Genomic DNA, 122,244 nt, shown 5'->3' with positions numbered 1-122,244 from the left:
CTTTGTTCCTGCCTACTTTTCCAATTTGAAAATGTCAGTTTAAATCCTGAAGCAGGGGTGCCTGGGTGGCTCAGTCGGTTGAGTGTCCAACTTCGGCTCAGGTCATGATCTCACAGTTCGTGAGTTCGAGCCCCACGTCCAGCTCTGTGCTGACAGCTTGGAGCCTGCTTCGGATTCTGTGTCTCCTTCTCTCTCTGCCCCTCCCCCACTTGTGCTCTGTCTCTGTCTGTCAAAAATAAATAAAATATATTTAAAACATTTTAAATCTTAAAGCAGACAACCAACAATTTACAAGTGGATTAAATTCCCAAAGTTCACTGTTTGAATTACGAAACACTTGGAAACAAGGCTGTAAATTGCAGTTCAGTTCCCAGGCTAGCCCGTTAATACTTTTAAAAGTGTAATATTTCATTTGAAAGAATAAAAAATGCAAAATATAACAATTGCAAAGGCCGATGGAGGTTTTGGTAGAATTTTAAAAGAAATTTCAGAAACTTTCAAGAACTTTGGAGGTTCATCAGAGAATTGGAACAGAGAAGTTAAAAAGACTAAGGAGAATTTACATGTATCTGTGGAATAGTTTATGGAGCGGAATTAACTGAGCTGTGGACCAGGAAAAATGTATAAATGGGAGAACGCGGTCTGGGCACAGTTGGGCTAAGGATTACGAAGTCTCTGTGAAGGTGCAGGCGTTCTGGTTTATATAATTACTCACAATGCCCACTGGGTGGCACTGTTGACTCAGTTGACTGCAGCTTGGTTGCTGTCTGCGTAAGTGAATGAGAAACCCTGCTTGTGGGTTTGGGGCAAGGAGTAACTCTATGTATTTTTTCTGTCCTTTTCATTTAATGGGGTCTTTCCTCACCACTTTTCATCAGTTCACTGAGGAATATTTGTTGCATTCTGTGCAAGTTCCTGTAGGGAAAGTAACACTAAGTAGGACTGGGCTCCGTTCTCAAGGAATCTGCAACCTAGTAGAGGAGATGAATATGTACAAAATAAACGAGTTGCAAATTATTATGTGAAAAGTGCCAGAGGAGAGATATACAGCGTCCTTGCAGTTCATCAAGAGAAAGCAAGAGTCTCTCGCTGATCGCAGAGAGAGTGCTGGATGAACCTGCAACGGAGAGATTACATTACAGGCAGAGAAAACAGTAAGAGAAGAACCACAGAGATGGGAAACCGCAGGATACGCCTGCACAACCATTTGGTTTGGCGCGATGGTGGGGTGTCGGGAGGTAAGCGCCCAGTGAAGGATGGGATGGAGGTTGTGAATGCCCCGTTTCCCCCTTCCCTTCCCATATCTCTGCGTGAGTGTGGCCCTCTGACGGGATTTTTCTTGCTCCATCCTGGGTTTGTCCCTGCTGTCTCGAGCGTTATGTGTGGCGAGCTCTGGCTCTGTAAAAAGATATCAAATTTGATCCCTGTGAACAATACCAGGAAGAAAGCTTTCAACTCCCTCGTGCTCTCCCGGTCTTGTGAAAACAAATGATACTCCCCAGTCTCATTCTTAGCTTATCAGGTGGAGCTGGGAAGCCCTGGGAAAGAAAAATTTGGAGGCTGAAGATTCTTTGTCCCAGTGGAAGAAACCTACTCTAGCCTTCTCCCCTGTCACCTTGCTTCTAGGCCTGCTTGCACCACGGTCACCAGAGTGAACATTCCTTGATCGCCCTCCTATCCCCCTTAAAAATATGCGATGGCTCCCCTCTGCCCTCAAGTGTAGAGTCCGAGTTCCTTGTGATGGTATTTGGGGTGCCTTCTGCACTGAGCCCCTTTGCTCAGCACAGATAAGCAGCTCAGGAGATCCCGGCAAGAGCAAGAAAATCCACACATCGGGCGCTCAGACCTGAGATCTCGAACGGACTCTGTGGCCGCGGGAATCTCAGTTCTTCGGTCGGTTCATCAATGCATAGTTTCCTAGTTACTTCTCTCCTGGCCTCTTCCCGCCCCCCTGCCCCCACCCCCCCCCAGATTGCAAGCACTGTGAGGGTGGGTGCTGTGTCTTACTGCTGGATCCCTACTGCCTAGTGCGGTGCCCCACATCCGGTAAGTGGTGGTGAGTACTGTGGAGTGAGTCAGTGAAGAATTGCTTGAGGGTGCACGAGACTTCTTTCAGTGCATGTGTCCTGGGGAGGCGGGGGGGCCCCATTTATCCTCTGGGACTGCTTGTTCGCTCCTGTGTTTGCAGGGGGAAATGAGACTGCAGTGGGGTATTCTGCAAACCGTCCGTCTCTGCTTCCCAGCCTCACTGCGTGCGGCCGTGGGCGTGCGGCCCAGTCCACTGAGCTTCTCCTGGGCTCAGGGCCCCTCTCCCGAGCCTCTTTGTGCAGAGTGAGCCCCAGAGCCCCTTGCTCGAGTGTCTGCCCAGGGCTGGTGGCTGGATGAAAACTTCTCTTGTTCTACTCAGCACAATGTCGCCATTATGGCCCCTACCCAGGGAAATGACACATGTCTGCTGGTCCACCCTGGGCCCCGGAAAGCAGATGGAGAGCCGGATGGCAGCTGCTGGGAGAAAGAGAAAGAGTTTCACGGATGACACCGTCAGGTTTCTGTTCCAGGGCCCGGGGCTCCTACCTGTGGCCAGGCCACAGGGCTTAGCTTCAGCACTCAACAGAGCCCAGTGCCTCGGTTGTGTCTGGGGGAAAAGGAGCTTTTGTTTTCAGGCCCAGATGCCGCATGAAGCCTGTCCCCTCTCTGTGGGTCCTTTCTCAAGAAAAGAGCACTCTTGGCTCCTTAAATGAGGCTCACAGACTGAAGCTCCTGAAGGGCCAGGCAGGGGAGCGGTGTGTGTGAGCGGCCCCCGGAGTGCTGGGGTCCATGGCAGAGGAGAGCACTGTTGTCCCGTCAGAAAGGCCAATAGCCAGCAACCTGGGCCAGCGTGGCCAGCGGGAACATGGGCCTGGATTGGCCACCGCTCCAGACTTTTCAGGAAAGCCCAGAAATGCAGATTTTAGTATAAAGTCTTTTGATTTGGGGCGCCTGGGGGACTCGGTCGGTTGAGCATCTGACTTCGGCTCGGGTCCTGATCCCACGGTTCGTGGGTTGGAGCCCCACGTCGGGCTCTGTGCGGACAGCTTGGAGCCTGCAGACTGTTTCAGATTCTGTGTCTCCTTCTCTCTCTGCCCCTCCCCTCCTCGAACTCCGTCTCTCTCCTCTCTCAAAAATAAATGAATCTTAAAAAATATTAAAGTCTCTTGGTTTAAAAATGTTGGTGATGAATTCCAGGTGTTTTAAAACACTGCAAGATGGTCTTAATTTGACCAACAGATACCTTTGTGGAAACTTGAGGGAAACGATGGCCTCATGAAGCCTTCTGGAGAGTCTGTCCATCTGGGTGCCTCCACCCTAAGGGTCCGAGGTGATGCCCAGCCCCTAACACTGCCCCATAGGCTGACTCTCTTCTGAAAGGCTGCCTGTGCCCTGTCTTCATCTCTAGGCTGCAGGCTGACCCCAGGCTGTTCCAGTCCGAAGGGAATTTCTGAAGCCTGGATTCAGAAAAACTTTAGAGCAGAGAGGAACCTGAGAGATTAGCCAGTATGGTCTTTTTCGTTGTCCTGTAAGGAAACTGCAGCCAAAAGAGGGGAAACGACCTTATTTGAAATCACACAAGACCTAAGAGGCAGGGCTCTTCTCGCTGGGGAAGAGCGAGATCAAAGGCATGATCTTCAGCCTCTCTGAACCCCCATGGCTCATCTAAAAATCTAACGACAGCTCCCTCACGCGGGGTTTGTGAGGCTTACACGGCACCGTGTATGGAGAGTGCTTGGTGCCTTGCCTGGCACAGAGGAAGTTTCCCCAAATTCAGCCAGCACGCTGTTTAGCGAGGTATTTGTTGCACAGCAGTCAAATTCATGGCCAAATTCATGGGCTTCAGGGTGACACATCCCTGAGTTCAGGTTCAGGCTGTGCTACGTACAGCTGCGAAATCGTCAATGGATGACTTTTCGAGGGCTCAATTTCCTCATCTGTAAAATGAGGCTAAAAGAAAAGCACCCAGAGGATTAAATGAGCTATGTCAGGTGCTTAACTCAGTGCCTGACCCGTTGTCAGGAGTGCGAGTTATTATTGTAATCAATACGGGTTTCCTCCCAAGAGGCTGTCAGATGCTTGTGGAAGTATTAAGGGATACCGAAATTGCAGCCACACGGCCGGACTGCCCCCTGCAGGGAGTTTTTTCTAAATCAAACCACTGCAAATGTTGATCAGTTCTGGCAGGTTCTTCGCTGCAAGAACGCCTCATACTCTTAAGGTAGGAGCCTTCCAGAACTTCAGCTCCTGTTACCCAAGGGTCTGCTAAGGAGTGGCGTTTTGTATGTGTGGTTAAAAAAATTAAATAGCGCTGCTATTTTGTCAGAAGGGCAAATCGCTGAGGACAATTTCTCCTGATCCAGGTGGGCAAGACCCTGTGAGATAGGCGATCCCACTTCTTCTGTATGACAATAAATTCTTTACGCACAAGAAGGTGTTGGAGACTTGGCTTGAGATGCTGCCGTTAATATTCATTTTCTCGAGGAGCCGGCGTATTGGTCACGTCTGCTTTGGTGGCCAAGTGACAGAATCGCAACTCAAACCAGCCTAAACCAGAAAAGGAATTTATTCGCTCAGAGCGGGGCTGGGGGGCTGAAGGGGTGAGGCTGGCTTTTAGGCCAGCTCAGATCCAGGAACGCAAACAGTGCATTCATCACTTTGTCTCCATCTCCACACTCGGCCTTCCTCTGCTTAACCTTCATCTACAGGTGGTCTCTCCCAGTCTGTGGCAGAGAAGGTCATGGCACTGCAGGCCTTTATAGATGGAGATTCCGGCTGAGAACGTCAGGGCCCTTTGCCTGCATTTCCAGCACTGGACCAGAGGGGGCACTGGTAGTCTGGGTGAACCACCTGATCTAGGAATGCGGGAGATGCCCAGCGGTCAAATGCACGCCTCCCCTGCAGCCAGCTACTGTACCTGAAGTATGGCATTCCGACCTTACCACCCTGTGAAAGAAGTGTCATCGTTCCTATTTTACAAGCCAGTTCCACATGGTATATTAGTGTGCTAAAGCTGTCTTCACAAAATACCACAGACTGGGGGACTCAAACGATGGAAATTTACTTTCTCACGATTGTGGACACTGAAGTCCAAGCTCAAAGTGCCATCAGAGTTGGTTTCCTCAGAGGCCACCCTCCTGTTGCCTCTTCACATGGCCTTTCCTCTGGCCCCTGCATCCCTGGGGTCTCTGTGTGTCTCAATCTCCTCTTCATATAAGGACACCAGTCTACTTGGAGTAGGACCCACCTTAATGGCTTCATTTAAAGGCCCTCCTTCCCAAAACAGACACATTCTGAGGTACTGGGGATAAGGGCTTCAACATCTGAATTTGCGGGGACACGATTCGGCCCAGAACCCATGCTTGGTAAATGGTGAGGCTAGGATTTGCACCGAGGGAGGCTGAGTCTAGTCCTCGTGCTGTAATGTCCCTGCTGCAGCTCATGACGGCACCTGTGAGCCCAAAGGCTACACAACCTGGGGCCGCAGCGGGAGGGACTGTATCCAACGAAAACCGTCCAAGGTCTGGGAACTTCCCGTTGGCACACACCTGGGAACCAGCCAGCGGTACATGAGGGTCTTGGCTCTCTGAGGTGGGCAGGGGCTGGTCAGGCCCTGCTCGATTGTCAAAGAAGCCTGTGTTTGCTTCTCTCTGCAGAGTCTTCTGGTTGCTTTCCCCTTGGCTCCTCAGAGACCACTCTTCATGAAGAAACTGAGGGAACACACGTCTCCTTCTCCCCTCCCTCTTCTGTCAAACAGAGCAGTGCTTCCTAAAGTGTGGAATTCAGACTCCTGGTGGCAATGTGGGACGGATTTATTTATTTATTTATAATTATTTAAAAATTTTTTTAATTAAAAAAATTGAATATAATTTATTGTCAAGTTGGCTATTACAGTGTGCTCTTGGCTTTGGGATAGGGTCCCATGGTTCATCACTTACATACAACACCCAGTGTTCATCTCGACAAACACCCTCTTCAATGCCCATCACCCATTTTCCCTCCCCGCCCCCGTCATCAGACCTCAGTTTGTTCTCTGTATTTAAGAGTCTTTTATGTTTTGGGGTGCCTGGGTGGCTTAGTCAGTTGAGCATCTGACTTCGGCTCAGGTCATGATCTCACGGTTCATGAGTTCGAGCCCCGCATGGGGCTCTGTGTTGACAGCTCAGGGCCCGGAGCCTGCTTCGGATTCTGTGTCTCCCTCTCTCTGCTCCTCTCCTGCTCACACTCTGTCTTTCTCTCAAAAATAAATAAAGATTTTTAAAAAATTAAAAAAAAGACTCTTTTATATTTTGCCTCCCTTTCTATTTTTTACCCGTCCCTTCCCCCATGGTCTTCTGTTAAGTTTCTCAAATTCCACCTATGGGTGAAAAGATACATCTGTCTTTCTCTGACTGACTTCTATCACTTTAGGATCATACCCTCCAGTTCCATCCACGTTACTGCAAATGGCAGGATTTCATTCATTCTCATTGCCAAGTAGTATTCCATTGTATACATAAGCCACATCTTCTTCATCCAATCATCAGTTGATGGACATTTAGGCTCTTTCCATAATTTGGCTATTGTTGAAAGCGCTGCTGTAAACTTTGGGGTGCAGGTGCCCCTATGCATCAGCACTCCTGAATCCCTTGGGTGAATTCCCAGCAGTGCTATTGCTGGGTCATAGGGTAGATCTATTTTTAATTTTTTGAGGAACCTCCACACTGTTTTCCAGAGCGGCCACACCAGTTTGCATTCCCACCAGCAGTGCAAGAGGGTAATGTGGCCCAGGTTTAGATATTACACACACCAACATATTTGAAGAGTTATGAAAGTATTTGAATCTGTATGAAAAGCCAATAACTGGTCCTTAGGCATCCATACTTTCACCGAGAGTGCTTAAAATAGAAATGTCAGGAATGAGTCCTTGAAAGAAACATACCACGTAAATAGCAGTAAGTAAATAAAGAATCTGATGGAACTCAAGAAGGTTGTGTTTGAGTGACTGAAATTTGGGAAACACTTTTGGTCATGGGCATAGATGTTACCTTACTTTGTGACCTGATTCATCTGCACACATGGCCCTAATTTGCCCTGAGGACTAACTCTGAGTGTGTGTGTGTGTGTGTGTGTGTGTGTGCGTGTGTGTGTGTGTGGCTGCAGGCCTTTGGTTTCTCTTGCCTGTGCTCCTGTGCCAATCACCTTGGACCAGCCCAGGTAAGGAGGCAAGGGGGCTCCTGGGTGGTAATGAGAGGCTGGCCCTCATCTTCACAGCTTCTGAATTTTATTTATTTAGTCTCACTCCAGGGCTTTTGAGTGGCTTGATAGCAGCTCATGGCTGTGTATATCAGCAGGTGTTTATCATTGTGTGGTCAAGACTTTTAGCAACTTGAAGTCTGATGCAAAATGAAGCATTTAAAACCTAATTCCACGCGGGGTATTACCGGAGCTGGCACAGTTACGGGATGTGAATTACTACGAATTTTAGCAGAGCTTTTCCCTCCTTGAATTTCAAGCCCTTCTCCTCCACGTTTGGCTCTGTTCAGTGGCCGGCTGCAGCCGCTGACACCTTCCGCAGCCAGGCCCATGTTTCTGTTCCAGGTGCCTGTGAAGGTGAGCTGGCTGCTTGTCCTGATCTGCTTAGATGCTCGGTGGGCCCGTTCCTGTGGCTGCAAAATGCGGCCATTGTATTGACTTTAACTCTCACGTTTTGCGATTTCTGTGCCCCCCCCCCCCACCCCTTCCTTAAGTTCTGCTTTACTAATGTAAGGTTGCCCCCCAGTGTTCAAAAAGGTCATGTGCATGGGGAAAAGGTTTCCTTCTAGAACTTCAGAAAGTCTGGCACAAATGTGTTGCATTTGTCCATAAAACCCTCACCATGTGTGTGAATCACCTGGCAGTCTTATTAAAATACAGATGTGTATTGAGTAGGTCGAGGGTGCAGCCTGACATTCTGCACCTCTCACATGCTCCCAAGGTGACTCCGGTGCTGGGGTTGGGGACCACACTCCAAGTAACAAGACTTAGAGTGATTTTCCCTGCATCTCGTCAGTTAATAACCACAGTGCAAGCCACAGACAGTCTCCACAAAGCCTGAATGAATGAGAGGCATCCTTTCTGTCTCCCTGTGTGTTCTCGCCCCTGCCTGCCTTCCCACCTCTTCTAAATTCATTCTCCCCTTCATTCATACCTCTCTGTCTTCACTGGAACATTTACTTCCTCAAATACACCAAACTCTCACCGACCACAGTGCCTTTGCTCATGCTATCCTTGGTGCTCGGGAACACTCCCACCTCTCTTTTTCCCTTGGCTCCTTCGTTTTCATCCTTCAGCGAGTCCGTGAAGTGAGTTCCTCTCTGCCTCTCTCTCCAGTACTCTACTTGTTGTGCAGTAGCCATCTCTGTGTGCCATATTTCTCTGTTACTTATGTACAGTCTGTCCCCTCCTCTAGACCAGAGCTATATGACAGTCCATACTGCCTTACACACTGTTGAGTCTTAAGTGCTCTTGCCTCCCAGCAGATGCTCAGTAAGCATTTGCTGGGCGTGTGTGTAGGCGGGGAGCAAAGGGTCATTCTTCAGCATCCTTTTGCACATTTGAGTCACCTGTCTGAAGGGGCTGTGGTGGGCATGATACTTAGAAGAATCATAGGATGAGAGGTCAGGAAAGGAGATACTTTGAAGCCACATCTCATCTTGAGAGATGTCAAATATGAAAGAAGTGTTTCCCTTAGGACAGGAATAGGAAATACAGTGGAAATAACAGTGAGTCTAACATTTCTTAAACAGAGTTATGTCAAATTAGCTCATGACACGCTGGATTAAACAAAGGTACTGCAGGGCTCTGAGGGACTTTTGGCAAGGTGCCTTCTGAGTCCCTAAGGCGAGGGACAGTGGCTGTGGCAGGGACACCGTGATTCACTTGCCTAGAGGCCCTTCCTTGTCTCCCCCATCTCTCTTCTTTCTCGGCATAGCGCCTGCCACCCACTATCGAGTCTCAAAAGGCCCAATACATGACTTCCCAGCCTTCTGTGCAGCAAGGCCATGGACCTGTTCCTTAGTCCTGCCAATGGGACCTGAGAAGTCTCCTGAGGACTCCTGGGATAGCTTTCTGATCAAAAGAGACACATCAAGAGAAATTTCTTTCCTGTTTTTTGATGTGGTCGTATGAAGACACGATGCCTGGAGCCACAGCAGCCTTTTGTAAACATGAGGGGTCACATCTGGGGACAAAAGCCACTGTACCGAGGAGGGTGGAATGGACAGATGAAAAGAACCTGGGCCCCTGATGGCATCGTCAGACTGCTAAACTGATTTCCTGCCGTGCAGGGCAATATGCACTCTCATTAAGTCACTCTTCAGAAGGCGCTCCTTACTTGTGGCAGAAAACATCCTGACTGCTAAGCACGGCTAAGCTGGTCTAAGCCCCAAAAGGCTGGACTTGGCTCCTGGCTCCATCAGGGTAATCATGTGTCCTCTTGAAAGCTGCTTCCTCATCTGTGAGATGGAAATAATTATTATTTCCTCCCTCCTGGGTTGTTACAGAGGCTGACTGACATGACATGAGGCATATATGAGGCATCGAGACTGGCACACTGTAGGTACTTACTAACGAACTATTGTCATTATCGTTATTTTTTGGATCACGGACCTGTATTTGTTGGAACATCTTGTGCCATCTTGCAGGACCCCACATTCTGCAGGAAACAATCTGGGCGATGCTTACGTTGTCAAATTTTAATGTACAGAAGGAGAAACTGAGGCCAAGGGAGAGCTTCTCTCTAGACTCTTTTATTTTGGAACATGTGCACGATCGGTCTCTTCCCATTTCACACATTTCCACTCACACTGGAAACAACAGAAGGACACAGGTCTGGGTTGAAATTATGTGCTTTTATGGGAAACAGAAAAACCCAACAACAATAACAAAAGCCCTTCAATCTCGCCAAGTTCTCAACCAGTGATAATGAGGCAGTTTCAATGATTGTGTCTGGCTGGGGACATTTCTAAAGGGTCAGGACAGTTGAAATACACTGGCCAAAAAGAGAATTGCAGAGAGGGTTGATGTTTTAAATGAGAGTATGTTAGACCTCTTTTTGGCCCCTCATCCCATCACCCTTTCAAGTCATAGTCTCTTCTCAGTTTACAAAGATCCTTCCTGAACTTTGCTCAAATGCGATCTCTTCCAGAAAGCGTTCCTTGGTCTCCACCAACTGCATCTACCTTTTCAGGAATGCTACAAACATGCTCTCGTGCCATCTCCCATCACTTCCCGCCTTACAACCGTCACGTTTGAGTTCATGCCTGACGACACCCATTGTTAGTAGGCATGCCCCCCACCCCGGCCCAGATCCCGTGTTGCTCATCTTGGTGTTCCCATCTCCTTCCCTTATTCCGTGCTCTGTAGACAGCAGGTGCTCAGCATCAGCAGGTGCTCAGTGAGGGTTTGCTGGACTGAAGTCAGTTCTATATTTGCCACGTCACGTCACCAGCCTCTTGACAGTGATAATGGTTATTCTCACTTCTTCGTCTTTCCTCCATGACCTCAGAGTGATCTAAATCAAGGCATCTCCAAGAAGGAACAGACCCACCAAACATCACCAACTTGGGGTCAAAGGTTTGGGGAAGGGAGGAGAGGAGAGAAGCTAAAGTTAAGCTTTTACTCCTGTTCAGGAAGGCAAGGGGGCAGGGAAGGCAGCCACTGGGGAAATAATCCAGGGTGATCGTGAACAGTGTTGGCCAATGCTTCATTCTGGAATTCTATAAGCAGCCATTCTTCCAAAGGTTTCCCCAATGAAACATGGCCAATCTTGCAGTGGGAGCCGATGACTGGTGGGGGGCTGGTTTGGTTGCCCTTTTAGCCTAGGGACCAGCAGGGGTAGACCAGGAAGCTCTCTCTGGGACATGGCCTGTCTGATGTTTAGAGGGGTATTAGAGGTTGTCTGTCTAGTTGTACTGTTGGAGCTATGATGGGAACGTTAGCCCTGTGGTGTGTTGAGTTGTCAGGCACATTGATTGTAGTAAGGCCAAAGAATACAGGCTGCAGTACTGGGCCTCTCTTCCAAAGGGGGGAAGGGTCAGGAGGTGCTGGGAACAGTGGGGGTGAGAGGAGGGTCCCAAGAGGTCCTGCAGCTCCAATTCTAACAGGTGCCCTGCTGTGGCTCCTGCTTCCAGCTCCCGCGTCTTCCCTCGTCTCCGCGTCAGGGCCAGGCAAAGGGGCCAGTTGCAAGTGGCAGAGGGAAGGGAAATGCCTTTTCTTCCCCTACCGTGAGACTTGGACAAGGGAGAGGTTAGGATCAAGGACAGAAGGAGGAGGACTGAGGAGCTGCAGAGAGGCCAAGGCCCTATCCACTTCTGTTTGCTGCTGTATCGAGTAGATCCGAGGCCCACACTGCCAAGCGCATCACCCCCAGAGAGCACCGAACTCTTAATTGGAGAGGTGGAGAAAATTCTGCACGGGCTCTCAAAGGCGCTCAGGGACTTAGGGAGATCGCTGTGGCTCCTCCCATGGGAGGCCCCTCTGGGGCCAATAAGGTGTGAAAACTCCATGGTCAGCATCCACCCTGGAGACTGGGGCAAGAGCCGAGAAGCAGAGAGAAGAGAGACTTCTTCAGGCACCTCCTTAGGAAAGAGAGTTGGACCTTGGGGGACTCAGGTTAGGGACAGATGTTTCAGTATAAAAAGGATCCCCAGCAAAAGGATGGGAGTCCCCTCAAATCCCTTCCCAAACCCCAGAGCACTTAGAAAAGAGAGAGTAAGGAGCATAAAAATATCTCGATGATGTGGGCTTGCCTGACAGTACAGAAAAGCAAGTCTCATGGCAGGCAGTGTGTCCCATTACACAAGAGAGGATTATACCGAGCTTCAGTATAGAGATTTTACATATATCTTTATATAAATGCATATATATTTATAGAGCCTCTGCCTAGAACAGCCGGGCTTGCTTCTTCAGTTCATTCCTCTTCCAGAGGGCCAGCCGGTCAAACTCAGAGATGGTCATGCCGAAGACCTGGTAGAACTCCTCCTGGGACAGGTGGCGCTGAAATAAGGTGGGAGGGGACAGAGAGGGAACGCTTGAGGATGTGAGGTGGAGGCTGGGGGCAGGTGCAGGCAGAAGCGGACCCTGTGTGTATCCTCTGGGCGTGCTGTGCTTGGCGCAGTGTGTGACCCACAGGGGTGTGGGCTGCGTAGATGTCAAATGGCAGACCGTGTGCATGAATGCTTCCTCAGAGGGGCTTCTGTAGCTGGTCTGGGGAGGCCTCCCCTGCCCAAGACTCAGTGGGGATTCTATACTTCACCTAAGTGCCTCCTCTCCATGCTTCGTGGCGGACCCCACCCGCCCGCATCCTGCTGCCTGCATTCTGTGCCCCAGGGGGTGTATGGATGAACGCTATTCCTCCTTCCTTTGGGAGTAAAAGGGGGCATATCCAAGATTTTAGGGTGCACTTCCTCTTATTAATATTTTTACAGATGATCCGGAAGGCTGTCCCTCAGGCCAATGAAAAAAAACTGCTGTTCCTATTTCTCCACCCACCGAATTGTCCTTTCGTATCTGTCTTATATGAAAAGAAATAGGTCACATAATGAAACACGGTTCTGCATTCCTTAGCCGGTTTCCCCCCTCCTTTCTGCCTCCCTGACCTCTTGCCCTTCCAAGCAGCCTGGAAAGTCGATACGTTGTCAAAAGCTTTCAGAGTTAGAGATATATGGCACCTGAAATGTGGCAACATGTTAACAATTCCTGCATTTAGGTGAAAGGTAGAAGGATGTTCATTTTACTCTTCTTGCAACTTTTCTGGAGGCCTGAACTTTTTCAAAATAAAATTTAGCATTATGTTTGAAGAGAGAAATATCTGGCACATATCCTGCCTGAAAACTTAATGGAATCACTGAGATGCCCTGTCGGTCACCATGATGTTAGCTAACTGAAGACTGAAGGAGATTCACCAAGAATTCTGTATACAGCCACGCAGTAATTAGCCAATTCCCCGCCTATGTGAACTAATATTTTGGCCACATTTCCAGATCTTGAGGCAAAGGTAATTTTGATATTTTTGATAGATAATATTGTTTGCTGGTGACTCTGAGCTGATGTTTCAGTATGTAACAATATTTAACAACCCCAGCAACCCCTTGCATTGCATTTCTGTTATGCCCAATATGCATCACTGCATGATCGCCCCCATTTTTCTCACTGAATCCTTCCAACAACTCTGAAGAACAGAAATTATTTCTATCCAGTTGAAAGATGAGAAAACCAAAAGTCAAACAGTTAAAATGACTAACTCGGCCGAAAGGGAGGGAGGGCAGGTGGGAGGGAGGCCGGGGTAAGCAGCAGAGCGGAGACCGAAGGCTAGGCTTTCCGATTCCAAACACAGTGCACGATGTTGCCCCCTTGGGCAACCCCATCACAAATTCATAAGTAATCCTTTCTATTATGGAAAAATTTCAAAAATACTCAAAAGGGAGGAAATCACACAATGCGTACATCTATGCCCATCAGCCAGATTCAACAGTTATCAAGGGTTTGTTAGGTTTGCTTCATCTTTTTTTTTTTTCTGAAGTATTTAAAGCACATCTTAGACACTGTGTCAGTTCATTCCTATGTGCTGCAACACGTATCTCCCCTAGAGATCTCAAAACATCTCAAAGCCTACCGGACATCTTCTTTCCTAAAAACAGTTCACAGTACTTCCTCACAATCACGTAATACCTGTCCATAAGAAGATGCCCCTAATTGTCTCAACAATGTCTTCTTGTTGTAGTTTGTCTCTTTGAACAAAGGGGCCAACGGCATCCACAAATCACATGTGGTTCTTAGGTCCCTTCGGTCTCTGTGGGGCCAGACAGTGCTTTCTTTTGTCCATGCTGTTGACTTGTCCATAGTTGTCCCACCCACACTCAAGTCAGTGCTGAGAAATGATATGGATGTGAGGGATTTCTCCTCAGTTCCTTCCACAGTCAACACTTAAGGGAACTGTAATTTAACCTCCATCTGTTTTGTTGTTGTTGTTGTTCTTGTGGAGGGTGATGGCTATGGTTGGTTCCCTAGTTCATCTTCTCTGCTGTGCCCCCAAATCTTTTTTATGAGTTTCCATGTAAAGGGATGGCAGACTCAACTTGAGAACATGCCGGAGGAGACTGAGGCTCTCCCACTCCCCCTCTGTGAAGGACCAGCTGCTGCCCCCTTTCTTTTTTTTTTTTTTTTTGCCAGTTCTCAGAGCACCTAATGCCAGCCCTGTCCCTGTGACATTCTCCACAGACTTTAAAGCATGAAGGTTAAGGGCATAGGCTTTAGAGCCGGGCAGACATGACTGCGTGACCTTGGACAAGTTACGTCACCCCACTGAGCCTTGATTTCCTCTTCTGGAAAGTGGGAGCATCCTAGTGCCCACCTCCTGGATACAGTAAGGGGAATGAGAAAGCACAGGTCATGGACAGAGGTCCGCACACGGGAAGGACCCAAATGCTGGTCACCCTCACTCCTGCAACAATCTCTTCATGTGTTTGTCACATAGTGGGGGGGTCTGGTCCTCATTTCACTTGGTTTCATTTCTGCCTCATCCTCTTCCCTGTGCTCATGTGACCCAGCCACACTCACCACCTGCTTTCCTCACCTGTGAGGGCCTTGGCAGTGGCTGTTCCCTCTGCCAAGGATGCTCTTCCTCCTCATATAAGTTCCCTCTGCCAAGGATGCTCTTCCTCCTCATATAAGGTTAACTAAATGGTTCATCTATTTCAGGTCTTTGTTCAGATGTCACATTTGCAGAGAGATCACTCTGACCACCCTATTTAACACTGCAACTTACCTCTCCCTCTAAACCCCAATTCTCCGCTGTCCTTTCACTTCTTCCCTCAGCCCTGTTAGTTTCCCATGTTCCAGATCATTTATTTATTATTTGTGTCATTTAGTGTCTGTCTCCTCATGCGAGAACACCAGCTCCAAGGGGGCAGGGGTCCCTGTTTTGTTCACTGGTATACTGCAAGCCCTGAGAACAGGACCTGGCCTATATAATAGACTTTCAGTAAGTATTTTTTGGGGGAATGACAATCTGCATTCTGAGCTCCTTGAGGAGCTCTTCAGTCCGGAGGGGGACTCGGGCAGTGTTTGTAGCCCTGTGGTCTCAGCTCCGGCTCCATGTTAGACATCCCTGGAAGCCTCTCTGATGCCTGAGCTCCTTCCCCAGATTGCGATCGAATTGGTCTAGGCTGGGGCGTGGTATCGTTGTTTTTAAGAAGCTCCCTGGCTGATTCTTAGGGCAGGGTGAGCTTCCTTGATCAGAGCTTCTGGGTATCCTGGAGGATGTACGAGGGCAATTGGTCCTCCAGGATGAACCAGGTTCCCGAACCTCATTTCTATCCCTGAATGCTGGCTCCACTGAGCTGCTGTGGGAGCTGTCCCCTTCAGCACCAGCAGCCACTCACTGCTACAGTAAAGGAGGCCCTCGTAAAAGTGGGGATAATCACATTGCTAGGCTGCTAGCCCAGCACGCTGGAGTTGGAAGGACTCACAAAACTTCCTGGCCTACTCACATTCCCCTCCGTTCCAACCCTTTATTCTGGGTGAAACCGCGGCAGTCAGTTGAAGGGCGGTTGATATGCTCATCCCAAGGGCTGTTGAACCTCCTTTCTTAGAAGCATTCAATTCCACAAACATTTTCCAGTACTTCCCCTGGTCCGAACCCCATGGTAGAGGACTGACTGCCTCTGTCAGGCAGAGGAAACAGATAGTTCGTTGCTCTGATACAAGAGAGGGGAAGAGCTGCTTGATCTGCACTCTGGACACAGGGCTGGGGTGGGGGGGCTGGGGGAGGGGTGAGGGACACATCCTGGGAAGGTCTGGGGGGCTCTGGGACATGGGCATCATCACTATGGGGGGCCCTGAGGAGTCAGGAGGCTGGCAAGATGGGAAGGGCATTCTAGGAGAGCGAGAGGCAGGGAGAGGCACAGTGGAAAAGGGCAGTGTGCTCCTGGATCGGGGCCCAGGAACTGGAACGCCAAGCCAAGTGGAGGAGACTGCTGGAAAGTCCGATGCCACATTCAGGCTGGCCTCTGTGCTTTGTTTATGCTGTTCCGCTGTTCATGATTCTCCCTCCCCCCTCTCCACCCATCCAACCTGCGCCTTCAAAGTCCGTCCGCCTAGGTCACTGCCAGACTCTGTGCCAAGGGCTCTGTGTATAGTGTCTCACTTACTTCCGCTGGCACCTTGCGGGGAGCACCATGATTGCCCCACTCCACAGAGGAGAAAACTAAGGTTTGGAGAGGCTGTCACTTGACCAAGCTGTCTTGCTGAGGGATGATGGCAGGGTAAGGGTTGCACCCGGAGTCTGACGTGAGACCACCTTATGCTTTTGCCTTCTACACAGCACTGACTCCCCCATGCTCCCCACCCAGAGCACCGGTTTTCTGTACCATCCTGCAGAAAACCAGTGCTGTGTTTCTTCTTAGCAACCAGTCAGCAGGCCCCTGAGAGCAGGGACCAAATCTAGCTCTTGTCTTAAGTCGACAGAAGCATCAGCGGGAGACGTGCTGAAGTTCTGCACCACAGATGCTCATCGGATTGGGAAGGCAGCACAGAGCGTTTCGACCTGGGCTCAAGGAACCAGGCTGGCATCCCTGCGTTTTCAACAAGCTGTGTGACCTTAAAGCTTTTCATTTTCTGCCTGCCCTCTCGAGCTGGGTTAGATCAGGCAACTTCTGGAATCCCTTCAAACCCAAAGGCGCCTGCTCAGTTTTCTATACTTACCTCTAAACGCGTCCGGTCCACATCCTTGGGCAGTCGATTTCTTCCTCTTGTGGTCACCAGCAGAAGTTCATAAGGGTAGATCTAAGGAGAAAGGACAGGGTGGGGGGTGGGGTTCCAGGTCAGGTGAAGGTGGTAGGCTTATCCCTTCAGCTGCATGTTGTGTCTGGGCTCCCTCCTCTCCCCAGAAAGGGTCCGTGGTTAAAGTCTGGAGGAAGGGCTGGGTCTGTTCTTGGAGAGTTGCCTGATGGCCTCAAGGCACCTTCTCCCCAAAGGCAAAACCTGAATCCCCTAATACTGCTAAGAATAAGCTTGGTGGTGTTTGACATAAATGTGGCACAAGGCCTCCTAATTGTAAACGTCTCAGGTCTCGTGATTGGCAAGCCTCCAGAAAGTCTCCAAGGCCCACAAGGAACTGTCTGATTTCAGCGGGCAAAAGACATAGGGCAGGATTTGGGGAAAGCTGGCCAGGGAGGGACCGGATATGCCGGTCTCAAGAGGACCCTTGAGGTTATTTATTCGATGTTTCCTTCCCTGAATAGATAATGTGGTGATCCTCCTGCTGGCCCCCAATGGAGCGGCTCCCAGGGTCCCAGAGACCCCCAGGGTCAACGCATCTCCTTTACCTTGTACTCTGTAGAGAGAAAAGAGACACACACAAAATGGAAATACATTGGTTTTTGCTTTGCACCACTACACTGGCCTCTGTCTGAGAGACCCTGTCCTTGTTGAATTCAGCCCAAATCAAGGCTGGTATAAGCGTAAAGGATGGCTAGAGATGGGGGTTGGGCTGATCCAGAGACAGGGTTTTCAACAAGAAGTGACTTTTGAGATAATTAGAACAGAAATAAGAGGAGATTGTGAAACACATGGGCAAGATCACCTATCTTCCAGAGGAAGCCTCCCGGGTTTTGGTGCAGCCTCGTCCACCTGCCTGAGCCTGCTTGTAGGAATTGCTGGAGGCTGGCGGGAGAGCATCGCTGGCAGAGAGCATGAAGCTCATGGAATGTTCGTTGGGAACAATGTGCATTTGGCTCCGAGAGTTTCCCTCCCTCCGGGGCTGGCAGGCAAGTCTAGCCGAGCAGTACTGGGACAACAACATTCTGCAATGGCTCTGGGAACCCAGATGGGACAGATGGCCTGGAGATCACCCAAGGCCAGGGACCTGAGAGGAGGAGGGAAGAGGAGGCGAAGAGGGAGGGAGTGGGAAGGGAAAGGGAGTGTGGGAACTCGGGGTTTGGACAGAGCCCAGCGTAGGGCCAGAATCTGTAGTGATCCTTTGCAGAAGGTGAAGACACAGTTACGAGCAGTGCGTCCAAAGCTGCTGTGGGTCCCAGGACGGGGTGGCACTCACCTCGCATGCCCCAATTGACGGCGTTCATGCTGTCATAGTGGAAGAGGTCTGCGCTGGGTGTCTGCAGGGGAGACAGAGCGAGGGCTGGCCTGAGCGAGCTCACTGCTGCCTCCCTGGGGCCATTACCCACCTCCAGAAAATGGCCTGGGGCTGATGGGACAGGGCCTCAGAGAAGCCCCAGTCTTAAGTCACGGGGACCCACCTCACTGGCACATCCCTGGTGCCTAGGCGCAGCACGTAGTTAGGCACCCTATAAATATTCATTTCTTGGTGAACTACATTCCCTGCCTTCTTTCACTGCTCAAATACCGCTTTTCCTATGAAATCTGTCCTGGCAATTCTATTTAAAATTGCAAATTGCCGCCCTCCCTCCCCAAGCTCCCAATCCCCCTCATCCTGCTCACTGTTTCCCTCCCCCCCTCCCCCCCCATAGCACTCACTACCTTCTACAGTCTATATAGTTTGACTTGCATACTATTTACTACTTGCTTTCTGTTTCTCTCCACACGAATGTAAGCTCCAACGAGCAGGGGTCACTGATGTATTCCAAGCACCCAGAGGAGTACCCGACGTATGTAAAAAGCTTTCCATAAATATCTGTTCCGTGACCCAATGTCTAGGCTCCGGAATTGTTAACATCTTGGGGGCAATGTCTCAGCACGGCCTCTCTTACCCTGTGTAGCCCATTTCTTCGGTAGGCAGGCAGGGAGGCAGATTTGGAGATGAGGGGGTCTGAAAAGAAACAGCCAAACAATTACCAGGAGCCCCAAGTCAGGGGTCCCTCTCCTTGAGGCTATCTGGCCTCTGCTAATGGCCAATACTGTCCCCCAACCCTGTGGGAAGCGGGAAGGAAAGGGGCCACCGGCTCCTCCCCCTGCTCTGCAGACTGGCAGCTGACTCAGGGATGCCTCCCCCTGGCAGAATTCCAGGGTCACCTGAAGCACACGTGCACAGTCTTCTGGCCTCACCCTGCACACACCTCCCACGTGTACGAACCTCCCGTGACGAACCCCTGCGTCCTGGCCACCGGTGGCTCTGGACGCAGGCCCTGGATTTGGAGTTGGGCTCAGAGCCCAGACAGGCAGGCTCTCGTGTGGGTAGAAGAGACGCGTGCTCTTCCTTTCTCTCTGGGGGCTACTGGGCACGGCAACTTTGGTTCCAGAACCAAAAACTGAGGCCTACGTCTGACAAACACGGTGGGGTGGACTATTTGAGTTCGGGATCGTGTTGGGACATCACAGCTCCGGGGGACCCGCCTCCAGCTCTGGCTCTCACAAGACACGACAGGCTGAAGGGAGGGCAGGCAGAACATACCGCTGTCAGCCAGGTAGTGGGACCGAGGGGCTGCAAGAAAGAAAAGCCAGAAAGCCGTGTTTGTGGGGGCAGATGGACACGGTGGAAGGTTCATGGGGACAAACAGACATGGCTCCCATTCCTGGGCTACCCTGGCTGGTGGGGAGGAGGGGCCTCCTTCGCCACCTCTTTTCCCACTGGTCAGTTTTCAGTCGCTACACCTGCCCCGCACGCCCCCTCCCCCGCCCAGCACCCGGTGCAAAGCGGGTGCTCTGTGACATTTGCTGCACAGAGGCCACTGGATGGAACTGCGTTTTGAGCAACTCTGGCGCACTGCACAGAACCCAGAGCCAGAGGCTGAAAACACTGCCCCTTGGTAGTCAAACAGGGAAACAGGCACATCGATTTATCCTGGCTCTGCCACTGGCCGATACCTAATTGCTACAAGTTACTTAATCATGCTTTGGTTTTCCCATCGTAAAACGGGGAGGGATAGTGTCTCCCGTATGGGGTTACTGTGAACAATAAATGATACATGATGATTCCATAAGGTATTAGCCCGGTGCCTGTCACCATACAAAGCACCAAGCAAAACTGACTTTATCATCTTCACCACCACCGCCATCTCAGTCTCGCCTAAAGTCGAGGTGCAGCAGGGAAAAGAGGGAACAGCTTATGGCCTTGGAGTCACTCTGACTTGGGTCCGACCCCACTTGGCTCTGTCACTTACAGGCTTGTGAGTGGCCTTGGGCAAGCAGTAAGCTCAGGTCTCTCATCTATAAAGTGGGTGATAATAATCCCTCGACATCGCCAGTCTTTGTGAGGACCAAGAGTGATAATGTATTTACGAGTGGCGGGCATAGGGGATTATCCATTAAGTATTGAGTGGAGATAGGATTTCCCAGCAAGACTGACTCCCACAGGGGTAAGGGAGGGAGGGAAGCATGTGTGGGTCCAGGAACAGGGAGGAATTTACAATGAGAGGATCTCTGGGCAAAGTGCCTGCTCCAAGGTTCTTCTTGTTTTCTTCCTGTGATGGGAGGCTTACTACCTCAAGAGGCAGTCACTTATATCGTTGAGCCATTCAGGCTATTAGGAGACATTTCTCTGCGCTGAGTCTGACCGAAAGTCACAGCTTCAGACGCCCCAGAGAAACAAGTGCCCGCTCAGGGCAGAGCATGGTCTTACTTGGTGCCCCAGACAGCACCTCACCAAGTGTGTATTCTAGACCCAAGCAAGGCCATAAGGAGTTTAAGATTCATTCAGGGAGTTGGAAGGAAGTGCCCCCACCCCCCACAGACTTCCAGGGCGGTGCTTACAGCCATTGAGGGACATGTCATAGCCAGCTGTGTGCAGGGCCTCCCGGCTGCTGGTGGAGCTCCGGGGTGGGGTCCAGGGATCCGCGTAGGAGCTGGACCGGGCCTTCATCTCCTCCTTCAGAATCAGCCGGCCAATTCCACTCTGGAGCTGGGTGTGGGGGAGGGGCGAGATGGAGTCAGAAGGAGGCAAAGAACACTGAGCCGGAGCAGGCTTGGGGAGAAGGGTGGGTGACTGGATTCTGGTGAACCTCTGTCATTTTTGCCTTCCCCAAACCCTGCAACCCCTCCTCGCAACCCCGCAGCTTCATTTGGGACTTTGTCCCTCTTCCACAAGCAGTGCCGTGGTCTGGGGATGGGGAGGGGTCTCCGGCGGAGGGCACTGGAAGTGGGCCTGGCCAACGGCACGTGGGCAGATGGCTCTAGCTGGGCCAGCAAGGGCCTTCCTTTGGACTCTTGTCACTGGCACCCGTCTCTTTTTTAAAAAATTGTTATAGAGGTGACATTCACATAACACACAATTAACCACCTTTATCTAGTTCCGAACATTGTTTATCACCCCCCAAAAAGATCCTGTCCCTGCTTCCCTCTCCTCCTGGGCCCTGGTATTCACGAGTCTGCGTTCTGTCTCTGTGCATCGACCTGTTCTGGACATCTCCTAGAAACGGGATCATCCAACGTGTGGGCTTTTGTGACTGGCTTCTTTCACTAAACATACGGTTTTCGAGGTTCATCCACATGGTGGCCTGTATCATTACGTCATTCCTTTTTGGGTCTGAGTAACATCCCATTGGACGGGTACACCGCGTCTTGCTTATCCATTTGGGCAATGATGGACATGTGGGTGGCGTCCACCTTTTGGCTATCGTGCAAAGTGCGGCTAGGAGGATACATACACGTGCGCTTGTTCGAGTCCCAGGTTTCCCTTCTTCTGGGTAAATTACCCAGGAACGGAATTGCCAGCCTTTCCCTGGTGGCTGCACCCCTTTCCATTCCCACTGGCGGCGCATGAGAATAACCTGCCTGAGCACCGGGGCAGCGCAGACGTGAGCCAGCACAAGAGAAGGGAGAGACAACTTTCCTATGGCAATTAGTTGAGCGGCTGGATCTAGTCATACCGGAAACTCCCCCTACCGTTTGACTTTTTTGGTTATGCAAGGCTGTATGTCTCTTTTCTTTACCATAAGTGGGTTTGAATTCGGTTTCTGTCCCTGTCAAATGAAAAAATCCTCAGTAACATACCGCCTAGGCATCTCACCCAGGGGGTAGCCTGCTCACCTTGTGCATGCTGCGGTCAAAGTCGTCTTCCTCTCCTCCAGATGAGAACCTTCTGGCTCGGGGCACTGACAAAAGACAGCTAGGATCAGCTCCCGCGTGTGTTCCCCACTCAGCCTGCCCCCGGCAGAGGGCCCAGAGGGACACAGAGCCTCGACAGGTGAGGGGTTTCCTTTCAGTCCACCACTTTCCAGCCGAGTAACCCCGATGGAGTGTGGGTCTCCTGTATGGGAAGGCCCAGCAGCCCTTCCCATTCTTGGCCATGAAGGGCAGGTGAAGCCAACTGCCCAAACACAGCCAATGAGCCTCAACATCGGGACTTTTCTTGCTGCTGGCGGGAGGGAGAAGCCTTCTTTCTGCCAAGGATAGGCCTGGGAGAGCCTAGACCTGCTGGAGTTCATCCTGCCATATGATAAGGGCAGACCCGGCCTGAGAACGGAGCCACCCCGGGGACAGGACCAGCCCCAATGACGGCCATTTACCTCTGGATCCAGCTGTGCCTCAAAAACTTTCACTCTCATGACCCAGAAAATCTTTGCTTTGGCTTAAGCCATTTGGAGTTTTTTTTTTTTTCTCTTTTTGGGTTTATTCTTTTGTGGTTGCAATGGTCTCAGATCCCTCTGCCCGCCCCCCCCCCCCAATGCCTCCCCAAAACATGTAGCTCTCGAAGATCGCTGTCTGCTTTAGGATGTAGTTGCTTGTGTCTTATCTCCTTTCCCAAATGGAGAATATTTTGAGGGCAAGGCAGGGCCCATCTCTGAGCTCCCATGAAGCTTTGCTCAGAATGGACATTCAGTCAGTAAAGGTATGCACTGAATCAAAATGGAGCTTGAAGACAATGTGCCCCCATGCTTCGTGGGTGGGGACCCATCTCCCCAGCTGGAGATGCCTGACCGGGTGGGATGGCGCCTTCAGGACCCCCTGCCAGGGTAAACTCCCTTTTCTATCTTCCGAACCATTTTCCAACCCACAGCCAAAGTGGTCTCTTAAACACACACATTTGATCCTGTCACTCTCAATGGTTTCTTACTGTTTAGGATAAAGACCCACATCCTTACCTCAATGCACAAGGCCCCATGGGATGTGGTCCCTCAGCCCGCACCTGCTTCCCTCCCTCTCTGGCTCCAGGTTAAGCTGACAGCCTTTCCTTTCCTCCAGTGGAACACACCCTCCCACCTGGGGTCTTTGCAGATGTCCTTCTATACCCTGCTGGCTTACCTCCTCCCCACTCTTCCTGTGGCAGCTGAGTATCTGCTTTGAGAAGGTTCCATCACGTTCTAGACTGGACTGCATGGCCCCTCCCACTAGCTCCTCTACCTCTGTGTATCACCTCCCGTACATCACTTCCCTCTCCAGCGGGGACCTATGTCTCCTCCATAAAGGCAAGAACCTGGTCTATTTTGCTCCCTGGTGACTCATTAGGCCCCAGGGCTGGCCTTCAATACATACGTACATTCATACATTTGCCGAATGAATAAATGAACAATTGTGTGAAGGAGTGGGCAACCGTCCTAGCCCCACTGTGTCCCTGGCACAGGTGACAGGGCTCTGGTCCAGGCTCCTCTGTGGGGCGCGTTACCTTTGGGGGACCCATGGTAGGTCCAGTACTCAGACTCTGCAGCATAGTAGGGGTCTGGTGAGTAGGCTGGACTATATTTGGAGGCCTGGCTGATGTCTTCACTTGTTTTGCTTTTGGTTGCTGTTGACAAATCGCCTGCAAAGGACCCAAGGAGAGAGCTTCAGGGAGGCAGAGTGTCCTAGAACAGTGTACTATATACTCTCTTCCTGCCTTGGCCAGGCTCCAGCCTGGGGGAGGGAGGTCACTCTGAGGCCAGGGTCTAGGACATGGAGCATCAGAGCTGGAAGAGCCCTCAGGCCAAGCCCCCTCATGTTACGGTTGGGAATCTGAACACCAAAGAGGGCAAGGGGCTTACTGAAGACCAGACACAGCAAGTAGACCAGAACGGGACCAGACGCCTGCCCAGGGCTCCTGCTACCACATTTCACAGACTCCCAGGGCTGCTCCCAAGAGAACACTAAGGCTGTGGCTCCTCCAAGTAAGATTAAGCAGGTCCCAGGTGATCCCATGTCCCTACCTTCCTCAGCCTCTAGAAACCTGCCTTGTTTCGTATTTGAGCCATACGTAGGGTGGGAGTCACCAACCAGGGCCACGTGCTGCATATCAAATTTCCCCTCCCACTAAAATGCCACATCTTGCTTGGGGAGACTCTATGGCCCAGAGAAAGAGCACTGGACAGGGTTCAACAATGCTGGGTTCTGGCCCCAGCTCTGCCACTTAACTAAGCTGTAATACTGGGCACCTCTTGCCCCTCTCTGCCTCAGTTTCCTCATCTGTAAGTATCAGAATTGGTCTTGCTGGGTCAGGTGCCATCCGGCTTGAAGCTTCCACAACATGGACCATCAAACCTACTGCTGCCACAAAACCATCCAGGGCAGTGATTTTAGCACAGCCCAAAGCCTGGCAAGAGACTGACTAGGGCGGAGAGAGAACTGGAGACACGAGTGAGCCCCCATGATCATCTCAGGAAGAAGCGATAGGACTATCCCACACCCTGTGCAGTCAGAGCAGCAGAGCGTCCTGGGATCAGCCCTTTGCCAGCTCCAGCCTGTGCACCCTCCCCCAGCAGGAGGGAGGGTGCAAGTGGAGCTTTGGAAGCTCCACTTGCTTCCAAAGCTTGCAGATTCTCTTGAACTTGGGTCCTGGGCAGTCCCTCCCATCTCAACTGATGTCATTCAGCCTTTTCACGTGCCCTCTTATCCCTGCAATCTACCTCCACCCCAAACGCCTCCTACGTCTGCTCTGGTGTTGAGCCCAGCTGGAACATCCCACAGTCCCGAGGTGTTTGAGACCCCGGGGGCCTGTTCTGGACAAACTGGCTTTGTCAGGGTTGGTACGTTTCTGTGGCCACTCGGGATGCACGGCTTGTCGTCCACAGCCACACATAGATATGCACGCGCTCAGAGTCACCTGGACCCCAGCCCAGCCCCCTCTGAAACTGAGGAAATTGTCAGGTCTCAGCCTAGAGCCATGATTTACATTTGTATTGCCCCTCCACCAGCTCAGTGAGCTCAGATCCCAGTCCTGGGCTACCTCCATCTGTTTCCATCTTCCTCCAATTCTGTACCCCGCCCCCTCTGTTACCCAGGTAGCCTGTGGGCATGTGAGGGTGATACAGGGTACCAGTTGCCCCTGTGCATCCTCAATGCAAAGGGCGTGCTTCATCGGCTGAGGCTCAGTAAGCGCGTTTGCAAGAAGGAACAGGTCTCAGCGATGCCTGACTTCTACGGGAGTGCAGGTAGGAATCATGAATGGAGCTCGTTATGGTGTGGATTCCTAGGTCACACTCTCAGTATTTCTAATAAGAAAGTCCAGAGCAAGGGAGGGACCAGGGCATCTGCTCGAGTATCCATGCCTTGGAGTGCATGCTCCCAGCGCATTTGAGAAGGGTTGCTCTGGCCATGGAATTTAGGACACCAGACAGCAGGGTGGTGGGGTTGGAAAGTAGGTGGGAAAACATTTAGGGGACACGAGAGCTTCCTTGCTCTTTTGAAATGACACCAAACTCCCCCCCCCGCCCCAGCATCACCTCAAGTGATTGGGGGATAGCCAACAAGAAGGACAGAACTGCAGCCCTGCGTGCGTCCCTCCACCTGGCCACAGCAGACCATCTGCACAGATGGTGAGTGGCCCCGCCCCTTTCCTGGCCACGCCCTCTCCCCGACGGACCGTACCATGCCGTTTGTAGATCGGGGGTTTCCGGTAGATGTTACTTTCTCCAGCTGCCAGGCCGACCCAGAAGGGACCAATGGGGAGAGGAGAGACAGAGAAAGAGAGAAAGACGGAGAGCGGAGGAAAGGAGACAGCAGTTGGTCAGCTGATCTGAGAACGAAAGACAGTCAGCGTCTTTCCCAAGGGTGCACCACCTTTCCCTGGTGGACGTCCTCTTTCAAAACTCAGTTTCCAACCTCAACCCGGGAGGTTCTAAGAAAGGTGAGGGAGGGGGGAGGAATGGATGGATTCTAATGGTGCGGAAGAAGGGACTCGGGCTCCAGTGGTGGGCATGCAGGCAGGAGGCGGCGCGTGCTCAGCAGGACCCCATGCAGGAAGGTGCCCCCTGCCTCCACCCTGCGGCCACGCCTCATTCCACGCACAAGTGCCCAGAATGCTTCAGCACGATCGCCCTCCCACTCGCTCAAAAACAGACAGGATGGGACCTTTCCCGGGCAGTGGAGAAAGGTACAGATGAAACAGCAGGATGAGCTCCTGGGGAAAAGCGAGTGGGGAGTAAATACCTGAGCTCAGAGTTGGGAGACAGGGTTGAGGCCCAGCTCTGCTGAACTCTGGGCAAGACCCTAAGTCAGACCTACAAGGTCACCGAACCCCTGCCTTCCGCTTTATCTCCTATCACTCCCCTCGCCGCTCACCACTTCCAGGCATGCTGGCCTGCTGCCAGTTCAGTGTTTCAGGGCCTTTGCACTTGCCGTGCCCTCTGCGCAGGACTTTTTCCCTGAGATCTTCAATGGCTGGCTCCTTCTCATCTTTCCCCACCCCAGTCACTCTACCGCGGTGCCCTGTTTATTATGTTTACTGCACATATCATCTACCTGAAATTACCCTTTTACTCGTTTACTCTTTTACTAAATTTCTTTCCACATATAAATACCATGAAGGCAGGACCTGGGCTGGTTTGAGCACATTTGCAACCTCAGGGCCCAGAACAGTGCCTGGCTGTATAGAGAGAACAACAGAGGCTCAGGAAAGCTAAGTAACTGGCCCCAGCTCACAGGCTTCTAAGTGGTGGAATCAGGATTCAATCCCAAGAGTTTTGATGCCAAAGCCCAGGACTTCCAGCATGGTTACTGCCGGGTCCCGGCACGGCCCTCAGACACTTGAGGCACTTCTCCAGCTGCTTCGTGGTGGTCTTGATCAAGGCTGGCTCTGTCAAGTGGGTGGCCTAAAGCCCATGGGCGAGTCGGGACTGCAGGGTGGGTTAGTGTGGGTAGCTGGTTAGGGAGGGTCCCCAGGAACCGGCTTCTCTTCGCTGCCGGTGCAGGGCGCCCGGCGTCCCCATGGAGCATGCACCCGTGCTGGGAATTCCGGGCTGGCAGCCTACCTGGGATGTGAAAGTGCTTGGGAGCCTGGTAAGAGGTTGGAGTGGAGGACCTCACATCTAACTGGCTATGGTATGGAGAGCTCCGGCCACTCTCGGGCCCTGGAGCACGCAGGCAGTGGTCCCCAGAAAGAACAGAGGCACAGAGAGAACAGGCATTAACGCGGTGGCAGTTAAGGCAGCAGTGACGTGATGACAGCAGGGATGGCGGGGAGGGGCTGTGCTCTCATGCACCGTGTCTGCACAAACAGGCTGGACCTTGTTTTATTCCCTCACCCCGAAGTCAGATTTTGTAGGTTGTAAGAATCAACTCCACTGAGCATCAGGAAGGTGACTTTGCACCTCTTAGCTCCCCACCACCCCTCTTGATTACTTCTTTCCTCCGTCCAAGCACCTGCTTCACCCCTAACCTCAAGGTGGCCGTGGATGGCCTGACTGGAGGGCGTAAGGCTGGGCCTGTTTCTGGTCCTCTGGCTCTACCCTCTGGATGGGGCAGGCCAAGGCCAACGGCAAAGGAGTCTTCTTCCAGCCAAGGCTGCTGGGATGCCTACAACTTCTCTCCTGGCAGCTTACCACCCGCCTTCTTGTTGCTTCTCAGCCCCTTCTCTCCCCCTGCTAGGGGCATCTCAATATGGCCCAGCTGGTCACCTGGGTGTGGTCACAGACCCCCAGAGGGCCGTGCTGTGACGGAGATCTGGGGCAGGGGCCCTGTGCCGTCTCTGCAGCTGGCAACAGAGCCGGCCACTGCGTTGTCCCCCGGCTCTTCTTGTCCCTTTGGGGGCTTCCCCCTTCCTTACCAGAGCGGTAGTAGTGGTGAGGCGAGCGGGAAAAGGTGGGAGACATGCCCTGCCGGCTGTAGGTGGGGGAGTCGATGTATCCTGGGCTGGAGGCCCTTCTCTGTCGGAGGTCCAGGCTCTCGTAGATGTCCTGGGGGAGGAAGTGGGCCGTGTGAGCAAGGCCGGCGATGTGGCAGGCCTGTGGCTCAAGGGTCTGGCAGGCAGATGGGGGAGGGACATGGAATCTAGGATTCTAGGGGATCCAAAATTCATGGTGCTGCCCTTCTGAATACAGAGGCCCCCTCCCTGGGTTACACACATGGCCTGAGACAAGTTTTTGGGGCCTTCACCCATCACTCTGTCCCTTGAACAGAACCTGTAGGTCACGTGCCTGAAATCCTGGCCAAGGATCAGAGGAGCATCAGGGAGGCCCTCTCTGGGTAGAAGGGGTGCACCCTCTACTGTTTATGCCGCAGCCACTTCCTCCAGATCATGCTTCTAAGTCTCCTGTCTGTGGTGTGGTTGGGGAGCCCCCCAGGGGGCTGGGGAGGGGTGAAACCAGTGGTCGGCTTGGTCAGCATAAAGGGACACAATCATATAAAAGGTCTTCCTGAACCAGCTCGATTACCTGGGAGTAGGGAGATAGTGTTCCCAGCGACTTAGAAGCGAAGAGTTTGAAGGCCATGGTGGAAGGAGCAAAGGAAAAGAGAGGAGGGAGAGAGAAAGAGGGTTACGTAGCACAGCAGAGGCCGGCCTGCAGCTGCTCCTGGGCCCCCTCCCCAGACAGCAGGTGCGCTTAGCGTGTGGGGATACCAGCAGTGCTCACAGAGAGCAGGAAACCCAGAGATGGTGCGCTCCTTTTACCAACGGGAAACCAAGGCCCAGAGAGGGCATGGGGTGGTTCCGGGCCTCTTGGGTACGACGTGGCAGGGTCTTCGCTTGGACCCGGGCTTCTTCACCACAAGCTCAGAGCCATTTCCTGACCCCTCCTTGTCCTTCTACCAGTTCATGACCCTCTGTGGTTCATGACAACAGTGTGCAGGGCGGGGGACCCAAATGTAAGGCCAACTGAAGGCCAGGCCGCTGCCATCAACGTGGGATCTGGGTTGGAGGGTGGTGTAGCAGACTGGAGATGAGACATCCCATCCTGCAGAGGGCGCTGGCCGCTCAGCCCCGGGACACCTGCTCAATGTGAACACAGCTCCTTAAGTTTCCAGGACAAGTCAGAAATGCAGGTTGTTATGTGAAATCTCTCCGTGTGTAAATATTGGCAACTGATTTGCATTTTCAAAAGAGACTTTGTGAGTGAAACAAAACGGATCTGGAGTTGGCTTTGGCTCGTGGGGCCCAGGGAGCCATTTCTGGCTTCAGGAGCATCACCTTCTACCTGACACTTGGTCCCCTGTTCCCGGTTCGTATTAGAGGCCTGGAGAGTCTCGGCATTGGGCTGTCCAACCAAAGAACCCTAATCCCTCTAGAGAGGAAGGGGGCAGTGCTGGGGTGGGGACAAGAACCTGGGTCCCTGCTCCCCAGGCCAGGGATTTAAACGATCCCTTTAAACAATCTCAGTTCAGGGGCCATGGATGGGGCTAGAAGCTGCCTGAGATAGAGATTGCCAGGACCTTCGGGGTAACAGCCACGCTGCCTTCTCCAGAGAACACTTTCTCCTGTCCAGCCACCACTGAATTATTTCGAAAGCCATCTGATGCTGAGTTTTTAAAAAGCGGCTCTTGCTCTGAGCATAGGGACTTAAGACCACGTGCAAAAACCAGAGAACCAACCTACCAGGGATTATAAACCTAAGGCCACTGAGCCTGTCAGGGGGTGACAGCCATGGGCTGTGTATAAGATTACTCCACTAGAAGAAAAACAATAGCTCAAGTGATACGTGGTCACAGGTTCTCGGCTTCCATGTTGGGGTTCTCAGGGGGTGGCGGAGACTGGGGAGAACTGGGGAGCCCATGTCCTGCCTATAGAAGGCGCTGCTCCCCCCCTCTCCAGATGGTACAAATCCTGGTGTACTGTCACCTGCTCTGATTTTTCAAGAAAAGCCAGATTTCTGGGTGAAATTTTGATTTTTAAATGTTGACTATAAATTCCAGTTTATAACAGTCCAGGGGCCAACACTGTGGAAGCCGAAGTGTCTGTCTGTGATGGAGTGGCTGGGGACCCTGTGGGCCTCCTCTCCTTCGACAGCCCCCGAGAGAGGGGCGAGACGCCATACCTCTCCATAGCCACATCTCTCCAGCATCTCGTCGGACGTGTATCTGGAATGAGGCTCGTAGGAAATGAGGTCGGGGCGTTGTACCTCGTAGATGGACTTGACCTTGGGGAGAGCTGCCAGGTCTTTGTAATTAAGGATCTCATTATCCACTTTAGCCTGAGGAAGAGGAAAGGTATAGGAAAGAGGCAGAGAGATAAGAGGGAAAAGGGAGAGGACACAAAAACCAGGCACAGGGGCAACGAGCTTCTCCAGGTTCCGCTAGAGACAAGGTCTTAGGAAGATGAGGAGAGTGTTAGAATCAGGCAGGTCATAGAGGCCATCCGTTCCAACAGGGCTAACACTGATCGAGCGCATTTTAGGTGGGAGGCCCTGTGCTTTGCAGGAATTGTCTCTTCTAAGTGTCCGGATGCCTCTGTGAAGTCAGTGTCAATGTTACTACTATTTTTCAGAGAAGGAAACTGAGGCTCAAAACGTTCTGCACTTTGCACCGTTTAGCCAGTAGGTTTGAATCCAGTCTGAACCACACAGCCTGGGTGGGGACTGCCTTTTGACCCCCCACCCCCACCCCCCACCACAGGAAGGATATCCTCATTCACGGCTCCTTGAAGATGATGGAGATGATAAAGACAATTAACCACGGAGAGTGAAACACTAGCTAACACTGGGTGAGCACTCATCACGGGCCAGACTCTGTCTTAAGTCCCCTGTAGGAATGAACTCCCTTAACTCCTACAACTCACAACGCTACTAGTAGGCAGGCCTATCATCTCGATTTTTTGAATGAGGAAACAGGCACAGAGAAATCAATGAACTTGCCCAAGGTCATACAACCAATAAGTAGCAAAATCAAAATTCAAACCCAGCCAGTCTAGCCTGGGAACTGGCCTTCTCCAATAGCCTTGCTAGCTTGGCAGGTGGAGAGGTGGAGAACTCTGCCGTTGGCTGAGTTCAGCTTTCTAGAACTGCATTGATCAAGAAGAGACAGCTTCCCCTTGCATGGGGCAGACCACCTCTCGTGGCTTCTGAAGCCATGTCCTCTCCATGTCTGCATCCTCCACCTGTTCCCCCTGTGACCCGCTTCTGCTGTGGTCATCAAGGATCTGTCGCCCCATAACTACTGTGGCTTGCAAGGTCCTGACATGAGATAAACTACGAGGCCACTAGACAGAGACGCCAAAGAAACTGAATTATCCTCATGACATTCTTCTAGTGCCTTGGGGCCCAGGTGAGTCTCAAGCCAAAACTATGGCAGAGAGGGCAACTTTCATAAAGACCTTATGAGAACTGCTGTTTGAAACACTTTCCAGGGTCCTTCCACCATTCTGTCCTGGTCCCAGCCCACCACTGTTTGAGCACTTTGTGTTCATTCTCCATTGCCTCTAGATCCACTGTCCACTCTTCCTTGCCCTGATTTGGGCTCTGAGACCCCATGGGCTACATCAAGACTCCCTGGATTTCAGTTGGGTTGGGTCAATGCGGGGGGGGTGTCACCTGCAGACAGGGGGGTGATGGCGAGAGAGGCTGTGTACCTGTGTACCTGTCCCCTTGGCACCGCCCTTGCTGTGGTGGGCATCGATCCTATCCAGGGCTGCCTTTCACGGAGCCAGCTTTCGCCAGGCCATCTCTTCAGGCTTAGGGTAGTGACAGCTGCTGCTGCTGTAGACCCTGCATGCCACACTATGTCTTGTGGGTCCTCTAACCCTGCCTACACCTCTGTGAATGGTCCCTTCGCAGAACCTTCTCAGCTAAACCCTTAGAGATGCACCATGTCATCTCTGCCACAGCCTGCCCAGCTCAGGCACCATATCTGTACCGATCTGGGGGTGGGTGGGTCAAGGGAACCTTGCGAGAAGGGTCCACCTGCCGAAGTAACTGCCGTCTTTTGTTGTGGGATGTTAGGTCTTGACCTTGAGAGCTCCTGGCACCTTGCAGACTTGTCTCGACCCATTAATATTCTTCTCAGTGCTTTAGTCCAAACCTCAGAAATACTAAATTTATATTTCTTCCTGTAGGCTCCTTGTTTATAGGGTTATAAATGAGCCTTAGGTTTGGAGGCTCAGTGATTGAACAGAGGCATCCCAACATAATTAGCCAGGAAGGAAGGCAGAGAACGTGTGGGGCTGGTCGAAGACAAACCTCCTGAAGACGATTCTAGCAGTCAAGCGGGGGATGAGCAAAGCTGGAAAGAGCCTGCCCCCTCCAGGTCCAGTGATAACTCTATTTGAATACCAAACCTCAGTATTTATGAAAATTAAGCCAACACTCTTCTCTTTCTGTCTGCTATCGCATGTTCCCAGAGTGGTGGGATGGTTCCTTCCCTGAATTTGGAAGCCATGTTTGGAATGGTCTGATCGAAAACATGGCCCCCATCACGTGCAGTCACTCCCCAGAGCAGCTGAAGGTGAGCGTTCTAAAAAGTGAGAAAGGAGAGTACAGAAAGGGAGACACATGTCTACACTGGCACGCGCGGGGAACTGATCTCCATGGGCAAGCTCCCCTCCCCCCCCCCACCCCCGGTGGACAGCTCAACGGCAGGTGTCCCCAGCTGCTCTTGTTCACTTGTACGGAGCTGCTTCTCAGAGGGGCGACACGGCGCTCTTTCTCCAGGACTCCAGGGTGCGCATCACCAGGCCTAGTTTGTTTCACAAAGGTTAGCCAGGCTCCTCAGAAGCAGGGGAGACCAGCCAGGGATGAAAGGCCCTAGAGCGCTGCTCTATGTATGTATTCTCCAAGTTCGTATGTCCTGGCAACGCTCTGCGGGAGACGTGCTCACTTCTGTCAATAGCCTTCTCATGGTGTAGGCCCTGAAACTAAGCTCACGAATTCTGCGTGCGTCTGGCCCCGTTCATAGCACCGGGGGGACGACAGTCTCTCTTGTTCTGGACAGGACTCTTCAGTGAGTATGGCCTGTGATCAAAGCGCTGGTCTGCGGGAGCCGCAAGGCAGTATTGACCATACTGAAGTTGCTGTCCGTGGTAACTTTTAGGTCTGATTTTCATTGAACGGAGGAAGAAAGGAAAGGAAACAGTTCCACTAAGGGGCGTTATCCAGGGATCAAGGAGGAAGCTGGATGTGGATCTGAGGTAAAATCGTGATGAAGCAATGGTGGTCAGGGACCACTCAGGGCTGGCTAGTTTGGGGACTGTATCTAGAACTTCTTACCAGGAGCGGTTTTCCTGCTGTAGACCGCTCCCCCGCCCCACCTCCTCTTCTGGCCTTCGTGGCCCCTCAGACTTGGGGAAGGCTGGAACAGTCTGCAGTCAGATGGTTCCTCTTCTTTGCTCATCTCTGTCCTCTCTGGCTCTGCCTCCCCCACCTGCTTTAACTCACTTCTGTTTCTCTCTCAGGTCTGAGCTTAAGTGTTTCTTTCTCAGGATTCTTCCTCCAGTTGGTCCTAGGCTGTCCGTCCCTCTGTCCATCTGCACCATCATCAGAGCACCCTGAACTTTTTCTTCCTAGTAGCACTTATCAGAACTGTGAGTGATTACACATGTAGTCAATGTCATGAGGACAGGCATCAAGCCAGGGCACTTCGCCACCATTTTCCAGCACAGACCCAGCCCAGAGGAGACACTTAGCACACGTTTGTTGAATGAATGAATGAATGAATGGATAAGTTACATATCCAAGGGACTTCTGAGCTCATCTGGCTCAACTCTTGTCCCTTCTGCCATGTCCCTGCAAGTGATGAGTTTCTCTGTTTGAATGCTTCGGGGATGGGAGCTCAGGCACACACCTGCGGTCCTCTCCACCTTTGAACTTCTTAGGTCACCAGTAAGCTTTTCTTTACATTTGCAAATCCACATTCATACGGCTTCTTCTTCCTCTCTGCCTCCTTGTCACCCAAACCTATCTCCACACGGACCTCCCCCGCAGTCCCTACTCTGAATGCCACCCTGACCCCAGATTTTGGTCTCACTCTTGTCTCAGTTAAACAATGGGGAAGGACGCACACTGCAGGGGTCTCAGAACTCATCAAGGGCTCTTCTGTCTTTGCACTTTCCTGGGCTCCTGCTGCACTTGCTTATCCCCATAACACTGTTTGATGTGGCTGTGTGCTCTGTGAGGTCAGCGTCTATGTCCTCCCTGTGCCCCACTGTGTCCTCAGGACCTGGCACAGAGTCTAGCACATGACAGGCATGCACAAGACATTAGCTGGATGAAAACCTCACAGCTATCTTTGGGGGTCCTCAGGAACTCTTTAGATCCCAGACCTGGGGCTAAGGAAGGCCTCTGGTGGCTGAAAAGTGATACATACGCAGATGACTCGGTTGGGTGACCCGATGCTGGAGCCAGGGGGTGAGATGGAAGTTTCGGACGTCCGCCTATGCTGTGGGAGAGAGGAGACAGAAGGAGTGAGAAGGTGCACCTCGCTCTGGAGGGGAGGAGGGGCGGGGAAGAAGAAGGTGGCTGTGCAGGGGACAGCGACAACACTGTGAAATGCACTTGCTGGCCTTCTGTACTTTCTCTTTATTTTCTGCCTTTTAAATCCATGTCTCAGTGTGAATGGAATTGGAAATGCACAGGACTTTGGGCTGTTGGGCAGAATTTGGATTTTTGTTCATTTGTTTGTTTTACATATTTGAGGTAAGCATTTATTCATAAAATTTTTCATTGGGGGTTATCCTCCCAATAATGTATTTACTTTAAACGAATAAAATTGGTTAGTACTTATTCCTTAGCAGTTTGTTGATATAAAACATACCAGCAGGTTACACTTCATGCAATTGCATAATGTATTGATTCTTTACAGGGTATCCATTGCGAATTAACATTAGCATAAGTGATAAACTTAAAAAATCTTTCTCTGAACGGTGGCAATGATGTGTTAATGGCTCCCTCAGCCGAATGGCACTATGTCAACCTCAGTGCAGCCCTGAGAGTGGCAGCATGTAGTTGAAAAGCAAACAGAACGGGGACCAAGGATCACTGGTGAACTATGTGATTTTAGAGATCCCGGATTCCCCATCTGTAAAATGAAGGGGCTGGTCTTTGGGATTGCTAAATTTCCTGCCAGATTTCTCACGCCACAGCTTAGAATTAAAGCATTCTACTTGGGGCTCTGGAGCAGTGTTGCCCAAACTGTGGGTCATGAACTAGTGATCCTAGTTCATGGGAAGATGAATTTAGGGGGAGCATTTGATGATACCGAGTTGCAGAATGGGCGTGTAAAATGTAAAATTGTATTTCATTCCTCTTGGTTAGATCAAGGAGGAAGTCTTAATTTAGTGCTAATATATTTTAGCAACTTTCTTGACAGTTCCTTTTTTTTTTTTTTTTAAACAACGCCATCTAGCTGGAATTTCTCAGATTTATTTATAAGAAACATTTCATTTGCATTGAATGTGTTTTATGGTTGCCTTCTACTGTTAAAGCAAGTAATGCTGGTTTTCTTATTTAAAATAAGTTCTGTTAAGCAAAGAACAGTGGGTTGACTTAAAGACAAAATATTGATACAGGTGATTCACAGCCATGGCAAAAGCATCAAGGTTGTAGAAGGATAACTGGATTTGAGAAATGCCACCAAAAAGGTGGAAATTGGGGAAGAAAGGGCAATTAGGTCTTTTTACATCTTAAATGGGAGAGGACCTGGAAGAAACAGGGGGAAAAAGAACCTCACGGCTCAAACAAAATTATATGTCAACAGACCAGTTCTTTCACAAAGAGGCATTTTGGATATTATCCAGTGCCCGTCCCCAACACACACCCAGGTTTCTCCTCCACAGTATCGAGGACCCAGGAGCTGGGCTCCTCCCTGCAGTCCTTGGAACAGGAACCCAGATTCACAGGACTTCTTGGTACTAGTCAGAGCGGTAATTGAAAGGGACGCAGGACCGCAGCTGGCCTAGCGTGTGCCTGGGGACACGGGCTGTGCTTCTGCTGGCAGCATTACTGTGGGCAAATCACCATCCTCTTTCGACTTTGAATTTCTCACAAGCCAAGAGAGGATAAAATTCCCTGTCCCATCTGATCCATGGGGTTAAAGAAATAAAATCAGAGAGTGGCTGATGCTTTGCAAACTGCCAATTCGTGTGTCAATAATCACTAATAAATGACCCTAGGCTCGGGAAACCCCCCCGCCCCCCTGCCGTGTGTGTGCTTCAGAGAGGCCGCATCTTTCACTAAGGTGAAAGCCTTGCCCCAGGAATGCTAAAAACTCACATCAATACAGTGTTTCACGGTTCTCAAAGTGCTCTCGCATGCAATGTCTTTATCCCCGCAAAAGTCCCATGAGGCAGGTGTTACCATTAAGGAAACCTAAGGATACAGGTACACAGTTGGGAGCGCGTGTACTAAGGAACAACTCCCTACTAAAACACAGGGCCCCCACCCGGTGGCAAAAAGTCTGGTCCGGCACCGCTACCGGCTTGCTTACCTTTAACTTCTTCTCTGCCCGGGCTGCCTGTTTGCAGATGGGGTGCCAAACCTCAGAACCTAAGGGCACAGCAAAATAACAAAGGCTCGGACCTTTCATACCTACTAGTTTTCTTGCCCTCCTCACCTCAGCGTAGTCCCTCAGCAGCACAAGTGCCCTACACAGTGGCCAGGAGCACCCCCAGGTGTCCCAGGCTCTTTGCTGCAACATCAATGCAACCCTCCCCCCCCACCTTTCTACCTGGCCACATCCTACCCATTCCTCAAGGTCCAGGTTCCACACGGCATCTTCCTGCAAACTTTCTTACCTGGCAGCTGGGAGAGACTTCTCTCTTCTCTGTGATCCATCTTTCTTTGTATCTTTCTTAACACGACCTCACATCACAGTAGCTTGTGGATTCATTGCCCTAACCAAATTAGAAGCTCCTCGGGGCAGGGGCTGAGCTTTATTCATTGCTGGATCTCCCGCGGCATCCAGAATGGGATTTTGCTCTCAGCAGAGGCCCCGTACGTGTTTTGCAGGGTGAACAGATGAGCGGATGATTGGCAGTGAGTGACAAGTAGCAGGTGGTCAATAAATATTTGTTGAATGAATGAATGACAGTGCAGGTGAAATGAAGTGACAGGCCATGGTGAACGCCAACCTCCTTTCTCTTCAGAGACTTATGACAGTCTACTAGATCTATCAACCGAAGGGGAGGTGGGGTCATGGTGTATATTCTGCTTGAGTGTACTGTCTTGACCTGCTAATTCCTAAGAGGCTCCAGACTCTTCAAATATAGTATATCGCAAATGCCCGCATTTTATTGTGGGCACCGAAGTCTAGAGGCCATCTTGGGAAGGCATGAACAACAGGTGGCTGGTCACATGTTGGGAAGAAGCCCCAAATATTACACATTCCCCAAAGAAGAGACAGGTGTCCTGGATTAGAAGGAAAAATAGGAACATATTATCCCTCTGGTGCCATTCCTCTTATTACCAGCCCTAAAAGGAAAGGAGCCAGCAAATGGCTGGATTCCTGAGCACCCAGATGGCATTTGTTTGTCTGACTTTGTTTTTAGGATATACTTTCCATTATGGTTTGTTGCCTGGAACCCCCAGGCGTGGGATGCGGGCCAATCGACAGGGGGTGGCGTAAAGTTGAAAAATTAGCCCCAAAAACGTGATACAGAGAGGATAGGTCTGAAGGTAAGGAGCCTGGAGTCTGGTTTCTGGAACCTGGATTCTTGCCTCCTCTTGGCCCCAGACACACCCTCTCCCTGGGTTCCGGTTTCTGCGTCTAAATAACAACGAGGTGGAGTTTGGATGGTCTCAGAGATTATTTTCACCTCCAAAAGTTTAATTCTAGGCCCGGTTTGTCATTTATGAGATAGGGACCTTTCAGTTTTGTTTGCTGAGTTTCTTGTGAGTTCCTAATAATTCAACACGAGTTTAATTCCTGCTAACGTAAAGTGCAATGGCTCTCGGAGCCCAGTAGAGGGACTCTGGGTCTGCGGGCTGGAGCCTGCCAGTCACAGGGTGTGTCTGCGACCAAGTGATGGGTGGGGATCCTTGCTTTGGGGAGTTATTCGAGAGAGCATTTCCGGGTCTGAGAAGCTGCTGAGTCCACCAGGAGTTGTTTACCCCTGTGGCTCTGGCAGGAAGCACATGTTACAGGTCACGGTAGGAAATGGATGAGGGGGATACAGATGTCTAAGAGGGTCGTGAGATGAAGCGAAAGAGGCATCTGAGGGGAAAGAGGCAGGCAGAAGTTCTCATGGGGGGAAATGATGTGTAAAGAGTGGAGGTCAGACTAGATGGTCTCGTCCCGCCACCGACACAGTCTGTTCTGAAATAGAGCTGGGCTGCCAATGGCTTCGGCCCTCAGCAGACGGGAAAGCAGGTTTATAGAAGTGGCGGGGGTGGGGGGCTGGCAGGGGGAGAATCAAAGGCGAGAAAGAAAATATAATTAGAAAGGAAAAGAAATCAGAAGTTTGGGAGCTGGCAGGATAGCCTCTACATTAAACAGGGAAGGAACTTGCTGGCTGTGAGTGATAGACGGAGGTGAGTTAAAGTAAGAAGAGGTGATCTGTTCACGAAGACCCTTACGAGATGATGGCCGGCTGAGCTTCTGCCACCAGCCACTAGCTCAACCGGGTGACGCTGACAGAAAGACAGCATCCGGAAGGCCATTATTCTCTTCCACGGGCTTCTCCTCAGAGTTTAAAACAGTCTCTGGCTCATGTGTGTTTAATAAAGACATAAATGAATGGCTGGTTGGATTCCCACCTCTGTATTTTTATTTATTTATTTTTTTATAATTAATTAGTTATTTTAAAAATGTTTATTCATTTTTTGAGAGAGAGAGAGAAAGAGAGACAGAGAGAGCGAGCACGAGTGGGGGAGGGGCACAGAGAGAGGGAGACACAGAATCTGAAGGAGCTCCAGGCTCTGAGGTGTCAGCACAGAGCCCGATGAGGGGCTCGAACTCATGAACCGTGAGATCATGACCTGAGCTGAAGTTGGAAGCTTAACCAACTGAGGCACCTAGGCACCCCCCCACCTCTGCATTTTAAAATGAGACACAGGATGAAAGGTACCCAGAGGATGATGGTAACCAGGGCGGAGAGGGGACCCAAAATTAAGCCATAAAGTAGGGTTTTCACTGTGGAGAAGAGAATACTTAGCAGAATGGTGAAAAAGGTTTTTGATATCTTAATGACTCTGTGGGAAGAGCAATGAACTTGTTCTGCATGTCTTGTAATAAGGACCGGGGCAGAAGTTTCAGGGAATGAAAATTCAATGTCTGAGGACTGAACGGGCCCCTTTGAGAGTGAGCTCCCTGTCCCTGGAAGCATGTAAGTACACACTGGGTAGAAACATGCTCAGCAGGGATATTCTAGAGGAGACATACAATGAAGTAGTTACACTGATGCACGTAACGCCCTACCCTTGGAGATTCTGTGCTTTATCTTCACAGATTTCTCTGTATAGAAAGAATGAATTATTTGCCCCTACCCAATGATCCCGCTCCTTATGTAAGTTTTATAAGGAGTGGGACTCATATCTGTCTTATCTGCAGATACAGCTTCAGGGACTGTAGATTCTCAATAAATACTCATTGACTGAATGAATAAAACAAAAGACACATGATATTCTGTTGTAGGCCAGATGAATCCCTTAAGCTGGGCTCAGAGATTTGGACAAGTGGTACAATCTAGACTCTGATTCAACAGCTACAATTCCAGAGTGAGTGTCTATCAGATAGTCACTAGACTGGGGTTTGTTTAAGTGGGGTTTGGGGACCAGCTGTCCAGAATCCCGGTAAGATGCCCCCACAGAGTCCCTGAAGTCAACTCCTGGAGACGGGGCCTGAGAATATGTGATGTTAACAAGCTCCCCGGATAACTTATGACTCCAAATTGAAAAACCACAGGGCTGGATACCAGTTAATACTCCAAATTTGTTCCTTTGGAATGTGATGGGATAAAGAAAACCAATTTTATAAGACGTAAGAACTCTTTGACTTCTTGAGAGAAGTCAACACTTTTTGCTTGTTAGACTCCTGGTTTCATGAGTCATACCCTCGTCCTCTGAGACCATCACTGACAGTTCCAGGTCCTGCAGTTAAAACCTCCTGTAAACGTTATGGAAGTGAAGGGTTAGCTATTCTGTGTAAGCTGATTCAGAAGCTGAGATCTGAATCTCCAAAGCTGTCCCTCAGCTGGGTGGTAAGCCTCTTCTTCTTCTTTTTTTTTTTTTTGGATCATTGGAAATTTTAATGCCAGATCAGTCCTGGTGCCACAGTCTTGCAGACCGCCCGGCCAGCGTTACAAACACAGCAGTGACCGAAACCGGCCCACCCAAAGGTTCTATCTGGCCAGCACGGTGTTTTTACATGAATGCTTTTAGACCCTGCAGGTGGCCAGTGACCCCTCCCTGCTGTCTGCCTCTCAGCTCTTCTTGTTCATTTAAGCAGGCATTTAGGTTTTTAAACCCGGCTCCCGGCCAGGGTGTTCTCTTACAGCAGGCTTCTTCTCCGGATTTCTCTTGACCACAGCAGGGTGAGGCTTCTCTGCTTTGTGGCAGCACTAGCCTTTGTGACCTAGGCTTGCTAGGATCTTGGATTGGCCCTTTGGCTCCCTGAAAATCCCTGCCTGGGCAAACAAATGTGCCGTGTCCACACACTGGTATATCATTCAGCCATAAAAAGGAATGGAGCACTGATACATGTTATAACATGGATGAATCTAGAAAACATTATGCTAATGCTAAGTGAAAGAAACCAGACACAAAAGCCCACATTTTGCAGGATTCTGTCTCTATGAAATTTCCCCAATAGGTAAATCTATACAGGCAAATGGCAGAGTAGTAGTTGCTAGGGTCTAGGGGAAGGCAGTGGGAAGTGTCTAATGGGACACTCCAGCATATTCACGGAAGCAAATATCGTCTTCAGACAATCCTGCGCACTGGTAAATTTTCGCCGCATATCAGGCAATCCATGCATTACTGAGTATACTATTCCTAAGGGGTCTGAATGCCACTTACACCTCGCTTCCTAGCTGCATCGTCCAGAGCAAGTCAGTTAGCTCTCTGTGCCTCAGTCTCCCCGCTGATAAAATGGGGGATGGGAACAGTACCTGCCTCGGAGCTTGTTGTGAGTGAGCATCAGTGAGTTACCATTCACAGAGCCCGCAGAACAAGGTCCGCCTAGAGTGGGTACCGTGACAGTGTTAGTGGTTGGGATTATTATTATCTTCCCTGCCCTACCTCAACAAAAATCTGTTTGCCAGGACGGCGGCGGAGCCCAGGTGCGCGGGAGTTCACAGGCAATAGTAACGGCTGATAGCAACAGCCAGGACGGTAATTAAAACGCGTGAGTGCTTTCTGTGTGTCGCGCATTCTTGTTATTCTTATTGTCATCATCATAACTAATATTTAGAGAGTGCCTAAGCCAGGCCTTATGCCATATGCTTTATAATTGTAGTACTTAAGTAGAAACTAACCGTGATGACTAGCATTTATTGCCCACGTAGGCTAAGCCCTATGCTAAGGGCTATTAATAGTGATGGTAACATTGACAACAGCCAGCATTTTTTAGTGCATGGCATCATGGGGAATGGCCACTCCACCTTACTGGATGTTTATATCAGCTCGGACTGGCAGAGCCGGGGGTCCCAGGCTCGGTGCTACAAGCCTTCATCATGCATTCGCTCATTTAACGCAATAGCCTGGCGAAGTGGGCCTAAGGCTACCCCCAGTTTTCAGATGGGGAAATTGGGGTTTAGGGAGCTTAGATGTCTTGCCCGCCCGTCCAACACTGTCTCCTCGCCCTGGCCTGGGTGTGCGTATATGACCAAGTTGGGCTCCTCCGAGTCTCTCTGGGCTTTCTGTGCTTAAACTGGCGGGGAACGCTGCCTCTCTGTGCCCTCGGAGCCCTCCTTCCCCAACACAGAGGCAGCCAGGGCAGGGCGGGAGAGCGGGAGGCCACACAGAGAAAGAAGCATAGAGCACAGCCACCTGCTGAGCCCTATGCGCCCTTCAACCCAGCCCTGCTGTTTCTAGGTGCTTCTCAGTTCTGTGAGATGATCAATGCCCTTTTACCTAAAGTTGTTTCTGCCGCCTAAAAAGTCCAGACTAATAAAACATCTCATTGAGCTAAAACCCGAGTATCTGACAAGTTCTTGACTTGCCCAGCGGGCAATTTTGTTTCCCAGAAAACAGAGGAAGCAGCCAGGGAAGTTGCTACTCTGGACCTAATTCTGACCAACGTGGACAAATTGGCTGGTGAAGTAGATGTGACATGTAACTGGCGAGAAAATGGTCACATCGTCTTGAGTTTGAGGTGACCCGAGAGAAGAAGCAAGTTGGAAACAGACTTTAAATCACCAACTTTAAACTACTATGCTGTAATATTTTCTATAGGATTCAAGATGTTTGGTAACCCTAAAAGTCTAAAAAAAATATTGCAGCTCATCCAAAATGAAAATGTATTCTATTTAAAGTGAAATATGCTTAGTAGTTTCAGACTTTAGGAGATATCAATTTAGTACGGTAACGGGATATGTTGGAAGAGTCTACAATTATGTAGCAGGATTGGGGAAACATGAGATTTAAAGTTTTTAAGCATTACTCCTACAAACTGAGCTGTCAGTGGAGAGATCCAATTTAAAATAACAATGCTAAACTACTAGATTATAGCAACCAATAATAGGACGTTGGTGCCTTTTAAAGTGTGGTTTGATGAGACGCGTCGATTATGACTGAGGGCTGGTGTTCTGCAATCCGAAGGGCGGAAGGCACCTGTCTTGAACATCTGCTTCCTCCATGCACCTCTTTTCAGGTGCTCGTCAGAGGAAAGAGAAACCTCCGCTATGTATCAATGGCATCCCCGGCCGTGCCAGAAATACATACCTCCTGGTGCCAGGACCTTGTATCGCCCGAACTAAAGAAAACAAAAACAAAACCCCAAAAACAAAACAAAACAAAAAAACGTGATCTGAAATAGAAGAGAAGGTTTTGGTGTAATTATCAAAGCAAGCTTTCAGGGCTCCTGTCTGGATTTGCATTAACACAGAACTAAGGCTCCTTACTTTATTTTGGGCCGTGGACACCGCTGAAAATTTGATAAAAGCCACAGACCCTCTCCTTAGAGAAATATACCTACGTGTGAGCTTTGGTAAGCAACTTCGGGGGATTCATTGGATTCAGAAGGGCAACTACAAACCACAGGTTAAGAATTCTGAAGCTAAATGGAAGAAACTGCCTTAAACAAAGCCTAGGAAGATAGGCCAGCCTAACCTTGGCCCAGGGACATAAACTTTCTAAACTTCGTTGTTCTCTAAAACGGGGAGGTTAATGGCGCTTTTAGCTCATAGGGCTGTTGTGGGGAAAAAAATGGGATTCTGCATTTAAAGCTCTCAGAACCGTGCCTGGCGCATAGTAAGTGCTTCATGAATTATCAGCTGATGGAGTAGGACCTACAATTTGTTACAATACTTTCCTTAGCAGAGTAAGGTTTGTCAGGCTTTCATAACAGATTTCCTGCCTGTTGGTTTTAGTTAAATACATGAATGATGACAGAGACCTGCTTAGAACTGTGCAGCTGAGCTCCTGTGCTCCCAGTGATCCTCCCCCCCAGGTCCTTGGAATCGGGGTGTATTTAGTGTAAGAAAGAAGGAGAGGAGCAAAGTCTGTCTTTCCTTTTTCCTGGGCACAGGCATTTTTAGAATAAGACCAAAATCTATCTCATGAATCACATTTGGGGCTTAGAAAACTCCCACCGATCCAGCAGCTGTAACCTCGTGATTTCAGTATGTTTTGCCCGAACCTGCGGCATTTTGGCGCTTAATTTTGCTGCACAGATTCAATGACCTAATTTCCTGGTGAAGCTCAAATGACGGGTTTGGACAACAAACAGATTAGAAATCTGGCATCTTTACAAAAACAGTTAAAAGGCTGAATGAACAACAGAACTTAGAACAAACAAAAGAAAACTTGCTTGTCTCCCGGGGTCCAGGAAGTTCTCATCCAGACAGACGTCAGCCTTCTCCCAATTAGAGCTCATCAGAAAGCCATCACGCAGTGATTAAAACACAAACAAACTGACCAAAAGAAGCTCCCGAGGCTGGCTGCCAGTGCCTTGCCGTGTCCCGCTACAGAACTGACCAGACTGGGATTTTAGGGGGCGCCTGGGTGGCTCAGTCGGTTAAGCGTCCGACTCTTGATTTCGGCTCAGGTCGTGATCTCACGGTCCATGAGTTCGAGCCCCGCATCGGACTCTGTGCTGACAGTGTGGAGCTTACTTGGGATTCTCTGTCTCCTCTCTCTGCCCCTCCTGTGCTCATGCTCTCTCTCTCTCTCTCTCTCTCTCAAAATAAATAAATAAACATTGAAAAAAAAAAAAGGCCGGGTTTTTAAACTTTGCAGCCTTCCTAATGCTCTCTCTCATGTATGTTGCTTCACGGGGCACCTAGCACCTTCACATTCATTCTCTCCCATATTCATGAGGACCTTGTGGAGCACACCTGCTCTCTGTGGGTGAGGTGTGTGGGCCTGCCTCAGTTTCTCCACCGTGTAATGCTTCCGCCCACTGCAGGCCTTTGCACCTGCTGTTCCCAACGCCTCCACCATCTTTCCTCCCCTCTTCACCCTCCCACCTCCTACTCATTTCCAAACTCTTGGCTTGAAATCTCCCTTCTTCAGCAGAGCCTCCCCTGACCTCCCAGACAAGATCAGGAGGCCAAAACATTCCCAAACCTTCCCTTCTCTGCACTTAATCACAGCTTGTCATCGTGTTTACACTTCTATTTAAGTCGGTCTCCTGTCCTGACAGTACACTTCACCCACGAAGCAAGCTCTCGTGCCTCATTCACGTCCAAGCACCCAGCACGTCACAGAGAGCCTGGCACATAGAAGGGCCCCAGTTTGAATGCATGAATGAGAGACAGAGTAATTTTCCCCGTCTTATAGGTGAAGGAAGAGACCCAGAGAAGAAAGGTACTTCTCAAGGTCACAGCCCATCAGCAGAAGTACTGGTGCCTGAACCCAGGAGTCCAGGCTCTCAGCGGGCTCTCCCTACTTCTGTGCTGCCTACGAGGAGAGTTTTCTACCCCCACCCAGGGAGGGTGTCCAAGGCAATCTCAGTGGGAGCAGAACCCCCTGGTGGCTGCCTCCCCCACGACACCCACAGCTGGAGTCAGCATGACTCCAGCACGGGATGGCCTGGTCCCCCTCATTGTAGAATCACTCAGCATCCCTTGAGGCAGGTCCTTGAGCGCCCTGCAATTACTCCCACTCTCCCAGGAGCCAGGAGGGTAGGAATGGAGATAATTAAGGAGGAGGGTGACAGGCCCTTCCTTCATCACCAAAAATATCTCCCACCTCCCGCAGGCATCTCTGTCGTAGGTTTGATTGTGCATTCTCTCGAATGATTACAAAGCTGTTCACCTCATCACTTAACTCTTTCTGCATTCTGTGAAGTTCTGGCCAGAAGCAGGGCTTAGAAGATTCTGGTACATAAGGATGTGAGCTCTGTGAGGGCGGTCAACTTGTTGGACCTCGCTGCTCTATCTCCAGTAGTTAAGGCAGCACTGGGCACACAGGTGAAGGCTCAATAGGTATTTGTTGGATGAATGAATGAACTAAAAGCTTTCCATGTGTCAGGAATTTGCTATGCCGTGTGGGGACCGTTACTAGCCTATTTTACAGGCTAGGTAACTGAGGTTCAGGGTTAAGAGGCTGGCCCAGGGTCAAGAACTCAGGAAGCAGTGGAGCCAGGGTTCAAGGCCCCCAATAGGGCAAGGTTAGGATTGAGAATTCAGGCAGGGAGATAAAGATGTTGATTGTTCTAGTAACGTGTACGAGAGAACGGTTTCAACACTAGGATATGTGTTCGCCAGGAAAGGGGGAGAGCAATACCATGCAAAAAATTTCCAGACTAAGTGCAAAGTCCGGGTTGCCATGGACGCAGGGCTCATGAAGACATCATGCAGTTTGCTGAGACTCAGGGGGAATGTCCTAGCACATAACCCAGGGTCCTGCTGCAGCATGCACTCGGGGACCCAGGCACCTAGGGATCAGTACTGATGGAAGGAGGAGGTCCAGTCCTCGCAGGGACCTAAGTAACAGGCAGAGCCTGGGTCCCGGGAGGTGAGGTTGAAAGAGCCCTGGGGTGGGAGTCATAAGACCAGTCTGGCCCTACGTTCTCTACCTGTCTCTGGGCCTCACATTTCCCATCTGTACCATGAGGTTGTTACGTTACAGTCTAGGGTGACCTGTGGGATCTTTCCATCTCCAGTACTTGTATGACTGTACCTGCAAGCAAGTAGTCGTAAAATCACAGCATCTTAGGAATGGTCACCTAGTTCAATCCAGCATAGGAATTCCTGCTCCGGCAGTCCCAGTAGATGGTACGAGATTCTGTTGACTATCTCTAGGCCAGTGGTTCTCAACGGAGAACTATTCTGCCCCCCAGGGAACATCTGGCAATGTCTGGCATCTTTTTGGTTGTCCCAATGGGAAGGAGTACGTTACTGGCACCTAGTGGGTAGAGGCCAGGAATGCTACTAAACGCCGTGCGATGCATAGGACAGTCCCCATGCCAAAGACTTCTCTGGCCCCAAATGTCAATAGTGCTAAGGTTGTGAAGTCCTACTCTGGGCAAAGGCACTCACTGCAAGTGGAGGGAACTTGTGGCCGTGGGCATTCATGGTAGAACAAGCCTGATAGGAAGACACGCTCTCTGTAACTGTGTCCCCGGCCTTAGTTCTGCCTTGTGGGGAAATCTGGAGGAAGAGCCCTCCTGGGGCTATTCAAACATCTGGGGATGACTAATCGGCCAGCTATCCAACTAATCAGCCAACAGTGACCACCTGTACAGTGAGTACTTGTGGGATCAATGTCAGGATCAAAAGGTCTCAGGGAGAAGGCCAAGGACTCTGCTGCAAGCTGGAGAAGCCTGGGAAGAAGGCTGTGGGCGGGGTGGGGGCACCTGAGGGGGTTACAGAGTTGGCAGTGACTAACCTGGGCCAGGAATGGCAGGATTTCCAAACGGGGGCATGGAAGACTAGAATGTTCCAGGAGGCAGGCAGCAGGGCATGTGTTCACTGTCCACCCCTGCCCACCTCCCAGCCTCGTTTCTCCCCTCCGTCTCCTCCCGGTCTCCCACGCCTGTCATTTCTTTACCCGCTTCTATCCCCTCAGGGGGCATATCCCAGCCCTCCCCTGTTTGTCCAGTTAACGCCCACCCATCCTTTGGATCCCCGCTCCTGGCCCTTCCTCAGGGGGCCTTCCCTGACGTGCACCCCACCCATTAAGTGCTTTCAGAGTCCCAAGCCTCCCCCCTTCATAAAGCTTATCACTATTGACAGTTATTTGTGGGATTACTGACTGCACCCCCCCACACCCCATCGGGCCATAGGGCAGTGGGGCTCGGGCTGGAGCTGGAGCTCACTGATGACCCCAGGGCAGAGCCCACCCATGGTAGGGTCTCAAAAAATAGTTGTGGAGTGGACAGAGAAGCAACTGGAAACTGGTTTTGGCAGCTGAGATGTGGGGCTTGTCCAGGGCCAGAAAGAGAAAGGCAGCTTGAGACCTCAGTGAGAGGGTCCTAACGCAAGGCTGAAGTGTTGGTACCTGAGATGGTGGGCGGGGAGGGGCCCTGAAGACCTCTGGACAGGGCTCAGGGCTCTGCCAAGGACACGACGATGCCCCGGGAGGCTGGACTGGGCAGAGGATGGAGGACAGAGCAGAGCCTGAGGACTAATAAGAAGGCTTGCAAGGATCCTGGGGCCTGACGGCTGGGCCCTCTGAAGTGGCGGAGGGAAACCGGTCCCTCTTTGCTTCCATTCCTTTCGGTGGATCCTGAGCGTCCCTGGGAGGACCCAGCCTGCCGTGGCGCTCGGAGATGTGGGGGGAGGGGGGGAGGCGGGGGCAGAGGCTGTGGTGCTGCCTGCCACACAGGCATCTCTCTGAGGTCCTCTGTCCCCTTGGCCTGCTTCAGCTCAACCTCCCGCCCCCAGGCAGAGCCAGGGGAGTCTGCTCAGAGCACTGCCAGGGAAGCAGGCCAGCTAAGCAGCGGGCGGAGGCGCACAGGGACGGAAGGCAGATTACATGTCACTTCATATTAGCCACACCGGCAACTTTGCCAAACCACCCGGAGAGGGGCGAGTTAATTGCAATTTTGAGAAGAAGCCAAAGCAAAGATAACACTGAAATGAAGGAGACCGTGTCTCCTTTATAGACATGGGTGGATAGGACTGCCTTCCACGAGGCCGCATTTGCCTACCTGTGAGGTACATCTCCTCTCCTTCGGTGAACATCTGGTGGCAACGTACGCATCTGGCACAGGTTGGGTGGTAGTGCTTCCCTCCCGCCTGTGGAAGGAAAAGAAGAAATAAAGAGGTCAGAGCTGGGGCTGCTGTCCAGGGGGCAGGTTGGGCCTGAACATCTCCTGGGCGCATCAAGGGTGTTGGTACTTTCGTGAACCATTGAAAAGCCCACCCAGGAAGCTTGGTGATTCCACACCACCGGTCCCTGAAGGCAGGTCAGGGGGCTTCTCTGGACACCTGCCCTTCTATTCTGGCAGTGGAAGTGCCCCTTAACAGCCTTGACAGCCACTGGTCCATCATTTCCAGATGAGGAAATAATCTTGCTTTGAAGATATCCCAACAGTTCCCCAGGAATGGGGCCCTTGTCACTAGTGGCACCCAAGTGACTTTGAATGTACCTGGACCTGCGATTTAATAACGTTGGATCAAGGCGGGGGGGGGGGGGCGGGGTAAAGGCCTCCTTTCCAATCCTCTGTCAATTTTTCGTTTTCTTTTTTAAGTTTTATTCATTCAGTTAATCTCTACACTCAATGTGGATCTCGAACTCACAGCCCTGAGATCAAGAATCGTATACCGTTCTAACTAAGCCAGCCAGGCACCCCGAATTCTTCTGGTTTCTTCAAGGACAGAGACCAGTTTGGTGCTACTGTGTCTTTAACATCTATCTGAAACTTACTAACCTTTTTTTTTTTTTTTTTTTTTTTTTTTTGAGACAGAGAGAGACAGAGCATGAACTGGGGAGGGTCAGAGAGAGAGGGAGACACAGAATCCAAAACAGGCTCCAGGCTCCGAGCCATCAGCACACAGCCCGACGCGGGGCTCGAACCCACGGACCGTGAGATCATGACCTGAGCCGAAGTCGGACACTCAGCTGACTGAGCCCCCCGGGTGCCCCACTAACCTACTTTTTTAAGAACGAGAACAGATTTGAGGCTTGGAGCCTCCAACAAACAGTAGAATTTAGCAAGAGCTGTGGGTTATGTTGTTGTTGTTGTGTGTGTGTGTGTGGTTTGTTTTTTTTTTTTGGTTACTGGCAGTATAGCAAGTGATCCTGGTTTTTTCTGTTACATGTTTTTTGTCTTTTTTTTTTTTAATTATTTGTAAGTGAACCAGCTTTTGGTGGATCCCCAGTGCCCCTGGGAGGACCCAGCCTGCTGTGGCACTCGGAATTGGTGGGGGCGGGGAGGTGGGGTAGAGGCTGTGATGCTGTCTGCCACACAGGCATATACAAGGTCCATAGACGTGGCAAAACTTGGCTTTTGGGGCTCCGTGGACAAACAATGGGCCCCACAAAGGCAGGACCTGTTGGGGACCTTCCGACCCCGATGCTCCGGGCCTGTGATTGCTGCACCTGAGTGCCTCCGTCCCAACCCCAGCTCAGCCCAGTCTGGTTTCGGTAAGCCGCCTTGACGATTCCCACTTTCCTTCCTTACAACTATTTCAAGTAAAAATGTAAATGATTTGCAACTGCAAATTCTTCTGTGGGGCAAGACACAGCCTCAGAGAAGGCGACGCTTCTAGGTTTTGCCAGAAGCAGTAGAAGCTGGAATCGTGAGGGCTTGTCACTCGTGCGGCACTCACTCCCGCGCTGACGGCTGTGACACTACAATCCCAGCCAAGAGGGTGTGATACATAAGGGTCCTTCAGGGGCATCTTCAGACTCTCTATATGGAGGAGGTTGGCTCAGCACTGGGGTTGGAAGCGGGGGGGCTTGTTTTGAAGGTGCACTTGACCTTGAACAACACTGCTTTGAACTGTGGTTTGAACTCACCATGTACAGGTGGGTCGTTTTTCTGACAAATGCGATACGGCACTGTAAATGTATTTTCTTTTCCTTATGATTTTCTTAACAACATTTTCTTCTCCTTAGCTTACTTGATTGTAAGAATACTGTATATAGATAGGGCGCCTGGGTGGCTCAGTCGGTTAAGCGTCCGACTTCGGCTCAGGTCATGATCTCACGGTCCGTGGGTTCGAGCCACGCATCAGGCTCTGTGCTGTCAGCACAGAACCCGCTACAGATCCTCTGGCCCTCTCTCTCCTTGCCTCTCCCCCATTCATGTTTCTCTCTCTCTCTCAAACATAAATAAATAAACTTAAAAAAAAGAATACCATATATAATACACATATCTCACAAAACACGCGTTAATCTATGTTTATGTTATTGGTAAGGCTTCCAGTCAACAGTAGGTTGTTAGTAGGTAAGCTCTAGGGGAGCCAAAACGATACACAGATTTTCAACTCTGTGGGGGTCAGTGCCCCTAACCCTCATGTTGTTCAAGAGTCAAGAGTCAACTGCAAAATATGCATGTGAGGGCAAGATTAGTTTGGGGGGATAGGCCTGAGTGAAACTGATGGGTACTGGGGGATTATTAAAGGCCCCCCCCCCCAAGCCATCATTTGCTTGGATGCTAATGGGTTCCTTACAATTCAAAAATTATAATTGGATAATTCTAAAAAATACATAATTGAATAATTCTCAAGGCTTATGTCTGAATCTTTTTGGGGGGTGGTGGGGTGGGGCATGGGCTTGCCTATTCTGGAGATACTTGATTTATTCTAAAAACTTAGCAAGAATGAAGAACGGGGCAGATTTTTCAAAATGAAGACTTTCAAAGAAAGTCTCCAATGTTCCTGTTTCAGTCTCGTTTGTGGGGCTTCCCACCGGTGATAAAACGCCCTTCTCATCATCGAAGCAAACTGTGTTCAGACTTTGGAAGGAGCCTGCTATTTTCCCAAGCTGAGATGTGGGACTGATTTTCTCCTACCATGACAAGGATAATCGGTTTAATTAGTAGCTTCTTCCTACTTTGTGTCTCTTTATCATTTCAATTATAGACCTGTTTTCCAGGGAGGCAACAGCGCCTTGGTGCAACTGAAGCCTGGCGTCTTCCTAAATGTCACGCCCCGTCACCCTGCCCCGGCTGGGAGAGGGTGCACAACATCTCAGCAACAGCTTGGAAGCGAGTTGGGGAGGGAGGCTGCCAGAGCAGCCAGCGCCAGCATAAGGGAAACCAAGTCAGCGAGGGAATACGGGACATTCTGTCTGTTAACACACCGGAATCGAGAAAATAGTGGACAAAAACGGGGCAAATTGGACAGGACCGAGAACCACAAGGTTAGGAAAGGTAGTACCAGGATACCACGTTTGTCGTTCTCCTTGGAGAGGACAGAGACTAGGAAGGAAAGGGGCTGCGGAGTGGCCTAGGGAGGGAATGGGAAAGGGGGGGATGGGATTTAACTCAGTGCCTATCGTGTACCAGCAAATGCACTGGGCCCTGTGGTGGGCAACTGTTATTTTTGGCTGGCCAATGTCCTTCCCCCTTCTTCCAGAAACAGCTTGGGGGTCATGCGAATAGGCCTTTCCTGAGTGGGACTACTCATTCCCCACATCAGTCCATGTGGTTAAGTAGGGCAGACCCCACCAACAAGTGTATTCCAACTCTGTGGTCCTAGTGATTGGTTTGGAGATGGGCCTGAGATTGTCCAGTGAGAGCCAGTCCTGGGCTGAGCTATGAAAAAGAGAATCTCTCCTCCCCCTGGGCATGCTGTCTGATAGGATACAAGCCTGGGGCCAGTGGTGTCCAACTTCCCCATTATGAAGGAGAGCCTTCCTGAGAATAAGGCCCACACAGGGTACAGTGGAGCCAAGATGGTAGGATACTCCAAATGCATTTGTTTGAGCCCTGGATCCAGCTGTGCCTGAAGCAAGACCTACTCCTGGGCTTTTTTTTTTTTTTTTTTTTAATTTTTTTTTTTTTTAACGTTTATTTATTTTTGGGACGGAGAGAGACAGAGCATGAACGGGGAGGGGCAGAGAGAGAGGGAGACACAGAACCGGAAGCAGGCTCCAGGCTCTGAGCCATCAGCCCAGAGCCCGACGCGGGGCTCGAACTCACGAACCGCGAGATCGTGACCTGGCTGAAGTCGGACTCTTAACCGACTGAGCCACCCAGGCGCCCCCTCCTGGGCTTTTTATTATGGGAGCTGATAAATTTCCATTTTGGTCTGAGCTATTTGACTATGGTTTCTGCGCTTGCAACCAAAAAAGTCCTCACTAACTGTAAAGACACTTCTGTATGTGTCCTTTACTCTCACACGACTACCACACTCGTAAGACTTCTGACATTAGATGTGTGTGTGTGTGTGTTTGTGTGTGTGTGGTGGGGGCGGGGGGGGGTGTGTTCCACTGCAAGCAATTCTCTGAGACGTCAGCTGGATGTCCTATAGCTTAACCGGTTCTGACACTATTTACCTAGAAAGAGTATCAGACCCCACAGGTTAAGGGCTCAGTCCTACATGGCTGCCCCTCCCCCACTTCAGATGCCAATCTAAAGTCCCAGGTTGTCACTTGTGCTTCTGACCGACTGGCTATAAATTGGGGTTCCCATGACCCCCCAACTTGGGCTCAATAATTCACTAGCGTAGCTTACAGAACTCAGGGGAACACTTATGTTTACTGGTTTCTTATACAAGGGGATGACAAAGGGTAGAGATGAACATCCAGGTGGAAGGGGTTCGTAGGCCAAGGGGTGCGGGAGGAGGCGTGGAGCTTCCATGGCCCCTCCCAGCGCACCAGTCTCCCAGAACCTCCACGTGTTCGGCAACCCGGAGGCTCTCCAAACCCCACCCTTTGGGGGTTTTTATGGAGGCTCCATCACAGAGGCACGATCCATCATCACCTCAGTTTCTAGACCCTCTCTCTCCCCCTTCTGGGGGATGCGAGGTGGCCCTGAAAGTTCCAAGCTTCTATTCATGGCTAGATCTTTCTGGTGTCCAGCCCCCTCCCTGAAGCTCTCCAGGAGTCCACCGGCAGTCACCTCATTAGAACAAAAGCCACTCCTATCACCCAGATTTAGGAAGAGATTTAGGAACTCTGTGTCAGGAAGCAGGGTCAAGGGCAAATACTAATACTTATACTATTAATTTATATAAAATCAATACAAAAGATGCTCCTCGTGTTCTTAACACTTACGGAGGTTGCAAGTTTTAGGAGCCCTGTGCTGGGAACCAGGGACAGAGAGAAGTTCATATATTTTCTATTATTTCACGCTAACATATCCATCAGGAGTTAAATAACAGTAGTATTCGCCGTGATAGATAGACTCTAAGTCTCAGAGAAAGTGACTTGGTGTCAGGTTTCATGGCCGGAAGCGGTAACGTTGGAATCCAAGTCTGTTTCACTCCAACCGTGTATTTCATGACATCACATGACCTCAAAGACCACTGAGTGGCAGAGAGCTGTGGCCACGTGTGTGGGATATAGGAGTCTGGAGTCCTAGATTTTAGCTCCGGCTCTACCAGAAACACCGCGTATGACCTTGGGATTGCACCACACGTCTTGGGGCTCCCTTTTCTCATCTGTAAAATGAGGAGGGCTAACTAGTTGATAGCTAAAAGTCTCTTCCAGCTTTAAGAAAAAAAATCAATACGTCCACGATGCTAATGGAGCCTCATACAAATGGAATCAATCGAAACCCGGTTACACCAGCAGCCTGAGAGGAGGCTCCCGGGATGCTCAACTGCTCAACGCAGCGGCACAAGGGAGAAGACAGCCGCCGCAGACACAGTGTCAGAGCGGCTTGGAAATGCTGGGATGAGTTCCCGTCTGCAGCCCTGTGTGTGATCCAAGTGTCTTCCTTCCCGAACAAAAAAGTCTGCTTTTATGACCGCCCATCCCACTGACCCTTTACCCCACTACAATGCAGACGCTTCTCTCCTATAATCCAGCTGACCTCAGGCTGTTCTGAAGGTCACCTTTCCCCACACTCCACAGCTTCTTCTCAGCCCGCATAGTCCTCAACTGCTCCGCAGAATCTGACCAACACTGGCCGACCTCGCCATCCTTTCTGAAGCTCTGTATTCTTGTGGCCCAGGTCCCTTTCTCCCCCCCACGTCCCTGACTTCTCTTCCTCTTTCTCTGACACCTCACTCCCCTTGTGCACCTGTAAGCGGCCACTCCCCCAGGCTGCCTTCAGCCCCTTCCTCCCTCTTTCTCCTTTCTTCCCTCCCTCCCTCTCTCCCCCTCCCTCTCTTCCTCTCTCTTGCTCTCCCTCCCTCCTTCTCTCCATCCCAATGACTCCCCTGGCGCTATTATTCAAATCCTAGCCTTTCTGAGATTATTCCCTCCACGCTGCGAAGCCTGATGGAGCTTTGTTCCTGAGTTCTGCTCCACATTTCTGACCACTTTCTTGAAACCTTCTCGGAATTTCAATCACAACCTGTCCCAAATGGAACTCGCTGTGTTTCTGCCTTGATCAGCTGCTTTCCCTGCCACCCCTCATTCCGCAGATGACAGCAGCAGACGTCCTCTCATCCAGGCTTGACACTTTGGTACAACTTTTGGCCTCTTTTCCCCCAACCCTCCTGTCTATAATTGCCCCGCAGCAAAGAGATGGGAATTTCACTTCCATCATGCTGGAGGTAGGTGGTGCTCCTTCTGTTTGCCGCTGTAGGTCTTGAATCCTTCCCATGACGTCATGGGCTCCCCGCTGGTCTCCCACTTCTATTGCTTTCCTCCCAATGGAGCCTGTGTCCGTTATGCCCTCTCTAAGGAGCAGCTCTAAGTGGGTCACTCATGCTCAGTCTCTGCATAAGCCCTATTGCCCAGTGAATCCCACACAAATGCCTCACCCTGGTATTGGGCCCTCAGAAATCCAGGCCAACACCCCAGCTGTGCTCCTGTGTCTTGCTTGGTCTTCCACATGGCACTCCTACTGCTCCCTGGAAAGGTTTAATAGTTGGTCAGCAATGTGCCTTTAGCTTATTCTCTCTGACTCCCTACAATCTTTTAGAAACATAATCTTATCATGTTGCTTCTTGGTTTAAAACCTGGGGCGCCTGGGTGGCTAAGACGCATAAACGTCCGACTTCAGCTCAGGTCATGATCTCGCAGTTTGTGAGTTCGAGCCCCATGTCGGGCTCTGTGCTGACAGCTCAGAGCCTGGAGCCTGCTTCGGATTCTGGGTCTCCCTCTCTCTCTGCTTCTCCCCTGCTCACACTCTCTCTCTTAAAAATAAATAAAAACATTAAAAAAAAAATGAAAAACTCTCCACTACCTTGCCATTGCACTTACTCTAAAATCCAAACTCCTAAATGGCTACAAAGCCCTATACGATATATCCTGTGTGATAGACTCCATCCTCCCTAGCCCCAATTTATATAATTCAGCCGCACTGGCCTTTTCCTCTGTTCTTTGAATGGGGCAAGCTCTATTCTCCCCCAGCTGGTCACGAGACAGCCTCCTTCTTATCCTTGGGGCTCAGCTTCAATGCATCTCTGTGGATCCTGCTTTCCTGGTTGCTACACTCTTTCCTGCACAGACTGGACGCGGCTGCAGAATCCTTCTCAACACAAGCGCTGGCTTCAGGTAACACTGACCAAGTGACCGGCGTTCTCAGAATTTGTGATTCTGCCTGGAAGAGCAGTCTGCCATCCCCCAGCCACTGTCAGAAGGGAAAACTGAGGCCTAGAGAGGCAAAGAGACTCACCCCAAATCTGAGCATGAGGGAGCAGTTGAGTCAATATCAGAACCCACTTGTTTCTAGTCTTCCGCCATTGTTTTTCCTTTGCACCAAACTCTTTCCTGTTTTGAATTCCTCGAGGTGGGTGGTCCCAAACCATAGGAAGACAGTCTTCTGGGCTCACAGGATGTGGGAAGGAAGGCCAGGAAGGCCAGCAGATAGGAGCTCGGGCAGGGGCGCAGGTTGCCTGTTCCTGGCAGAGCTGAGGCCGTGCATCAGAGGAAGGGGAGAGCTGTTGCCATGGTGATGGACCAGCCAAAGCAGGGCTCAGGGAGCAAGCCAGTAGACAAGCTGGTTCTTAAATCGGCACATTACCAAATGCTTAAAAAATTAAAACTGGCTTCCATCCTTTAGCAGGTTGGGAAGAAACCCGTAATTGTCTCTCCCCAGTAATCTATCTGGGTCTGAGTCCAGAGAAGCCACTGATATTCCCAGCACGGCATTTTTTGAACCGGGAATAATTTTGTCTGGCTTCTCACTTTGGGAGGGCCCAGAGAGGCAAAGTTATTTGCTCAAGTCGTGCAGCAAGCTCAGCCGGGGTAGAGGCAGTGGGGGGCGGGGGGGAGGCTGGGGAAGAAGGGGGCCTCAGTGATGACTTTTTGGAGTCACGGGCCATCCTACGCAAACACCTTCACAGTTCCTTGAACCCCACTCACCTCCAAGACCCTGCCGCTGATGTATCGGTCACAGGTCTCGCATTTAATGCCAAACTGGGAGTGGTAGTCAGATTCGCAGTACGGAACACCATCCCTGCAAGAGGAAATCCACACAGGGAGAGGAAGTTGGGGGTGTGGGGATCCGAGGGGGAGCCACATGGAGGTTCCAGGACCTGCAGCCAATGGTGACTGGGCCAAGATTAGAAACACTTGGGGAGCTTGTCAAAAATGCAGACTCCCCAGCCACCCCCCCCCAGATCTCTGGAATCAGAGAACCCCTGGAAGGGGGCCTGGGAATCTGCATCTCGGCAGACTTCCCGAGCGCACCTGGGAACCACTGGTCTGGGCTGCTGGCCATGGGTGCCCCTCTTCTGTCCTCCTTCCGCCCCTCCTCCCCGCAAGCTCTCCAGACCCACTTTCTTCTCTTTATCCCTAAGGGCTGTGAGAAAAAAGTATTGTCAAAGTGCATTAAGTTTTATTGTATTTAGAATAGGTGATAGTTGCATTTGGCACATTATAAAGGCATAAAGGGGAATGCCTTCACCCTCCTCCCAGCCCTTTCCCGGAGGGAATCGATGTGGTCAATTTTTGTGGATAGCCTTAAAGGGCTCCTCTTCTAATAAGAAATTTTACCTGCAGTGAAAGAGTCATCTGACTGTCCTCCCGGGTCAGTAGATAACAGGAAACTACCTTAAGCACTTCCTATGTGTTTCGTTTTCACATAGAAGTTTTAAGTTTCACTTAAAACTTATCAGGCAGTAATAGGATTTTTGTTAATGATTCTTATACTACCTCCTACTACTAATAGCCACTGACATTTATTTCTTGGTGTGTGCCGGGCCCTCCAAAGGTGTTTCACATAGATTATTTCATTTAATCCTTCCGGCCGCCCTATGAAGTCAGAACTATCAGTCTCCCTATTGTGTTGATGAGGCAACTCAGTAACTCAACGCCGATGCTCTAAAGCTGGATCCAAAGCCGGGCGGTCTGGTTTCTCGCCCAGGTCGTCATGAGGACTGAAAGACGGCTCCAGCGTGTAGGGCTCAGCTGTGCCGGCCTGTAGTGAGGACTTCGTGTGCAGGGAGGGGACTTCAACAGGACACTGCATCTAAGGACCAGATCTGATGACACAGCTGTGTAGTGCTAATGAATCCAGGACGAGAAAGGGCCATTTCCCCCACCTCTGGGCATAAGAGAACCGGCTCACACAGAGAGGCCTGAAGGACAGGCACGTCACTGTTTTGTCTCCAAGTTGTTGCCATGCTGGGACTGCTGTGACCCCACCCTGGGCAGCAGGGAGTCTGTGTTCCCCTGAAGGAGAGGCAGCAATGAGGACTCAGGCCCAGAAAAGCCCAGAGGTCAGACTGCTGTTCGTGGGCCCAGGAGACAAGCCTCCTCCCACCCCTGCCAACCTTTCCGCACGCCGTGGGTGTGGGAGGTGACCCTGCAGGGGGGATAAAGTCATGTGTCAGCAGAGGGGTACGATGAGCCAGCAAAATTTGGGTATAAATGCCAACCCCACCTCATTTGGACCCACGGGTTGGGAGGCCTTAGGGAATTTGAAATATGCATGATTCTAAAGAGAGGCAGAGGGTAAAATTAATATTTACTAGACACTTATTACGTACGAAGCACTGATACCTGAGCCTTTGCGTGACCCAATGAGGTAGGTCTTCTTATCTGTTTTGATAAGTGAGGAAACTGGGACTTGGAGAAGTGAAGTCTCTTGCCAAGGTCATGCAGGCTGGGCTTCTAACCAGGGCATCGATGCCACAGTCAGTGCCCCTAAGCACCAGCCACTCTGCCAGCAGACAAATGAAGAGCCCAGGGCAGGCTTCAGAGGCCCAAGGTGCAACGGGCAGTCAGGGCTGGGCCTCCTTGAGAGGAGCTCTGGGCAAACCCTGCGCCTCTAAAGAATTCTCACTCGGGCGCACAGACTCAAGGCCTCCTGGCTGGTGACTCACTTAAGGGCACTTCTTACTCGGCAAGCACAGAGCGAGATGCCAAACTCCTACTAACATGGCATTCAAAGCTCTCGGTGACGTGACCTCAGCTCACCTCTGCAGCCTCGGACCTTGCTTCACGTGTGCACGCGTCTGAGCTCTGGCCAACAAGATGGACGTGTCAGGCACCACCCTGCCCTTGCCCAGGCCGGGCATTCTGCCTCCCAGCTTTCCTTCTTTGCATTTTCCATTCTTACCCCTGTTTCCAAGGTCTGGCTCAAATAGCACTATCCTCCATGAAGCTCTCACGGACTCCAGATTTCACTCCCTGCTACTTCGAAGTGATCCCTTCTTTCTCTGAATATTCACAGCCCTGTTCTTGGGCCTCCGGCAGACAGGGCTCTCTGGTAGCATCCGTGCCCCCTTTTGCCCAGAACCTTGCCTGGGGTTTCCTTTGGGGGCCACCCCTTGCCCCTCACAGTCACTGTGGGTCACGGAGGGCTGGTCTCTGGCTCTAGGGTTCACATCCTCCTGGCCAGCGATTGCTCAGGAATGGGTATGTGACCTAAGGGTGGCCAAATCAGGGGCAACCATGGGACTTCCACTGGAATCCTTGGGAAGGAGGCCTTTTTCTCTCTGCCGGCCTGGCTAAGCTGGGAGAATGAAAGCCTGGAGTGGCTGGTGATTACCTTTGCTACCCTTTGGGGAGCGCCTGTTTGAGAATAAATCCAACACGGAAGAAGCTGGAGCTGGGACAGGGGTGGGGGAGAGAGAGGTGGGGGAGAGGGGCACTTCTAAAGAGCTAATGACATCTTTAAGTCCCTGGATTCAGCCACGCCGAAGTCAGTATGCCTCTGGCTTTCCCATTTCTGAGTCAATAAACTCTCATTTTTGCTTAAATGAGTTCGAATTGGGTTTTCTGTCACTTATGATCTGAAGGGTCTTCAACAACAAAACTCTTGAGCTCCCTATCACACAACTGCTGATGTCATAATTCTTTATGTATATAGTTTATCTCCCTTATTGGATTATCACTCTATTGACAGCAAAAACCATATGTGCTACAATTTTACGTGCTCACTATGTCCTAGCAGTGGGTCACAATGGCACCTCAGAAGGGTCTGGGTCACAGAGCATCAAAGCTGTCAGGGCCTGTGGCCACGATTTCTTGTAGGTACTTGAGTATGTAAACGCTGTCACTAGGGTCTAGTGGCCAGGGGACCGGTGCCACACCGCGCAGGCACTGGGGGTTGGGCCCTCTTTCCTGATAGCTTTGTGTGTCCGTTGTATCTCATCTCATGGATTCAATTCATTCAACAACTGTATCATTGGCCGGGGGTCGGGCACTGTGCTAAAAAGGCAGCCGTGGCTGAAACAAAGTCCCTGCCTTGGTGAGGACAGACATTCAATTTAATCATGGAGCAAGTTACTTACTTCCCCAAGCCTCAGTTTGCACAGCTTTGAAAATGGGGCTGGACGCCTCATGGGGGTAGTTGTGGGATTTAATGGGATAACCCATACACAGCCATTAGTGTATTCTTGGGACACGATAAAAGCTCCATACGTGGTAGCTGATATTAGTATCCTTATTAAAGAGTTGGCATGGATAAATGGATAACTGCAGACCGTGTTAGCCTGTGTGAAGGACACAAACAGGGCACGGAGGGCATGAGACCACCCCTGAAGAGACAGTGTGGGACGCAAGACCAGCGGGAGGGGAGGTGCAAGCACGTCAGGGAGGGAGGAGAGCATCGCCGGCGGAGGAAACACCACGGAAGGGCCCAAGGGTCGGGGATATGCTGTTTGCGGCTGTGGCCGTGTGGTGGCTGGATGCAAGTGGAGGGAGGCGCTACTGGAGACCCGGGCAAAGGCTGCAGGGGGCAGGCTGGAAGGATGGGGGGGGGGCGCGGAAGCTGGGGCGGGGAGGGGGGAGACACCCACTTGCTGATGTACTCCCCCGTGAGGATGACGCTGCAGGTCTGGCATTTGAAGCAGCTGACGTGCCACTGCTTGTCCAGCGCCAGGAGCGACTGGCCGTGCTTGATCTCCTCCTTGCACCCGGCACAGTCTGCAAAGACAAGAGAACGCCACTGAGCAAAACATCCCGGCCCTCCTCTCCAGCCAGGTGAAGGAGAACCACCCCCCCCAACAAAGCCGGTTTTCTCTCCGCAGTGGACACCCTGGTCCTGGCACCTGTCCAGGGGTCTCCCAGGTAAAAGCAAAGGCCGCCGGGGCCCTGGCCTCTGGACAAGAGGTCTCGGCACGAGGGAGAAAGACATCCTAGGATTCCTTCAGAAAGTTCTCTGTCATCCTGCCCACTGTGCATCCAAAACCAGACGGAGCCTGCCCTGCTTCCCACCTGCCCTCAAGCAGGTAACTACGCAGGCTGCTCTCCGTGACCTGGGGGACCCGCGGCATCAGCATCACCTGGGAGCTTACAGGTGTGCATCCTCTCAGACCCACCCAGACCTACTGAATTTGACCTAGATCTCCAAGCACAGTAACGTCTGAGACGCAGCGCTCCAGGGATAAGCTTAGTGGCTAATTTTCCCCACCCTGAGGCTGTGTGCTCAAGGGCAAGGACCCCGTCTCTGTTTTGTGGTTAAATCTATTCTCTGGCCTAGTGCTGTGCTGGGCACATAGTAGGCACTCAAATCATATTTGCTGAACATGCACGAAGGAGAAGACCTCACACGGTACCCAAGAAAAGGACAGAATTTACCATGACTGGCCCCGCTCCAACATACTTATATGCCAAACGTTTTCCGCTCCAAGGATTAAAGAACGTGATAGGACTGTCCCAAACCGGAGCGGTGCCCTCACTCTCTATCCTGATTCCCCTGGAATGGGCATCAGGACCACAGAATGTGGGGGCCAGGCATCTGCCTGTTGCTCCATCGGTGTCTGGGGAGGGGCAGGAAATGGAGCCAGCGTCCGAGGTACTTGGGAGATGCTGGGAAATCAGCCTACCCGACCGGATGTCCCATTCTGGAGGAGGAAAGGGTCACGGGACAAAGTTTACCAGAGGACAAGCCTCCCTACTGGCACCACAAGACAGATGCATACTTTGGAGCCTGGGGAGGAGAGAAGCTGCACATCAAGTTGGGAGAGGCTGGCTGGAAAACCTCAAGTCCAGCTGGGAGCGGGTCCTGGGAGAGAAGATGATGTCTGCCTGTCGAGGAAGGGGGTGCGCCCGGCTAACTGTGGGGAGGGACTGGGCCCTGATGACATGCCTGTAGGAGGCACCCCCACAGTTCTGAGCTCTTGGCTACCTAGAGCCTTTCTGACATCCTTAGCACGACTAGGGGCAGGAGGGTCTCTGATTGCAAACTGCTTCTGGGGACTGGGAGAATGGTTTTGAGATCTCTTTTCCTGCCTTTCCTCCTGGAATAAGTCTACCCACTTCTTTTTTTTATTTTATTTATTTATTTATTTTTTTTTATAAATTTTTTTTTTACATTTATTTATTTTTGAGACAGAGAGAGACACAGCATGAACGGGGGAGGGTCAGAGAGAGGGAGACACAGAATCTGAAACAGGCTCCAGGCTCTGAGCTGTCAGCACAAAGCCTGACGCGGGGCTCGAACTCACGGACCGCGAGATCATGACCTGAGCCGAAGTCGGCCGCTTAACCGACTGAGCCACCCAGGCGCCCCAACCCACTTCTATCCCAATAATTATAGATGTTGGAATGTAATCATCTAGAGATGACTTCATACAAGTGACTTGCCTGTGCTCAGCACAGAAGAACCTGGGGGCTCAGGGGTCAAATACCGAACTCGCGTCTCTGTGGGCCTCCGTGATAGGGTTACATAATTCCACAGGGGCTCAGAATTCACAGAGCAGTTGGTCACAGTCCCACCTAACGCAGGAATCTACAGCATTCTTGACAGGTGGGTACCGTCCTCTGCTTACTTGCCTCCAGCGATGGGAAGCTCACCCCCTCTGCGGAAGCCCACTTTGCCTTTGGACAGGCAAAACTGTCAGGCCTGCTTTCTTTATTTTTCCGATTTTGATTTTTAAAAATACGTATCACATAAAAGGTTTATTCGTGTTTTCTTTTGTTACTTCCCTTTTTTATTTCGTATCTGATTTTTTTTTTTATTGAAGTATCATTGGCACACGATGTTACATTAGCCTCAGGTATAGAACACAGAGATTCACCAACTCTCTACCTGGTGCTATGAGACCACAAAGCGTAGCCGTTATCCGTCACCGTACAACGCTGTTACAACGCCATTCACTACATTCCCTATGTCGTGCCTTTTATCCCCAGGACTCACTCATTCCACAAGTGGAAGCCAGTAACCCCTCCTCCCGGTCACCCATGTTTGCCCATCCCCCCTTCCCCGCCCCTCCGTCAACCATCAGCTTGTTCTCTGTATTTATGGGTCTGTTTCTGCTTTTTTGCTTGTTTATTCATTTGTTTTGGTTTTTAGACCCTAGGTATAAGTGAAATCATCCAGTATTTGTCTTTCTCTGACTTATTTCACATAGCATAATGCCCTCTAGGTCCATCCATGTTGTTGCAAACGGCAACATTCCATTCCTTTTTTGTGGCTGAGTAATACTCCACGGTATATATATATGTCACATCTTCTTTATCCATTCATCGGTCGATGGGCACTTGGGTTGCTTCCATATCTTGGCCATTGTGAATAATGCTGCAATACACATCGGGGTGCGTGTATCTTTTTAAATTAGTAATTTTGTTTTCTTTGGGAAAATACCCAGCAGGGGAATTACTGGATCCTAGGGAAGTTCCATATTTAATTAAAAAAAATTTTTTTTAAGTTTATTTATTTTGAGAGAGAGAGAGAGAGAGCAAGCAGGGGAGGGGCAGAGGGAGGGAGTCAGCAAATCCCAAGCAGACTCCACACTGTCAGCACAGAGGTCAATGTGGTGCTCGAACTCACGAACCGTGAGATCCTGACCTGAGCTGAGACTAAGAGTCAGACGCTTGACCAACTGAGCCACCCAGGTGCCCCAATTTTTAATTTTTTGAGGAACCTCTGTTCTGTTTTCCACAGGGATTGCATCAGTCCACATTCTCACCTACAGTGCACAGGGGTCCCTTTTTCTCCACACTCTCGTCGACACTTGTCATTTCTCGTCACAACTGCCTTGTTTTTATGGAGACTGAGACTGGACTCCTTGTGAAGCCCCTTATTTTATGCAGTAAGAATAACCTACCTCTTTTGCCACCTGACATTTCCTTTAAATATATATATATATATTTATATATATATATATATATATACACACACATTTATTTATATATATACATTTATTTATATATATTTATTTTTTATATAACATAAATAAATATTTATTTATTTATTTAAATATATAAATATATTTATTTAAAGTTTATTTATTTTGAGAGAGAGAGGGAAGGAGAGCAAGCAGGGAAGGGGCAGAGAGAGGAGGAGAAAGAAAATCCCTAGCAGGCTCCACACTGTCATTGCAGAGCCCGATGCCGGGTTCAAACTCATGAACTGTGAGATCATGACCTGAGCCAAAACCAAGAGTTGGACGCTTAACCAACTGAGGCACCCAGGTGCCCCACCTTTAAATATTTCAAGACAATTACAGTTTCCCTCCTCTCCTTCACTCCTCTCGCTTCACTTTTCCTTGCTGGATGTGGTCATCCACTGATCAGATTCCCCTGTGGACTCCACGGGGCGAGGTCTATTATGGCCAACCACACAATTCCCGACCTCTCGGATACGTCTTGTCTGAATAGCTGCATCCTCTCGTGGCCACATTCTAGCAATGAGTCCTATCTCCTTAAGTTGCAATGGCACACCTGGGATAGAATTAGCACCCTGAGTTCAAATTCAGGACTCAGTACAGTGTAGTGGTTAGAGGCTGGGCCGGGAGGACAGAGTGAATGGTGAGACGCTGGCCGAGGGCAGGATCCCAGCTCCCTCACTTACCAGTTGTGCGACCGCAAAGCCCCTGCTTCTTTACCTGAATATCTTCCTTACAACACTAGTGTGGGGATGCACCATAATCAGGCCTGGGAGGACGCAACACGTGTGCTCAATAAATGGTCACTGTCGGGGCGCCTGGGTGGCGCAGTCGGTTAAGCGTCCGACTTCAGCCAGGTCACGATCTCGCGGTCCGTGAGTTCGAGCCCCGCGTCAGGCTCTGGGCTGATGGCTCGGAGCCTGGAGCCTGTTTCCGATTCTGTGTCTCCCTCTCTCTCTGCCCCTCCCCCGTTCATGCTCTGTCTCTCTCTGTCCCAAAAATAAATAAAAAACGTTGAAAAAAAAAATTTAAAAATGGTCACTGTCATTCTTGTTTCACGTTCTCGTGTTCCTAGCCCATGTTCCGGGCACTATCCAGTCTCTGATCTGAGGCCAGAAGAACATTCCTCTTGCAGGGAAGGCCTGTTGACTCCGCCTGGGGATTCTGAGATGGCTTCTCCATGCGGATTTTCTTTCCGTGTGATCCTGCTGGTCCTTTATTGTACTGGCCTCAGGTTGATCGGGAGCTTTTTCTCTCTCTTCTTCCTCCTTTCACCCTTGACCGCTGGTGGAGCCTCAGGCATCCACCCAGGAGCCCATGAGTCTCGTATAATAAGCAGGGTCAGGAAAACTACACCCTGCCCTGAGTTGGTTGCTGCACAGCCAGCTGTCCACTCCTCATCTGTTCCCCTCTTTTCCAAAATTACAGCCTTCAGCTGGCAGAAAGGATGATGCCACCACCTGTTCCCCCAAATCCTTTAGTTTGTGGAGGTGTCTAAAGACTCCAGACAGCCATTTTTAGTTTTTCTTGACTGTGTCATACATTCCATTTAGATCAGCAAAAATGAGTGGGTTTTGCGAGTCCCTTCCTTGTCATGGACAACTAATCCAGGAAGACAGGACCCTTCCCAACTAGCAAGTCATGTCTCTGGTATAGGGTGTGAAGGGAATAGGCCCCAGGGCCAGACCGCCTGGGCACATTCCAGTTTCATTAGCTACTATTTGTGTGACTTTGGGCAAGTCATTTATGCTCTTTATGCTCTGTGGGTCTCAGTGTTGTCATCTGTAAAAAATTATTCTTCTCTCCCTTGTAGAGCTATAATGATTAAATGAGATATTATGTATAGAAAACTCAGTGCATTGCCTGACAATAATAACAGCCAATCAATGTTATCCATGGTTTAGCAGTGGTGACGATGGTGATGGTGGTATTGCTGGTGGTGGTGGTGGTATTGGCAGTGATAGTGGTGGTGGTGATGGCGGCAGTGGTGATAGTGGTGGTGGTATTGGTGGTGGTGGTGTTGGTAGTGGTGGTGATGGTGGTGGTGGTGGTAGAGGTGGTGGTATTGGTGGTATTGGTGTTGGTGGTGATGGTGCTGTTGGTGTTGGTGTTGGTGGTGGCAGCGATGGTGTTGGTGGTGGTATTGTTGTTGGTGGTGATGGTAGTGGTGGTGGTAGTGGTGTTGGTGGGTATTGGTGGTGTTGGTAGTGATGGTGGTGGTGGTGATGGTGGTGTTGGTGTTGGTGTTGTTGGTGGCAATGGTGTCGTTGTTGGTGGTGATGGTGGTGGTGGTGGTGGTGGTGATGGTGGTGTTGGTTGTGATGGCAGTGGTGGTGATGGTGGTGATGGTGGTGGTGGTGATGGTGGTGTTGGTGTTGGTGGTGATCTGGTGTTGGTGGTGGTGGTGCTGGTGCTGGTGGTGTTGGTGGTGGTACTGGTGTTGTTGTTGTTGGTGGTGGTGGTGGTGGTGGGGATGGTGTTGGTGTTGGTGGTGATGGTGTTGGTGTTGGTGTTGGTGTTGGTGGTGATGGTGGTGTTGGTGTTGGTGGTGGAAATGGTGTTGGTGGTGGTGTTGGTGGTGATGGTGGTGTTGGTGGTGGTGGTGGAAATGGTGTTGTGTTGGTGGTGATGGTGGTGGTGGTGATGGTGTTGGTGGTAGTGGTGTTGGTGGTATTGGTGGTGTTGGTAGTGATGGTGGTGGTGGTGATGGTGGTGGTGGTGTTGTTGTTGTTGGTGGCAATGGTGTCGTTGTTGGTGGTGATGGTGGTGGTGGTGGTGGTGGTGATGGTGGTGTTGGTTGTGATGGCAGTGGTGGTGATGGTGGTGATGGTGGTGGTGGTGATGGTGGTGTTGGTGTTGGTGGTGATCTGGTGTTGGTGGTGGTGGTGCTGGTGCTGGTGGTGTTGGTGGTGGTACTGGTGTTGTTGTTGTTGTTGGTGGTGGTGGTGGTGGTGGGGATGGTGTTGGTGTTGGTGGTGATGGTGTTGGTGTTGGTGGTGGTGTTGGTGGTGATGGTGGTGTTGGTGTTGGTGGTGGAAATGGTGTTGGTGGTGGTGTTGGTGGTGATGGTGGTGTTGGTGTTGGTGGTGGAAATGGTGTTGGTGTTGGTGGTGATGGTGTTGGTGGTGATGGTGTTGGTGGTAGTGGTGTTGGTGGTATTGGTGGTGTTGGTAGTGATGGTGGTGGTGGTGATGATGGTGTTGGTGTTGGTGGTGGTGGTGATGGTGTTGGTGTTGTTGTTGTTGTTGGTGGTGATAGTGTTGGTGTTGGTGGTGTTGTTGGTGGTAATGGTGGTGGTGGTGGTGGTGGTGGTAGTGATGGTGGTGGTGGTGATGGTGGTGGTGGTGTTGGTGGTGATCTGGTGTTGGTGGTGGTGGTGCTGGTGATGGTGGTGTTGGTGGTGGTACTGGTGTTGGTGTTGGTGGTCGTGGTGGTGGTGATGGCCGTGGTGGTGACGGTTGTGGTGGTGATGGCAGTAGTGGTGATGGTGGTGTTGGTAGTGATGGTGGTGGTGGTGATGGTGGTGGTGGTGGTGATGGTGGTGGTGGTGGTATTTGTGGTGTTGGTAGTGATGATGGTGATGGCAGTGGTGGTGATGGTGGTGTTGGTGTTGGTGGTGATGGTGGTGGTGAAGGTGGTGGTGGTGAAGGTGGTGGTGGTGAAGGTGGTGGTGATGGTGTTGACAGCGATGGTGGTGACAGCTGTGATGGTGATAGTGATGTTGCAACTACTGCCAATTCCTCTCAGTGAAGATGACGAGGAAAAACTTCCTCTTGTAAAAAGTAATATACTTCTTTTGTCTTGATAGTTCCTGAGTATTCTTGATCTCTTTTGAGTAGACATTACTCTTGCTTTTGCAGAATGTCTTTATTCACCTTCCAGGGATAAATGTCACACTCCTGCAGATCGAAAATACACCATGTATTTCCTCATTCTTTTTCCTTTTCTATGATAGGCTCTTCATCTTAGCCCTCTCTTGAATCTGGTTTTGGTTTCCTCTATCCTTCGGGAACTCAGCAGATCTTCCAACATCCCCTCTGGTTACGTGCGGCATGGAGAGTGACCACCTTTGGGGAGAAAACACTTCTGTGGAACATATGCCCTGTAGATCCACACACTGATGTCTTTACTTCGTCAGCAACCAGACCAGCCAGGATCCTGCGTGCTCCCCCTGGAGATGCTCGTGTGCTCACCTGCTTCCCATTATTCACTCTTCTTCGCCCCTCTCTGCCTTTGGACTTGGAGAATTATGGTGGAGACATTTAGCAGCCTCTCCTCAAGGACACGCTCACATACAGGATTCCCACACGCAGCCAAGGAAGTCTCCCACCTCTTCGAGGTCCCTGATGCACGTAGAAATGCATACTGCAGCACAAGCCACGAGAAACAACACACCCAGGGATCATATTCTCTCTTCGGCGTGCTTTCCAGATTAAATCTCCAAGTCGGCAGCATCCCTCACTTTATATTTAGAGAGCATTTTACACACTATGATGTATGTTAGTCTGCCTCCTGGATACTAATATATCTGCTTTCCATAAAGCTGGGGAAACAGAGCCCGAGCAAGGCTGCGTATCTGTTGTGCTTCACACAGAGGGTTGGCAGGCTGCTGGCTCCAGCCTGCCTCTCTCTATGGCCTGACACGTGGTCTGCTGGTCTCTGGGCGCCTCTGCAGCATCCGTCACAGGGCCGTGGTCCTGCACCCCAGCACTCCCAGCCTTGCTGTCATTCTTCACGATGCTTTCAAGGAATTATAAAAGACAGCAGCATGTGTGCTCAGCCACCTTGAGATGGAAACCTGCTCAGACCAGCGAACTGTTCATGAACGTCACCGGGGACGCTGAAGGAAGTGCTGTCTGCATGTTCTGTGAGCAGATCCGATTAGGTCTAGGGGAAGGAAGGGCGAGGGAGGGAGCCTTCCCATCGTCTTTCTCCCCAGCACACGGCACCGGGCAATCTCTCATGGAACCCCTAGGGGCTGAGGCCTGCCGACTCGGTGGTTTCGTGCTCACCCCCGCAGGGGGACGCAGCCCTGCCATGCTGACTCTGTCGGTGCCCGCACCCACACGGAGATGCCGCACAGGAGGCTAATGGGTTTTCATTGATTCTGCTGGGGAGGCCAGGGGGAGTGTCATGTAACATAAGAACACCGGAGCCTAGCGTGGCTTACCGTAGACCCTGGGGCCAGGCCCGTGTGTGTGTGGGCACCTGCCATCAGCAGCCTGACAAGGGCGTGTGGGAACCGTGATTCAGACATCTTACCGCTAGACATACTTGGGTGGGATGGATGCTCCACACATTTGAATGAGTGTTCCAAGGTACCCTCTTGAACCTCAGTTTCCCCCCAGATCTATGGTTTGGGGACGAGACACAACATTTGCTCTGGTGTGGCTGATGCTCCTCATCTCGAACGGTGGTTCTCAGTCTTAGGAGCAGCAGCAAGCGCCTTGCCCAGGAAGCTTATTAAGCCTGCGGATTTCTGGGTTCCCTTCTTAGAAGCCCGAAGCGGGCCTAAAAATCTGCATGTTTACTAGTCACAGCAGTGAAGCTGACGCAGTGGTCCCCTGGACACTCCCTAAGAGACACTAGCACAGCCCTGGTGGTTCGCTCCCGTATTTCTCCCCTTAAAGACGTGTCTGTGTATACTTTTTAGTAGAGTTTGTGAAAATTGAGAACCACTGGTAGCTTCATCAGCCCTGTTAAGGTACCCCGGGGGAATGTGGGTCCAGAGGAGGGAGGAGATCAGGAGCCCGGCTCATCCCAGAAGAGCCCCACCCAAGGGGCCAAACATGATACAGGCTGTCATGATTTAGCAGCAGCAGCCTGTTTTCCCTGCATTTCTGCTTAAGGAAGCTTGTGAGTCCGGGCAGGGTGCCAACTGGGTCATGCTTCAGGAGTCCTCCAGGGTGGAAACCTCCCCCACTTCCCTCCGGGACCGCAGGAGCCGGTGACGGAGCCGGGACAGGGAGCCCTAGGATTCATGACCGGCGGACAGGGAGGTGCCCTGGGGGAGGACTCACGGCTCGGTCCGCGGATCTTGATGGGCCGACTGCTGGTCATGGACTGGGAGCATGTCTGACACACGCATTCCTTCCCGCTGAAGGTCACCTTGTCTCCAATGGGGAAAGGCTTCCTGCAAGGGACGTGAAAGAGAAATTCAACACCTCTCCTCTGGAGGGATTCCACGTCTATTGGTGAGCTGACAGCGCACGGGCTCACAGCTCGGTACCGCACACAGCCTGCCTTACGTTATACCAGGTAAATTCAAGGGCTGTTCGCAGCACCAGGCTGACTGAAGCGCTCAGTTGGGGCCAGGACCGGAACTGGAGGCCCACTGGGGCCATTTACATGACTTTAACACTAGGCAAATCATGACACTTAGTTGAGCTTACACTTCTCATCTGTAAACGAACTGGCTAACAATTCCTCCTCGAGTTGTCCCTTCTTCCTGGAAGGACTTTTTCCACGCCAACCTCACCTATCCCCCCCTATGTCAAGAAGAAGCCATCCAACTCCTCGATTCACCCAGATCTCTTCCTTTCACTACCCGGGAGGTTGAGAAGCGCCCAGATGCCCTCTTCCTCTCCTCCGCATTTGTGCCGTTTGGGTTCCAGGGTTCAAAGGTCTCCAACTTGTACACGTCCTGCCTCCCTAACCAAATATAAACTATGTACAGAGTCCCTGGCAGCATTAAGCCCATTGTTCAGCTGCGCTTGCGCACAGAGTCTGGGACACAGGCTCTGGGCACAGCCCCGGACACAGGCTTCCAGTCGCTCCACCGCCCTTGCGTGAGCAACGTGGGACAAGGGAAGGAGCGCCGGGGTGACGTGGGGGAGCTGTGTTCTCATCTTGGCCCAGGCGCTGACTTGTGGCAAAGGACGATGCACTATATCCGTACGGGGCCTGACAGAAACTTCACTTTATACCGTATGGACCCTACTGTGCTAACCTCCAATGGGGCTGGGAGTCTGGGCCCCAGGGCCCAGGTTTTAAGAGACGGACGACTGAATGAATGAATTCCGCTGGGTGATTTTATTTGCTTATACGCTGTGTCATTAGTCTCAGCTGGGAACTCTAGCTGGTAACCAACAGGTAGTTATTTCATGGGGAGAATAATTAATCTATAAATTCCCTTCCTGATTAAAAAATGCATATATTTCTTCCAAACCCTGTTTCTACTTGTGACTTAATCAGAGCAGTCCATTAAATTTTAATGTATTTGTGGGCAGGGCTGAGGTTTCCTTTAGGTTTCTCATCTCCTTAATGTGGTGCTTGGCATACAATGGACCCTTAATGTACATCTGCGAAGTTAACAAGTGACTGGGGATTCAGGGCAAGGGGGTGGGGGGGAGGTTTCCATCATCTACCAGGTAGCCTGAGAGGCTAGGTGCTTATTATACGATGATGACAAGGATAGCAAAAGTAGACCCAATTATGTCCTGAGCTGTGGTCTCTGCAAGCACCAACTCATTTATATCTTCAGGAAAACCCACTGAGGTTGGGGTGGTTTTGATGCCCATTTTACTGATGAAGAAGCTGAGGCCCACAGAGGTCGGATCACTTTCCAGGGTCACAGAGGAAGGCTACAAACGGGTATCTCTGAACCACATGTGGCTGAAGGTGTGGGAGCTGGCCCAGGTGCCTGGTTTCCAAAATGGGTTGTGAGAGGCCAGGGTGCTCAGCGGCTCCTTTGAGGACTTCTGATGGGAAGTGGGAGGCTGAGTGTGGATGCCTGGATCCTTACTCTTGTCTTGACCGCCGGACAAACTAGTGTTTTGTATTAGATCATATTTGACAGATTGGATTCAGCTGCTAAAAGGTTTGCAAACTAGGGGCACCTGGGTGGCTCAGTCGGTTGAGCGTCCGACCTCGGCTCAGGTCACGATCTCACGGTCCGTGAGTTCGAGCCCCGCATCGGGCTCTGGGCTGACAGCTCGGAGCCTGGAGCCTGCTTCAGATTCAGTGTCTCCCTCTCTCTCTGCCCCTCCCCTGTTCATGCTCTGTCTCTCTCTGTCTCAAAAATAAATAAGCATTAAAAAAAAACTAAAAAAAAAAAAAAGGGTTTGCAAACCACTGGCCTGTCAGATCGTTTCACCCGTGAGATCTTAAAAATCTGAGTGTCCGGCATACAGCCCTGGGAGCCCCAGAACTGCCAGGGCGCTCGGGCAGAGGGTCCCGCCCTCTGCCGGCCACCTGCTCACCTGCACAAGCTGCACACGAAGCACTTGGGGTGGTAGGTGCGGCCCAGGGCAGAGATGACCTCCCCGGTGATGAAGTCCCGGCAGCTGTCGCAGCGGGTGCCGTAGAGTTGCTGGTAGTCCTGAGTGCAGATGTACTCTTGGTTCTTGAAGAAGAAGCCCGACTGGGCCAGGCCGCAGCCACACACTGGGGGCAACAAACAGAAAGACAAGGGCAGGCTGAGTCCAGGAAGGTCTGCAAGCGTGAGGTTCTCACTGGGGACAAGGCTGGTGTCTGACGTGGTCATGTGGCCAGAAAATGGTGGCAGATTGGACCTCACGGGGCTAGCGTTTCTGAAAGTATATCCCGAAGAGCACTTGCGTCAGAATCGGGAGCCCGGCCGGCTCCTTTAGGTGCAGACGCCTGGGCCTGAATCGGGCTCGCTGGGGCTAAGGTCCAGGAGTTTGAGTTTTAGCATACTCCCCGGCTGCTTCTGATGCGCCCTGACTGAGACCACTGATGGGCAGCCCTCTCAATACATGGATGAAAGTTTAGGGCCGCCGTGGCTCACACAATGCCATACCGGTGGTATCATGAATTTGAGAAGAATCATTCAGTTAAAGTTCCTCTGGGCACTTTCTACGGGCTGGAGTCTGTGCTAGGTGAAGACAACTTAGAGTGGCAATGGGACGGATGATTTGAAGTTTATAACCTGCTCTCACCACACACATAACGAGTTGGTCTGTTCTCTGGGCAGGAATGATAAAACACGATCCCCGAACTGTACTAATGAGCTACTAATGTATGCCAAAAGACGACCTTATGGAACACACGTCACGGGCGATAGGCCATGGGCTGGTGCAGGCAGCAAGTGCTGTTAGTGCGGAGGAAAAGGGAGCAATGTCATTGGGGAGGGATCACGGTAGGCTTCTTGGAGGAGGCGGCAGCTGGGCTGAACTCTGAAGGCAGGATGAGCCACAGCACATAAGTAGGAGTTGCAAGTGATATTCGTGTGGTGGTGGGGCGGGGGTTGGGGTAGTGTTTTTAGGGAACGGAGAATAGTAATAAAGGAAAATATTGACGGTTGGAGGAGGGCCTGAGTCTAGCTTAAGAAGTTTAGGCTTTGTGGGATATTAAGAAGCCACGGATAGTTTTTTAAAAACATTAAAAAAAATTATTTTGAAACTCTCTACCATATACAAAAGACGAGAGAAGGTTATAATGATGTCCCATCACCTATTTGCAAAAGTGGCCAATTGCACTGATAGCTTTTGAATAGACAGGCAATATGATTTCATAAGGTCTTGTGGGATTTCCTTGCAGACAATATGAAGATGTGTAGGACCGATAATAGATAGAGCAGGTGGATATAATTATAGGTGCTCGAACGACTCAACCCATGTGGGACTCCCTTCCCCCGAGGGACTTAGAAATGTGGGAAACGAGATTTCCCTCTGAGGGTTGAGTTATGAAATCAACACCTAATGAGAAGAGCAGAAAGAGGCAAAGCCTCTTCCAGGAGATCGAATGGCTCTCGGGGCCACCAGAACTGCCGAGTGTATTGATCCAGCTATAAAGCAAGGGTGGCCAGCCAGGAAGGGGCTGGCCAGCAATCAAAGGAAGGCCATTAGGGAGTCCATTCGCACCCTACGACCACCCCCCTTGCTCTGAGTGTTCAGAGTGATCGTCTGAGAGTTTGGCTTTCTATGCAGTTGGCCTTTGGGAGAGACGCAGCTGGTCAGGGGAATGAGAACTAGTACGACGGGGAATCGCAGCTCTTGTTTCCATTAATAAACAGGCACTCTGATTTTATACGTTGGTTTCCTGTGGACTTGGTTACCACGAATGAGCTTTCTCAAGCACGGTCAGCGGTGTGGAAACTAAGGAGACGGAATTCTGAGCCTGTAATCGTGAGGACCTGGCCTGGACTGGGTGATACTACCCCAGCAAACACGACCTCCTCGTTAACAGGGAAAGTTGCATTGCAAGAGCAGCCAGGTTAAAGATAGGAGGGACTTCCGGGCGCGTGGCAGAACTATTTCGCAAGTGTTCGTTCACCTTGCAGGCTTCCAGGGCCAGGATGAGTGAGGAGGAGGACAGCCCCAGATGTCCCAGCATTAGGGCGACAGTGCAGCACGGTGGGAGATGTAGTGGTCTGGGAGCTGGACCATCTGGGCTCTGGTTTTGTCACTGCCACTAACTCTGTGGGTGACCATGAACTTGGTCTCTGTTCACATGGATGCAAAATGAAGAAGCCGGATTAAAAAGGGACCCGAGCTTTTCTTCTGACACTGACAGGCTGTGAGTCTAGAAGGAGAACTTCTTTAAGGGCTTACCAGGTGCCAAAACATTTTAAATTCAGTGCGAGGTAGAGCCTCTGGAGACCACGCCTGCAGAGAGGCTGGAGGGAGTGGTGGGGATTGGTGGGGGGAGGGTTCACCTGCCACCAGGGCTTGGTGAAAATTCATCACATCAAAACAATGCCTCGAGAGCAGGCGAGGCCAGAGTACAGGCCGTTCTGGGGTGTGCAGGTGGCGGATCAATTGACTTCATGGCTGTGGAATTAGTTAGTTCATGGCCTAGGACCTCATGGGAATCAGTTCCTGTTTTTTCCTTCTTTTCTCTCCTTTGTTTCCCCAGCCAGCTCCACCCTCACAGCCACCTCTCCCAGTGGACAAAACCAGGAGGCCATCAGAAAACTTGGAACAATCAGTTCCTCTATTTCCCCCAAGGAGCTGAAGGAGGAAGTTTTTGGTAGAAAGGACGTAAAGGTTGATAAGGATCTCAGGGGGGTTCCTGGAAATCCAGTGGGGAACGCGAGGACAGAAGACAAGTTGGACAGCACCGACAGATGCATCTGAGGTTGAACAGAGCCCAACATTCAAATAACAGGAAAGGCCTTGCAGAGGGTCTGCAGTATGGAACCGATGTGGAATGAACACACCTGGGGCAGTCGTTATTCTGTGAATCAAAAAAATCAACAAGTCTACTATTAAAAAAAAAAAAAAAAAAAAGCAGATCATTTGGTTTGACAGTGGGACAGGATATGAAAACTTGGCACTGCTTTGAGAAAATCCGGAACGAACGTCCACTATAAATATAATGCCTAGAAAGAGGCCTGGCATACAGTCACAGCACGTTTGTACTGCTCTGTGGGTCACTGGACCTTCGTCCGTATTTCTGTTCTACCACTCAGGGGCTGTGTGGCTTTGAAAAAGTTACCCCACCTCTCTGGGCTCCGTTGCTTCATTTGTGAAATGAAGGGGCTATGTGGTAACTGAGAACACACCCCAGATCCGAGAGCCCAGGATTCTGTCATATGATTCCACTGATTTTCAACTTTTCAAATGAGACTGAGTTTTACGGAATTTCAAAACCAAAGTGTTATTAGTAGGGCCACCGAGGGCGATCTATTTAACATTTAAATATTTAAATTGTGAAATATATTATATATACAGAAGACAGTCAATATCCACGTACAGTTTATTTTTTTAATTATTATTATTTTGCTAGTGTTTATTTTTGACAGAGAGAGAGACAGACAGAGCAGGAGTGGGGGAGGGGCAGAGACAGAAGGAGACACAGAATCCGAAGCAGGCTCCAGGCTCCGAGCTGTCAGCACAGAGCCCGACGCGGGGCTCGAACTCACAGACCGCGAGATCATGACCTGAGCCGAAGTCGGACACTCAACCGACTGAGCCGCCCAGGCGCCCCAACGTATGGTGTAAAGAAGAAGAATAAAATACACTCCCAGGTAGCCGCTACCAAGTTATGAAATAGAACACTACCAGTGCGTTGGAAGACCGTTTGCACCTCCTAGAAGCATCCCCTTCCCATGTGGTCCCTAATTTGTGCGTTTGTCCTCCCCTTGCTTTTCTTTCCACTTTACCACCTCTGATGTACCCACAAATAACGCGTTGTTTAGTTCTGCCTTTTTGGAACTTTATATCGATGGAACCATACGGCATTTATTCTTCTGTGCTTGTGTCATACTCGGAGGATTATGTTTTTGAGATTCATCCACATCCATGCATGTAACTGCAGTTTTCATTCTCACTGCTGTGCTGTATGCCACTGTCCACATCATAACTGATCTACTTTGAAGGACATTTGAGCTCCTTGCAGTTTTGTTTTGTTTTGAAATATTGCTTTGAAAATTCCTGTATTTGCAAGGTGATGCCTTACCGTTTTCCAAAGAGTTTTTCCCATTTACATTCCCACCAGCAGTTTCCACTGATGGATATCATCACTGAAAGCTGATAATGGGTAGTCAACATGGTAGCTACAAAATGACATCTTATTGTGACTTTAAATTTCCTCTCCCTGATTATTAACCAAACTGGGAATCTTATGCTTTTTTTTAAAAATTGTATGTATTTATTTTGAGAGAGAGAGAATGAGTGACAGGAGGAGGGGCAGAGAGGGAGGGGAGAGAGAAAATCCGGAGCAGGCTCCTCCCTGTCAGCGCAGAGTCCGATGCAGGGCTCGAACTCATGAACCGTGAGGTTATGACCTGAGCTGAAATCAAGGGTCAGACGCTTGACTGACTGAGTCACCCAGGTGCCCCAAGAATCTTATTACATGTTTCTGGGCCATCTGTGTTTTCAAGGTTCATCCACGTAGGAGTATGTATCAGTATTTCATTCCTTCGTATTGCTGAATGATAGTGCACTACATTTTATTTACCCATTCATTGGTTGCTGGATATTTGAATTGTTTCCAATTTTTGACTTTGCGAATAACACTGCTATGAACTTTCATGCACAAGTCTTTGTGTGGGCATATATTTCTCTTTAGCATATATCTTCTGAATTTGACCTTGTTAAGGCATATGGTAACTCTACATTAAACCCCTAGAGAAACAGCAAGACTTTTCCACAGCAGCTACACATTTTGCATTCCCACCAGCAATGGATGAGGGTTCTGATTTCTCCGCATTCTTGCCAACGCTTGTATTATCTGTCTTTTTGAATATGGCCATCCTAGTGGGTGTGATGTGTGTCTCCTTGTGCTTTGATGTGCATTTCTCAGATGACTAATGACATTGAGCATTTTCCCATGAGTTTATTGGACGTTTATAGAACTTCTTTGGAGAAACCTGTATTCAGATCCTTCGCCCATCTTGAACTTAGATTATTTGTCTTTTTCTTAGTAAGTTGTAAGAATCCCTTATATAGTTTAGATACAAGTCCTTTACCTAGATGTAAGATTCACAAATTTCCTCTCCCATTTAGTGGGCTGACTTTTTACATGGTTAATGGTATATTTTGAAGCACAAAAGTGTTTAATTTTGATGACCTCTAACTCATCCGTTTTGATGACATCGAACTCATCATCACAGCCAAGAAGTCTTTGCCTAACTCAGGGTTGCAAAGACTTACTCTTATATTTTCTCCTAAGGGTTTTATAGTCTTAGCTCTTACCTGTAGGTTTTTGACTTATTTTGGGCTAATTTTTGTGTATGGTGTGAGGAGGGGGGGTCTATCTTCATTTTTTTTTTTTTTTTTTTGCATATGTGTATCTAGTTTTCCTACCATCACTTGTTGCAGACTGTTCTTTCCCTATAGAATTGTCCTGATAGCCTTGTTGAAAATCAGTTGACCTTAAATCTAATGGCTTATTTCTGCTCTCTCAGTTCTATTGATCTATGTCTATCCATGTGCTAATACCACATTGTCTTGTTTTTTGTTGCTTTGTAGTAAGTTTTACAAGTGGGAAGTTTGAGTCGTCCAGCTTGGTTCTTCTTTTTTAGGCTTGCTTTGGCTATTCTACATCCCCTACGGTTCCATATTAATTTTACAATCAGCTTGTCAATTTCTTTAAAGAAGCCAGCTGGGATTTCTATGGGGACTGCATTTGTTATGAATTGAATAGTGTCCTCCCCCAAATTTATCTTTTGAAGCCCTAACTCCCAGTGGGTAGGGGGTATTGAGGAGATAATTAGGTTTAGGTGAGATCATGAGGGTGGGACCCTCATTATGAGATTAGTGTTGTTATTAGAAGAGACACCAGCAAGCTTTCCTTCTCTTTTTCCGACATGTGAGGACACGGTAAGAAGATGGCTGTCTGCAGTCCAAGAAGGGAGCTCTGACCACAACCCAACATGTTGGCACCTTGATATTGGACTTCCAGCCTCTGGAACAGTGAGACAACAAACTTGTGTTGGTTAAGCCACTCAATCTATGGTATTTTGTTGGGAATAAATACTAAGTAAGCTAAGATAGCATCAAATCTATAGATCAATCTGAAGAACACTGCCATCTTAACAATATTAAGACCTCAGATCCATGAACACGAGATTTCATTTATTTAGATCCTTTTAAATATTTTGTAACTGTCAGAGTATAAATTTTGTACTTTTGTTAAAGTTATTCCTACATATTTTATTTTTGATACGATTGTCACTGGCATTGCTTTCTCAATTTCATTTTCAGATTGTCCATTGCAAGTGTATAGACAAAGAATTGATTTTGGTATACTGATCTTTTACCCTGCAACCTTGCTGAACTTATTTATTTCTAATAGTTTTTTAGTGCCTATGTTAAGATCATGCCACGTGCATAGAGAAATAATCTTACCTTTTCTTTTTCAACCTGGATGTCTTTTATTTCACTTTCTTGTATAACTGACCCAACATGAACCTACAGTACAATGCTGAATGGGAGTAGTGAGAGCAAACATCCTCTTCCTACTTTTGATTTTACAGGCAGGCAAGCGGTCTTTCACCATTAAGTATGACGTTGGTTATGGGTTTGCCTTTGTTCTTGAAAGATACTTTGGCTGAATACCTAATTCTTCATTTATAGTTATTTCTTTCAGTACAGACAGGTATCATTTCACTGTTCTCTGGTTTTCTTGTTGCTACTAACATGCGGGCTGTCAGTCTACTTACCATTCATGTGCAGATGATCTATTTCTTCTCTTGGATGTTTTTAAGATCATCTTCTGCCTTTGGTAATCTGCAGTTCATTCTGATGATGTAAGTATTTTCTATTTTTCTAGCGGGATTTCTTAAGTTTCTGGATCCAAGGATTTGTATCTTTGAACAGTTCTGGAAACTTCAGAGCTGTCATGTCTCCAAATACTGTCTTCCCACTCATGTGTTCTGTTACATATCTCTAGAGCTCTGATTGGATGTACGTCAAACCTCTTCACTATTTTCTCCGTGTATGAACTTCTCTTTTATTTTTACTACCTTCTTATATTTCTGGGCTATATGGATATACCTTTTTCTTGGCTAAATCTTACAGCTTATTAAATTCTCTCCAGCAACACCTAATCTGCCATATAATCCATACACTGACTTTCTAATTTCAAATATTACATATTTTTATTTTGAAGTTTTGTGTCTTTTTTTAAATCTGTTGAGGCACTGGTTACAATGTGTTGTGTCCTGCTCATTTTTTATGGCCCTTCTCCCCTACTTAAATGTATTGAATCTAGTCATTACATAATGTCAGAAAATACTAATTTATGAAGTCTTTAAGGTCCTGATTCTTCTTTACATTGCTTTTGCTGGTAGTTATGCCATTATGATTGGAATGAGTTACTCATTTTGCTAATAATGTTATCTGAGGGAGTTTTTTGAGGTCTGGAGTAAAGCTGAGTTCCTCCAAAGAGGACTATCATTTGCTTCTGCCATTTACCAAATGTAGGATCACTTTCTTTTAAATTCTGGGGGCGCCTGGGTGGCTCAGTCGGTTAAGCCTTTGACTTCAGCTCAGGTCATGATCTTGCTGTTCCCGAGTTCAAGCCCCGCATCAGGCTCTGTGCTGACAGCTCGGAGCCTGGAGCCAGTTTCAGATTCTGTGTCTTCCTCTCTCTCTCTCTCTCTCTCTCTCTCTCTCTCTCTCTCTCTCTTTCTCTCTGCCCTTCCCATGCTTCTCTCTCTCTCTCTCTCTCTCTCAAAAACATTAAAAAAATTAAAAAAGAATTTAAATGATGTTACACTTTTTAAAAATTTATGCCAAATATATAGCATGAATATAGAACATGAATCCATGTTAAAGGTGGATTATGGACAGACATTTTGATAAAAGCTTTATTCTCTACCCAGTGCCAAAGTTGGTACAGACAAGTTTTGTTGCTGTCTCCTTCTCCACTTTATTTCTCATCCACCCATACAATGAGAGTAAGATTTTCATAGGGGAAAATCTCAGCTTTACTCAGAGGTCTCCTATTAGATTTCTACTCAGACCAGGCTCTAACCTCTACCTGTCCATGATCCACATAGCCATCAAGGCAAGAGCTCAAGGTCTCCAAGGTTTAGGGGATTAAATATGGCTTTGGAAGTCACATCAGGACTTCTGCTTTTATTTTTGTTTTTCACCTCTGCAGGTTCTTTCCTTTCATGTCAGCACAGTAGGGCACGGTAAAAGAGTTGTAAGAAAAATTCATAGAGATTTTAACTTTTTCAAATGCGGCTATTTAAGGTAACTAGTCTCTATAACTGGTTACTGCTGGAAGCAAAAATCCTCTCATTTGTTTCACTTCTAAGCCAGCTGACATTGAAAACAGTCAGAAAAGTAAATTTATTTTTTTCTTTAAAATCTCCATGAAAGGAGATTCCATAACCGCCCTGTGGTGGATTGTCAAAATGGCCAAATTCTTCCTTTCTCTGCCTTCATGCTCTTGACATCTGCAAATCCTCCCACAAAAGGCAAAGCTTATCTCCCTACAATCTTGAAGCTGGGTTGGCCATTTGACTCGTTTTGGCCAATGGGACATTAGCAAGCAGGAAGCATGCCGAGACTCAGACGGGTCTCGCTTATTGAAGCTTGCTCTCCTGTCCTTGGAACTCTGAGACCACCATGCAGAGGAGTCCAGGCCAGGCTGCTGGAGGACAAGAAGCCATATGCAGGCACCCAGCTCAACAGCCTGGCAACCACTGCCAGCTGACCCACCGATATCATGAGGCGAGCGGCGATACGGAGGGCCAGCGCAGACTGGAAGAACGGCCCTGCCAACCGAGCGAATCACGAGCTAAATAAAAAATTATTTTACACTGGCAAATTTTGGTGTAAGCAAAAGGTAACTAATACACTTGCTTAAGAATACAACTGCACCGTGCTAGCTCAAACCTCCCGAGAACAATTTTATTGTCTGCACCCTCTGTCCTGCCTCGGTTTCTAGGGGATGTAACAATGGTCACTCACCAAGACACTTTTGCAGGTCAGCTTGCACTAAAGGGACTTGCCAATTCACACTATAGAATTTAAACCATGTCAATTAAAATATACTCCATGTATGCTTCCGTACAAAAAATTAGGGCATGTGAGTATGTTTATTCGCTGAGTTTATTTGCTCAGTGCGGCGTGTAGTTAGATCCTGAGGAAGAGATCCAGAGTTTTTCTCGACGGCAGGGGAAGTCAATCTCAGACACATGAGACTGAGGTTGGAAGCAGTTACTAAAACGAAAAGATCCGAGGTTTCGTTTGGCCTCAAATTCAGTCTATGTCAATGGTGTGAAGTGGCTCCTCAGGAGGTCAATTCGACATCAGTCATATTCACAGAAATGTTGCCCTTGCTGTAGCTGGCGGACCTTGAGAGCCGTGGTCTGTTCTGGGCGCTATGTTTTCAGAATGATACTGACAAACCGGAATGGATCAAGGAGAAAGACTCCACGATGATGATACAATTTGGAATTTAAGGGTCCATAGGATCAATTTAAGGATCTATAATCAGGCACGGGGAGCCCTAGCTGCTACAAGCATGTGAATAGCAGTCACGGTTGTAAGGCAAACACGAAGCGCTCATCGGACTTCATAAGGGCGGATCTAGAACCAACAGGTGCCACGTTAACTCTTTGGGGCCGAACATTTTATAACCCACAGGGCCGTCCAACCTCAGATTGGCTGCGCTGTGGAACAGGAAGCTTGGATGAGGCATTCAAGCAGTGGAGGCTGGGGAGGCATCTGTCAGGGACGATGGGGAAGGGAGTGTTGCCCTGCTTGGGCCAGATGCGTCTCTGGGCTCTGTCAGCAGAGTTTCTCTTCCTTCCTGCTGCTGGTTATCCTGCTTCTTTAGGAACTGATGGCTCCTAAGGGTTCAGAGGTAACCCAACATCCGTCTGCCCCCAAACTACAGACCTTAGTGAAGTCATAATGGACCTTCTCCTCTGTTAAACTTAACCTTTGAGGATTGCCACATTGTTACAGAACAGGTGCTCGACTCAGCGCCATGCTGACTTTCAGCCAGGACTGCTTACTCTTTCATTCACTCTCAGATTGATTTATAGGCACAAGACAGGATTTCTTTCCAGAACTGTAAGTTAAGCTTGCGGGATTGCCTTTTTCCTTCCGGGTCAGCGCTACCACTCTGAGGTCACCAGCTTCCCTCTCTCCCCAACGTCCCGACTCTTCTGTCCCCTCTTCACTTCACGCTGCCTATGGGAGAGTTCTCATAACAGGCGCAAGGAAAGTTTCTTTGGGCCCGTATAGGTATCTCAGCAGCCTGTGTTCACTCTGCCCACCCCTGTGGCATGTCCTGGGGGGGGGGGGGTGACACCAGGGCCTGCAATCTGACAAGGGGGTTGGGAGTCTGGGTCTCCTACCTTGACAGGTGAAGCATCTGATGTGGAAGTGGTTATTGTGGACACGAACCACTTCCCCTTTGCAGGTGTCTCCACATCGGTAGCACTGGATGACATTGGAGCTGCCTCGGGGATTGTAAGGATTCTGCTGATAAGGAACTGTAGAAAGAAACAAAGAGATCACCATCCAGAAGGCCCTTGCTCTTTAGAAACTCTGCTAGAAGACACTGTCCTAATCCTAACTGGGAGAAAAAGCAGAAAGGGAAGTAATTAGCTGAGTACCTTCAATACATCATCAGGGCTGCACCTGCCAAGCTCGGGCATCATGAGAAGGTGAGTGGCATTGAGACGTGAGTCCATAGATCTCCTTAAGCAGGCAGAGACTTAAGAGTGAGCATAACCTTTCCTCGCAATAATAGTGGCCAAATTCGTGGAAAAAAAAAAAAAGTAAAAGAGGAAGTCGAGTACTTCAAGAAATACCATTTCTTTGGTGATTTCTGGACCAAAACCAGGCCCCGAACTTCTCAAAGAGAATTTGGGTCCTGCGATTGACACGGGTCTCAAAGAAATGGGTGACCGACCCTGCCTCCAATCGGCCTTTGAGTTAAGCAAGTGACACCCTCTCACTGGGCCTCTTGTTTTGACATCTGTAAAATGAGGGTAGTCAGTGGTAGCACAGACTTTGTGTAACAAAGAGGCATAAAGGGGAGGCACTGTAGTTTGGAAGGAGGTTGATGAGGGGACGCCTCTTAAGGCTGCCTTTGAGTGGCAGTTTCCGTAACATTGAGAAAACATCAGAAGTATCTAATGAAGAAAAAGGATCTGGCAGAGAGGACAAAGGGGCTGAAGTCACTGGAGGCTGGGCATTTAACAATACTGCAGAGCTCTGCTAGCCTCTGGGTCTATTGTTCTCTTGCTCAGACGTTCTCATGGCCACTTTTCTAGATCTCCCGTCCCTGAGATATACTTTGCTTAACCATTCTAAAATCTGGTCATCTGATTAGAATAATTTTGTTTGTTTGTTTATTCTAAGCACCTGCTTCATTCAGGGTTGGAAGGGATATTGACAGCTCTCTGGTCCACTCATTATGTATACGCTGTTGACATAGCTTTGCCAATGAGGAGTCAAATCTCTCTTGTAGAAAGCCCCTAGGGGGACTGGGAGAGAATTCCTCAATTCTCAAACTTGAAGCAACAGTCTAAAATCTTTTGCTCATATCTTATTAGGAGGAGGCTCACTCTTGTCCTGGCTATGAAGATGACCACCTGATTGGAGGGGAATTGATGTCTATCATTGAGACATATCGATTTATTGCCTACAATTTGAACAAAAGTGTTATAAGTCACGCAAACCTTGCACTGAAAAGGGACTTAGAGATCACTTGATTCAGGGCTTCCTGACCTAGGGCCGTAGTTGTTAATGGCTGTTGGCTGAAATTTGAATCTTTTATTCTAGGCACATGAAGGGTGGCCCGTGCTGTCTTGCTTGGCAATGAAATGTGAATGGGAAGTGTGTGTGTCACTTTCAATTGGAAGCCCTATGAGCCAGTTGGTGCCTTTTCCATAGCCCAGCAACCAGTGAAACCCCAGATGGTGTGCAGGATGCATCAGCTTGGGTTCCTGACTGGGGAGTCATGGAGCAGAGCTCCAAGGCTAACCCAGGATGAACATCTATTGTGAGCAAGGAGGAATTTTGTTGTCATTGCCTTGTTACTGCAGCATATCCTGACAGAGGCACCTGGGGTCTAGTATTTCTAATTAAATATAAAATTTGGTGTTAGGTACACTATCCCACAGCTTTCTCCAGATTCTCAAAGATGATCTTTGTAACTGATCTCATCTGCTTCCTCCTTTTGAAGATAAGAAACAGGAAAGTGGGACTTTCAATTATCGTTCACTTACAGGTACCCTGAACTCCCGGTGCACCTTAGGGCAAAAAGCTGGTTGCTGAGCCCTGAAAGTGTTGCCTCGGACAAGTTTGCCATCTGAGGCAGGAGAATATCCTTTTCCCAATCTTTTTCTCGAGTTCATGCTCCTTATCCAACTTGTTTCCCGTCTTAAACTTAAGACAAAAGTTAAGTGAGTTAATTAGTTAACTAAATCATTAATTAACTCATTAAACCGGTCAATACATGTAAAGCATTTCAAAAAGCACATGAAATGCTCCGCAAATGTTCACCGGTACCATGATCATCACATCCTCCCCACAGCTCAGAGCAATCCTTTCCCACCCCCAGAATGTCCATATGCATTCATCCTGTTTCCTTTTCTTCTTTTTCTGATTCTTGTTCACCATCCCTGGAAAATATCCCACTCTCCCCTCTCCCACCAATCTGTGGGGGAAAAAAAACCACGTAGATTCTATTTACTTGAGCACTGAAGTGATCCACCATTGTCGAGGGAAACAAATCTATGAGTCTGAAAATCAAGTAAGTACCAACAGGATAATCATTACCAATAGGGATGAGAGGTCTCAAAAGTATCCCAAAGTCCCTCCAGATGCTCTGTACTGATTTTCACCTACCTCTTCTAATTTAACCTGCCTTCCTGCTCAAGAACCAACTTCCAAGATCAATTAGATTTTCCCCGATTTGATTTTCTAGGGAAATTTATTTGTGATCATGGTCCTCAGTCAAAACTCAGTCTTTGAACCACTCAGATAAAAAGGCGTAAAATCAGAGTGAGGGGACGGATTGAGAAAATGGGTCTTCTGGCGGGGGGGGGCAGAGTTACTGATGGGCTCCCCCCCACCCCCCAACCCTGCTGCTTCCCTCAGGATGAGGGTGCCGCTTTGGTGATGCTGACAGGCTGGAAACCTACAAATGTCTGATGTTTGTAAATAATCCCATAAATAGAAATGCAGGCATCGCGGGTGTGAGTTCTTCCAGATTGCTGATGTAAATAAACTGTGATTATAAAAGGGCAGCGGTGTAGCAAGATTTGATCTTTGAGATGTGTGAAGATCTTTCCTTATCTAGATAGTGCCAACAGGAACTCTAGGGGTCAAGGAGGCTATGCTGACATATGCCATATCTGCTCCTGCCCGGAAAGCATCCTCGGGTGATTACATCCACAACGTAATCTAACCTGATTCTGTGCACGTAGGTGTGTATGGAGGGGTCATTTCTTCCCACCAATCTACACCCCTCCAAAAAAAAAACACATTAAAATTTTATTGTTGATTTTCTGCTGGGTATCATTTCCACTAATTTTCATCTCAGAAAGTACTACAAAATCAGTCATGTGACTTACAACATTTGTCTTATGGGCAAATGTCCCTTGAATTCCAAATTGACTTTTACCTGAATTTTTGAACTGCCTATCCCTGGGAGCAACATTTTACAGCGACCATGAGCCTCAAAGGACATTAACTCTGCTCACTGGTGGAATAATCCATGAAGTTACCAGTTTAGATATATGGATCATGTGATTTGTTTCTCAAATGCGTGCAGGGAATCTCTGGCTTCTGTTTAATGTTATTTGGCCAATAAAGGGCACCTAGGAGAGGCATTCTCCCTTCCTAGTCCGTAAGCAGTGTTGTCCAGTAGATTTCTGAGTATGGAACTATTCTGCATTTACATCGTCCAATGTAATAACTACTAGCCATATGTGGCTGTTGGGCACTTGAAATGTGGCTACCATGACAGAGGTATTGAATTTTTAATTTTATTTCTTTTTAATTAATACAAATTTACATTTAAATAGCCACATGTGGCTAGCGGCACCATTATTGGACATTACAGCTTTATAGACCCACAAACGGACACCAGGCAATGAGGATGGGGTGGGGGAGGGGGGTTGGAAAGAAATTAAATCTAGCTGAATCTTATTTATATAAAAATAACATTTATATAAAAATAACACGTACCAATTAGTTCAGGAATACCGCCTCAGACTTAGATTATTCCTTTTCACCCTTGAAGAGTTTTAAAGTTGTACTTAAAAGCAGTTTGCAATAGGAGCCAATGACACACACACATTCACCCATCCTGAATTTGATCTGGAAACAAAATCTTCTGAGCAATGAAATAAATACTATTTTTTTTTTTAAGTCACAATGTTTTAGGCACCGCGAGACTGAACAATCTTAATTTTTCCAAGAACAAGGGCAAAAAAAGTCAACTGGCAAAAGGCTGTCAGAGTAATTTTTTAAGACAGAAAACCAGCTGGTCAATGCCTTCGAGACGAAAATTGAAGGTTCTGAAAAATGAAGTCGTCTTTCACATGCATAGCAAATCTTTAAGCGCGATGGGGAAATACAACTTAATTCCGCGATGAAGTTTGCACGTGAAGCTCTCCCCAAATGTGACAAAGATAATTTAAAAGTGTTGGAGCACAACAGCACCTCGGGAGGGGAGGGGTGGCCGGCCTCCTGGCAAGTTTAAAGGAGACAGTGAGTTGAACTGAGCAGGAAACAAGCTGAGCATCCAATTAGTCCATCAGGCTTTCCCTCCCTCCCTCTGGCCATCCTTTTTTTTTTTTTTTTTTTTTAAATCTTAGGTGCTTCTCTCTCATAGATAGTGTGTGGGTGGCCTGGGTTCCAATTCCCTCCCTGTTCTTACCTGGTTCTACCATCTTGGACAAATCCTCCCTCTGTAATCAATGAGGGGCTTGGACAAAATGATCTGCAAGATTCCCTCCAATTAAAATCTGGCTCTGGCTCTGTGTGTCCTTTTCCGTGCTTCCTTCTCCCTCCCCCCCTCCACCCCCCTTCTCTCCCTGAACTGGTCTCGACTTTTAAACTAGACCGCGTTGTCTGTCATTAAATGAGTCTCTTTCAAAAGCAGATGATGGCGTGATTGCCCTCTCCCAAACACCCTGACCTAAGTTTTGTTCTCCTTACTGATGCGGTACCTGCACAATTTGCCTTCCTCCCCTGAGGGTTGCCTGACCTTGTAGATAACAACTTGCCTACATTCTAATTGAGTCGTCTTTAAAATCGTCTTTAAAAGGCAGGAGCACCTATGCTATCCTGGGGCATAATGAAAAGAGTGAGGGAACTGGCTTGGAGACAGTACAACTGTGAATCACTGGCTGGAAGTGTAATAAAAACAGTGGAGCTTCTGGGTGAATGGTGCAACATCGAGCAGGGAATCAACCGGTTCAGAAATGAGCTTGCAACCGCCCCGGGCCCAGGAAAATAACCGATGGCAGGAGCTGTCACACGTCTGCTCCCCACGGCCTCATTAGGGCCCAGAGTACCCGGGGTGTGTTCACAGGTATTTCCTAAATACCGAGGAGGAGCTCCGACTGTGGATCCAGGCATTTCATGGGTAGAAAGCAGTTGCCTGAAAGCTTAGGGTGGGGTCTGTATAGAAAAGTATCTGGCATTTTACAACAGGATCCTTGAATTTGATGTGGGGGTTGAATCAGGGCCTGCAGCCCTGATCCCGTTTCCTGGGGTAAGGCCACAGAGACGTAGGATCCTTGCATTGAGGCACAGAGGTTAAGGGTGTGGACGCTGGAGTCAGGAAGGCTGAGTTTCTATTCTAGCCCTGCTGCCTGCCGGCTGTGTGACCTTGAACAAGTTAAGGGCGTGACACCTGTCTCAGTTTGCTCATCTCTAGAGTGGGAATAATTCAGGTCATCGGTGAGTATTATATCACTTAAATTATATAGAAGTGCTGAGTACACAGCTTGCATGTAACTCGGGCGTGGTAAATACAAGCAATAATTAATATTAAAAGATCTCTGGGGGGCACCTGGGTGGCTCAGTGGGTTGAGCGTCTGACTTCGGCCCAGGTGATGATCTCAGGGTTCGCGAGTTCAAGCCCCGGGTCAGGCTCTGTGCTGACAGCTCGGAGTCTGGAGCCTGCTTCGGATTCTGTGTCTCCTTCTCTCTCTGCCCTTTCCCAGCTTACGCTCTCTTTCTCTCTCTGTCAAAAATAAATAAACTTAAAAAAATTTAAAGGATCTCTGAAGCCACACGCTCCCATCTCCAACTCAGTATAGGAACTTTTTCTGAATGGCTCCTGTCACTTGCTACCGAGTTGGGTTCAGACATTGTCAAATCCATTTTTAGACCAGTCCAACTTGGGCAAAGGTCTTCTGGTTTTTTCCCTCCCTCCTGGGAAGGGAAGGGTGGCGCCCTGGCTGCCGCCTGTTCCCCACCTTAGAGGCTCCTCCTCTTTCTCCCCCCATCTCCGAGCTGTCTGTGTACGGGTTTCCGTGGGCTGTAGAGGTGGGTGGTTGACACGCTTTTGATGTACCCTGAAGAGGAATGTGTGAATTGGGTGTTTCCTGTGGTGGGAACAGAGGCTATGATCTGCGCTTTCCTGGGGCGGTGTATTTTGGGCACATCTGCTGTTCCCTGGGGGACGCGTTGGCACGTCAGTTGTGTGTGCATACTGAGAATCGGTGAGTGATTTGTTTTCTGGAAACTCTGTAGGGAGACCGCGAGGGCTGCTTTCCCGTAGCGCAGAAGGGCCACGCGTGTGCCCCCTCATGGCGTCATTACACCTGTGTTCATCGCGTGACTCCCTGGGGCCGGTCAGAGCGGAAGAGGACTGGGAGGTGACCTCATACACTAGACTGTGAGCTGCATGAGGGCAGGGACCACGGGTGTCTTGTTGGCCAGTGTACTATTGTGTGCCACGTACGTGAGTGCTCAAAAGTATTTGGTGGATAAATTAAAGAGCGAATAAAATGAGTCCCTTGGTTTCATTTAACAAATGAGAAGGCTGAGGCCCGGAGGGAGGGGAGAGAACTTAGGCTTGCTTGCGTCAGTGTCTGAGGGTGTGTGTTCTAGAATAACAGGATAAGAGAGGCAACCCGGAGAGTGGCCCCAGGGTCACCGAAAGGTGGGGGAGGGAGTTCACAGACACAGAAGAATAAATTTCCAGAAATCTGGAGTCGTGCTGAGGCTTAGCATTAGCCCAGGTGGGCCGACGGGGGTTGGGGGGGGGGGGTGGGGTCAGTGGTCTAAGATGCAGAAGCATAAGGGGACAGTTCGGAAAGAAGCTGGACAAAACAGCATGGCTGAATGCCCAAGGAAAGGCCTGGAAGGATAAGAGATAGCAGTGAGAGAGCGGTTACTCTGTCAGAAACTGTGCTCAGCCATATGCATACTCCATCTCACTGAGTTTTCGAGTTCAGGAGGGGGACCTTATTAATATCCCTCTTTTACAGATGCGGAAACTGAGGCCCGAAGAGCTGAGGTCACTCGCCCAAGGCCACACCGTTAGTATGGCAGCAGGACCTGAACCTAGGCAGTTCTCACCACGATGCTTTACTGCCTGCCATGCACCAGTGCCAACACGGCTCCCTCTGGGGAGGGAGTGAGCTTGGGGGAGGCTACAAAGGGCATCTAATTACTCCCCAGACAGTAATCATCCATCCCTTGTCTAGCCGATTTCCAATGTGCACATAAATTTCACACAGATTTAAGAATAACGTTTGGAGGGTACAGCCCAGGAAACTGGGCATGGTAACGCAGCATCTGTGGCCAAGGATGAAGACGCCATGATGGTTGCCCCCTCCCCCCTCCCCCCCCCCCCCCAAAACGAGCGGATGGCAGCCTTGAGCCACTTCTCCGGCACGAGAGGGGCAGCCCGACAGGTGTGGGTGTTGGGTCCCTCAGAGAGGCAGGCTCTGCAGGTGCTGGCAGCTGTCACAGAGCAGAGGCAGGGGCGCTCTGGGAAACCCCCAGTCCCTGCACAGATGGCCCGGCCTGGCCCCACTTTCCCATGTCAGCAGGTCGGTAACACGGTCTGTCACCCCAAGACGACATTATAAAAGCCTTGCTGCAACAGAAACTCTTCCTCAGCCTCTCTCTGCCAGGCTCGTCAGCGTGTTCCGTGGTCATGGCGGGGAGCTGGCAACATGGCCGCGCCACCTTCTTCAGAAGTATGTTGTCAGGACATGTGTCAGAACGGCACGCTCTTGGCCAGACAGGCTGCTCTTGCCTGACAGCCAGCTGCCACGCTCCAGCTCCAGCAGCAAGAGTCTGTCTAGACTCAAATGGCTCTTTACCTCAGCGAGGTCCCAGGCGAGGAGCCTGGACCTCAAGTCCATGACTGGAGTGATGGATTCTTCACTTGTTGGTCAAGTCACTTGATAAAATGAGAATTGTGGATTTTTATTGAGTTGCTAAATTCGGAAAGCTGGTCCCGAAACAATATCATAGAATTAACTTTCTGCTCATTTCTATGTTAATCTTATGATAAGAAAGAAAGAAAGAAAGAAAGAAAGAAAGAAAGAAAGAAAGGAGGAAAGACAGAAAGGAGGGAGGAAAAAAAGAAAGAAATGAGGGAGGAAAGAAAGAAAGAAAGGAGGAAAGAAAGAAAGAAAGAAAGAAAGAAAGAAAGAAAGAAAGGAGGGAGGAAAGAAAGAAAGAAAGGAGGGAAGAAAGAAAGAAAGAAAGAAAGAAAAGGAGGAAAGAAAGAAAGAAAGAAAGAAAGAAAGAAAGAAAGAAAGAAAAGAAAGAAAAGAAAGGAGGGAGGAAAGAAAGAAAGAAAGGAGGAAAGAAAGAAAGGAAGAAAGAAAGAAAGAAAGAAAAAAAGAAAGAAAACCCATATACTTCTGACTAAATTCAATAAAACACTTCAAGATTAAAAAACAACAACAATAAAAGCCCTCAATTCTTTCTTTTAAGTCAGCTTGGTTCCTATTTCAGCATAAGCAGAAACTCAACATAAGCAGATGGCCAGCATGTACCCCCATCCTGCTCTTCACTGGGGTTGCGTTGGGGGGCTCAGCCCAGAGGGGCAGCACGGGGCCTCTCTCTAAGGAGTCAAATAGATCTGTGTTCTCATTTCTTTCCCGCAGATTCTCCTCCCCACCTCTGGGCCAGGGAATCATTTTGTTAGCTGGGGGTAAAGGAGTGCTTTTTGCTCTCTCTAATTTACACTTTCTCTAGAATGTTTAGCTTTGTAGTGGATCCTTCCTGTTCTAAGGGCACAAACTTTTGAAATTCAAAAGCCAGGAAGTGACCTCTTTTGTCTCTGCCTCCTGCTGCCCATCCTGGCCCTGAGGCCTCCTTCACTGAATGAAGGGAAGGAGCAGGAGGGCTGGGTGAAGGAAGTACCAGTTAATATTTCAAGACTATCATCTTGCTGCACTTGGGCACGGGGTTCTAAAAATACGATCTACAGAGCTGGGTATGAATGGCTGAGAAGTAGTTGAGAGTTGCTGCAGGAGGGGGAAATCCCTAGGGTGTTTGGCATTTGTCCCGCTTGGAGGTGGCTCCTGTCAATCAACACCACGTCTCTTGTCATTGCTGACTCTGTCCCTCATATCTTTACCAAGCCCCCAATCAGGGACACTGAAGGGCTGTGAGAAGAGCTAAACGCTAACATGAACTGGGCAATCACTAGGTGCCAGGCCCTGTGCTAAGTTCTTCAGACCTACTATCTCACTGAATTCTCAAGCCCCACGAGACAGATACCCTAGGATCCCTCTTCTATCCAAGGGCAATCTGAGGCACAGAGAGGTTAATTAATTGGCCTGAATTCACACCACATGCAGACATTGGAGCTAGGATTCAGGCAGGCATTGGAGGTCTAGAAGAGGCTTGATTTTGCCTCCTAGTGTATCCCGAGGGAAAGAAGGGGACCTGGCCCGCCAGGCAATCCCAACAAGCATAATGGTTGTCTTGCCCTGGGGCCTCGAGGCACCCTTTCCAGCATCTCTACAAGCTTATCTGAGAACACTATTTGGGTTGCTTCCGAGGCCCTGGAAACCATGTCGGAAATAGAGGAACTCCAGGAAGGTACCAATTGTCTTTGTGCTATGAGTGACTCAGTCCCTTGGCCTCCGAGCCAGAGGTTTTAATACTTATACAATGTTTGCTTCCTGAGACTGGCAGGCCATCAGGCTCTGACAGACTGTTGGGAAATGCAAGGAACATCAGCTGTCACCCGGGCTCCCCTTGACTTATGGGTTTTCAGCATCAGAAGGGAAGGCATATAGAAAATATCTCATCTAGAGCTTTCCTTTTTTTTTTTTTTTTTTTTTTTTTTTTTAAAGCTTCAAACTTGAAATGATGAAATGGCCTCTAGGTTGTACGGATTCATTGCAAACCATGCCTGGAATGCAAACACGCGGTGACCTGGGAGTTATTCAGGGAAATCCCCTAGACCAGGGGATGCTTGCGTTGGATGGGGCTCCCAGACACGCTTTATTTGCACGGCGCGGTGTTTGTTTTTAAATCCTTCCACATCACCATGGCTCCCACCTCTTCCTTTTGCCTCACCCCTGGCCAGCTTCTCTCCCACACTGCCAGGCACTTGAAGGCACTGGCGTTGTGATCACCGCCCAGGGCCCACACAGCTGCTGTGACTGAAGTGATGTAGGGTCTGACGCGCCACCTACTTGTGACCCCCTCTCTCTCCAAGCTAGCCCTCAGGATGGACACCTTCCTTAGGCTCCTTCTCCTCCACATTTTACAGATGCAGCATGCAGCCCTGAGGCTCCGTGAGGGGAGGAGCTCGCTCAGGGTCTCTGCCACCCTGGTCACATCAGATGTTCTCCAGCAGGGAGATGTTCTCCCTTCTGATCAGGGACCGTTTGCCCAAGAACAGGCCAAAGTGAGGTACAAGTGACACCAAAGCCATCCCAAGCAGCTTCGGTGCTCAGGGGGCAGAGGTCCCCCAAAGCCCCCTCTTTGGTGTCCAGAGTGCTTGCCTCACTGCTCCAAGTTCAACAGGGCTCTCCTGGATGACCTTGGCCATCGTCCATTCACCTGCAGGCGCGCTTACTACACAATAGCACCCCCCACCCCCCCTCACCCCCCCAATCTGGGCTGTCAGACCTTCCTTTCCCCAGGCTGGGAGGATGGCTCACCATGGGTCTACTGTGTCTCATCTGCTCCTTCCCTCCCTCTTTCTTTCTTTATCTCTCAGTCCCTCTCTCCTTCTGCCTTTCTTCCCCCTCCCCACCTTCCCCCTTTCTTCCTTCCTCCTCTGTCTTACCAAGATTTCTGTTAATATCTGGTTCTTCCCTGGGAGACGGAACCAGTTATTTTTTGTGAGGCCTCAGGCAGGACACGCCCCATTCCTGGGTTACTGTTTTCCCATCTATAAAGGAAAAGGTTTGCATTCTTGGATGTCTCAGTTTCCTTTCGGAGCCAATATGCTATGCATATTAAACACAAGTGCAACACAAAATGCCTTCAGGGGCCAGGCAGGTAATGTCAGTGCAAAATCAATCCAAGGGGATCAAACTGACAAGATTGGCTCACCTAATGGAGAAGAAGCTGCTAGGCCCCAGGGGATTATTGTCCTGCAAAAACCTGTTAAGGTCCCAAAAAGGCGTATCTGTGGCGGGATATATTCTGCCTGTGGGCCACCAGTTTGGGATCCCTGCATCCAGGCAGATAGATGACCACAAAGTCACTTCCAATTACCGTCTGAGAAGTCACATGCACACCATATGCCTGTAGGATCTGGAAGAGTAGAATATTCCTAAAATGAGGTCTTGCAGAGCCCCAGGCTGGATAAGGGAGCACCATATAAGCATGTCAATCTCAAGGTCCTGGCTACATTACTTCCTCAGGGACGGGCATGGGTTTTCAATTTTTCTGACCATGAACCACTAGAAGAAATTACTTTTGCAAAATGACCCAATACACAAATACGTGAAACAAAATTTTTGCAAACAAGACTTATTTTTAGTACACATGATATGTACTGATCTTTTCTTTCTCTATTCCATTCCATTTGAATACTTCATGCTATTTCATTAAAAAATGTTGCTTGCCACCCAGTAATATGTATAAGTTCAGAGATGAAAAGAATGATGAAGATCATTCTAGGTTTGCACTGTCCCACAGGCTAATCATTCTTTAAATGTGGCCAAATTAAAATCAGTTAAGTAAAATTAAAAATCCGGTTTCCCAGTCACACTAGCCATATTTTAAGTACTCATGTGGCCACATATGGCAAGTGGCAATTGTATTGGACAGCAGAAATAGAACATCGTCATTAGTGCAGAAAGTTCTATTAGGTGTCTTTACAACAAGCCTCGCGGTTTTGCCAAGAAAAGAGACCAAGGCCCATGGCCCTTCAGAGAGAGAGATCTGAAATTGCGGACGTATGGGTTGGGGACAAATGGAGGTAGCCTCAAAGATGTCTGCCAGGGTCACACGAGGAATCAGGGTGAAGAGTGGGCCCTTGCAGGTGTATCTTCACTATGGGACCTGCAACTCAAAGGCCACATCTGCAGTCCACAGGTGAGGTGGTTGGATTAGACTCTTAACCTTCACAGAAAAACAGAAGCAAATTTTCATGGCTCTAGGTGGTATTTATGGAGTAGTTTCTGTGAGCTGGAGCAAAAATGGGCTATGGAACCTGTCAGATCTGAGTTCAAATCAGCCTTTTCCTCTCGCAAGCTGTATGAGATCGAGCAAAGTGCTATGCCACTGAGCCTCAGTTTCCTGATCTGTAAACTGGGAATGGTATATTTGCCTTTCAGAATTTTTGAATGGAGCAGAGGTGGCGTAAATGGCTCCTTTCTTCCTGGAAGTGCTTTGTGCCATATCATCTGGTATATTGCAAGTGCTAAGCCAAAGCTTGCTGTAATGATAACGATAACAGCAATAATAATAGCAAAGCTAAATATTGTGGAGATGTACAGATAAAGTAAATACATCTCCTACTCTATAGGAAATTCCACGATGGAGTAGGGAAGTTTTTTTTATTTTATTGCATCTTTTTAAAGATATGTTTTTAACGTTTTATTTATTTTTGAGAGAGAGAGAGCACAAGCAGGAGCAGGCGAGGGACAGAGAGAGAGAGAGAGAGGGGAACAGAAGATCCGAAGCGGACTCTGTGCTGACAGCAGCAAACCGGTGTGGGGCTGGAACTCATAAACTGCGAGATCATGACCTGAGCTGAAGTCAGAGGCTTAACCATCTGAGCCACCCAGATGCCCCTAAATTTATTAAAATTAAGTTTATTTATTTTGAGAGAGAGAGTGAGTGGGGGAGGGGCAGAGAGAGAGAGAGAGAGAGAGGGAATCCTAAGCAGGCTCTGAGTGGCAGCATGGAGCCTGACACCAGGCTCGAACTCATGAGATCATGACCCAGCTGAGACCAAGAGTGGGTGGCTTAACTGACTGAACCACCCAGGCACCCCTTTTATTACTGCGTCTTTAATGCCAAACCCAGTCCCTGGGGACTAGTAGGCACTCAATTCATACTTGCCAAATAACAAATAATGAAAATATGTCCCTAAATGCTACAGCCTAGAATTTCTTAAAAGAATCAGAGAGGTCTAAAAATGGGGTGCTGACAATCTTACCAATTATTTCTGATTGAAAAGGGGAGGGGAAAGAAAGACAACAACTGAGGACGGGGCATTTTGTACTTTAAAGTAGGTTGTTGACACATGGTTATCTGGGATGAAGAAGTCAAGACACGGTAAGTAACCAAGAAAGAGAATAAAACGACTAAAAGATAATTAGGGGGAAAGATGAATACATTTCCTTCGGAGAGAAAAGGTTTTATAAAAACAAAGATCCTCTCCCCGCCCCCCCCCTTCCCCAAATCAATGGGCAAAAGTTGCTTTTCTTTTTTTTTACCTTCAGGAAACAAAGCATTGTTCAGAGTTTAAAGTTGAATCTGTTTATCCAGGGGGATGCGGGGGCAATGTTTACTTTCTGTGCGTATCAGCAAGTAGTTCTCAATTACGGTTTGGCCCGTGCAGACTGCCCTGCAAACAGCTTTTCCCGGCCGCAATGTAGCGGACATCTGTTGTTTTGCTTGCTCAGCATCTGTTTGGCTTCTTCTGGCAACACAACCCCGTTTTCCCGTGGGGAACCCGCTCTGTGGGGTTTGGGTGGGCTGACCCTCTTCCAACGCGGGGTCGGGAAGGAGCCCGGGCCGGCCAGTCAAGAGAACCCCAATTCTCTCCCACGTGACTGGCAGGCACGTGACCACGTCATCTCCGGGGATTTCTACAGGAGCTCTCCCAGAAGCCATCTGGGTTGCTAAGCTAGGGGAAGGCGGTCCGGGGCTCCCGATGCCATCTCGCCCCCCATGTTGGGACAGCCTAGTAGATAGGGATGGAAGGAGAGGATGAACAGATCCCCTGAATCTATCACCTGAGTCTGTGGATCCAGATGGGCCCGAAGCCAGCGGCACATCTGAGCTTCCCAATTATACGCACCAATATAGCACAGTCTTTTTCTAAAACAATTATGAGTGAGCTTGAGTTGTGGTTTCGTCACATGCAGCCGACTACTTTATGTCTTAATTAATCACAGTTTTCCCTCTAAATCATAATCTGCCATCGATTTAAGTTAAACACATTCCAGGACCATTTCATGCCAGACCTCGTGTATGTGACGTGATCCCGGCATCTCGCTGAGGGCACAAGGATGGATGAGGTGGACACGGTCCCCTGTCCTCGTGTGACTCACACTCCAGCAGGGAAAATAGTGGGCAAAGTGCTCCAAGAGAGGAAGAGGAGTCCGTAGCAGGCACCACTGCTGCGGTCTCAACGGCCATTAGTCTCTTCATCTGCTAACAGAACCTCCCTCTCCTGCAGGAAACCCATTTTTGTTTATCCTCCCCTGAGCAGCCATGTCTTTGTCTTTCCTAGACCTGGGGAGGGAGTCCTTATTGGTGAAACTGGCTCTCATAACCTCATTCCTTTGCCAGCTGATTGACCCAGGCAGAGGCACGTGATGGACTCCTGGTCGAAGAGACAGGAGGGGAGGTCAGGTGGAAGCCCAAGGTTTTCCTTGCCCTTCTCAGCCTCTGGACGTTTTTGTCCGCCTTGGACGCTGGAACTGCAGTCCTGCCTCCTGCAACGGATCCTGAGGGGGGCCACCTACACTGTAAAGAATCTGGGTGCTTGAGGAGGCTGCTGAGCCTTTAAATCGACCTGCGTGGATCTGCTATCACCCCTCTCCTCCTCTGGCCTTTCTCTTCTATGAAACAGACATGGCTGGATTCTTGAAGCTACTTTTAGTTGGGGGCTGTCCCGTATGGCTGCAGGCACTCTACGGAACCAAGGGTGCTATGCTAAGGAGCCTCTGAGCAGTCGAGGAAGGTTTCTGGAGCCACTCTGGAGATGAAAAAGTTAGCCAAGCAGAGGTGAGGTGAGACAAGGTGGGTGTGGAAGTCAGTGGTGGAAGTGAAACTGGAATGATGTCTTCATGGCGGTGCTTTTTGCTGGATGTTTCTCAAAGTGATCAGCCAACCGCCTGCTTCGGAATCACCTGGGGAGGGGGTGTGGATTATCAAAATACAGATTCCTGGGCTTTACCCCATACCTACTGAATCAGACTTTACGTTTTAAACAAGCTCCTCTGGAGATTCTTTTCTTAAAAGACCGAGAGCCCTTGGGTTAGTGACTAGAAGACTCGCCTACTCTTTGGCACCGCGATGAGAATGTTAGAAATCTTGATATCTGATACTAGTGCACATCAAAAGTGTTGTCACAGATAGATTTATGCCAATATCCTTCTGAGTATTACAAAGTGTATTTTCTCCGATGTGTTTGCCAATCTTCACAGATGTTTAAAAGTCAGCTGGCAATGAAATGATGTCCTAATACAAATAGATTAGCCTCCTCTTAATTCATTAAACCCTTTTCTTTTCTAAAGCTGTCATTTCTCTTAGGAAGAGCTGTTTCTGGTCTGTTATTAGAGCTATCACCCCCCTGCCCCCCCCATCAGGCAGAGATGAACAGTGGTGGCTGCGTGGGCAGAGAGATGAGCAAAGGTGTTTCCTCTCTCTCTAGTGTATTCTGAGGAATGTGCTTTGAGGTCTCAGAACCAGCTTGTCACGTTGGCACTTGTCCAAACCAGAGTCGGTTCTTGGACACGATGAACCCTGAAACTCGTGGGTTCGTGGAAACTCTCATAGTCTACCCATTACCAAGACACATAGATGGATCCTTTACCGGGCTCCCCAGTTCAGCCTTTTCCCTCCATCTCTCCCCTGGCTTCCATCACTTTCCTACCACACATCTTTCCTAGATCAGTGGCTCTCAACGACGGGCAATTCCCTGATCCCCCTGACCCTACACACGGGGCGGGGGGGTCATTTCAGTGTCTTGACTGAATTTTAGCTCGTGTTTTTGGATTCCACGGCAGAGTCAGGACTAGAATCCAGGACTTCTGATGCCAAGTCTAGTGTTCATGCCATGGCCGCAGGATCCACGGTACCAGAAAAAAGACCTGAACTTAGGAGAGTGGACGGGATGGGATGAAATGGAAATGGGCAGTGCAGGCAGAAGAGTCAAGCAGACTGCACGAGCAGGGAGGGGGCTTGGTAGCTGGAGGTACAATACACTTGGCTAGAACGGCATACACAGAGAGCACAGTGCGTTTAGATCTCAAGAGCAGCTGCTCAAAAGTCCAGGAGCCCACAGAATCCGGTTTAACGTGAGTTAATTTGAACTAAGAGCTCCTGCAAATACAATCTTAAGGAGGGGATTAAAATTCTGCACCATTGTAGCTCAAAAGCAGCCATAGACAATAGGAAAATGAATGAACATGGCTGCGTTCCAATAAAACTTTATTTACGAAGATAGGCAGTGGGCCGGAATTAACCTTCGAGCCACAGCTTGCCCACCCCTGCTACAGACTCATTCAGTGGGCTAGCCGAAGTGTGTGTGGCTATGCTCAGCGTCCTGATGCCACCCATGTTTCAAAGCCAGCTCAGAGGTTGTCTGGCTGGGTATTAGACTAGATGATTTTAAAGCTCCCTAGCCACTATGAGATTCAAGGATGCTTTGGCCTGATTTTACCTCAAGGATAGAGAGGTAGAATCTCCACCTCCAATTCAAGCTATGTTTGGAATGGAAACTATCCGCCAACAAAATGCCTCCAATTGTAATTGCCAGTTCTATAACTGAGCATATGTTGGTGGAAGCTTCAATTCATAGTGAGCCAGTTAAAATGCAAGGAAGGGACAGCTAGCAGATCTTTCGAGTTAAGAGTCCAGGCTGTTAATTACTTCTGTAAAAGAAATACATAAACATGCAGATGGCAACTGTAGTAAATATGATCATCTACATATAAATATCAAACTCCAACCCACTCCTCGAGGCCTATCTCGTATGCAACACACTTCTAGAAATTCTTCCAGATTCTCCCCTCACTCTCCTCTAAATATGAGCTCTCTTCTTTAAAAACTCATGGCATATACTCCTTATGACTAAGCAGTGGTTCTCAAACTTGAGCAGGCATCACAATCCCTAAATGTCTTGTCAAAAGACAGATTGCTGGGCCCCAATGCCCCGGTTTTCCATCGAATAGGTCTGGCGTGAGGCTGAGAATTTGCATTTCTAATGAGTTCCCTTGTGATGCTCCTGCTGCTGGTCAGGGGACCACCACTGACCTAGAACATTTTCTAAACTATAATGGCGTTATTTGTGCTTGCTTTCTTCCCCTTAGCAGATTTTAAATTGCTTGAGGAGAAATGCTACAGCCTAGAGGATTCTTGCGGGTCCTCGCCAAACATCTAGACACGCCCGTGGGATGAGGTGAGGAGTTAAGTTTCTGGTCAGGATGAACTTGACAGCTGTTTCCTACAACAGGTATTTCTTGAGCCCACAAAGAAGGCAAATGCAACAGACATGTTCCCAAGAAGTAACTAGGAGCCAGTACAGGAAATTTCTGTGGCTAAACCACGCTGTAATAGAAATCACAACATGGTCAAGTTCAACATTCTGGTGGAAGACCAAAACCCAAATGAAATCCATCAAATGGTTATGTAACTTTTCCTATACACAATGTGGTTACTGGGTAGGGGTGGGTGGGTGTGTGTGTCGGGGGGGACGCACAATGACAAATACCAGAAACACTAAAGCTCAGCTCAATACCCTTTGTAAGGAATCAAAAAATAAAAGCACGTTGGGGATCAGAATGTGGCTTTATTTGGAGTCAGGGTCTTTAAGGAGGTGATTAGGTTAAAATGAAGCCATTAGGGTAGGCTCTAACCTAATAGACTGATGTCCTTATAAGAAGAGGAGATCAGGGCAGAAGCATGCACGTGGCGATGTGAAGGCACAGGAAGAAGACAGCCGTCCACAAGCCAAGGAGAGAGGCCTCCGGAGAAACCAACCCTGATGACCCCTCGATCTCCGACTTCGAGCCTCCAGAGCTATCGTAAGATAGATTTCTGTTGTTTAAGCCACCCACGTGGGGTATTTTGTTAGGGTAGCCCAAGCAAACTTATATAGGTTCCACAGCAGTATTTTAAATAATATAAAGGGTATAAAAGCTGCCAGGGAATCAAGATTATGCAATGCCCCTAGAGTACAATATGCCCTGCACCACCTCAGCCCTAACATCTCTTGCCTGGAGGATCCCAGCAAGTCCACACCGGACCTTCTCCTCACCCACTCTCCACACAGTAGCCACAGAGATGCTTTCAAAATGCAAATCTGATGACGCTTCACCTTGACTCCCACCACCGCCAATGGCATTTAACACCATTCAGTGGCTTCACTTGACCTTTGGGATAGAGCCAGACTGCCTGCCATGGTCTGCAAGGCCCTGCGTGGCCCGGTCCCTGCCAGCTCCCCCCATCTCTTCCCAGACCCTTTTCCCCTCTGGCAGTGCATGATAGCCACACTGGCTTTCTTTCTTTTTCCTCAAATGCATCCTGATCTTTCTCAACACCAGAGACTCCCAGTCTGAAACAGACACGCCAGAGGGGCTTCTGCATTCGGACGGGTGACATTTCCTGGAAAACGCATCTTGAGGCAGATGGCTTCCGGCAGGAAGAAGTCCTGACTGCTCTTGCCCCACTGCCTTTGTCAGGCTAGTCACCAGCAGAAATCATCCAAAGAGCAGCTGAAAAGTGTCAGAGCTTTGAGGAAGGGGCACAGTAAAAGATGAGGCCTACCGAGATGTACACAGGATGTCCTTCCCGAGCTGGACACAGGTGTCACCAGGTACCACTCACCTGGGAATTGTAAAAGGAGCTGAGGGGTGAAATTCTGGGCCTGTTGGCCAAAACAAATCACCTGCTCTGACGAGAGTGATGAAAGGGTTCTTTCTTTATGGTCTGGCTTGTCCACTGCCCTTCCAGACACAAAGAGAAGCGCAAAGCCTCTATCCTGTGCTTGCTGTCCTATGTCTCTTTTTATTATCACTTAATTGTAGAGACCATGCTTTCTGAATGAGAGACCGAAATGCATGGTTGGACGCATGGCCTAACAATGGGATGAAATATTTAAAATGAGGACAACTGAACATAAGGACACTAAACCTGCAATGAACTGACTCTTTTTACCTTGCCCTATTTACCTATAACCCAAATAAAGCTGGATTTGCCTTTGCTCAACTGCTGTGCAGAATTGTATTAAATTTTAATGATTAAAAGACACATAGCCAGCAACCAAAAGTAATAAAAAAAAAAAAAAGCCAAATATATGCTGGCTTCTCTTTCAAAGAATAGCCAAGGGAAAAAGGCATCTACTTAATAACTAGCAAAACAGAGCTACCCCAAAGGCTTTCTCATTCACTGCCTCATTTGACTGTCACCAGACATGGGAGTCAGGAGAGGTGACGGTCATGTTGCCCGTTTTATGGATGAAAAAACTGAGGCTCAGGGAGCTGGAGAGATGTGGCCAGACTCCTACATATGCCTTCTGACCCTAGTTCAGTGAACTTTCTTTTCTACACTTTTGCGCACACACACACACACACACACACATCACACACTCACAGAGACCACTAGGCTCCCTTTCCACTATTCTGCATCCTAAAATATTGTTTTTTGTTTTTTATTTCCTGGCACTGATGTCAGAAAAAATGATTATTGCCAATATAGGTTCAAGAAATCCCAAGAGATTCATTAACATTTGATTCCCAAACCCCAGTTAAACGTGTTGCTCAGAAAAGAAGGAGCAAATGTCAATGAAACATACAAGCATTTTTGCTCTCTCAGCCTCTCTAAGCTAGATTAATGCTTCAAGAAAAAAAAAATCCTACCAGAATACCTCTTTTCTAGCCAAAAAGGCATTCTGTCCCCAGTCGACTCCAGAAACCCGGTACAATAATTAACATGTGGGCCACAGGCCCAAACTCATTGGCATAGGACAGATTCTCAGATGAGAAACAGAGAAGCCCCAAATCCCACTCACATAAAGGGCTTATTGACATTATCTATTGAAAAGAATACAGATTTCAAGGGATACAGGCAGAGAGAAACAGAATTTTGGCTACAGAGGAAATAGGTGGGGGGCAGGGGGAAACTTCTCCCCTAGTTCAAAGCCCCTACATTTTCACCAGAGCATTCTCTAAGTTCATACAGTCAAATGGACTTTGCCACTGGCTAAGGAGCATTTCCCCATAGCACTGATGTCACAGAAGCCAAAATAATCCAGGCCAGCAAACACATTCCAGTTATAAAACAGAAGGTTTCAGAGAGCTCCCACAGGCAGATTAGCTATGTGTGACGCTCAGGTGTCCTGGACGTGGGGGCAGCCACTCAACCTGGGGCTAATACCAAAAAGAGAAATGACCTCAGTAAGGGCAATGGCATTCAGATCCAGAAAACCCAAGAGAAGACAGTGGTTCGATTATTAGAGGGAGGGGGACAGAGGAGATTAGGGCTAAAAGGCTCCATGAGGAGCCAGAAGTCTGAAAAGTGCCAAGCAAGAGGACGGACACAGGCATTCATACCATTTGCTTCCGGTCTCTGTGCCGGGTATGGGACGCAGAGGGCTCTAGAGCTGGAGGACAATTCTTGCCTGTTAGATAGTTAGCCTATTTGTGCTTCAGATTCTTCTCATCCTGGAGGTACAGTCAGCACGCCAGGTGGTGAGCCAACAGAGGGACCATAAAGAATAGCTATGAATACAGAGCGTCTCAGACTTCCTAAGGACAAGGTGTCCTAAGGTTTTCTTGAGTCCTTTGACCCCCAAAGCTTTTCCCAAGTGAGCACGCTACAATGACACTAGCATTACCCTGGTGTCCCTTTTCTGGTACCCACCAAGTCCAGGGAAGACCAGTCAGCACAAGCAGATTTTAAAGGCCATGCCCTGAAGCTCATGCGTGTTGGTGTAGTCATTTATTTGGCAATAAACTTGGGTAATTTCTTGCAGACTGGGTAATTGCTATGTGTTAAGGACTAGGGATGCACTGGTGAATAAAACCAGCATGCTTCCTATTCTTTGGGCGTTCACAATTCCATGGGGGAAGACACACAGTAAGTCAATAAACAAATAACTACAAAGTACGACTAGTCGAAAGAAGGAAATGAGTAAGGGGTGGGGACAGGTAATCTGAAGATAAAGCATGTCAGCTGACACTGCAAGAATTTGAAGCCAGCCATGGCAGACCAGGGAGAAGAAGAATGTGGGTGGAGGAACAGCATGAGCAAGGGCCCTGAGGCTGGGAAGCACATGGCAAGTTCAAGGGGGCCAGTACAGCTAGAACATCTGGGTCAGGGAGAGAGCTACACAAAGTAACTTGCAGAGGAGACTCTTAAAATATACAGTTGAAAGTTTCCCAAGCACTTTCCCAGGTGTTATTACAGTTGAAACAGCCCTTTGAGGTAGGCGAGGCTGATAGATCTATTAGGTTGATGAGGATCCTAGCAGATATCACAGAGTTCATAGGAGAGTTGAGATTTGGAGTCAGTTCTTCTGTTTCTAAGCTTAAGAATGTTTTAAAAGGTCTCTCTCTGTCTCTCTCTCTCTTTATATATATATTTATACGTATAATGTATATTTATATAATTGTTATATATTTATATATGATATATATTTATATATCTATACCTAGTATATATTTACATACCTATATATTATTTATATGTAAAATTTAGAGTATAAAAGTTTATACATAACTATATATACATATATATTTATATATACACATATGTATATGTATATATACATATATATACACATATATATGTAAATGTGTGTACATATATTTATATACATATTATATATATACATAATACTTATAATATATATATATACACACACATAAGTTGGGTATAAATTATAAATGAAATATATAGGGGCACCTGGGTGGCCCAGTTGGTTCAGCATCTGACTTTGGCTCAGGTCATGATCTCACAGTTCATGATTTTGAGCCCCGTGTTGGGCTCCCTGCTGACAGCTTGGAGCCTGGAGCCTGCTTCAGATGCTGTGTCTCCTTCTCTCTCTGCCCCTCCCCTGCTTGCGCTCTCGCTCTTTCTCAAAAATAAATAAGCACTGGAAAGGTTTTAAAAAATCATGAAATACGTAGATCTTAAAAACAATGCTTTGACAAATGCATAAACCCATGTAAACAACATCTACAGTCAAGATTGGGCAGTTTCCACCACTCCAGATAATTTGCTGCAAGCTGTTGCAATCAATCACTCCTTCCCCAACCAGAGGCAAACTATTAGAATTTCCACCCCCATAGATTAGTTTTGCCTGTTCTCGAACTTCGTATAATGGAATCATACAGTATGTGATCTTTTACATCTGGCTCCCTTTACTTGGCATGCTTTTGAGATTTCATTTATGCTATGGCATGTATCAATAGTTGGCTATTTATTTATTTATTCATTCTGGTGAGTAGCAATCCACTGTGTAAAATGTAACACAATTTGTTTATTTTTTTGTCTGTAGATGAACATTTGGGTTGTTTTCAGCTTTGGGATGTTATGAGTCAAGCTGCCAGGAACATTCCTGCACAAATCTTTTTTTGCAGATACATGTTTTCATCTCTCATGGGTAAATACCTAGGGGTGGGGGTGCTGGATCATAGGTAGGCGGGCGTTCAGTTTTTAGGAAACTCACGGGCTCCCAAAGTTGTACCATTTTACATTCCCACCAACAATGTGTGAGGAATTTTAGCCATTTTGGTGGGTTTAAATTGGTCGTTTTAAGTTGCATCTCCCTGATGAGTAATGATGTTGTACATGTTTTGTGTGCTGATTGACCATTCGTATGTGTTATTTTGTGAAGTGTCTGTTAGAATTTCTTGCCTATTTTTTTTTTTTTTTTTTTGCTGCTTTTAGGGTTCTAAGGAGTCATTGCCTACCTCAGGGGCATAAGCTACTCTCTTATATTTTCTACTAGGACCTGTATAGTTTTAGCTTTCAGTTTATTCAGGTCTCTGATGCATTTCAAATTAATTTTTTGTGTATTGACTAGTGATGGACAGATTTGTCAACTATGAGGACTCCTGTATTTTTATTTTAGTTTTGACTTTGAATGGTGGCATAACTTGCCTAAAGTGCACACATCTTAAGTGTAAAACTCAAAAGGTTTCCACATATGTGTACATCCATGTAATAACATTCAGATCACTTGAGGACTTGTTTTGAATGCCCCAAGTATTTGCTAGCCTCTCTATATTAGTATTACGTTTAAGTAATAGTCATGGTAGCTTTTGGCCATACTGAATTTTCTCCAGCACATGGATTTGACAGAATATTATGCATTTGAGGCTTAGCGCACGCATGGATTTATAAGCTCCAGCAGTAACTCTCCGGCTCCCTCCTGGTCTGTAGCATGAAGTTGGGGAGGAAATCTACCCTATGGACATCTGACTTATGGCTCCTCTCCTCAAGGAGCTTATACGCTAAGAAGAGTGCTAGGAAATGCGCATGAAGAAACCACGTTGACCTCCAGCAAATGACCTGTGACCATAAGAATGTTTTAAATCAAGGGCCAGGGACTTGAGAAGAAGGAATGAAATCACTTCAGGGGTGGATGAGAGGAGGCTGGACTGGAAGAGTCTTTTAGCTTACAGATGCCTAGGATTTTGATAAATGGGAATAATTATAGGAGATAGTTGCCAAAGGGAAGAATGGTTAAAAAAGAAGTGCCCTAGTTAGGATTCTTTCTGTTGTAATTTACAGAAACCCCGCTAAAGTGTAGTTTAAGCAAAAAGTGAATTTGTTGGTCCTTGCAACTGGGAGGTCTGGGGGCTGGGGAGTAGTAGGTAGCCTCTGACTTCAGGTCTGGCTAGATCCGGGGGCCTTACTGTATGGTCAGAGCTATGACTTTCTTTATTTTTCAGACAGCTTCTTCCTCCCACATACTGGATAAGAATGGCCACTGGAATCCCTGGGCCCTCCCAGAATCTCCTCAGCTCAGCAACCTCAACGAAATGAATATTTCTCCTTCCCAATGGCTCCCTGCTCAACTTCAAGGAATACTCTGGTTGGCTTTTCTTGGGTCTAATGTCCACTGATGAGCAATCTTTGCGGCCAAGGTAGATGGGAAACTCTGATTGGCCAGTCTAGGTCACATGTCGTCACCTGGGGGAGCCGCAGAACACTACAGCTGACAGCCATTACTTGCCCCAGCATGGAATTGGTGGGAAAGAATCAGAGGGAGGGATGGTAACTGAACAGACACCTGGCTATGGTATTTCCTTACAAGGTAATGGGGGCATTGAGTAGGAAACGTGAACGGGGAGCAAAGCAGGAGGAGACTCCGTTCTGGACAGGAAGCAGGGGTGTGGAGTACCACCCTGTGTGTCTTTTCCCAGTATCATTCTCTATAGCCCAAGAGCCGGCTACTGAACAGATCCCAGGGCAGTCTGAGCAGCCTGGCATTAAGTGGTCCCTTGGGGAGAGTGCGAATTATGGGGTGTGCTGAAGACGACGGCACAAAGACTGGAGACAACTTTGTAGAGGCCTTTCTGTGTCAATCTTTCCAGTGCATCTTGTGTATCATATTCGAAGTAAATTCCCCTTGTAGTTACAACAACGAGCTAAGGACTAGGCATTTCGGTGTCACTGTTGTAGTGTAATGTCAACGCTGGAAGAGACGGTGGAGATTATGTAGCATCGGGGTCAGCCAACTCTGGCTCGGGGGTTAAGTCGCTCTCCACTTTCATTCTGGTAAATACTTTAAAAAAATTTTTTTAATGTTTATTTATTTTTCAGAGAGAGAAAGAGACACAGAGTGCGAGCAGGGGAGGGGCAGAGAGACAGGGAGACACAGAATCCGGAGGAGGCTCCGGGCTCTGAGCTCTCAGCACAGAGCGCGACGCGGGGCTCGAACTCACGAACTGTGAGATCATGACCTGAGCCGAAGTCGGCTGCTTAACCGACTGAGCCACCCGGGCGCCTCTAGTTTTGTAAATAAATTCTGATTGGACGGAAGCCTCACCCATTTGATTACGCATTGTCTGGGGGCTGCTTTCATGCCACAGAGACTGTATGGCCTACAGAATCTAAAATATTTACTACCTAGCCCATTACAGAAAAAGGTGTCAACCCCTCGTCTAGTATGACATGCTCCCTACTCAATTAGTACTATCCTCTACAGCACTAATTTTATTTCTGACTCAAGCCTAGGATCAAAAGAGACCATTTGAGGAAAGTTTAGAATGTAGTCGGACGTATAATAAAGCATTCCTTAAATGTCAGCCAAACAGAGCCCTGGGTTATCAATCCATACCTTTGCTCCCCTTTCGCGATGGGATGACGAAGAGGCGAACTGTATCGTAACGACACTATGTGTCGATTAATTTGTGTTTATTGATTTGTTTGTTTATTTATGAGAGAGAATGAGTGGGAGGGGCAGAAGGGGGGGGCAGAGGATCTGAACAAGGCTCTGTGCTGACAGCAGAGAGCCCGATGTGGGGCTCAAACTCATGAACCATGAGATCATGACCTGAGCCAAAGTCAGACGCTTGGCCAACTGAGCCACCCAGGCGCCCCAATTACTTTGTGTATTTAAAAGAGGTTTCCCCCACACATTCAAATGGAGTTCATCCCTTTACCACTATTAATCATTACCGGGCGTTTTCGTGTGCCGGGTGCTGTGTTAAGCATCATACCTCCATTCCCTCGCTAAGCATTACCCCAATATTCCCATCCGGAGACAAAACTGCAACTTTGGGGACAAAGCAAGGCACTGAAGCCTGCATGGCTAGCGAGTGGCCGAGCTGGAATGTGAACCCAGGTAGTCTGACTCTACAGCTCAGGTGTTTATCAAATACACTATCTAGGCGGCTGGATTTGGTTAGTAACCTAGTTTTCAAAGTATCAGTTCCCAGTCCCAGAAATCAGAATCAGATAACAGGTCTACCTGTGGGCGTCAGAGCAGTAATGCACAGCGGGCTCTCTGTACCTCGCACCTCCCCTGCCATCCACTCACCCGGCACCACTGAGCTTAGCCTGCCTCTCACTGCCCGTGGGCTCTCCCGTCCATCAGGTATGTGTTGCCGAGGGGATAGTTCTAAATAATGCACAGCTCTGGTCAGGTCACTGCTTGGCTGAGAACCTCCCACAGCTCCTCATTGGCCATAGACTGTAACAAACACCCTCTAGACTGGCATTTAAAACTCGCAAAAATCTGATCCTCACCAACTGCCCAGGCTTATTTCCTCTCTGGCCACCTAGTCATACTCTACAGAGTACAGACCAACTGGACTTTCCTGACATTTCCTGGAACACTCTGCATCTATTTATTTCATCCCCACCCCAGCCAAGGGCCCAGGACACAGACATTGTGCAACACGGACTGTGGAATTCATGCTGGACAAGGATTGCGGAAGCCCATCTGGAATGCCCCAACTTTCCCTTATACTCTACCCAACAGAAGTGTATTCACTTCCCAAGGTCTTCTCGACAAAGGATGTCCCAAGTCTTCCAAAGGAATCTGGCCTGTCTTCTCCTTCACTCTTTCCTTCTCCCTCAACTCCCATGATGGCTTCTCTAGTATTTCAGTCACATACTTGTGTCCACCCTACGGTGACACTGGAAGGAGGCGATCCGAGGTCATGCTCTCTGTCCTGTGCATCTCCCACACCACAAGGCCTGGCATGCTGCTCTACCCAGAGCAGGGATTTGTGTCATTGCCCCAGTGAATGGGACAGCAGGGCTGGGCATCTAACAGGAGACTGACTGTAGGATCAGCGACCCCAACCCACACCTTCCCCCTGTGATGCTCGTTAGTGTAAAATGGGGAAAGATGGTGAAAAGGAGGAAGCAGGAAGGAGGGAAAGGAGATCAGGGTCAGATGGACATGGTTCTAGACACCTGCCCTATACCTCCTAGCTCACGTGAGGGTGGCCAGGTGTCTTCACGCTGAACCTCATTTCCCTTTCATGAAAAAGGGGAGAATTAAATATTCCTTGTTCAATTCATCCATTTGCATATTCGCTCAAGGTTTCATTACTTATGATTATTTTCTTATTAGAGTCGACACACAATGTCATATCGGTTTCAGCTGTACAACATAGTGATTCAACTTCTCTATAGATTATGCTATGCTCACCCCAAGTGTAGCTAATGCTATCACAATATCACTGACTATATTCCCCCTGCTGTGCCTTTCATTCCTGTGACTTACTCATTCCGTAACTGGAAGCCTGTGTCTCCCACGCCCCTTCACTCATTTTGCCCCTACCCGCTTCCCGTTCCCTCTGTCAACCACCTGTATATTCTTTGTATTTATGGGACTGTTTCTGCTTTTTTAATGCTTGTTTCTATTTTTTTTTTTAGATTCCACCTAGGAGTGAAATCATATAGTATTTGTCTTTCTCTGTCTTACTTATTTCACTTAGCATGATACCTTCTAGGTCCATCTATGCTGTTGCAAATGACAAGATCACATTCTTTTTTGAGGTTGAGTAATATTCCATTGTGGATGTATATATCTCACACCTTTTTTATCCACTCATCTAACAGTGGACACTTAGGCTGCTTCCATATCTTGGCCATTGTAAATAACGCTGCCATAAACACAGGGGTGCATGTATCTTTTCAAATTAGTGTTTTCATTTTCGTTGGGTAAATACCCAGAAGTGGAATTACTGGATCAAATGGTAGTTCTATTTTTAATTTCTGAGAAACCTCCACCCTATTTTCCACAGTGGCTGCACCAATCCACTTTCCCACCACCGGTGCACAAGGGTTCTTGTTCCTCCACATCCTCACCAACACTTGTTATTCCTTGTCTTTTTGATACAAGCCATTCTGATGGGTGTGAGGTGTTCTCTCATTGTGTGTTTTTAAAAAAAATTTTAAATGTTTATTTTTGAGAGAGAGAGTGTGTGTGCGCATTGGGGAGGGGCAGAGAGAGAGGGAGACACAGAATCTGAAACAGGCTCCAGGCTCTGAGCTGTCAGCACAGCTGTCTGTGGCTCGAACCCACAGACCCTGAGATCATGACCTGAGTCGAAGTCGGATGCCTAACCGACTGAGCCACCCAGGCGTCCTCTCATTGTGGTTTTGGTTTGCATTTCCCTAATGATTAGTGATGTTGAGCATTTTTTCATCATTGCTTATTAAATGTGAGATTTGGGGCCAATGACTCGGTCCTTGGGCTCTAATTCCCTCCTCTGGAAAATGAGGGTACTATTACTACCTATTTCCCTAAACTTTCTTCTTTTTTTTTTCTTTTTTTTTTTTAATTTTTTTAAATGTTTATTCATTTTTGAGACAGGGAGAGACAGAGTGCAAGTGGGGGAGGGGCAGAGAGAGAGGGAGACACAGAATCTGAAGCAGGTTCCAGGCTCCGAGCTGTCAGCACAGAGCCCGATGCGGGGCTCGAACCCACGAACCGCGAGATCATGACCTGAGCCGAAGTCGGACGCTTAACCGACTGAGCCACTCAGGCGCCCCTCCTACAACTTTCAATCAAAGTTGTAAAGTGAGTTTCTGTCCGTGAAGAGTTTAGTTAGCACAGTGCCTGGTCCACAGTAAATGCTCACGTTAGCTATCGTCACTCTGGGTCAAGCACTGTGATGAGTCTGGAGGACCCGGCAAGTGAACAAAACAGACAGGCCTGTCACCTAGTCATCATGTGGTTTACAGTCCAAAGACAGTAAGAGACAGAAACAAAGTACACATGCGAATGGATGAAACTGTTACAGACTGCGGTGAGTTCTGTGAAGGATGGTGAGAGCCAGCATAACACAGGGAGTGTCTTAGGTTTACCATACAGAGAAGACCCACGTAGGATTGTTGCAAGGATTAAATAACTCGTATACGTAAAACATTTGCACTCAGCCTCTAGTTGGAAAAGAATGTCTCTTGATTAGGAGGAGGAGAAAAACGTGGTGGGGGCCTAAGAGATCTCTGATGGGGGTTGGGCTTCTCTTTGTTCCTGAAATGCTGCCTCCCAGGTCTCTCCTCTCTACATGCGAAGGGCACAGGCTCTGTGTCTGTCCCTCGAAAGATGGATTTTTGTTCACTTGAGGTTCCTGCCCCATATAATCCTAGCATCACAGGCATTTCTTCTTCCAGAATAACTCATGCTGACCGTAAAAATATCTAATTTTACGGTTGCCTTAGATCGTCTTTGGACGGGCAGGGTCCGGATCCCTGGGCTGTTTCCCCAGATCTCAAAAAGCAGGAACAGACCTCAGGCTGCCTCTGCTCCAGCATGCTGAGAGCAGCTTGCTGAGGGAAGATTGGCAGCAGTGGGGTGTGCTTCAGGTGCTTAAAATAGATCAACTGTGTCATTAGACAGACTATTGCAAAGCAGTCGCTCCATTGCCCCTGCTGGTGCTGGTGAGGGCAAGAGATAACAGCTCATGGAGAAAGACCTGCGCTCTGCACAAAATTAAGCAGATGCGAGGAAGAAGGTTTGGAAAGGATACAGGCAGCAGAGAGTGGAATTCTGCCAAGAGAGGGTGTGGGGGCTGTTGCAGGAGCACACGGCCGTAACCACGGCACTGAGAGCGATGGGACAGCAAAGCATAGCCTGTCTGGACCCCTCGTCTGGCTGGTGATAAACTTAGTAAAGAGGCTAGGGACTTCTGGGTTGCAGGGCACATCCCCGTAGCACCGTGTGAAATCATCAAGGGGTCATTCATCCTCTCTGAGGGACACAAAGCAGATGCGTGGGGCTGACTCTGACACCTCCCCACTGCCCCTTCAATGCTCTCTCTCTCTACCCTTCTGGCCACCCTTTCCTGGGCACGCTCTGGTTGATCACTGTCTGCCTGAATGCCATGCTTCAGACACAGCCTCATCGGGGCTCTGCAGAGCGATGCTACGATCTCCTCCTGTCCATGCAGCCTGGAATCGTGTCATCTGGCAGCCCACATTGCCCCACTGCCTCCTACTGAACTTGAGATCCCCTCCTCCCCTCCTCCAACCTTTTACTCCAGTGGCTGCCATACTTCGTGTCGTAAACAGAGGGAAGTGATGGTAGCTGAGGAATGGAAGAGGTCCAGCCAGGCTTGGGAGGTAGGAGTGACCAGACGTGGACACAGACTGAACACGGGAGCATGAGGAGAGGGAAATGCAGAACCCGAGGGAGGCTCCGGGCTGTCAGAGCAGAAACGGATGCAGGGCTCGAACTCGTGTGCTGTGGGATCATCATTTGAGCCAAAGTAGGACATTCAACCCACTGAGTCACCCAGGTGCCCCAACGAGGACTACTTTTTAATGACTCACTTAGGTGACTCTTCTAGCGATCAACTATTTTCTAGAGTTGAAGTAGTTTTTCTCTATTTTTTCTTTTAAAGAGAATAAATTTATTAAATTTTAGGCTGAGTTTGAAGTGCCTGGGAACGTCCAAGTGGGCAACTTAGCAGACGGTCCAAAAGATGAACCCAGAACTTAGTAGAGAGCTCTTTATCATCAAGAAAAAAGAGCAGGCTTTTCATTAATAAATGAATTCATCAAATATCTTTGGAGCACCTATGATATGTTATACATTGTGCTTTGCTTTCTATGAATTATTTGCGACCTTATTCCTTCTAGAAGAATGAAGAAAAATTTGCTCTCCACTGAAGAAATTATGTTGGCATTATCCACTTACTCACCTTTGTTTCTCAAGCAGGAGAACCTTGTAATGACAGAGGAGAAGTCTTGAATAGCCATATGGGATGAATGCTACATGAGGTCAAGTTCAGCGATCACCTTCTGGCAATTACTCCTTAGCTGGGTGGGTATATAAACTGACCTTACTGACACAGAACTCATGCTGTTGACCAGATCTCCTCAAAAGGACCAGGCTGGTCCCATATGTCAGAACAATCTCTGGAATAGTTCAGCCTTTCACGGTACCTTCCTTTGGTCTGGAAAAAGGACCCAGAGCTGGGATGGGTTATCCAGAATTGCCTTCCTTCGGTCTGTGCCCTACCCCCTACTATTAAGTTCCCCTGGAAACAAAAGTGACCTCTAGGAGATGGGGGCAGGACATGTTTGCCCAACTGTATCGGACAGGATATGATATCACCCTTCTGGGAATGGGTCAGCTGAGGAAATCCTTATTTGTGCGACAGGAGTTTGCTCATTCCAAGGGGACTTTAACAGCATGGCGGTGTTAATCAGTTGCTAACTCTAGATCAAGCTTTCTCCGGGAAAAATTAGTGGATATGTTGCCGTCTTGGCATCTCTGTGTGAAGAGACACTTCTCTGTGTTTAATGTTGTATTGATCATCTACTAGACTGGGGTTTAAAAACTAAAATGTGCACAGGGGCGAGGGAGCATAAAAGTACAAGGCTGTCCTTGTGCAGTTTGAGACAAAGCAGTGGCAACTGGGCTCTACCCTAGAGACCCGTACCTGCCCCACTAAAACCAGGCGATCCTACTGACGAGTGTCATGTAGGAAAATAGGGGCAGGGATGGAGACCTTCCCCTCTCTGCCTTTTTCAAGAGGAGCTAGGAATCCCAGATTTGATATCTCGATTTCCCAGTTTCCCCAACGTTGGCAAAGAATTCAAGTTCATTGAAAACCTGAGGAAGGGCAAATAAAACATGTCCCATCACGCTGGCCACCGGATGGCCCATTTTTCAGGGCCTCCATGACCCACGAAGGCAGGAGCCATGGCTGTTATATTTACTACTGTGTCCCCCCACATCATGCCTGGTGCAGGGTTGGTGGTCAGTAAATATCTGTTGAGTGAACAAACGAGCAATCCAATTCTTATTCCCCATGTTGGACATTCCCAGGAACTAGGCAGATTGAAAACCAATATCGTGACTATAAATTCTGTTACATCACTGAGATGCTACACTTTTGCATAATGACCCAGAGAGAGGATGGAGTGGGGAGTGTGTTTTCTTCAGACAGACTGAGTGTGGAATTCTAGGCCTCCACAGTCCTCCCTTCTGGGGACCTCCTACCCTTCAAGTGCTCAGGGAGAGGCTCTATCCCTGCTGGTCAGAGGTCAGCATCTTCCACTAGCGCGGGGCGGGGGGGTGGGGAGAGGGTAGGGGGTAGCTGATATTCAGGGGAAACCAACCCACAGAAAAGTCTTCTCCTGGAGGGGGTCATTTTTGTAACAAATACTGTGTTACGGATTGAATTCCTATGTTGTAGAGTCCTAACCCTCTCTTCCCAGAATGTGACCTTATCTGGAGATATGATCTTTACAAAGGGACCCAAGTTAAAATGAGGTCATTAGAATGGGCCCCCATCCAATATGACTTGTGTCCTTATCAAAAGGGGAAATTTGGAGACACACAGAGGAAAGATGATGTGAAGGGACACAGGTAGAAGACGGCCATTCACCACCCAGGACAGAGGCTGGAACAGATTGTTTCCACGGCCCTCAGAGGGACTCAATCTTGCCGACGCCCTGATTTTGGATTTCTAGCCTCTAGAACTGTAAGACAATAAACTCCTGTTGTTTAAGCCACTCGCTCTGTGGTACTTTGTTGTGGCAAGTCTAGCAAACGAATATCCACTGGTTTTATTCATTTTATAAACACTTGCAGTGTTTCAAGCAATTCACAACTATTAACTTACATGTTCTTCATAATAACTCTATGAAAGAGGCACTATTTTTAGGTCTCGTGTGGTCAGATGAGGAAGTGAGTGAGGTACAGAGAAGGTAAGTGACTTGCTCAAGAACACACAGCAAGTAGGGGGCAATTTCCAGTCTGTGCCCTTAAGAACTAAAGGAGAACAACTTAACTGGTGAAATATTCAAAAAGTCAGAGGTGCTTCCACACTTCTGGTTGTTTTCTGTTCTTTTACAATGGAATCTGGCTACCGTTGGAGCTCAGCCAGCTGTGGACCGTTCACCACAGCAGATGATATCTCAGCAAGATAAAGCCTTTGCCAGATAGGAAAACTGGAGCTCAGAACTGATATCACTTCCTTTAGGCAACACAAATACTCTTGAAATCACATTGCGATTTTCAGAGGTGTGTTATACTCATTTTGGATGGTTTTTAAACGGTTCCTTACGTTATTCCCCCAACACCCCCGCCCAGCCTCAAGTAATCATTTGTTGACAACTGCTTCATTCACTTGGGAAGCATGGTTTAAAGAAAAAAAAAATCTCCATCTTTATAAAGTATAGAGTCATTTCTACTTTATCTAAATTTGGCGAATTTAAGATCTCTCTAGAGGGTGTCCCGCCAAGTTTGCGTTTGTAATGGAGACTGTTCCTAAAGAATTCCTGGAGCTCTTGACCTGGCAGAGCTTGCGTCTTTCGCTGGATGTCTTCAATTTTGAGCTCCCAGGCCTCTCCACACCCACTCTGCTGCCTTCTCTCCTCAGCACTGTGCCCTGCGAGGCTGAATATTATGGGCCCGTCAACCGCCTTCCTTGCCCTCTGGCCCCTGGTTGGATTGGGCCAACGGGGAGCGTAGTAGGAGATGGAGGCAGGGAGGAGAGAGAGGTCAGGCAGTTACCAGCCTTCTAGAACTTGGCTGTCCTGGCTTCTTGTTCGCTTCTCTGCATGCTTCTCACACACTTGCAAAGGCTCCTATTTCGCTCCCTTCAACCTGCCCATCTGTTCCCTGCCAGGACCCTAACTGATAGTTTCCTCCCCTTCGTTTTTACCCTATAATCCAACAGGTGCTAGGCCATGTCGATTTTATTTTCTAAAAGACCTTTTCCCTTGCAACCCCCAAACTCCTGGCCCTCAGACCTTTTCTGAACCTGGGTAGTTGTCTCTCAGCTAGGATCCCAACTTCCTGTCTTGAATTTTCAACCCATGCCATATACAACACTGGGTTAATAATCTTTCCGAAGCCTTCCTTCAGGAAGCTATGGCTTTCCTATGAACAGAACCTAATGCTAGCTACAACAGCGGCACAGCATGCTCATTTCCAACCAGAGGGTTGGGTTCTTAAGATACTGTCATTCTAGAACCTGGCTCCGCTCAATGGCCAATTCAACTTCAGCTTCAACTCCATCCCCTGGGACCCGATGCCAGTGAGTTTCTCACGTGATTTCACTTAATCCTCACCACAACCCTGCACTTTGGTGTGATCGCTCACGTTCCATATGTGATAAAATTTAGGCTCAGAGACGAGAGCTCTCCAGTTCAAGATCACAGACACAGTGCACCACAGATCTTACACCTGAACTCAGGGACCCATACCCCAAAGCTCAGGTTCTTACAGCCCCAGGATGGTGTTTGCTTACCTCCTGGTACCTTTGTGGGGGTGATATAACCCCTCAATGGTCTCTTTAGCAAAACAGTCTACTCCAAAACAGCGACTCCAATCCATGATGGAGACCAAGGCAAGGGTCAGAGGACAGGAAAAGCCGATGAGGCAAAGGAGGGTGGTTCTCGGCCCGACCGTACACGGTGTGCATGACGCTCCCCAACCTGGAGGATGGGCCGGTGCTGAGTTTTATGCCGACGACAAGCCATAGTTTTCAGGAGCTCTGGGGGTTCTGACCCATGTGAGGAGAACGGCATTTTGTGGCACCCAGAATCGACTCTGGAGCTCAGGGCCTCTGGCACCTGCGGTAAACTCAGTTTCCCCTGGCTTTGGACCAAGGGGCTTGGGAGCTCCTGGGGCCGACATGGGAATGGGCATCACTGACAGGGAATAACCAAAGATTTCCTGTTGCCTAACAACATGCAGATTAGATGGGGGTGCCTCCATGGCTCCGTTTGAAAGTGATGGGGCTGGGGTCAGCGCCTTCCTTGCTCTGTGGGTTCAGAAAAGTGGCCAGTGGTCACGTGGACGAGTGTGGGATGACGGACAAGGCTCTGACGGAACAGAGCGAAGGCGCACGGACAGCATGCATCAGCGGGACGTTCCGTTGGCATTCCGCCCACGTCTGTACCACCACCTCACTCCATCACCTCCAAAATTACCCCTTTGTCTCAAATTCCTGCTCTGTGGGGTACTAACGCTCAGCTAGCTTTTGGAGGAAAGCGTTGTGATCAGACTAGAAGCGCCCTGAGAAGTCGCTGATGGAGTGCTCCCCTGGTGTTGCCATCTGAGCCATGGGTGTCTCACGAATACAAACAATTTCCCGTGTGTTTACAAAGCGTTGTCTCGTGATCGCGCTCAGTCCTCAAAACCACACTTCTGGTATCCTCGATTTATGACATCTGAGAGGCTGAGTGACCCGCCTGCTAATGACACAGAGCCCACAGTGACAACGGCCACAATGACCACCATGGTGACAAGGACAGCGCCGTCACTGACCTGAGGCCAGCTACGGCCCCCCGGCACCACCCTCTGCATTTTACACGCCGTGTTAATATTTATCTCCACTCCACGCAAGGTGGGTCCCATCATCCCCAGTTTGCGGCGACAACCATGCTGAAGACCGCGCGGCTGAGAAGTGGAAGAGGAGGACCAGAACCCCGGGACCAGCGGATCCCAGAGCCCGAGCTCTGTCAGCTCTTACATGCTCTCCCAAGACCTCCGCCCCACACTCCTCCTGCCCAGAAAACAACTTCGTAATAATCTCATGCTTTGCCCCACTTCAACGGTGACATCTGAACCACTGAGCGGGCATGATGCACCCTGTCAAAATGCAATGCATCCAAATACCTTTCATAATCCAACCACTAACTGCACGCCTTGAAGAGTTAGTGAACATCAGCTACGAGGCGTCACCGGTAAAACCGGAGTAAACACACCCATCTCACGGGCTGGGGGTGAGAGCTGGGGAGACCATGCAGGTGAGAGGCTTAGCACACCGACTGGTGGAGAGTGAGGACCCAGTACGTGGAAGTGAAAAAGAAAAACCGAGTAACACTTTCTCTTAGGTTCAATTTCAGGCACGAGGATTACGTAAGAATTTCACATCCCAAAGGGGAGAGCATTTTTGCTTAGATCGGGCCACCTCAACGACCTTCTGCAACGCCCCGTCCCTATAACCTGGTGACCCTGTCACTCCTTCACTTCTGTGAGGTCTGACTTCTGTTCTCTCCATTTGCGGCCTCTCAGGCTTGCGAGGAGCCTCGATGATGATGGACCCCAGCCCCCGAGCCCTGAGATGAGTGGCCACAGTGTTCCCCCAGGTAGCCCTTAGAGAAACACTTCTTCTTATGGGGAGGGACCTTAGGGATCCCCACGGCTCCCCACGTCACTGTACTCTGTTTATTTTCCACTACGCCTGGAAGATGAACGCACTCTCCCTACTTACAGAGGCTGGAATAGCATTTTTGTTAGTTTTCGTCTTCTGCAGTATTCAACTGTATTGGTTGTTATTTCGTTTTTTTTTTTTTTTTTTTTTTTTTTTTTTTTAATAAAACCTGTTTCCTTCTTTTAGAAACATTCGGTGTTGCTACTGGGACAAGAGAAAAGGGCAGGGCCAGCTGCTTGTGAACTTATCTCTCAGTTTCTTGAAAAATAGATGAGCCATCTTTCTCTTCTATCATTTAGTGAGAAAGGACTCCCATAAATCCGTTTCCCCCCCTAGAGATTAGTGACAAGTGACAGGCCGTTCACATCTTGGCTGAAAGGACGCCGATGCAAACGTGTGGCCCACTCAGGTGAGCAGGTCTACAGAATTTTGCTCTTTTTCCTGAGGTAAAGCCAAAGCACCAGTCCAGACTGTGAAAATCAAGAGGCAAAATTCTTTGGCTGGAAGAGGCAGAGGGAGTTCAGCCACACTTGCTTGCTTAGCAGAGCTATGTAATACACAAAGAAAGACAGCAGAGAGATGAGTCATACAAATAGATAGTAAATAAATATATTTCATTTCCATCTCACTGGCTGTTGCTTTGTTTTCCTCCCCTCCATGCCACCAGCCTTGACATGGAGGGAGGGTGGGGAAATCGTGCGTTTGGTCTGGACACAGCCTCCGAAAGCACTGATTTTTCTAGCCTTGCTGTTCAGCTCTAGCGTCTTCAGAGGAAACTTACAGATTTGGATTCAACCCTTCTCGTTTTACTGAGCAATCTGGGATCCAGAGAGGAGACAGACGGGAAAGTCACAGACCAGGGAACTGAATGCTGCTAGGGGTCTTCTGATTCAACAATCCCACCTACCACTAGAAGGACAAGCTAAGCTGATGAGGAGGCAGGAGGGAGAGGATTTGAACCCGACCTCCTCTCCAGAGTGGTGGTCATCTGGGTGCCCACGGTCAAAGGGACTATACTCAGAGAAACCGACTGGGCCTCCTTGCATTTCTGCCTGCGTGTCTCAGCAGCCGAGGCCCCAGCCCAGCAGCAAAAATGTCTGGTCCTGTCTCTGCAAAGCAGTCCTTGCCTCTAGCATGTTAGAGACCTCGGCCGAAGGGCTCGTCCCTTTCGTCTCTTCTCAGGATGGCCACACAGCTTGTAGGTGTGTGGAGCCATCAGCCCCCGGCCCGTGGGGCTGCAGGCTCAGAAGCAGGATATTTCACAATCTCTAGACCCAGAGGTGGCTTCCTGATGATTTGTTTATCAAACTGCTCGCTCCCAGCCCACTGCCTGCCCACATCCACCCAGCACCAGCCCCAGCGCCAGCCTCCTGCTCCTCCCAGCTTCAGGACAAGCCAGGTCCTCCGTGGCTTTCCAGCTGTGTGCAGGGAGGTCTCCTCAGAAGCCCCACAGTCAGACAATGGCCACGTTCGTTAGTGCTTCCTAGGCCTTCCCAGGCATTGCTAGAAGGAGACAGGCAGCCTTCCCCGCAGAGGCAAGTGTTGCTGCCAGTAAAACATTAGCAAAATGACCATGAAAAGCCAGATCCAGATCCCTCTTCCCGGGGGGAGCACAGGAAGGACCACGAAGGAGTCTGGGGGCCATGTGTCCACCACGATGGCAGGCTTCCTTCCTCCTTCCAGGCAGCCCGAGCGCAGGCTCCTGCACCTCCCGCCCCCACCCTGTTCCCATGGCAAAGGAGAGGAGGACCCACTTACTGCTCGTGTTCATGGTGATGCCTTTGCACTGGGTCTTTCATTCAATACGGAGGACCCGGTTGCTTTTTAAATCTTGCGATCTTCCGACCTCACTCATCACCTGGGGGGTGAAAAGGCAGTCCAGTGCCCGCTCTGTATCCTCAGGTGCTCTCTCTCCCTCTGCGGTCCGACCCTCGCGGACTGGGCTGCAGCCACTGGCCTTGAAGGCGAGTGGGGCTAACGGGCGCAGGTGAGAGCAGGGAGGAGGAGGCGGCGGGAGGGCACGCGCGCCGCGTCCTGCGGCCCCTCGGACCCCAGTGCCGGGCTGAGCGGGGCTGCCAGCGCCGGCCCGCGCGCACCCCCGACTACTCCGTCCCCGCGGCTCCGGAGCCCAAAGGGGGTGTGGACCACGGGGAGGCAGGGCGGGGGGCAGCGCGTCCCCCGCCCGGCCCTCGGGAGCAGCCACCGCCCCGGGACCCACCTCTCGGCCAGCGTCGGGAGCCAGAGGCCCCTGCCTGGGCCCCTGCGACCGGCTCATGAATCCTGGTCCTCGTCTGGAGTCTCGAATTCCAAGGCGAGCAAAGCGAAATAGGAGAGCTCGACATCCATGATGCGGGCTCGCGGGGTGGCAGCGCGGGGGGCGCGGCCGCTCGCTGCCGCCACCTGCTGGACGCGCCGGCGCGTGGCCAGGCCCCGCCCCGCCGGGCTTCTCGCTGGGTCTTGGGGTGTGATGGCGGGGGGGGGGGGGGGGGGGGGGGGGGGGGGGGGGGGGGGGGGGGGGGGGGGGGGGGGATGCAGGGGACCCTTGTACCCTGGGGCCAGCCGAGGGGTGCTTGAGCGCTTCTTTCCCCTCCCTCAGTGCCGGGGTCTATGCGGAGACAGTGTTAGGGAAATAAAGCAGTCACTGGGAGGGGCCGTGAAGAAAGGATGGGTTTTGCAGGAAGACAGTTTTCACTTCCAACTCTGCTTCTTAATTTTTTTTAAAAAAAATGTTTATTTAGTTTTAAGAGACAGAACGCGATCAGGGGAGGGGCAGAGAGAGAGAGGGAGACATAGAATTCGAAGCAGGCTCCAGCCTCTGAGCTGGTCAGCACAGAGCCAGCCGTGGGGCTCGAACCCACGAACGGTGAGCTCTTGACCTGAGCTGAAGTGGGTTGCTTAACCGACTGAACCACCCAGGCGTCTCCTAACTCCACTCCTAACCAGCTCCGGTGGACTCTGGTCTTGAGCAGGTCACTGCTGTTTCTGCCTCATTTTCCTCACGCGTGTAAGGTGGCAGTTGGACCGAGTGGGGTGGACATTAGGGGTTCCACCAGCCTCCTCACATGTGTCCCTCCCTCCCCCTTTATGAGATTCATTTGGGACAATTGTTTATCATCTCCCTTCCCCACTAGAATCTTAACTCGTTGAGAGTATGGCTCTCGTCAGGTGGGTTCACCACAGGGCCCCCCCCCGCCCCATCCCCAGAACGTTGCCTGGCACATAGGAGGTCTCAGTAAACATTTGTTGACAGAATGCCCCAGGTCGTTTCTGGATCTACTATTGTACAGCCCTCAGAGCAGAAGGTCTGGGAATCGCCACCCTGAGGTCCTTCCCCATCTGTGGCAAAGGCAGGTATGTGGCCTCCCGGCTCAACCTCACTGGTTCCCCCAGTTTTTGTATGGCCAACTGACTCTTGCCCAAAGTATTATTATTATTATCTTTGTAATTAGTTCTTGCGGGTGTGGATTACAGAAACCTATATTCTGATTTTTTGGTCGTGAGTAATGCCGTGGGGTGGGGTTCCTCACAGTCCCCTGACTACTTCTGTCACCTTCTGAACTTAATTCATGGTCACAGAAGCATGACTTTTGAGTACAGAAAAACAAGATTGGGAGACTCCCTGATCCCTGTCTATAGAATGACTCTGGTTTGAGCATGTGTAGAATCAAAACGTGGGGAACACTCACACCCCAGGCTTATGGACGGTGCAAACAGTCGGTCACCGAGGCTG

General features: G+C 49.2%; 1 protein-coding gene across 9 annotated transcripts; it reads right to left on the bottom strand.

Moving 5' to 3' along the window:
* Positions 1-9,880: 9,880 nt before the first annotated feature.
* ABLIM3 (actin binding LIM protein family member 3) lies at positions 9,881-120,905 on the bottom strand. Of its 9 annotated transcripts, XM_053907014.1 has the most exons (24): positions 120,733-120,905; positions 120,273-120,372; positions 82,410-82,547; positions 71,881-72,064; positions 69,700-69,812; positions 60,368-60,494; positions 56,484-56,577; positions 48,262-48,349; positions 36,496-36,554; positions 34,378-34,449; positions 30,120-30,275; positions 28,524-28,553; positions 27,917-28,046; positions 27,123-27,221; positions 25,741-25,788; positions 23,567-23,701; positions 21,991-22,055; positions 20,716-20,863; positions 19,418-19,447; positions 18,777-18,835; positions 18,104-18,164; positions 17,376-17,383; positions 16,753-16,833; positions 9,881-12,045 (listed from the first exon to the last, which is right to left on the bottom strand). In XM_053907014.1, the coding sequence occupies exons 2-24, from the start codon at positions 120,283-120,285 to the stop codon at positions 11,932-11,934; spliced, it is 2,052 nt and encodes a 683-aa protein (XP_053762989.1). In that variant the 5' UTR covers positions 120,286-120,372; positions 120,733-120,905; the 3' UTR covers positions 9,881-11,931. The 9 variants fall into 9 exon arrangements, 1 of the variants encoding a protein (XP_053762989.1); XR_008423703.1 differs by having other exon boundaries at positions 11,870-12,045; positions 16,753-18,164; XR_008423705.1 differs by lacking the exon at positions 28,524-28,553 and having other exon boundaries at positions 11,870-12,045; positions 16,753-18,164.
* Positions 120,906-122,244: the final 1,339 nt, after the last annotated feature.

Source organism: Panthera pardus, unplaced genomic scaffold, assembly GCF_024362965.1.
Source record: "Panthera pardus isolate Hobbes unplaced genomic scaffold, ASM2436296v1 HiC_scaffold_2, whole genome shotgun sequence".
In the NCBI taxonomy this organism is placed as follows: Eukaryota; Metazoa; Chordata; class Mammalia; order Carnivora; family Felidae; genus Panthera; species Panthera pardus.
This window is presented reverse-complemented; position numbering and strand designations above follow the sequence as displayed.

Bases quoted from the DNA above. Each gene is read 5' to 3' on its own strand.
- ABLIM3 (XM_053907014.1), bottom strand. The intron at 72,065-82,409 runs GTAGGAGACCCA...TGTTGCCCCCAG, and splicing joins CAGATGCTTCACCTGTCAAG to TGTGTGGCTGCGGCCTGGCC. The intron at 27,222-27,916 runs GTAAGGAAGGGG...TGCGTGCTCCAG, and splicing joins TCACCACTACTACCGCTCTG to GGCCCGAGAGTGGCCGGAGC.